This window comes from Xyrauchen texanus, chromosome 37 (assembly GCF_025860055.1).
Source record: "Xyrauchen texanus isolate HMW12.3.18 chromosome 37, RBS_HiC_50CHRs, whole genome shotgun sequence".
NCBI lineage: Eukaryota > Metazoa > Chordata > Actinopteri > Cypriniformes > Catostomidae > Xyrauchen > Xyrauchen texanus.
This window is the reverse complement of record NC_068312.1, coordinates 39,072,515-39,177,514: the sequence shown is the minus strand read 5'-3', so window position 1 is coordinate 39,177,514 and position 105,000 is coordinate 39,072,515. Positions and strand designations below refer to the sequence as shown.

The following is a 105,000-nucleotide window of genomic DNA, read 5'->3' as shown; positions in this document are numbered from 1 at the left end:
TGTAATCAAGACCTCAATTGCCTGATGCTTTTATTTTTATTTTATTGTATTATTTCTCCCAATTTGGAATGCCCAATTCCCACTAATTGGTAAGTCCCGTGGTGGCGCGGTTACTCATCTCAATCCGGGTGATGGAAAATGAATCTCAGTTGCGTCAGCTTCTGAGACCGTCAATCCACGCATCTTATCACGTGACTCGTTGTGCATGACAACGCGGAGACTCACAGCATGTGGAGACTCATGCTACTCTCCACGCCCCATTGAGAGAACCACTAATCACCACCACGAGGAGGTTACCCCATGTGACTCTACCCTCCCTAGCAACCGGGCCAATATGGTTACCCCATGTGACTCTACCCTCCCTAGCAACCGGGCCAATATGGTTACCCCATGTGACTCTACCCTCCCTAGCAACCGGGCCAATATGGTTACCCCATGTGACTCTACCCTCCCTAGCAACCGGGCCAATATGGTTACCCCATGTGACTCTACCCTCCCTAGCAACCGGGCCAATATAGTTACCCCATGTGACTCTACCCTCCTAGCAACCGGGCCAATATGGTTACCCCATGTGACTCTACCCTCCCTAGCAACCGGGCCAATATGGTTACCCCATGTGACTCTACCCTCCCTAGCAACCGGGCCAATTTGGTTACCCCATGTGACTCTACCTCCCTAGCAACCGGGCCAATATGGTTACCCCATGTGACTCTACCCTCCCTAGCAACCGGGCCAATTTGGTTACCCCATGTGACTCTACCCTCCCTAGCAACCGGGCCAATATGGTTACCCCATGTGACTCTACCCTCCCTAGCAACCGGGCCAATTTGGTTACCCCATGTGACTCTACCCTCCCTAGCAACCAGCCCAATTTGGTTTCCCCATGTGAATCTACCCTCCCTAGCAAGGAGACCTGACTGGAGTCACTCAGCATGTCCTGGATTCAAACTCATGACTCCAGGTGTGATAGTCAGCGTCAGACCTATAGATACTCAGACCCCCTTATTGGCTTTATTAAAAACTTGCTGTGTAATAAAAAAAGGACCCACATTTTCATTCACTTTAGTAACAAACAAAATGTGTTTTTTATTTTAGCAAAGTTGAAATGCTGTATTTACCCATCAGCATCCAGGACCACAACTATCTGCACATTGCTTTATAAATCTAGTTGTGCTATAAATGTGTTATAATACACAGATTGTGATTGTTTTCCACACACAGGGGTCATTGCTCAGGCCCGGTCTGTTCTCGCGTGGCACAGCAGATACAGTTTCTGTCCAACATGTGGAAGCAACACTAAAGTAGAAGAGGGCGGTTACAAGAGGACCTGTTTGAGAGCTGGCTGCAGAAGTCTCCAGGGCGTTCATAACACCTGTTATCCCAGAGTTGGCAAGTAAACTCTGAATTACCGCTTGTCCGGAGCTCAGGGGCTATAATCGTTCATACACATTATGTCTGTATTTCCAGATCCTGTGGTCATCATGTTAGTAATTCATCCTGATGGGAATCAGTGTCTGTTGGGACGCAAGAAGATTTTCCCTCCAGGAATGTTTTCCTGCCTTGCTGGTTTTATAGAACCAGGTATATTTCCTGGGACACGTGCTTTGATGTGCAGTGGCGTTCATACATTTTTAAGGGTTCCTCCTAAGTGTTCTGCTCCGTGTTGATCAGGTGAGATGATAGAAGCAGCTGTGAGGAGAGAAGTTCTGGAGGAGAGCGGCGTTCAGGTGGGCGTGGTCCAGTACCTGTCCTGTCAGGCGTGGCCGATGCCGTCTTGCCTGATGATTGGCTGCCACTGTGTCGCTGTGACAACCGACATCAAAGTGGATGAAAATGAAATCGAAGAGGCTCGCTGGTTTACACGGCAACAGGTGGCGCTCATACGCCTCACTTATTGATTTAAAGGGACAGCTCACCTGAAAAAAATGACAGAGGCAGAAAATGAGCCTCAGTCACCATTCACTTTCATTGTGTGGAGAAAAGATGCAGTTAAAGTGAGTGGTGACCATGGTTTTCAATGGTTTCACCTCATGCCTCCTCTTGTGTTCTGCAGACGTTTGGCACGACACGAGGGTGAGGAAATGATGACAGAATCTTTATCTTTGGGTGAACAATCCCTTTAATGACAGAGTTATTTATTGCTGTTGTATTGATGATGGAGGATGTAATAACAGCTTTGGATGGTTTTTCTCTGTTGTTCAGGTGATCGACGCTCTTGTTAAAGACAAACAGGCCGTTTTCAGCATGCCGCCCAGACAAGCCATCGCTCATTACCTAATCAAACACTGGATCGGCTTCAACTCCAATCTCTAAACTGTGTTTCAAATCGTTCATTTGGATTTGTACGGCTTGTATAAAATGGTATGAAGATGTATTAATCAAATTAATTTATTGACCATCTTCTGTGTGTAGTTCATTGCCACTAATGTAATATAAAAAATAATAATAATAATAATAATTGTGGTTATTTTTAAAACTCATGTATTAAATGTCTTGACATATATATATATATATGTTGCAAACAGGAAACAGTATGGTCAAGTTATATTTCACACTGATGTGGTTTTGCAATGCAACATGACGATGTCCTCTAATGCACACGCAACTGCACATGCAACAGTGACATGATTGACAGTTGCATGAGATTCTGATATACAGATGTGAGATCGTCTTTCACAGTCTGGAAATGTTGGAAGATAAATGTAGAGCTCAACCCACAATTTATCTGTTTTGAACATAATCCAAATTACGTCGTCATGGCAACCAAGTTATAAAATTGTCTATATCTTCCCACAGATGTGGTCAGTGAGTGATTTAATGACAGTAAAATCATGTTAACACACATATTGTTTATGTCTTGTGTCTATACTTGTGAAACAGTATTTTAATGTTTACAGATTAAACCCCATTGACTTGCATTGGAAGTGTCTCACTGGAACACACATTTAAAGAATAGGAGGGACGAGTCAAAAATTTTTTGTTGTAATAATCAACATTATGACACACATATTGTCGACTGAGATTAACTTGTATTGAACCCTTTCACATTAATTAACAATTAACTCAATTTAGTAACATACTGTATATGCATACAACAAGAAAAAACTATTTGCCAATGGGGTACGGATACAAATGTATTTTTATGTTTAAAAATTACCCCATTGGAAAATAGTTTGTTATTGTTATTTAGCATAAATCCCACACACTTTTGTCAGATTTATCTAAAAACATGACATTCTGCTACTTAAGTAAAAAAAAAAAAAAAAAATCGATAGATATTTCTACGAGAAAAATAACAATATTAATCCGGGTACATTTGAAAACGGCTTTTTAGTTTCAAAAAAGCTCTCCGTCCACACTAACGTTTTCAAGCGTTTTCCAAGAGTTGCTCGTCCACACTGAAACGAATGAAAACGCTTAAATCGTGTCACTGCGCATGCGGGAAATCCCCGCTGTATGTACGGTCTGAAACGCAATTGTCCTCGTGTTCCGTCGCCGGACACCAATTCCGAGTAAACTTCCCTTCGCCTTTGAAGGAACTCAATGTTAAGGTTGTACAAAGTGACATTTATATTTTAACAGCGCTATCAAATGGAGTGTCGGGCACTACAGCGCCGCTATAACACCGGCCGCCATCTTGATTGTTTTGGTTGGATAGATCACGTGACTAAAAACGCGTCATCGTTTTCACAGGCCACTCTACAGTGCGAAAACGGCGTTTTCAAAAAGCCCCATTTTCACAAACAAAAACACAGTCTCAGTGTGGACGGATGGCCAAAACAGAGAGAAAAAGATGCATTTTCAAACGAAAACTTATTAGTGTGGACTAGGCCTAAAACAAAAATACTCAATAAGAAAATAATTATTTGCACGGTTCTATTAATTGTCCCAGCAAACACTGTTATAATTGCTCAGTGTAATCACGAAATGGCCAAATATCGTCCGATTAATCAGCCTCTATCTCTATAAATTAATTCTCAATGAAGCAGGACAGACGTGTGAAACACAGCAGCACCATTTAATCCAGGTTTAAAATGCATATCACAAACTATTATTTAAAAAATTAAATAATTTACACTTTTAAATAGTACAAGCTCTGAATCTATAACTTAATAATGTCTCCAAGTTTATGAACTGTTAAGCTAATCTGTCCTGAGAGCTGGAATTCTTGTTTCAAGAAATTCCCGATGTATTCACAGTAAAAGACGTCACAGTACACCCAAATCTGTGCCAGCGCTCTCTGAAAGTTGGCGTTGCACGTGGGCAGTCTGGCGTGTCTGATGGCTCGGTTCAGATCAAGCCAAACGGCCTCCATAGTGTGCACTACACAGTTCACTTCACACACGACCCATTTGACTCTCTGGTGAAGATGCAGTCGGTGTTTCTCGACAGTCTTCCGGAACAGCCGCGAGAACGAGTGTGTGATCTTCAGCGGTGAGCTTCTGTTGGTAATGACACACCACGAGCGTTTGAACTTCTTCGGTTCACTCTCACACGGATCTCTGGCGCTCGTCTCAGGGCTGCTCTGGGACTTTCTTTTCCAGGTCTCTTCAGGTTTGCTCATGTGTTTGGTGTTTGAAGCGTTCTGTGGTTCCTCCAGACAGCGTGTGATGTTCTCGAGGTCTTCAGAGGAGACCAGCGGTGGAGGCTTTCTGGGTTTAATGGGTTTGTTGGTGTCGGATGTTGATGGGTACCAGGGTTTGAATACAGGCAGAATTCTGCAGGGAAACTCCTCGAGAAGTTTGTGTGTGATGTGCAGAACATCTGTGGCCTCCAACACACTGCTGAAATACACACTCACATCCTTATGACACACAACAAACACAACAATCACATTACATGGGTCATTCCTACAATGCTGTGACATTTGGGCTTTTAAACTTCTGAAAAACTAAACATCATTATTTTATATATATCTATATCTATATATAAAAACATTAAAAAACTGTTGATTTTTTTTGTGTTTTTTCACAAATGTGTCTATTCATGATTTCACTTTTTACTTCTAAAATAACATGATTAGAATTTTAAATTAAAATACAGTAACTTTGCCTTAAGAAACACAAAATATCACAGAGGTGTTGTTAAATAACTCCTAAATAACAGGGTGGACGTGACAATGACGGGGTGGGAAAAACACTATTATCATTATTAGATTAAACAACAACTAGAAAGAAAGAAAATCAGAAGTTATTTGGATAATTTAACCATAGACAAAAAATATATATAAATGTGAGGGTTTATGCACTTACATTTACCAAAGAATTTTAAAATGACTGAAATAAGATTCTTGTGGTGGCGCGGTTACTCGCCTCAATCCGGGTGGTGGAGGACAAGTCTCAGTTGCCTCCTCTTCCGAGACCATCAATCGGCGCATCTGATCACGTGACTCGTTGTGCATGACACCGCAGAGACTCACAGCATGTGGAGACTCATGCTACTCTCCACGATCCACACACAACTCACCACACGCCCCATTGAGAGAACCACTAATCACCACCACGAGGAGGTTACCCCATGTGACTCTACCCTCCCTAGCAACCGGCCCAATTTGGTTGCTAAGGAGACTCACAGCATGTGGAGGCTCATGCTACTCTCCACACGCCCCATTGAGAGCGAGAACCACTAATCACCACCACGAGGAGGTTACCCCATGTGACTCCACCCTCCCTAGCAACCGGGCCAATTTGGTTGCTAAGGAGACCTGACTGGAGTCACTCAGCACGCCCTGGATTCAAACTCGTGACTCCAAGTGTGATAGTCAGCGTCAATATACGCTGAGATACCGACGACACCATCAAAATGGCAATTCTTTTTATATTTTCCACCAGATGGCGCCATTTTTCTCATGTTTAGTCTATGAAGCAAATACAAGCTTTTCCCCTATTCTCTGTTTACTGTATTATAGAGACCTACAGGACAACTGAGATAAAATTGTGTGGGTGTGTTGGGATGGATGTCAGTGTGTGTGTGTGTGTGTGTGTGTGTGTGTGTGTGTGTGTGTGTGTATGCATTGAGAAATTTAAAACTGAGGAGATTGGATGTTTCAAGCTTTTTGGAGAATTCTCCACAGTTCTTCTGTCTCAATTGCTTCTGTGTCTTTATGTAATCTCGGACGGACACAATGTTCAGTTGGGGGGTCTGTGGGGACATGCCATCTGCTGCAGGGCTCCCAGATCTTCTATTCTATTTGCAACAGGAATGTTTGGGAGTCTAACATTTATATTTCCTATTGGCACACTAAAGCTGAAGATATAAATAACCACCTTAAGACAAATGCTTTGTGAAACATCTGATGTGCTCAAGACTTTTGCACAATACTGTACAGTATATAATATTTTTATGGCAGTTTTTTGACGCTGATATTTTTGTCCTCTAATGTCCTGTGTGAGTTGTTTTTTAATCTGACAATGCACAAAAGATAATACATCAAAATCAATGTTGTTGCTGATATTAAAGTGTATCACTTTAAATAATAATATTGTGAGGAAAACTCAATCCACGGAAGGTTGCTGGACCAGACAACATTCCTGGCTGAGTGCTGAAAGGATGTGCAGATCAGCTGGCAGATATTCTTACCGACATCTTCAACATCTCTCTGAGCAGCGCCGTCGTTCCAACATGTTTCAAGGCCACCACCATCGTCCCCATGCCAAAGAAGTCTTCACACCCATCATCATGAAGTGCTTCGAGAGGCTCGTCATGAGGCACATTAAGACCCAGCTGCCCCCCTCACTAGACCCACTGCAGTTCACGTATTGTCCAAACCGTTCAACAGACATCATCATAACCCTCACCCACCTAGACAATAAGGACTCATACGTTCGAATGCTGTTCATAGACTTCAGCTCAGCATTCAACACAATCATTCCCCAGCACCTGATTGGAAAGCTGAGCCTGCTGGGACAGGACACCTCCCTCTGCAACTGGATCCTGGACTTCCTGACTTGGAGACCTCAGTCCGTCCGGATCGGGAACAGCATCTCCACCACCACCACACTGAGCACTGGGGCCCCCAGGGCTGTGTGCTCAGTCCACTGCTGTTCACTCTGCTGACTCACGACTGTGCAGCAATGCACAGCTCGAATCACATCATCAAGTTCGCCGATGACACGACCGTGGTGGGTCTCATCAGCAAGAACGACGAGTCCGCATACAGAGAGGAGGTGCAGCGGCTAACGGACTGGTGTAGAGCCAACAAGCTTTCCCTGAATGTGGACAAAACAAAAGAGATGGTTGTTGACTTTAGGAGAGCACAGAGTGAACACACTCCGCTGAACATCGACGGCTCCTCTGTGGAGATCGTCAAGAGCACCAAATTCCTTGGTGTTCACCTGGCGGAGAACCTCACCTGGTCCCTCAACACCAGCTCTATCACCAAGAAAGCCCAGCAGCGTCTCTACTTTCTTCGAAGGCTGAGGAAAGCACATCTCCCAACCCCCATCCTCACTACATTCTATAGAGGGACTATTGAGAGCATGCTGAGCAGCTGCATCACTGCCTGGTTTGGGACTTGCACCGTTTCGGACCGCAAAGCCCTGCAGAGGATAGTGAGGACAGCTGAGAAGATCATTAGGGTCTCTCTTCCCTCCATCAAAGACATTTACAAAAAACACTGCATCCGCAAAGCAACCAGCATTGTGGACGACCCCACACACCCCTCACACAAACTCTTTACCCTCCTGCTGTCTGGCATGAGGTACCGAAGCATTCAGGCCCACACGGCCAGACTGTGTAACAGCTTCTTCCCCCAAGCCATCAGACTCCTCAATACTCAGAGACTGAACTGACTGACACACACACACACACACACACACACACACACACACCTGTGCTGCACTGTCTCTCACTGTGTCTATTGTCCCGTTCCTTTTAGTAATGTATTGTACTGTCCCGTACTTTGCACTTTATATAGGAATGTTATTTAGTCTGTGTAGTCTCATGTGGTTCTGTGTTTGTCCTATGTTGTTTTTATGTAGCACATGGTCCTGGAGGAACGTTGTCTCGTTTCACTGTGTACTTTAATAACTGTATATGGTTGAACCACAATAAAAACCACTTGACTTGATTATTATGGCAATTTTTGACAGACATTTTTGTTGTTCTACTAATACTAATAATATTAATTGAGTTTATGTAAAATAATAAAGAACTCTTTACTCTTTTTACATACACTATTAAACTTGAAATCAGCTGAAATGTAATATTATTAATACCATAACATGTACACGCTAATACATTATATCAGGATAATTTCTAATAAACAGCACATTTATAAATGTTATTTACCAGTTTGATTTATAAACACTTATATCTCTAACTCACCTTCATCTCCCGTGTCATATTTCCACGATCTTTTATTATAATCACGTTTTCATTCCTTTATTCTTAGTGTTAAACGTAAACAAGCTTCATGTTGCTAATTCACTTCCGGCCTGACAGGCGGCGCTGTGACGTCACCGCCGACGAGCCGGATGTGATGAAAGAAACAACGCTCATCATTTGACACGTGTGATTATTAAATACGAATGAAACTGAATCTAATCTGAAATATGGCACATTTAACCACCAATCCAGCGGCTAGAGAGAGGTCAGTATCGCTCAATTATAAATGTAGTTTAATGCTGAGAAACACATTTATTGTGCTGCAGCTAAAGCGACTCACATTATTTAATGTGTCTGAGGACATCGGCACAGACACTACTCAAGTAAATAAAGTAATTGTACATATGATATTACCATGTTTTTGTACGTGTACCATAGTCATCGTAGAAGCGCTTTGGAGTAGTATATTAATGCAATAATGTTTGAATATGGTAATCATTCAGTATCATGGTATATATCATCTGATGCCTTCATTATACCACGGTAATATTATTAAACACCCTTTAATATTATCTAAATATGATCACGTGAATCAATCCGTTACCACAGTAAGTGTTTGGTGTAATGCATTAATAGGTAATTAATTACTGTAATTAGATATATGTTTTGAAAAGAAAAAGTAAGGGATTACTCTTAATTTCTGTAATTATTTTTAGTTACTTCTGATGTAATTGCGTTAAATACTTTATAGACTACAGAACAATTCTATATAAAACAATAGTGAATTTAAAATAGAAATGTAACGTCTAATGTTAAAATATATGTTGTGCTGCCCCCCCCCCCTAAAATTCTTTGACCAGTTCAAGAATAATTTAATTGATTTTATATGATTTATTTGAAAGAATTAAAAGAACAGTTTCATGTGTATACTTGTATTTTTCAAATACTAATAGAAAGTCATTAGTAAAAAGTAATGCATTACTTTTTAGACAGAGTAATTTGTACAGTAATCTAATTACATGGTAGAAGATGTAATTAATTACTTTTTTAAAGTAACTTACCCAACACTGACCATTGTATATAACAAAATACCATGTTATTAGCATCAGATACCAACACTTTATCAGGGTAACGCCTCATTGTTATCTGTCATTAGGTTTCTGTGTATATATCCAGCGTACATCAACAGTAAAAAGACATTAGCAGAAGGCAGGAGAATACCTGTCGAGAAGGTGAGTATTACTGATGATTATTTATAATGGCTATTAATATGAGTGTGTGTTTATATCGTTGAACTGACTGTGATGTGTTTATTCAGGGTGTGGAGAATCCATCATGCACTGAGATCCGTGATGTGCTCACAGCTGCTGGACTGAATGTTGAAGTAGAGGTCTGACTGTTAGTTTACATATACGTGCTGATGCGTGTGAAATCAGCAGAGAAATGGCAATAACACGAAGGATTAAAGTTTAAATTCAGTTGATACAGAAAATATTTTGAATGCAACTCCGAGAGCAAGAGAATAGTGAACGAGGTCGAGAATTCCAGGAGCAAAACTCAAGGGGTTAATAAACGCACCTGCCTAATATTGTGTAGGTGCCCCTCGTGCCACCCAATCAGCGCCAACCTGCGTCTCAGAACAGCATTCAGAGATGTGTACAGAGCGGTTATCTGAGTTACCGTAGACTTAATCAGAAATACTCAAACCAGCCCGTCTGACACCAACAATCATCCATGCCATTATCTTATCAGCCAATCATGTGGTCAGGTTTGAGTATTTCTGATAAAGTCTACAGTCATTAACTTCTCAGCCAATGATGTGGCAGCAGTGCATACAATCATGCAGATACGGGTCAGGAGCTTCAGTTCATGTTCACATCAACCATCAGAATGGGGGAAAAAATGGGATCTCAGTGATTTGGACCGTGGCATGATTGTTGGTGCCAGACAGGCTGGTTTGAGTATTTCTGATTAAGCCTACGGTAACTACGGTAACTAGTCTACCGATAACCGCTCTGTACATATCATCTCTGAATGCTGTTCTGAGACGCAGGTTGGCGCTGATTGGGTGGCACGAGGGGGACCTGCACAGTATTAGGCAGGTGCATTTAATGTATATATACAGTAGTGTTTTTATATTATTGTTGGACAGGGGTTTATAATATGTAGTGCAGGGCTGGACTGGTAATCTGCTATCCCATTTTCCCGGTGGGCCGACGCACTTTGGCGCTGATCAGGGGCGGACTTGCCATCTGGAGAACATTATTGGTAAAGGTGCCAAATGGGCCGCGATAATGTAGAACGGACCACAAAACGTTGCCATAATATGCAGAAAAGGACAGCAAAGCCACCCCCAACTCAACAACTTTTGGCTCACTATCCCACCCCGCACCCCCCTCAACAGTTGGGCAGATGCCATGTAAAATCCCGGGCCATTTCTATTCCCAGTCCAGCCCTGATGTAGTGTATATGTCAATTGTCAACAATGAAACTAGACATTTGATCATCATTTAATAAACAAAGCACAGAACAGATAATGTAACATGTTTCAAGAACTAAGACCGAAAAACTGTGACATCATAAATGTACATATAGGACGTGGCAGATGTGGAAAAGCCCAATATGCCATCTCGGATGTTATGAACGTCACAATCAACTCTCATTTTATTAACTATTATCAGCATAAGTGTGTATGTACAGACATGTGTTTCTCCTGCACCGTGTGCAGTGGTGTGTTTATTTTGTGCCGAATAACCTAATGATCCTGATGTGTCTTTGGAAAGGGTGTGAAGATGTACCCACGGGAATGGAACAGAGATGCTCAGTTCAGAGGACGGGTGAGAGTTCAACTGAAACTCGAAGATGGAAGTTTGTGCCAAGACAAATTCACATCTAGTAAGTACCGTAGACATTTAGGGTGCGTTCACACTTGTAGTTTGGTCCTCTTGGTCCAGACCGAAAATGCTACATTTAGTCCAGGTTCGTTTAGCGTTCACATTGGTATTTTTAACACCGAACCTAACGATACAAAGCCAAAGGCGTCAGGGAAAAGTCACGACCTGATTGGACAGCTTTTATGACGTATATATATTTTTGATGGAACCTACCGAACGTCCAAAACAATGCTGGCGAAATGTGCTCTTTATATGTATATAAGGTGGTATTTTTACCAGCTGAGAACAAACGAAGAGTTAATAAAATGTGTAAAGGAGTCAAAACAGCACCGGGAATTCCTCTGTTGCACACACAAACGAAGATATGCTGCAAGGACGGTGGTTCCGACGCCAGTACCGAACTGTAATGGGCAGGGCTAGACTGGTAATCTGGCATACCGGGCATTTTCCCATGGCGTATTGGCCATTGGGAGAACCGAGCGTGCTGAATGGGTCGCGATAAGCAACAATGAGTCGCTGCGTTATGCATAATGGAACACCAAACGGCATCGCGATGTGCAGAAAAGCACAGCGAACACCATCCAAACCCCGCCTCCCCTGGTAGCCATGGTAATGGGCAATATAGCTCCTATGATGAGAAGAACCAGGTATGCTTGAGGTCAGTATTAGGCGAATTACTTCCTGTTTTTGGTCCGTTTAGACGTCTTTGGTCCATGTTGCGTTCATCGATCGAATCGCACCAGAGTTCGTTTGGACGCGGACCGAGACCCACAATTCAGGCGGTCTCGGTCCGCTTGTTTGGTGCGCAGCATGGTTCAGACGGCAGTGTTCACACTTGTTCAAATGACCGAGCAATCGCACCAGAGTTCGTTTTAAACCAACTAAACGTGCCAAGTGTGAACACCCCCTAAATGCATGATTCACATGTATGGTGGCATTCTTAAATGCATCTTTATCACTTTGAAATAACGTTGCTGTTCTCTTTCTGTGTAGGGAAAGATGTGATGTTTTATGTGGCCGAAATGATTCCCAAACTGAAGAGTAGAACGCAGAAGAGCGGCGGAGCGGACGCTGGAGCACAGCAGGGAGAAGGAGGGAAGAAAGGGAAGAAGAAGAAGAAGTAGAGGATTCGAGAGCGCTGGTTGCCTAAACGGTTCGAGACGGAGTGACTCCGGAGTGATTTTGGTTCCCCTTGGAATAATGGATGAATAGTTTGACTTTTTGTTGGACTCTTGTGAAGAATGAAAGATGTGTCCGTATATTCACAATGAATGCTTTGAATGGTCCATCAGCTGCCACTTGAACAACACATTAGAGTTCAAAACTTGTCTTTGATTTGCAATATTTGATGACCTCTGACCCGTTTGAAGATCTGTATAAAGGTGGTTTATTTTCAGTTATATGTTCTTGATGGATTATGTTTTAATGAAATGCATTCACGGGTCGTGAGACGCCGGTGTTGTAAGCGTGTTGAGATAGCATGTAGAATGAGTGTTCGACAGGGCTGTGAGATGCCAGCGCTCGTGCCCTTCACAACACCTGTTCGTTACAGAATCCCTCCGCACCTCTGCACGCTGCAGGACGGGCTTTCATTCTTAAGAACAGCTACTGTAATGGGATTAAACAGTCCTAAAGTTAAATAAAAGAAACTGAGATGAGTGGAATCTGTGTTTATTGAGCTCATGTGTCGTGCACGTCTGTGGCATCAGATCCGTGTGATCTCCTCGTCAGGCAGTGGTTGATTTTGTCCCGCGGTTGTCGCCAAAATTCTTCAGATGTTTTGTGCGAGTCTCCATCCTCTGGAGCCATTCGTCATGCAGCCTGAAATAACAGCATTACATCACATTGAAATATTCGACAAATCACGGCACCGCTCAGCAACTCATGCACAAACCCACGTGAACACCACAAATAGAATTTAATTTGCTCAAACGAGTTTTGAGGATTTAAGGATTATAAAAACTGCTGCCATGCAAGAGCTGCAGTTACTGGATTTACATCAATTAAAGGACATTTGCAAATGATTAAAACAAGGACTTTTCGGACTAAAGTGTCTGACATTACATATGAACCAATATGTAAAGTACGGCTGTCACTAGAGCATTTTAAATCAAATTAATTTCATGATATGCTGATTTATTAATCACATTTATTGGCATATATCCATATTTGCCAAATATAGAAAGCTCAATGCATTTGATATATATATACATATAATAACCCTTTTGCTGTATTCCTCATTTATAAGCTAAATTAATAAATGTAAATATATTTACAGTCAAAAACTATTTTGGCCTATTTTTAACGTTTACACATTTCATAACAAAATTCCATCAAATTGAATTGTGTAATGCTTAACCAGATGAAATTAATAAAACCTATACAAAAAAAAAAAAAAAAGGTTTTTGTTTTTTGTTTATTTTGTTAAATAGAGGTTACAGCGAGACACTTACAATGGAAGTCAATGGGGAACATTTTTGGAAGGTTTAAAGTCTGTGAAGCTTATAATTGTATAAAAGCACTTACATTAATTCTTCTGTTAAAAGTCGTGTATTATTTGAGCTGTTAAGTTCTTTAAATCGTCATTTTGAATGGTGTGTTACGTCGTCATGGCAACCAAGTTGTATAATTGTCTATAACCGTACGTTCACACCAGAAGCGGCGAGAGCGTCAAAATTCGCTCTGGCTGCGCTGCCTTCAACGCTCGAGGACGCTCGTGGACGCTCTGACGTAGTTGAAATAGGCGGCAACGTTTGTTCAGAATGCTTTGTTTTGTGAACTATATTTAAAGGGGCCGCAATTTAAACATCCAGACATGTCGACCATTTACTTTTTGCCGACCTATCAGTAGCGTATATCCTCATGAACTCTTTAAAATCGATGGATGGCAGAAAGTAATTAAAATTATAGTTGTTTGTTATCAAAATAAAATACATTTGTAATAATAACTGTGGTCTTGGTTGTTTTATATCCCTGTAAGCAAACAGGGACAGATCATATATTACAGGGAAACCCGTCACGGCAATAATCAGTTTCTCCTCCATTTTATCTTCGGAACGAATGTTTGGTGGGAACCAAAGTTTACACGGTTGTGTTCTCTAGACGTCGCTAGAGCGAAGCACTTCTATATTCCAATAGGTTGCCGCCGAACCGCGTCACAGCTCATTACCATAATGTTGGCCGCACTTGAACTTTCATCTGACGCCCACGCCGCCCAAGACTCGCCGCGCCGCTTCTCGCCGCAGAGAGACGCTGGCTGTCATTGAAAATGAACGACTTCCGGTCGATTTGACGCTCTCGCTGCCTTTGGTGTGAATGCACGGTTAGTTCACACAGATGTGGTCAGTGCATGATTTAATGACAGTAAAATCATGTTAACACACATATTGTTTATGTCTTGTGTCTATACTTGTGAAACAGTATTTTAATGTTTACAGATTAAACCCCATTGACTTGCATTGGAAGTGTCTCACTGGAACACACATTTGTGCTTTTGTACAGAAAACGAGGAACAGGTCAAAATAATGTTTTGTGGTAATAATCAACATTATGCACAAATACTGTCGATTGAGCCAAACTTGTATTGAACCCGGAATATTCCTTTAATAATAGTTTCTGATGAACGAAGTCCCATTTTAGGCTCTTACTTTGTGAGCGCGCTGCTCTTCATTCTCTGCTCCTCGACGTCTGTCATGTGGTTGTGATTGACAATCTTCCGCTCCCAGAACGTCTTGATAAATAATTTTTCGTGAATGAGAGCAGCACTCATTTCCTGCCAAGAGAACGCAGAAGCATTGACATCGCTAGATCATATTCACACATCAGATCAGAAAAACCATCATAAATCAGACTGACCTGTTTAAGCTGCAACGACTTTAAACATCTGCTGAAGAAGACACAATTAACACGATGTGAGAACCTAAAACACAACGATCTGTTTTCAATAAATGCAGCTGATTCTGTAAATCAAATCAAAGGCTCTTTAACTAATGTACCGTATCTGTAAAACACATCGTCCGTACTGTGAGCGACATGAATGTGACTGACCTCACGGATCCAGCTCGCCTTTATTGAAGTTTGACTGATGTCATCAACACCTCTAATGATGTTTGTGCGTTCCTCTTCGGCTTTCGGGACACTTGGCATCTCTGCTTTAAGAATCGAGTCTTTTCTTCTGTCATAACGTCCAGATGGATGGCGGTCCAGAACAATATTTCAGACTTTCCTCTGATGTCTTTAGACTGTAAAGACTGCTGGAAGCTTCTAATGCCGCTTGAATCGTGTCCAAATGAGCTGTTTGGACAACTAAAACTGTGAACACTGCAAACTAATGACTGGGATTTTGTTACTGCAAACAACTGCTGTCAGTACGAGTATCATATTCACATCTACAGCACAAGACTCGTGGACTAGACCGTCTAGTGTTGGACGGTTTTGACCACGAGATCCCAACAATCGCACACAAACGGTGTCAAGAACATGCTCCACACTCGATACACTCTTCTGCTGTAAAGAAAACAAGAAAACTGTTGCATCCATTATGTAAAGAATGTATTTTTAAGGTGGAAAACATCTGGCACACGTTGTGAAGGACCATCACATGCAACATCCAAAATAACCTCTCTAATTGTCCAGTGACAGACACATGCAAACACGTGTCTCAGAGCCTGTCTGGCATGCCGAAGACTTCACATACGTGTTCAGACGGAGGTAAGAAGAACGAGTATCCTTCTGAAGACAACTCGAACAATGTAAAAGTCTCAAACCACATTTTAAAGCTGGAAATAAATAAAGACAAACAAGAAATGTTTCTCTAGGTGACTAATCATATGTATATCATATATGAACAATCATATGTAAATGAGTGCCATTGATCACGTGAACTCTGATTGAATCACACAAGATGCTCTTTGAAACATGTTCATGTCAGCCTCGTGCGACCCCGGGTACACATGTGTGGACGCTGTATTTTGGCTTTGCTATATGCAATGCATAATTTAAATGAATGTAAACCTACTGAATACTGTTCACAACACTCTACACGGTCATTTAAGGGGTAAACTTCTGGTGCGTTGAGTCATGTGACACAACAGCATGACGTTGATTTCCGAGAAGCGCTCTTACGGGCGCAGCGCCAACAAAAGTGCCTCTGGTCATAAACCTCTTTAAGTTATTTAATTTAAACCGGTTTGGTTGTAAAGAGAAGCGTCTCTAGTTTCATTTGATGTGCCGCTTTAAACAATCTGTTCATTTTTCATGTATCAGTGCTGATAAACATGATGTCCACATACGTGGAAAATGGGATTTTATTCAATCAAAAGTGAAAAACATGTTATTTTCAATCATTTTCAAACATGAACACATCTGTGGGTCATTTCACTTCATTTTAATATAAATTTAGTTATATTTTATTTATACAGTTCTGTTCATTAACAGTAATAAATGCATTCTTATATATTTACTGTCATTATCACATTGAGAATCCTAAAAACTGATAAATGTGTCTTTCATAGGCTTCATATGGAGTTATGATGAAAATAAGCTGCATTTCAAACTGTTCTGAGACCAGTGCAGACAAACAGCACACTGGAAGTTGAGTCATGCACTAAATAGGGAGCAAGGGAGCATCCTATATCTCTCCTATAACTGTTCTGAGACCAGTGCAGACAGACAGCACACTGGAGGTTAAGTCATGCACTAAATAGGGAGCAAGGGAGCATCCTATAGCTCTCCTATAACTGTTCTGAGACCAGTGCAGACAGACAGCACACTGGAGGTTAAGTCATGCACTAAATAGGGAGCAAGGGAGCATCCTATATCTCTCCTATAACTGTTCTGAGATCAGTGCAGACAGACAGCACACTGGAGGTTAAGTCATGCACTAAATAGGGAGCAAGGGAGCATCCTATAGCTCTCCTATAACTGTTCTGAGATCAGTGCAGACAGACAGCACACTGGAGGTTAAGTCATGCACTAAATAGGGAGCAAGGGAGCATCCTATAGCTCTCCTATAACTGTTCTGAGACCAGTGCAGACAGACAGCACACTGGAGGTTAAGTCATGCACTAAATAGGGAGCAAGGGAGCATCCTATAGCTCTCCTATAACTGTTCTGAGACCAGTGCAGACAGACGGCACACTGGAGGTTAAGTCATGCACTAAATAGGGAGCAAGGGAGCATCCTATAGCTCTCCTATAACTGTTCTGAGACCAGTGCAGACAGACGGCACACTGCAGGTTAAGTCATGCACTAAATAGGGAGCAAGGGAGCATCCTATAGCTCTCCTATAACTGTTCTGAGACCAGTGCAGACAGACGGCACACTGGAGATTAAGTCATGCACTAAATAGGGAGCAAGGGAGCGTCCTATAGCTCTCCTATAACTGTTCTGAGACCAGTGCAGACAGACGGCACACTGGAGATTAAGTCAAGCACTAAATAGGGAGCAAGAGAGCATCCTATAGCTCTCCTATAACTGTTCTGAGACCAGTGCAGACAGACGGCACACTGGAGGTTAAGTCATGCACTAAATAGGGAGCAAGGGAGCATCCTATAGCTCTCCTATAACTGTTCTGAGACCAGTGCAGACAGACGGCACACTGGAGATTAAGTCATGCACTAAATAGGGAGCAAGGGAGCGTCCTATATCTCTCCAATAACTGTTCTGAGACCAGTGCAGACAGACGGCACACTGGAGATTAAGTCATGCACTAAATAGGGAGCAAGGGAGCATCCTATAGCTCTCCTATAACTGTTCTGAGACCAGACTGTGCTCTAGGATAGTGTCTGTGGGGATCAAACTAGCAACCTTCTGATTACCAGTTATGTGCTTTTCAGACATTTTTCAGTTCAACGTGTTTCACTTAAATTGTTATTTTGGGGTGGCTGTGGCTCAGGTGGTAGAGCGGGTCGGCCACTAATCGCAGGGTTGGTGGTTTGATTTCCAGCCCACATGACTCCACATGCTGAAGTGTCCTTGGACACTGAACCCCAAGTTGCTCCCAATGGCAGACTAGCGCCTTGCATGGCAGCTCTGCCATCATTGGTGTGTGTGAGATTGTGTGTGTGTGTGTGAAGGGTGAATGAGTCACAGTGTAAAGCATTAAGGTTAAAAAAGTGCTATATAAGTGCAGACCATTTACCATTATTATGACAATATAATTTGTCATAATGCATACATACACTGTAAAAACTGAAATAGCATTTAATCATTCCCTAAGTTTTTTTTTGAGTGATACGTACTACAAAATGTGAATTATTTGCATCAAAATTAAAAAACACATGTTAGACCAACAATATTACCCCAAATGTTGTCCCAGCGAGCCTTAAAGAGTTGTTTCATTTTGAACAATGCTGCTCATTTGCATGTTTTCAGGATGCAATGCATATGTACATTTCCTGAAGAAAATGTGAGTGGTGCTTGCCGTGGCAAAGGTTCTCACCATGATGTCCCACCAACTGCCCAAAGTTGAAAGATGCCACCCCCAGGACAGTAAGGATGTTCTGGTGCAGAGATATTGGTGTTGTTCTATGGTTGCTAGGGTAACCCTAGGCAGTTACCAGGGTGATACTTAACAAGGCTCCTTGCTATCCTGAGTGAAATAAGTCAACCCGGAATTCTCTACGATGTTCCGGTGTGGAGATGTGTGATTTGTTACTTGGTTGCTAGGATAACACATATGGTTGCTAGGCAGTTACCAGGGTGATACTTAACATGGCTCCTTGCTATCCTGAGTGAAATAAGTAAACAGTCTACGACATTCTGATCCTGAGATAATATCTTAGTGATTCTGAATGGAAGACAATGGTGTTTGGTTGCTAGGGTGCTCTAATTTGTTGCTAGGGTGTGGCTAAGTAGTTCCCATGATGATACTTGAAGACTGATTGCTCACCCAATTAAAACAAGCTAACTATCTTGTCTCTTGGACATTCTGATCCAAAGATATCACTCTCTAATTGAAAGTAAAAGAGTTGGTCGCTTGCGTGCTCTCACTGGTTGCTAGGGCATGTCTAGCCAGTGAACAGAGTGATTCTTATTGGCTGCTTACTAACCTGACACAAAAGAGCCAATCCCCAAGTGTCTACGACATTCTATTCTGAAGATAACCTTCTGGAGACATTTTGAATGGAAGTTAATGGGGGGTGGTTGCTAGGGTCCCATAAATGGTTGTTAGGCATGGCTATGCCATTTCCAAGGTGATACTTAATGAGTGATTGGTGTCCCAAATTAAATGAGCCCTCTCCCATGTCTCTACGCCATTATGACTGGGAGATATGATCTGACAAATTTCTTGCATTGACTGCCATAGCAGGAACAAAAATCTATTCCCATAGTAACCTATGGGACTATTTGGGACGTTTTTACCCCCTGGGGTACATTTTACCCCCAAACACAGGGTATGTCAGCCTGCCAGCCCAAATCAAATGAGAGCACCCACATGTGTCTAGGACATTCTGATCAGAAGTTATCACACTCAACCATTTTGAATGGAAGTCAGTGGGGATGGTTGCTAGGGTGCTCTAAATGGTTGTTAGGGTGTGGCTAACCATCAAAGAGAGTGATTCTTATTGGCCTGACCAAACCTGACTCAAAAGAGCCAATCCCCATGTCTCTACGCCATTCTGTTCTGAAGGTATCCTTCTGAGCCATTTTGAATGGAAGTTAATGGGGGGTGGTTGCTAGGGTGCTCTCAATGGTTGCTAGGGTGTGGCTAACCATCAAACAGAGTGATTCTTATTGGCCTGACCTAACCTGACTAACGTGACTCAAAAGAGCCAATCCCCAAGTGTCTACGCCATTCTGTAGGGGATGGTTGCTAGGGTGCTTTCAATGGTTGCTAGGGCGTGGCTAGTCACTGACCAGAGTGATTGCTATTGGCTTTTTACTAACCTGACTCAAAAGAGACAATCCCCAAGTGTTTACGCCATTCTGTGGGGGATGGTTGCTAGGGCGTGGCTAGCCACTGACCAGAGTGATTGCTATTGGCTTTTTAGTAACCTGACTCAAAAGAGTACAATCCCCATGTGTCTACGCCATTCTGTTCTGAAGGTATCCTTCTGAGCCATTTTGAATGGAAGTTAATGGGGGGTGGTTGCTAGAGTGCTCTCAATGGTTGCTAGGGTGCTCTCAATGGTTGCTAGGGTGTGGCTAACCATCAAACAGAGTGATTCTTATTGGCCTGACCTAACCTGACTAACCTGACTCAAAGAGCCAATCCCCATTCTGTGGGGGATGGTTGCTAGGGTGCTTTCAATGGTTGCTAGGGCGTGGCTAGCCACTGACCAGAGTGATTGCTATTGGCTTTTTAGTAACCTGACTCAAAAGAATACAATCCCCAAGTGTCTACGCCATTCTGTTCTGAAGGTATCCTTCTGAGCCATTTTGAATGGAAGTTAATGGGGGGTGGTTGCTAGGGTGCTCTCAATTGTTGCTAGGGTGTGGCTAACCATCAAACAGAGTGATTCTTATTGGCCTGACCTAACCTGACTAACATGACTCAAAAGAGCCAATCCCCAAGTGTCTACGACATTCTGTTCTGAAGGTATCCTTCTGAGCCATTTTGAATGGAAGTCTATGTGGGCGGTTGTTAGGGTGCCATAAATGGTTGCTAGCGTGTGGCTATGCCATTTCCAAGGTGATACATAAAGACTGACTGTTAGCCCGAGTGAAATCAGCCCGGCCCCATGTCTACCGTCCATGAGCAGCTGTGTTTGATTTGATAAATTGTTCAGTCGCATTACATCACATTAACACCCGCTCATGTTCTTGCCCTTTCACACAAGGCCAAATACAGAATATGTGTGTGTGTGGAGAATCTGGGAGTGATACAAAGCTGGTCACACATGTCTGACATTTATTTTCATCTAGGTGTGATTCATCTTGATCCAGTGGTCTTAACCAGCAGTTGACTTGAGCTCTATTTTAGTCTTCAGATCATTCAGCCGCATGTAATTACTGTATGTTATAAGACACTAACGCTGATCAAGACATCAGTTACAGTGTGTCACTGTTTTAAAATACACTTCACTGCATCATTTGATGTCAAATAAACCCAAACATGTAAAAGAGGAATAGGTGTGTTAACCTCTGAACCCAGAGGAGGGCGGGGCCGGGTCGTGATTCCGCACACCCGGCCCCTAATCGGGCTAATGTGTGTGTGTGAGTGAGTGTGTGTGTGTGTGTGTGTGTGTGAGTGAGTGTGTGTTTGTGAGTGTGTATGTGAGTGTGTGTGTGTGTGTTATGTGGAAACATATCTCATGCAGTACTAATAGCACACCGACTCCTAAATACAGACAAGCTGTAAACAAGCAACTAAACCTGGGAAGTATCAGAGAGGAGTCGCTCGCAGACGCAGGTATGAGTGTTCTGCTCTTTTAAACGAGCTTCTGATAAAGATTAGCAGCTTGTAACTCAAGTGTGCGGTTTAAATATGATTACTATCCATTGTGTTTAATTTGGTGTGTGAGGTCAGAATCTCCTCTGACAGACGGTCACGGGAATGTTTCAGTGTTTCTTAAAGATCTGGAAGTTGAGAAGCTGTGAAAGAAAATTCCAGATGAACAGATCACGTGCTCGAGTGTTTCTCGTGAAGCTTTACATGAACCTCACCACAGCTCAGTGTCGTGTGTGATCACAGCATTTACACTTTCCATTTCTACCAGCTGCTGCTTTAGAGAGAAAACCATGTCAAGATATTTGAACAAGATGTTTTTGGTTCGATTTTATTAGAGTTTGAATCACAAATTTTATGTTCACAAACAAATCCCAAACATTCAGAACATGATACACAGCCCACCTTTATGTATTAGTTAAATTACCATTTTCACCTTTTTTTTTTTTTTTTTTAAGTTTAAAATGTGTTTACTGTGAGAAATGCCTCTCAGATGCAACTTTATACTGAATTATAGTTCTGTATTTTTTTTTTTTTTAAAACATGGTTTAATTACAAAAAAAATTATATATATATATATATTAAGATTTAAGGATTTCAATTTTATAACAAATTCCATCAAATTGAATTGACAAACCTTATAAAATAAAATTAAAAATAATTTTAATTTAATCACAATTTTCACAATTTAATTAATTATGAATTTTTTTTAAGACATTAAAATAAATCTTAAATATATAAATATTTTAGTGTATTTTGGAGTCAGGGTCTTGATGGGTCTTAGTCAAATTTGGGTGGTATATTCAGGTTTCATGTGGTGGGGCAGGGACGTGCACAGACGTTTTAAGGGACAGGGGCTCTGAACCTTTTAGAGGGGTTTGGGGGGGTGCACATGCGCAACCTCAATTTCTTTTATGCTATAGTGATTCTTTTGTCAAATTATAATGTTAGTGTTACTTTTAATGTTACTTTTAAAGCTTAAGTACAGAAATGAATAACACTTGTATCAATGCCTGTTATTAATGTATCAAAATATTATGCTTAGTAGCCTAATTAGACATTAAAATCAATTAAATTATATTGTATCCATAATTAGTTTCCAAAATATGCTAAAGATGAAGAAATGCATCCTGATGAACAGAAAAATGCACAAATGTAAGAAGACAAACATTCTTTGTGTTAATGAACTTCAGGGAGATTTGATCTATAATTAAAAATAAATAAATATGATACTGTTGTTACGAATTATTGAGCCAATATCAATAAAGTAGGACAATGCCTGACGTTATGCAAACAAACACAACAAGACAGATTATGCCTCATAATTGATTATTTTACTCTGTAATCGGTACATCAAAGTTTCAGCATAATGTTGATGCATTTTTACACCCCTACATACATAATAAAGCTTAAAAAATTCATTTATTTTGGGTGGCATTTGCACACCCTGGCACACTGCCCTGTCGGAGGGGCACCTCAGCAAACGGGCATGGGCTCAAGAGTGCCACCCCCCCCGCCACGTGCCTGCAGTGGGGTCCAAAACTCTGAGACCACTCATATATATATATATATACACATACACTCACCTGGATTATTAGGAACATCTGTTCAATTTCTCATTAATGCAATTATCTAATCAACCAATCACATGGCAGTTGCTTCAATGCATTTAGGGGTGTGGTCCTGGTCAAGACAATCTCCTGAACTCCAAACTGAATGTCAGAATGGGAAAGAAAGGTGATTTAAGCAATTTTGAGCGTGGCATGGTTGTTGGTGCCAGACGGGCCGGTCTGAGTATTTCACAATCTGCTCAGTTACTGGGATTTTCACGCACAACCATTTCTAGGGTTTACAAAGAATGGTGTGAAAAGGGAAAAACATCCAGTATCGCGGCAGTCCTGTGGGCGAAAATGCCTTGTTGATGCTAGAGGTCAGAGGAGAATGGGCCGACTGATTCAAGCTGATAGAAGAGCAACTTTGCCTGAAATAACCACTCGTTACAACCGAGGTATGCAGCAAAGCATTTGTGAAGCCACAACACGCACAACCTTGAGGCGGATGGGCTACAACAGCAGAAGACCCCACCGGGTACCACTCATCTCCACTACAAATAGCAAAAAGAGGCTACAATTTGCAAGAGCTCACCAAAATTGGACAGTTGAAGACTGGAAAAATGTTGCCTGGTCTGATGAGTCTTGATTTCTGTTGAGACATTCAGATGGTAGAGTCAGAATTTGGAGTAAACAGAATGAGAACATGGATCCATCATGCCTTGTTACCACTGTGCAGGCTGGTGGTGGTGGTGTAATGGTGTGGGGGATGTTTTCTTGGCACACTTTAGGCTCCTTAGTGCCAATTGGGCATCGTTTAAATGCCACGGCCTACCTGAGCATTGTTTCTGACCATGTCCATCCCTTTATGGCCACCATGTACCCATCCTCTGATGGCTACTTCCAGCAGGATAATGCACCATGTCACAAAGCTCGAATCATTTCAAATTGGTTTCTTGAACATGACAATGAGTTCACTGTACTAAAATGGCCCCCACAGTCACCAGATCTCAACCCAATAGAGCATCTTTGGGATGTGGTGGAACGGGAGCTTCGTGCCCTGGATGTGCATCCCACAAATCTCCATCAACTGCAAGATGCTATCCTATCAATATGGGCCAACATTTCTAAAGAATGCTTTCAGCACCTTGTTGAATCAATGCCACGTAGAATTAAGGCAGTTCTGAAGGCGAAAGTGGGTCAAACACAGTATTAGTATGTGTTCCTAATAATCCTTTAGGTGAGTGTATATATACTGATTTGCTCAAAGTTGAATTAAAAATGCTAAATCAAGAGTATCTTTGTGCTGTCCACCTTTTGTTGATCATGTTTTGATGATTTGAGAATTTTCCAAAGACTTCACTCGATCAATGTTTTCATGTGGTTTTTCCTCAGCATCAGTTCCCATCATGAGGACGGATCGGATCGACATTCCTGTGTATGATCTCTCACTGATCCGACAGCTGTGGGAGGGACGAGAGAACAAGTTCAAACAGCGGCAGAAGAAAGAGGAGGAACGATTGGAGAAAAGTGCTCTGGCCAAGTGAGCATCCACCGGTCGTTCACCGCTGATCGGCCTATAACACACAAACACATGTAGGATACACGGCAGGTGTGAATCATGGTGTCACGCTCGACTGTAGGCATTTGAGCTCAGATTAGAGATGTTCTGTTGGACACACATTTACAGATGCACTTCAGAACTGATGTTTATTATACAACCAATGTTGTCTAAAGTATCCATTTGTCATACTTGAGTAAAAGTAAAGTTACCTTCATGGAAATTGACTCAGTAAAAGTATTAAAGTAACTGATATAAAATGTACTTAAGTAAAAAAAAAAGTACAGGTAAATTGCACGGAAATGTTAATTAAACCCATGGCAACTTATTTGACTGATGGTGCTCATCATTTACTCACCCTCGTGCCCTCCCAGATGTGTGTGACTTTCTTTCATCTGCAGAACACATGGAAAGATTTCAGCTCTATAATTTAATTCAATGCAAGTGAATGGTGACCAGACATTTCAAGCTACAAAAGCACATTAAGGGAGTATAGAGTTATTCATACTACAGTGGTTTAATCCATGTGTTCTGAAGCGATTCAGTTGGTTTTGGGTGAAAACAAACCAAAATGTAACTCATTTTCACTGTATATCTTGCCATTGCAATGTCTAGGCAAGATCATGATTTCAAACTTCCTATTGCTTGATGCGTGCACAAAGCCCTAGGTGGCGCTATAGGAAGTGTAATCCAGCTTGAAATCCTGATTGCCAAGGAGACCGCTAATGTCAAAATTTATAGGTGAAAAAGCAGTTATATTTTGGTCTATTCTCACCCAAAAATTTATTTGATCCGTTCAGAAGACATTGACGGAACCACTGGAGTCTTTATGGATTACTCTTATGCTGCATTTATATGCTTTTTGGAGATTTAAAGGTCTGGCCACTATTCACTTACATTGAATTGACCTACATAACAGCAATAATCTTCTGAAAATCTTTTTTTGTTTGTATTCTGCAGAATTTTATTTAAATCATACACATCTTCGATCGAACGAGGGTGAGAAAATTATTAGATTTTTAAACCATCTCTTTAAATGGCGCATTACAGTCAAATCAGAATGATCATATTTATGGAATTATGGGGCCAATAAGCAACCACCCTGGCAACTGCATAGCAATATGCTGAAAGTTAAAACAACAGCATAGCAACAACCTGACAACCACCCAGAACACCCTGGCAACTGTATAGCAATGTGCTGAAAGTTAAAACAACAGCATAGCAACAACCTGACAACCACCCAGAACACCCTGGCAACTGCATAGCAATATGCTGAAAGTTAAAACAACAGCATAGCAACAACCTGACAACCACCCAGAACACCCTGGCAACTGTATAGCAATATGCTGAAAGTTAAAACAACAGCATAGCAACAACCTGACAACCACCCAGAACACCCTGGCAACTGTATAGCAATGTGCTGAAAGTTAAAACAACAGCATAGCAACAACCTGACAACCACCCAGAACACCCTGGCAACTGCATAGCAATATGCTGAAAGTTAAAACAACAGCATAGCAACAACCTGACAACCACCCAGAACACCCTGGCAACTGTATAGCAATGTGCTGAAAGTTAAAACAACAGCATAGCAACAACCTGACAACCACCCAGAACACCCTGGCAACTGCATAGCAATATGCTGAAAGATAAAACAACAACATAGCAACAACCTGACAACCACCCAGAACACCCTGGCAACTGCATAGCAATGTGCTGAAAGTTAAAACAACAGCATAGCAACAACCTGACAACCACCCAGAACACCCTGGCAACTGCATAGCAATGTGCTGAAAGTTAAAACAACAGCATAGCAACAACCTGACAACCACCCAGAACACCCTGGAAACTGCATAGCAATATGCTGAAAGTTAAAACAACAGCATAGCAACAACCTGACAACCACCCAGAACACCCTGGCAACTGCATGAGCAATATGCTGAAAGTTAAAACAACAGCATAGCAACAACCTGACAACCACACAGAACACCCTGGAAACTGCATAGCAATATGCTGAAAGTTAAAACAACAGCATAGCAACAACCTGACAACCACCCAGAACACCCTGGCAACTGCATAGCAATATGCTGAAAGTTAAAACAACAGCATAGCAACAACCTGACAACCACCCAGAACACCCTGGAAACTGCATAGCAATATGCTGAAAGTTAAAACAACAGCATAGCAACAACCTGACAACCACCCAGAACACCCTGGCAACTGCATAGCAATGTGCTGAAAGTTATAACAACTTAACAGCATAGCAACAGCCTGACAACCACCCAGAATACCCTGACAACTGCATAGCAATGTGCTGAAATTTAAAACAACTTAACAGCATAGCAACAACCTGACAACCACCCAGAATACCCTGACAACTGCATAGCAATGTGCTGAAAGTTAAAACAACTTAACAGCATAGCAACAACCTGACAACCACACTGAACACCCTGGCAACTGCACAGCAATGTGCTGAAAGTTAAAACAACAGCATAGCAACAACCTGACAACCACCCAGAACACCCTGGCAACTGTATAGCAATGTGCTGAAAGTTAAAACAACTTAACAGCATAGCAACAACCTGACAACCACCCAGAACACCCTGGCAACTGCATAGCAATGTGCTGAAAGTTAAAACAACTTAACAGAATAGCAACAACCTGACAACCACCCAGAAACCCCTGGCAACTGCATAGCAATGTGCTGAAAGTTAAAACAACTTAACAGAATAGCAACAACCGGACAACCACCCAGAACACCCTGGCAACTGCATAGCAATGTGCTGAAAGTTAAAACAACTTAACAGCATAGCAACAACCTGACAACCACCCAGAACCCCCTGGCAACTGCATAGCAATGTGCTGAAAGTTAAAACAACTTAACAGAATAGCAACAACCTGACAACCACCCAGAACACCCTGGCAACTGTATAGCAATGTGCTGAAAGTTAAAACAACTTAACAGCATAGCAACAACCTGACAACCACACAGAACACCCTAGCAACTGCATAGTAATGTGCTGAAAGTTAAAACAACAGCATAGCAACAACCTGACAACCACCCAGAACACCCTGGCAACTGTATAGCAATGTGCTGAAAGTTAAAACAACTTAACAGAATAGCAACAACCTGACAACCACCCAGAACACCCTGGCAACTGCATAGCAATGTGCTGAAAGTTAAAACAACTTAACAGCATAGCAACAACCTGACAACCACCCAGAACACCCTGGCAACTGTATAGCAATGTGCTGAAAGTTAAAACAACTTAACAGAATAGCAACAACCTGACAACCACCCAGAACACCCTGGCAACTGCATAGCAATGTGCTGAAAGTTAAAACAACTTAACAGCATAGCGCCAACCTGACAACCACCCTGGCAACTGCATAGCAATGTGCTGAAAGTTAAAACAACTTAACAGCATAGCAACAACCTGACAACCATCCAGAAAACCCTGGCAACTGCATAGCAATGTACTGAAAGTTAAAACAACTTAACAGCATAGCAACAACCTGACAACCACACAGAACACCCTAGCAACTGCATAGTAATGTGCTGAAAGTTAAAACAACAGCATAGCAACAACCTGACAACCACCCAGAACACCCTGGCAACTGTATAGCAATGTGCTGAAAGTTAAAACAACTTAACAGAATAGCAACAACCTGACAACCACCCAGAACACCCTGGCAACTGCATAGCAATGTGCTGAAAGTTAAAACAACTTAACAGCATAGCAACAACCTGACAACCACCCAGAACACCCTGGCAACTGTATAGCAATGTGCTGAAAGTTAAAACAACTTAACAGAATAGCAACAACCTGACAACCACCCAGAACACCCTGGCAACTGCATAGCAATGTGCTGAAAGTTAAAACAACTTAACAGCATAGCGACAACCTGACAACCATCCAGAAAACCCTGGCAACTGCATAGCAATGTACTGAAAGTTAAAACAACTTAACAGCATAGCAACAACCTGACAACCACCCTGGCAACTGCATAGCAATGTGCTGAAAGTTAAAAGTGGGAGTGGTGGTGGTGTAGTGAGCTAAAGCACAGGGCTGTTAATCAGATGGTCACTGGTTCTAACCCCACAGCCACCACCATTGTGTCCTTGAGCAAGGCACTTAACTCCAGGTTGCTCCGGGGGGATTGTCCCTGTAATAAGTGCACTGTAAGTCACTTTGTATAAAAGCGTCTGCCAAATGCAGAAATGTAAATGTAAAACAACTTAACAGCATAGCAACAACCTGACAACCACCCAGAACACCCTGGCAATAGTTAAATCAACAGCCCTAATTATTATTATTATTTTTACATATTAGAGTCACCAACGCAAATATATAAAGATGTTATATTTTAGCGTCTTTAAAAAACATGATTACATTCATCCCAGTGTGAAGAATTGTGCAATGTGAATTATATATTGATTAATTTGTCTTTATAGAGTCAATCAGCAATGGCAGTATCATATCGCGTGCAGAAAGTTAAAGAGTGCCGAGGTCACGGCGCTTCAGTGTTATTTGGAGAGATCGACTCTCGCAGAACTCGACCTCCAGCCCGCCGATAATAAAGGTATTTCACACTACAGGAAAACTGTGAGATGAATTGCCTAAACTCCCTGTGACATTATTCCAGTGAGGACACGATTGTAATTATTGGTTTGTTTTACTCAGACAGTGAAACAGAAGACAAGAGATTCATTTTTGAGATGACTGGAGATAAATGGAGGGTAAATATCAGAAAAGTTTGTCAAACAAGTTCCCGCCTCTCACACACACACACACACACACACACACACACACACACACACACACACACACACATGTTGTGTTTCCATGTTTTATGGGGACTTTCCATAGACATAATGGTTTTTATACTGTACAAACTTTATATTCTATCCCCTAAACCTAACCCTACCCCTAAACCTAACCCTCACAGAAAACTTTCTGCATTTTTACATTTTCAAAAAACATAATTTAGTATGATTTATAAGCTGTTTTCCTCATGGGGACCGACAAAATGTCCCCACAAGGTCAAAAATTTTGGGTTTTACTATCCTTATGGGGACATTTGGTCCCCACAAAGTGATAAATACACGCTCACACACACACACACACACACACACACACACACACACACACACACACAAACAGTGATGTTACTGCGATTGTTTTGTTGTTGCAGAAGTTACCCGAGGATCTTCAGTTCATGACGTATCTCAGAGAATGGCACATTCGAGGAACAAAGATACCCGAGATTCCCACATACATCGAAACGTTTGTGGATCTGCGTGTGCTGGACGTCCAGAGAAATGGATTCACAAAACTGCCAGTCGAGATCGGTCAGAGTCACGAAAAACATCACATCTCTGTCAAATATTTCAGTGGTTATGCCATACAGTAGAAATGCATGGAAACGTGTCCTCTATCACAGGAAATCTGATCAATCTGAGGGAATTAAATGTCAATTATAATAAACTGTTGAGCATTCCAGCCGAACTCGGAGACTGTGAGAATCTCGAACGATTAGAGATGACGGCAAACGGAAATCTGACTGAACTGCCCTTTGAGGTGAGTTTATGCTAGTGGTCAAAAGTTTGGACGCACTTCACACTCCATTCAGGTCTCCTAAGCAACCAAATTGGGCTGGTTGCTAGGGAGGGTAGAGTCACATGGGGTAACCTCCTCGTGGTCGCTATAATGTGGTTCTCGCTCTTGGTAGGGCATGCTGAGTGGCTCCAGCCAGGTCTCCTTAGCAACCAAATTGGCCCGGTTGCTAGGGAGGGTAGAGTCACATGGGGTAACCTCCTCGTGGTCGCTATAATGTGGTTCTCGCTCTCGGTAGGACGTGCTGAGTGATTCCAGCCAGGTCTCCTTAGCAACCAAATTGGCCCGGTTGCTAGGGAGGGTAGAGTCACATGGGGTAACCTCCTCGTGGTCGCTATAATGTGGTTCTCGCTCTCGGTGGGGCGTGTCGTGAGTGACTCCAGCCAGGGCTCCTTAGCAACCAAATTGGCCCGGTTGCAAGGGAGGGTAAAGTCACATGGTGTAACCTCCTCGTGGTCGCTATAATGTGATTCTCGCTCTCGGTGGGGCGTGTCGTGAGTGACTCCAGCCGGGGCTCCTAAGCAACCAAATTGTCCCGGTTACTAGGGAGGGTAGAGTCACATGGGATAACCTCCTCATGGTCGCTATAATGTGGTTCTCGCTCTCGGTAGGGCGTGCTGAGTGACTCCAGCCAGGTCTCCTTAGCAACCAAATTGGCCCGGTTGCTAGGGAGGGTACATGGTCGTGATTAGTGATTCTCGCTCTCGGTGGGGTGTGTGGTGAGTGACTCCAGCCGGGTCTCCTTAGCAACCAAATTGGCCCGATTGCTAGGGAGGGTAGAGTCACATGGGGTAACCTCCTCATGGTCACTATAATGTGGTTCTCGCTCTCGGTGGGGCGTGTGGTGAGGTGTGCGTGGATGCCGAAGAGAATAGCGTGAAGCCTTCACATCTGCTACGTCTCCATGGTAACGCGCTCAACAAGTCACGTGATAAGATGCGCGGATTGACGGTCTCAGACGCGGAGGGAACTGAGATTCATCCTCCGCCACCCGGATTGAGGCGAGTCACTACGCCACCACGAGGACTTGGCATTGGGAATTGAGTGTTACAAACAGGAGAAATGGGGAGAAAATTAAATAAATAAATAATCACATACAATCTTACAAATTAAAGGATCTTAATCACCATCGATAGGAATTGGGCATTGCAACATTGGGAGAAAAGAGATAAAAAAAAATAATAAATAAAAATATCGTTGGTGATAAAGTTATTTATTTTCCGAAAATAAGGTTCAAAATACACCAAGAAATTTTACGAAATCTTCCAACTTCCAATCAGGAAGATAACAAAAATAAATGATCCATTATAATTTTATAATCAAAACTACTAGATAAATCATCATCTATAATCAATCCAACAATTAATGTAAACAAATAGGCTACATTTAAATGTAAATCATTTGTGTTATTTCAGTTTTGTTGACTTTAAGTGACAATGAAATATAAACATTTGACAAGTGAATCAGTTTATTTACATGCATGCATTCTTAATTAAAGGCGAATCAGATACATTCATTCAATTAACTGATCTTTTCTCTAATATTTTTATTTACCAGCTGAGAAATCTGAAGAAACTGAAGCACTTGGACATGTCGGAAAATAAATTTCCCAGTATTCCCATCTGTGTCCTTCGTATGGAAAGTCTGAAATTCTTCAATATCAGTAACAACAGACTCCAAGACCTGCCTGAAGACATGGACAGGTGTGTTTCTGTCTATAGTCTTCTAGAAAACCACACACACACATCGTCTGCATCACAGTTTGAACATCTTTTCTAGGCTGGAGTCTTTAGAGAACGTGTTCCTTCACAAAAACAGGCTGAAGTTCGTGCCGCTGTCCATGGCAAACCTCATTCATCTGAAGATGCTCGTCGTGAGCGCTGATGAGCTCTACAGCATCCCGTCCAAATTCGTTGACAATCCTGATATCAAGTGAGAATCCAAGTGCTCTTCACTGTCTGTCACAGTTCAGTGTGTCTGATAGAGACTTCCTGTTTCAGATTAATCCGATTATATGACAATCCAATAAACGTCCAGGATGAAGACGTGAAGCATCAGGACGATCACGAGAAGGAGTTTATGAAGACATACATCGAGTCTCTTCAGGATAGAGGTGAGACGGAGCTGATCTGTCAACTGATGTTAGACTGCACAATGTCTTTAAAAGAAACTTTTCTCTTCCAGAATTTCAACTGAAGTACCAAACAGGATGCAGAACTGTACATTTAAAGGGACAGTTCACCCAAAAATTGAAAATTCTGTCATCATTTACATACCCTCATGCTATGCCAGATGTGTATGACTTTCTTTCTTTCTTCTGCTGAACACAAATGAAGATTTGTAGAAGAATATTTCAGCTCTGTAGGTCCATACAATGCAAGTGAATGGTGACCAGAACTTTGAAGATCCAAAAAGCACATAAAGTCAGCATAAAAGAAACCATAAGACTCCATGATGTCTCCAGAAGTGATATGATAGGTGTGGGTGAGAAACAGATCAATATTTAAGTCCTTTTTTACTATAAATCTCCACTTTCACATATGACTCCAGTGGTGTAATCCATGTCTTCAGAAGTGATATGATAGGTGTGAGTGAGAAACAGATCAATATTTAAGTCCTCATTTACTATAAATCTCCACTTTCACTTTCACATATGACTCCAGTGGTGTAATCCATGACTTCAGAAGTGATATGATAGGTGTGGGTGAGAAACAGATCAATATTTAAGTCCTTTTTTACTATAAATCTCCACTTTCACTTTCACATATGACTCCAGTGGTGTAATCCATGTCTTCAGAAGTGATATGATAGGTGTGGGTGAGAAACAGATCAATATTTAAGTCCTTTTTACTATAAATCTCCACTTTCACTTTCACATATGACTCCAGTGGTGTAATCCATGTCTTCAGAAGTGATATGATAGGTGTGGGTGAGAAACAGATCAATATTTAAGTCCTTTTTTACTATAAATCTCCACTTTCACTTTCACATATGACTCCAGTGGTGTAATCCATGTCTTCAGAAGTGATATGATAGGTGTGGGTGAGAAACAGATCAATATTTAAGTCCTTTTTTACTATAAATCTCCACTTTCACTTTCACATATGACTCCAGTGGTGTAATCCATGTCTTCAGAAGTGATATGATAGGTGTGGGTGAGAAACAGATCAATATTTAAGTCATTATCTACTATAAATCTCCACTTTCACTTTCACATATGACTCCAGTGGTTTAATCCATGTCTTCAGAAGTGATATGATAGGTGTGAGTGAGAAACAGATCAATATTTAAGTCATTTTCTACTATAAATCAATGATATAAATCATTGTACTTCACTCAGCACGCCCTGGATTTAAACTCACAACTCCAGGGGTGATAGTCAGCATCAATACTAACTGATATACACAGACCCCGGTGATTTGGATTCTTTGTACATATCGCCACCTGCTGGACAGGAAAGAGAATTTATAGTAAAAAGGGCTTAAATATTGATCTGTGTCTCACCCACATCTATCATATCACTTCTGAAGTCATGGATTAAACCACTGGAGTCGTATGTGAAAGTGAAAGTGTAGATTTATAATAGAAAATGACTTAAATATTGATCTGTGTCTCACCCACATCTATCATATCACTTCTGAAGTCATGGATTAAACCACTGGAGTCATAAGTGAAAGTGTAGATTTATAGTAGAAAATGACTTAAATATTGATCTGTTTCTCACTCACACCTATCATATCACTTCTGAAGACATGGATTAAACCACTGGAGTCATAAGTGAAAGTGAAAGTGTAGATTTATAGTAGATGATTACTTAAATATTGATCTGTTTCTCACCCACACCTATCATATCACTTCTGAAGACATGGATTAAACCACTGGAGTCATAAGTGAAAGTGAAAGTGTAGATTTATAGTAGAAAATGACTTAAATATTGATCTGTGTCTCACCCACATCTATCATATCACTTCTGAAGACATGGATTACACCACTGGAGTCATAAGTGAAAGTGTAGATTTATAGTAGAAAATGACTTAAATATTGATCTGTTTCTCACTCACACCTATCATATCACTTCTGAAGACATGGATTAAACCACTGGAGTCATATGTGAAAGTGAAAGTGTAGATTTATAGTAGAAAATGACTTAAATATTGATCTGTTTCTCACTCACACCTATCATATCACTTCTGAAGACATGGATTAAACCACTGGAGTCATATGTGAAAGTGAAAGTGTAGATTTATAGTAGAAAATGACTTAAATATTGATCTGTTTCTCACTCACATCTATCATATCACTTCTGAAGACATGGATTAAACCACTGGAGTCATAAGTGAAAGTGTAGATTTATAGTAGAAAATGACTTAAATATTGATCTGTTTCTCACTCACATCTATCATATCACTTCTGAAGACATGGATTAAACCACTGGAGTCATATAGTGAAAGTGTAGATTTATAGTAGAAAATGACTTAAATATTGATCTGTTTCTCACCCACACCTATCATATCACTTCTGAAGTCATGGATTAAACCACTGGAGTCATAAGTGAAAGTGAAAGTGTAGATTTATAGTAGATAATGACTTAAATATTGATCTGTTTTTCACCCACACCTATCATATCACTTCTGAAGACATGGATTAAACCACTGGAGTCATATGTGAAAGTGAAAGTGTAGATTTATAGTAGAAAATGACTTAAATATTGATCTGTTTCTCACCCACACCTATCATATCACTTCTGAAAACATGGATTAAACAACTGGTGTCATGTGTGAAAGTGAAAGTGTAGATTTGTAGTAGAAAATGACTTAAATATTGATCTGTTTCTCACCCACACCTATCATATCACTTCTGAAGACATGGATTAAACCACTGGAGTCGTATGTGAAAGTGAAAGTGTAGATTTATAGTAGAAAATGACTTAAATATTGATCTGTTTCTCACCCACACCTATCATATCACTTCTGAAGACATGGATTAAATCACTGGAGTCATATGTGAAAGTGTAGATTTATAGTAGATAATGACTTAAATATTGATCTGTTTCTCACCCACATCTATCATATCACTTCTGAAGACATGGATTAAACCACTGGAGTCATATGGATTACTTTTAAGCTGCCTTTATGTGCTTTTTGGAGCTTCAAAGTTCTGGTCACCATTCACTTGCATTGAATGGCCCAACAGAGCGGAAATATTCTTCTAAAAATCTTCATTTGTGTTCTGCAGAAGAAAGAAAGTCTTACACATCTGGCATAGCATGAGGGTGAGTAAATTATGACAGAATTTTCATTTTTTTGGGTGAACTGTCCCTTTAAGTAGAATTAAAATATAGAGTGGTGTAGTTTTTAATAATAGGCTAAAATAATGTTTTCAGTATGAATGACATAAACAGAACATACATGTTATTTACAGAAACATTACAATTGAAATGCCACCAATAGAAATCAATAATTAAGAATTGCATTATTCTAGAAAATTAACTTTAATTTTATGGACAGTGGAAAAACAAGTCATCTGCCAAATGACTTGAGTTTCTTCTATTATAACTCAAGTTTATAATTTGCCAGTTATTTTTGTTTACACTAATTAGAGCAATAAATCAAATCAGTTTTATTTTATATTATGTATTTATGTAAATATTCAACATACACTGTAAGATTATTATATTTCAATCTCATAACAATATTCCCTCTAATTGATGTAACAAACATAAAAGAATCGCAAATGAAATTTCCAAATTGGAATTGAAAAACGAAATATTCCAAATATATTTTGTTACACATCAAACGGAATTTAGTTCTAAAAGTGAAATGAGTAAATCTAAAAAAGAGGCTCAAATAGTTTGTGTGTACCAGTCAGTAAATATGCCTAATTGGTCACAATTCATATTGTAATTAATTGTCACAAAAATGTGACTGTTGAATTTCATTGTACTTCAGTAAATGACTGTACTGTCACTTTAAACACTGAACTACATCATCAGTACATTGTATCACATGCTTGTGTAGTCGTTAAAGACACCTCATTTAAATTCATCATATGCAGATTTTGACATTTCAATGTTTCTTTTCAGACACTCAACCGACATACACGACTAAAGTGTCTTTGAGCTGTCTGCTGTGACATCATCAGATCATCAATCAAGTGTCAGCGATACATCCGTCACTATCACCGAATATTCTCCTTTATATGCTAGAAGTGTGACACGCGCATTCTGTAGGATATTTCAACATTTCAACCGCTTTCCGTTGATGGTGTGTAGCGTCCGGATTGTCACTGGATTCAGAACCCATGTGACACAATAATTCACTTTTGGAATTGGAACGTTGGAACGGTTTGGTTTGTGACCAAATGCACGTGTTGATGTAATGTGTCCATGTTTGATACATTATTAGTATGACTGTATCTGAAGCATGCTCATATATTTGCCATAAATACAACATGCAGTGACTCGTGTTAAAAATAAACATCCCAATCATGGAATATAAATTGGTTTATTGAAACATTGATCAGTTAAACACGTGTAACAGATATCCGCTGACAGTACTGAGCATATGAACGCTTCACGTCAATATAATCTCTTCAGAGGGCGTCTACAACCAATGAGCATCAGCATTCAAGACAACGTCTGCATAGAAATGAGGAATGCCACGAGCTATGAAACAAAGTTCAGTTCATTGAAAAACATGATTATGAGTTTAGTTTTGAGTTTAGCTCAGAACTCATCGAGTGAATACACGCCGATATACAGCAAACACACTCTCTACAACTCACTTCCTGTGTGACATCATTGTCAAGTACGCATATCTTATATTATTATATTATATTGTCAAGGAGCAGCAAGGAGTTCTGATCGAGTCACAGACAGCAGGAAAAACGATGCTGAATGCAGATAATAAATGCAATTAAATAAATGATCATGCATAGTTAGAATAGCAAAATGACTAACGTTGCAACTTTTAAAAGGGAGAAAATGCTCCCCATATCTGGTCATGTGTCCAATCAAACTAATTCATCTGTCAGTTGGTAGAAGCTCATTAAATGATGTGCACATGGACCGATTGTGTGACATGAACTCATCCTCAAGACAACATTATTTGTGCATAAACATTGATATGTTTTGTGTGGTGAATTATACATCTGTATGAAACAACTGAAATAAAAGCGCTATTTAGAAACGAATAATAAAGCAATAATATCAATGTTTCATTTAAAGGACATTTTTGTTTAATTTTGTGCAATCAAATATTGCTACGGTGCTCATAAATCTGGATCCTAAAGCAAAACCAGTTGAGAACCAATTGTGCCCTGATGTCTAACATCGTACAAAGACATTTAAAAGACTCTTCAATTAAATAATGAATCACATAGAAAAGTAAATAAAAGTGTGCTTGGATTTTTTGGGAAGTGTGTGTGAGTGTGAGTGTGTGTATGTGTGTATGTGAGTGTGTGTATGTGAGTGTGTGTGTGTGTGTATGTGAGTGTGTGTGTATGTGTGTGTTTGTGTGAGTGTGTGTGTATGTGTGAGTGTGAGTGTGTGTATGTGTGTATGTGAGTGTGTGTGTGTATGTGTGAGTGTGTGTACGTGAGTGTGTGTGTGTGTATGTGAGTGTGTGTGTATGTGTGTGTATGTGTGAGTGTGTGTGTTTGTGTGAGTGTGTGTGTATGTGTGTGTGTGAGTAGGTGTGTGTTTGTGTGTGTGTGTATGTGTGAGTTTGTGTGAGTGTGTGTGTGTGAGAGTGTGTGTATGTGTTTGTGTGAGTGTGTGTGTGAATGTGTGTGTATGAGTGTGTGAGTGTGTGTATGTGTGTGTGTGTGTGTGAGTGCGTGTATGTGAGTGTGGGAGTGAGTGAGTGCGTGTATGTGAGTGTGTGTATGTGTGTGTGTATGTGAGTATGTGTGTGTGTGTATGTGTGTGTGTATGTGAGTATGTGTGTGTGTGAGTGCGTGTATGTGAGTGTGGGAGTGAGTGAGTGCGTGTATGTGAGTGTGTGTATGTGTGTGTGAGTGTGTGTATGTGAGTGTGGGAGTGAGTGAGTGCGTGTATGTGAGTGTGTGTATGTGTGTGTGAGTGCGTGTATGTGAGTGTGGGAGTGAGTGAGTGCGTGTATGTGAGTGTGTGTATGTGTGTGTGTATGTGAGTATGTGTGTGTGTGAGTGTGTATGTGAGAGTGTGTGTGTGTATGTGAGTATTATTTTGTCCGATACCGATTTTAAGATAAATCTATAGATTTTGCCACTTTCCTTATGTTGTCAACAGATCAATTTTTTTCTCAGGAATTCTGCTTATGATTATGCTATAAGAGGTGTAAAAGCTTTTAGTGTTTTACCAATAAATAATTCCCATTGAGCAGCGACTGGATCTGCTGAATACATGAAGAGAGTCAAAATGAAAAATTAATAGAAGATATAATATATTTAAAAAAAGATTACAAAAAATAACTAAACATCATAACATGATGACTGATGTGAAAAAAAATGTCATTTATTTGTTAAATTTTTGCACTTCTGTTTTTGCTGTTCAAAACAACTTAACTCACGCTTTACACGTATGTGTATGTACTGGATATCATAGAACATTATACATATATGTTACGCATATGTTGGGCAATTCCATGGAAATGTCAACTACATCATGAAAAATAATAAGTTTTAATCAAAGGAACAAAACCCCCTTTAAATTCTGTATTATAGTAGTATAATGGACAATACCGTCCAGACCGCTAGGGGTGCCACTTGCTCACACAGCGCTGACTGAAGCACTGAAATGCAGATTCGATTTGAAAACGCATTCTTTTAAGGTTTAACAATCGTGCAAAACCATATCGCGATTTTAATCTGATCTCAGTCAGTCGTGCAGCGTTAATGGATATCATATCTACATCTCAGAAGTCGAAGTGAGTCAAAGCGTTTTGGATGGTTTTACCTCATCACGTATAGGTAAGAATACGTGAATACACTTTCACAACTGTGACATCTGTAACGCCAGTTTGCCCTCATTAATGTGAGAATGGGAAAGAATAAATATGACATGTTGTGAAAGACTGCCAACCCATTTACAAGTGGCCTGGAACTCCAACTAGGCCGCTTGTCTAATTTGCTCAATAATCTATTTATTATTATTATTATTATTATTATTATTTTTTTTACCCTAAAAGTGTATGTATGGGTAGCAAAAACAGTAAGTCCTAGAGACACCAAACTTGGCAGGATGGTCCCAAATCCCCCCGACAACTCAGGCGCATACACACACCCCCATCCGACCCTAGGGGGCGCTATAATAAACACTTTTACATTCTGGCTCATATCTTCACAACTGTAAGGTCTAGAATCAAAGTTCGTCAGGACAAACAAAACGTATATAGGAGATCATAATTTCTGGATTGTGCATTTTAATTCACAGAGATTAAACAAATTGTGTTGATAATTATAAATGAACCGATGGTTTTTCATATCTGCGTCAAACATTAATTTGGTCAAACATTGGCAGATAACCATCGGTGGCCAATACATCGGTGCATTCCTAGTTAAAACGAGCAAAGTTTGATTCGATCCTCTATTATAATGATTTTAAGACTCGGAGATCTGCAAAAGTACAGAACAGAATCATGAATTACTAAAGGAAGCCAATGTGGTCACTTGTGAGGTAGCAGCACTGTGTTGATTGGCTGGTGCTGAGGGGGAGGAGTTACAGGGTAAATGATTAGCTTTTTAATCATTAAACCTTCTAATTAATTTAACAAAGCAAAAAGTGAACTAAAGATATTTTGTGCAATTTATTGAAAAGATATTTACTTCTGTGAAAATAAATGCTCTTAATTAACTGCGTGCAGTCAGCCTCATTTACATTTGATTAAAACTTTGCCACTATGACATTATAATTATTGCAAGTTTATCTCAGAGGTTAAAGTTCATCAGGAATATATTACATTAAAGGACACTGGCTGACTACGGTTTACATTCAGATATACGGCAGCACATGTACTATGCCAAAATACGCAGAAGGCACATTCTCTTTCAAACACCAACGAATAAACAAATATGATAAAAACAAAACAAAAAGACAGACGTTCAGTCATTCAGAGACACTGCTGGAGTAAAAACTTGTCAAACCCAGATTGGGGGTTCTGGTTCTGGGTTCCAGCGTCTATAAGCTGGTGTCCTGTAACAGCGGTTCGTTGTCTTCATCGCTAACAGGAACCGAACTGTTCCCCAGCCCGCCGCTCACCGGTTCCGTCATCACTCGCGAGCTGCAGGTCTTCACTACGGGAGCGTCATGGGCCGGAATGAAGATCGCCACCAACAGAGCCAACAGAACCGTGCACGCTCCGAACAGGAAGGGAGGACCCGGAATAACTGACTTCTGTAAGACAAAAGTCGCTCGAGTTGATATAAACCGCTGATATAAACAACACAATACTGATGAAGTCATGTGGCTCTCGGACCTCTTCGGTGTCGGGTGAGACGGGGTTCGGGTCAACCGGACTCGTCGCTTTCAGTTCCACATTAAAGAGGAAGAATATGAATCCAAACAGAGCCGGACCGAGTCCATTGCACAGACCACGAATCCCTGTGATCATTCCCTGAACCGCTCCTGATAACAACACACACACATCTGATTAAATCACATGACATACTAAAGTCATCAAAACAAATGGAAGTATGGGATTTATCAAAGTCTCTTTCAAGGCAAGTCAGTCCACTCTGCGGCTATCTTTGGAACACTCCCGCACAGCTACTTTCTAAGTGGCATAAAGTGCAGCTCCTGTCTACTTGAACGGGGAAAGACCAAAATCTCCAAAACAGTTGCTCAAGATTATGATCAAAGAACATGTTTCAAATCAGCAGTAAAATCTGACAATACTGGAATCGTAAATTGTGCTTCTTTAGCTCAGATTACACCAAAAAAAATAAAATAATAAATCGCTGTTTTACAGGATGATCCAGTTAATGCAACAGATGATTGACAGGCGATGTCTGTATTTAAAAGGTGATTTATACCTGTAAAGTGGGACTTCCTTTTCTACATCCGCCATATTGGGCGTTCCAATTTTTCCCATTCATTTAGTGGTCCGTCTCGGGCTAGTAAAGTCTGTCACCCGAGCCTAAAGGGATCTGGCAAGTTCAGGTCGGGTTTGAAATTACATTTATTGAAAATTGTAACACTGATGTTTAATTTGAAGACGTGCACTCACTCCTATACATGCAAGACCACTGTCTGTTTTTGTGTGCATCTGCACTTTAAATAAATTAATATTGTGCGAAGTAAACGCACGCTAGACAGACATCTTTGACCGCTGCGCCACATCTAGCTGTATTTAAATTCTTAAAAAAAGCATCTCTTCTTGATTCGATGCTCTGAAGTTCACGACTTCATTTGACTGGTAAATTGTTACACATGATTCCAGATTGTTCAGCTCTCGATAAACGGTTCAATTGTGTTCTTACGTTCTCGTGGACTCTTTCGACGTCTTCATCCACCGCCGAAGGTCAATTTCAATAATCAAGAACACAAGTACCAAGAATGCATAAAATTACCCGGATGTGTTAATTTTTCTTTTTTTGATTTTCTCCCCAAACTGGAATGCCCAATTCCCAATGCACTCTAATGGTGCGTTCACATACATTGCGAAGAATATTTCCACCTCGCATTGCTCGTGCGTGTTTAAACACTGGATTATAGTCGTGTGTTTAAACTGGCGTTCGCGTGAGTAACGGGAACCCGCGAGTATTCCCGCTTCTCTTCCGGAAAATGACAGGAGGCGGGGCTTCTACGACTTGGTTCATAGTAAAGTTCAACCAATAGCTGGAATCAAGTATACGCGCATATTTTCAGAACTTACAAGGTCGTCCAACTTCCTCGCTCACTTTCCTTTTTTCGCCGGTCTCTGTACATGTACTTTTTCATCCATTTTTCCAGATTTCTTCTGCTACTATGTCAGTGACATCCGGACAATCTCAGTGCAGATAGGATTTTGCGACAACGCGTCATGCGGATGAAACGATTTTGCGTATTCGAGTCACGCCATTCATGCCGCGTACGAATTCGCGTCTAGTTTAATCTTTGAAATTAGCTTTGTATGTAATCGTGCTGCACGAAACGCTTCGTGTTGTATGCGAACGCACCATTAGTCCTCGTGGTGCCGTTGTTACTCGCCTCAATCCGAGTGCCGGCGGACGAATCTCAGTTGCCTCCGCGTCTGAGACCGTCAATCCGCGCATCTTACCACGTGACATGTTGAGCGCATTACCGTGGAGACGTAGCGCGTGCGAGGCTTCACGCTATTCTCCACGGCATCCACACACAACTCGCCACACGCCCCACCGAGAGCGAGAACCACATTATAGCGACCACGAGGAGGTTACCCCATGTGACTACCCTCCTTAGCAACCAGCCAATTTGGTTGCTAAGGAGACCCTACTGGAGTCACTCAGCATGCCCTGGATTCAAACTAGCGACTCCAGGTGTGATAGTCAGCATCAATACTCGCTGAGATACCCAGACCCTCCCTAGCAACCGGGCCAATTTGGTTGCTAAGGAGACCTGACTGGAGTCACTCAGCACGCCCTGGATTCAAACTCTCGACTCCAGGTGTGATAGTCAGCGTCAATACTCGCTGAGATACCCAGACCCTCCCTAGCAACCGGGCCAATTTGGTTGCTAAGGAGACCTGACTGGAGTCACTCAGCACGCCCTGGATTCAAACTCACGACTCCAGGTGTGATAGTCAGCGTCAATACTCGCTGAGATACCCAGACCCTCCCTAGCAACCGGGCCAATTTGGTTGCTAAGGAGACCTGGCTGGAGTCACTCAGCACGCCCTGGATTCAAACTCACGACTCCAGGTGTGATAGTCAGCGTCAATACTCGCTGAGATACCCAGACCCAAACCTTTGATCATTTTGACCTCTAAGAACAACAGTGTGGATGTTACCGTCAGCTGTGTAATGGCAGCGCCTCTCACAGGCTTGTTCACGTTATGAACTGGTTCTTACCCTGCTGGTCATGGTCGGTGCAGCGGGACACCAGCGCGCTCACTGCAGGAAAGGTGATACTGGACATGGCAGCGACCGCACCAGCTGCCCACACCATCCTGCAGACGATTAAAACACAAACACAAGTGTTACGTTAAACAGAACAACAGCCTGAGCCTTTAGCAACCACTGCTGAGGTGTCTGATCGGAGCAAAAGAAATGTCAAAATGATTTAAAATGAAACTAACCAGGGTTCTGATCCGAAGCCATACCAGGCCAGCTGGAACAGCTGAAATCCGAGACCCAGTAATACAGTGCTTTTATTTCCAATTTTCTTCATTAAAAAGCTTAAAAGTAACGTCTGCGGAAAAGACAGATAAAAAACGTTATCAGAGCGGATTCTCAGAGTAAAACGATTTGTTTCTGTTAAAGTGCGTTTCAAACCTGCGCTATGATGGACAGAATCCCAACCATCGCTATAAACCCTGCAATCGCTTCGGAGGAAAAGTTAATGACCTGAAAAATCAACACACACTTTCAAATGATACAAAATGACAAAGAGAAGAATTACCCGTTAATGTCTGATGCCGTTTTGTCACACTGAACTATGTCACATTATTAAAGGACGATGGGTGTTTTTTATATTGACTTTATATCTACAAGGATTCGCGCACCTGTCCCAGATAGAGGAAAAAGCTGGAATACTGTCCGGCTTCAGGCAGATACGACAGGAACACTGTGACACAGATGAGCAGCACTGTCGAGTCTTTTCCAACCTTCCGCAAAGACTGACAGGAAGAAAGAGTTTCAGCGATGCTTCACAACAACAAAACTGTTACGAGCAGAACAAGTGTGCGACTCACAGCAAACGGATCGGCCTGCTCCCAGGATATGGGAAAACCCAACGATGACAATCTCATTTTATCAGGAAGTGACTCCGGAACGACCAGCAGAATGAAGAGAATATCCAGCACAGTGATTATAGTGGCGAGCAGCACCACCAGACTGTCTCCATACCGGACCGACAGGAACGCTCCGATTGCCGGACTCGTCACTAAACTCGCCGCAAACGTCGCAGAGACCTGAAACCAGAAGACCAACAGACAGTCCTGATGCAAACACTGTGGACTACACATACTCGATGATGATGTTGTTGAAGCATCATGGGTGGCAAAATCTGAAATATCTGCAAGACGAGGATATATGGATATATAGTTCATATTACAATATTATTGCAATTCTTTATTTTTGATGTATTGCGATTCAAAACTGTGACACGTGAGGGATAAGCTGGTTATGGTGGCACAATAAACCCCGACAGGGTGATCAGGACCCCGACGCTAAGCGGAGACGCTTGTATCATCCTGAAGGGGTTAATTAAGCGATCACAACCAGCTGACTGTACATGATCCCGCTTATAACACGCCTACTAACCAAATAAATAAATACATGGATATAAAATATTGATTTGCATTGAAATTATGTAATTTGAGAAGAAATAAATGGCTGAACCGCTGGAATGCACAGATCTGTTGGGGTTTATTTTGAGAAAATGACCGTCTGACTTCTCAATATTCATCTTATTTCAAGACGACTTGCCAAATAAACAAATAACTGCACATGAAACGTTGATTTGAGTTGAAGTTATTTTATTAGGTCACTTGTAGAGATCGTACAGTGATCGGAGAAGCAGAGACGATGTGCGGTTGTTACTGAGAAACATCTGACCACTAGATGGCGCCACTGACCAATCAGAATCCAGTATTCCAGAGAGCCATGTAATAAATTATGATATTTTACTCACTGTTTCTCATCGTCATAAGACTTCAGAGAGCTGTTACCAAAATCACCAAATGCATTGTTTTATTTATTTATTTATTTATTTTTATTTCATTCCCTTTTTCTTCCCAATTTGGAACGCCCAATTCCCAATACTTAGTAGGTCCTCGTGGTAGCGCGGTTACTCGCCTCAATCAGGGTGGTGGAGGACAAGTCTCAGTTGTCTCCCCTTCTGAGACCGTCAATCGGCGCATCTTATCACGTGACTCGTTGTGCATGACACCATGGAGACTCACAGCATGTGGAGGCTCATGCTACTCGCCACGATCCACACACAACTCACCACACGCCCCATTGAGAGAACCACTAATCACCACCACGAGGAGGTTACCCCATGTGACTCTACCCTCCCTAGCAACCAGGCCAATTTGGTTACCCCATGTGACTCTACCCTCCCTAGCAACTGGGACAATTTGGTTACCCCATGTGTCTCTACCCTCCCTAGCAACCGGGACAATTTGGTTACCCCATGTGTCTCTACCCTCCCTAGCAATCGGGACAATTTGGTTACCCCATGTGACTCTACCCTCCCTAGCAACCGGGACAATTTGGTTACCCCATGTGACTCTACCCTCCCTAGCAACCGGGCCAATTTGGTTACCCCATGTGTCTCTACCCTCCCTAGCAACCGGGACAATTTGGTTACCCCATGTGACTCTACCTTCCCTAGCAACCGGGACAATTTGGTTACCCCATGTGACTCTACCCTCCCTAGCAACCGGGACAATTTGGTTACCCCATGTGTCTCTACCCTCCCTAGGAACCGGGCCAATTTGGTTACCCCATGTGTCTCTACCCTCCCTAGCAACCGGGCCAATTAGGTTAACCCATGTGTCTCTACCCTCCCTAGCAACCGGGCCAATTTGGTTACCCCATGTGTCTCTACCCTCCCTAGCAACCGGCCAATTTGGTTACCCCATGTATCTCTACCCTCCCTAGCAACCGGGACAATTTGGTTACCACATGTGACTCTACCCTCCCTAGCAACTGGGCCAATTTGGTTACCCCATGTGACTCTACCCTCCCTAGCAACTGGACCAGTTTGTTATTAACTGGTTACCAAAATTCTAAAATAATGTTTTCACTCTGGAACGATTGAAAGGGATTTCGTTCCTCTTTTCGGTTGTGTTCTGCCATTAATTTTTTATTTTCAGTTTTCGTTCCTTGAACCGTTTTTAGTCCCTGAATGTGACAAACCAAACTCTGGATTTGAAGGCAGATTTTCAAAAGTATCGATGCTTTAAACAAATTTCTGTGTCTCAGCGGTAAAGCAGAATAACTGCGCCATCTAATGGACAGTTGTTGAAGTACTAGAACTAGTTTATTTCCCCCTTGACCATAAAATGAATGTTGACAAATATACAGTAAAAAGCGACTATCAAAACAAAATCATAAGATATTGAAAAATATTGCAATGCTTTAACATATCGATTTTTCCCCCACCTCTAAAAACAAACTCGTTGGGGTTTTGCAATATACATCCATATTTTATCCTCACTTCAATGCAAATATTGATGGTTTGATTAGATAATCAAGTGTTCTCAACTGAAAGCATGCAAAGAGAAATGCAACAATATGGAAACGACTAAGATGCACGCACTTACCAGTCCATACGCTGTGCTTCTCTCATGTTCTTCTGTAATATCAGCCACATACGCAAATATAACAGAAAAAGTAACAGAGAAAAGTCCAGAAACTGACATCAGAGCAAAAAACCACCTGCAGAGAACAGACACAAACATAGAAACACAAATCATTTATGCTACGAGTGATAAATGCATCGAATATTTATAGTTCAGCCACAGAGAAATCAAGCTTTTAAACTAAAAATGAAACAATCATGACAAAGTCTTTCTGTGAATCTGCGAATCAATCTTTAAAGCTTTTTGTGCTTGTGTAGAATGAGCAGCCATTGAGTTTGAAACACGGCCGGTGGGCTTTAGTCACATGAGAACCATGTGATGTCATAAACACACTCACACACAAACACACACTATACACACACACACACACACATACACAAACACACACTACACACACACACACACACACTTACACACATTACACACAAACACACTCACACGCATTACACACACACACACACAAACACACTCACACGCATTACACACACACACAAACACACACTATACACACACACACTCAGACACATTATACACACACACACACATTATACACACACATACACACTCAAACATTACGCACACACACACACAAACACACTATACACACACACTACACACACACACACACACACACACACACACGGCTCGTACCATGGGCTGATCCTCATTAGTGGGATGGGGGCACAGGTGAAAAACACTGTGACCAGCAGGAAGGACTTTCTGCCCCAAACATCAGACAAGGCACCGATCAGAGGAGCACTCATGAACGACAACAAACCCTGCAAACACACGGCAGTTAATACAACACACACATTTATGACACAGAAGAAGAATCAAGAAATGTCTGCCTCTTTATTAATCAATGAAAGCAGTGTTGGTGAATGAGTGTTCAGCCTTTAACTATCAAAATGATTAAGAACTGTTTCACAATATGATTGGAGCATGTCAGAAAGTAACAGTGGACACAAACACTTGATGATGTCATGCTGTTCACCTCTTCAACTCTGGTGCATCTTTGGCTGCTTCCTGCTACTTTTTACACCTCAATTTAAAAGCTCACCTTACACACATACAGTGGTCTAATTGCATAAAGTTGCTCTCATTTGACAGACAACCCCCCCCCCCCCCAATAGCTCATAATATGAGTCTCAGACGTGGAGGCAACTGAGAGTCACTACGTCTCCACGGTAACGCACTCATCAAGTCACGTGATAAGATGCGCGGATTGCCGGTCTCAGACGTGGAGGCAACTGAGTCACTACGTCTCCACGGTAACGCGCTCATCAAGTCACGTGATAAGATGCGCGGATTGGCGGTCTCAGACGCGGCGGCAACCGAGAGTCACTACGTCTCCACGGTAACGCACTCATCAAGTCACGTGATAAGATGCGCGGATTGGCGGTCTCAGACGTGGAGGCAACTGAGAGTCACTACGTCTCCACGGTAACGCACTCATCAAGTCACGTGATAAGATGCGCGGATTGGCGGTCTCAGACGTGGAGGCAACTGAGTCACTACGTCTCCACGGTAACGCACTCATCAAGTCACGTGATAAGATGCGCGGATTGGCGGTCTCAGACGCGGAGGCAACTGAGAGTCACTACGTCTCCACGGTAACGCGCTCATCAAGTCACGTGATAAGATGCGCGGATTGGCGGTCTCAGACGCGGCGGCAACCGAGAGTCACTACGTCTCCACGGTAACGCGCTCATCAAGTAATTTGTGACATGGAGGCTTTCAGGTCTTATTTGTTATTTTATGTAACAAATGCCAAAGTGATGAGAGTTATTGGAAAAGTTCAGATTCTAAGCTTTGAATGGTACCACATCTGCATGATTCGTGTCTCCAGGGACTTGCGCAGAGTTGAAGCGGTTAAAGATCAACAGATGAGCTGAATGTACCTTCACTCCCTGGATGAGGCCGTTCATGAGAAACGTGTGCTGTGGAAATGTTTCATGCAGGACCTGAAATGAAGAAAAGCATTTATGGATTCACAGAGGCAGCCATAGAGTTTCTCTTTGACAGGAGCATCAGTTCTTTAGGTACTGTTTGCATTGGGACATGAATCATCTCCTGAATATTTTGTTTATTATTTGCATCTGCATCAGGTTTCTTCTCAATCCTGAAGAGAGACTTTCACTTCTTACTGAATAGAACAGAAACTGACGCCACATACAGAGAACAAAAGCGTGACTGTATTATGAGCTTTAAACAAAGTGCAAGTGATGCAATAAATGTTAAAAAAGCAGATAATAATGACTTCATATAGACTATAGTCACAGTTGTGTTTTGGAAGGACTCACTGTCAGCATCGGTGTGGTCAGGAGACCCCAGGCGAAAAACTCCAGGAAGATCACCACCACTGCATGGGTCACCTTCGCCCGACCAACAGTGCGCTGCTGCAATCAAATATTCTGTTTCATTAGCATGAATGGTAAACAAACCATTAAACTAAAATCCACATTCATGTGAAAACTTTAAATAAGTGCAGTAGAGGAGACTGGAAAGTCTTTCAAACGGTATTTATATCAAACCACATGTAACTCTATGAAGAAGATCCCTAGTTTTCACCACACATTGAATGCTTACTACCATATTTGCCATGTGACATGATATTTCCTTTACGTGCACAGTGGTTACTGTAAATAAGCACCGCATTTTACCTATATGCAGAGAAGTTGATGCACAGAACCACCCAGTTTTTCCTTATATATATGTGTGTGTGTGTGTGTGTGTTTGTGTGTGGTATAAATTGCCATTCTGCAACATGTTGCTTTTAATAATATTATAATTACATCACAAGACAATTGTATACATTTGTTGCCATGACGACGCGACGCAACTGTAAAAATTACTATATAAACAACTTTACAGCTCGAAGAATTAATTTTAAAGTGTTTTTATAAATTTACAAGCGTCACATTTTTGTCCTTAAACCCTCCAAAAATGTACCCTCAACCCCCATTGACTTCCATTGTAAGTGTCTCACTGGAACACACATTTGTGCTTTTATTAAAGAAAAGTAGCGACGATACGAAATTAATTTTTGTTGTAATCATTATTATGCCACATATACTGTCGATTGACCATAACTTGAATTGAACTTGAAATATTCCTTTAAATTACTGAATATTGAAATCTCTCACTCGGATATCTTTGACCAGCATTATGTTTTCCATCGTCAACGATCACATTGTGTTCGATCTGTCAATCATCCTGATCACATTTAATGAAGATATTTTAATAATTTCAGCGGCTCTTCTACTTCATAACATGAACATTCCTCAACATTAACTTCCTGCTTCCGGCTGCGCGGGAGTTGATTTCATAATAAGAGTCTTTTGACGACGACACGTCAATCTGAAGAGAATCTGTTTATATTCATCCCTCCTCCACAATTTAACTGGATCTGGAGGTACAACATGGAATAAAAACATCATTAACGAAATACGTGACTCTAGTTTCAAATGTCCTGCATGCAACAGATAATTTTATCAGAATGTTTCCCCAAGCATTTGTTTCTTCTAAAATACCCAACATTTCTTATACGTATCACTTACATAGTCATAGAAGTCGTTCGGGATTGGGATTAAACTGATTGCGCTTTATCTTTTGATTTATTAAAAGAACCAGCTCATAAAAATCAATAATTTGGGAATCGGAATGCACTGGGCACGTTTGATTCAGTAAAAACGTCCTTCTCATAGGAATCATTCATTTGGGAATCGGAATGCACTGGGCACGTTTGATTCAATGACAAGATCCGGCTCATAGGAATCGTTCGTTTTGGAATCGGAATGCACTGGGCACGTTTGATTCAATGACAAGATCCGGCTCATAGGAATCGTTCGTTTGGGAATCGGAATGCACTGGGCACGTTTGATTCAATAAAAAGATCCGGCTCATAGTAATCGTTCATTTGGGAATCCGAATGCACTGCGCACGTTTGATTCAATAAAAAGATCCGGCTCATATGAATCGTTCATTTGGGAATCGGAATGCACTGGGCACGTTTGATTCAATAAAAAGATCCGGCTCATAGGAATCGTTCGTTTGGGAATCGGAATGCACTGGGCACGTTTGATTCAATAAAAAGATCCGGCTCATAGGAATCGTTCGTTTGGGAATCGGAATCCACTGGGCACGTTTGATTCAATAAAATATCCGGCTCATAGGAATCGTTCGTTTTGGAATCGGAATGCACTGGGCACGTTTGATTCAATAAAAAGATCCTTCTCATAAGAATCAGTTGTTTGGGAATCAGAATGCACTGGGCACATTTGAATCAATAAAAAGATCTGGCTCATAGGAATTGTTCGTTTGGAATCTGAAGCACTTCCACCAAGCATGACTCACTTTGATACCAAAACCCAATTGGAAAAATTGGAGACCGATTACCCTCTTAAATAATGATTACAAAATTCTAGCTTTAATTTTAGCAAAAAGAATTAAAGATGTCCTTAATTGTAATATCAATGAATCACAATCAGGTTTAATGGGAAAACGTCACATTACGAATTATATAACATTAGTCCTTGATATTTTAGATTACGAGGATCTCATCCCCAATGATAGGGATGTTCGGAAACTCACGAAGATTCGATTTGTCACGTGGAGTAAGACAAGGCTGTCCTATATCTCCATATTTATTCTTGCTTGCCTCGCAATTTTTAGCTATACATAATTCCAGTAGTAATTTACAAGGTATTACAATTGACGATAGACAAATGATTATTTGATGTGCTGATGACACGCCTTTGTTTTTGAATGATGCCTCTCAAATCCCTTTAGCTTTAAGATTGATTGATTCCTTTCCCAGAGCTTCTGGTCTGCATCTAAATATGAACAAATGTCTGTTAATGTCAATTAAAAGCTGTAATGTTCCCTCTATATGCAATATCCCTGTGAAAGATCAAGTTACATACTTAGGAATTGTAATTAATAAAGACCGAGGAAGACTACTTTCTAAAGCTGAAGGATTGTCGAGGCTAACGTATCCAGCTCTCTCCTTGGAGGTTGATAAAGGGACACAATGGTGGTGACTGTGGGGATCAAACCAGCAACCTTCTGATTACAGTCATTTAGACCACTACGCCACCAGCACTGTGAATTGCTGTTTCTGTCCCGCTCCTGAGGAAGATGTCCTTCACTTGTTTTGGCAATGTACCCACACAGAGACATTTTGGTCAGATTTGTTCATGTTTATCCAATCTTATTTTGTAAGTGACTTTTCTTTCTGCTTTAAAGATGTTTTCTTTGGTTTGTTTGACTACTCAAAAGAGAAAACAGGACAATATTACATCATTCATTTGTGTTTCCTTCTAGCTAAATTTCACATACATAAGCAAACCTGTACTGGCTCTAAACCTCTTTTCTCTATTCAAAGATGATGTAAATAAATACATGGAAACTATCCAAAGCTCTGTTAATCCCAAAGCATTGAACACTGTATCTATATTCATCCTTTTTGTCCTCTTAAAGTAAATGCATTGTTTTTGTTTTTTTTACCCTGGCAAATTATTTGTATTTGTGCATCTTTGTCTTTTTTTGTTTAGTTTTTACATGTTTATCTGTATTGCTTTTATGCTTTTTGATATTTAATAAATAAAATAAAATAAAAAAAAAATTAAAAAAAAGTTTGATTCACTAAAAAGATCCGGCTCATAAGAATCAATCGTTCCGGAATCATTCGTTTATTTACTCGGGCTGCTGTTCTCGCGCGCTCACGTTTACTTTGTTCTACTTTGCGCGTCCCCGCGCTGTGCAGAAATACGCTCTCGCGGGAAACTGGCTTCGGATTTATTAGTTTGGCCGTTTATTATATTTGTAATAAGTCAAGCTAAGATTAAACATCAATGGAGTTTGGAGCAACTACACACAGATGAGAAACGGAGACGTGAGGTGTGTGTTCGTGTGTTTGTGTTTGTGTCTTGTTGTTTAGTACGGGTAACACGTGGTCAAGCGGTCAGTAGCACACAGAGAGTTTAAATGTAAACATAACACTAAAGTTAAATTACACTTCACACTTAAAGACTTTCAGTGTCGATGGAGTTTCGGAATGTTCTAGAAAACACCTTTTTTTGTCTGAAAATCTAGTGTAATCTAGTAGCCTACACGCAATTTTTGGGCATTAAGAGGCATTTGCAGAATTGTTGAGCATTGTGTTCTTTAAATAATATATATATAATTGTGTTGTGTTCTATGAATGCACTCACCCCTACAGAAAAGTGCCAGATAGCATATATATATATATATATATATGTATATGTGTGTATAAGTATATGTATGTACATGTATATATATGTATATATACACTCACCTAAAGGATTATTAGGAACACATACTAATACTGTGTTTGACCCCCCCTTTCGCCTTCAGAACTGCCTTAATTCTACGTGGCATTGATTCAACAAGGTGCTGAAAGCATTCTTTAGAAATGTTGGCCCATATTGATAGGATAGCATCTTGCAGTTGATGGAGATTTGTGGGATGCACATCCAGGGCACGAAGCTCCCGTTCCACCACATCCCAAAGATGCTCTATTGGGTTGAGATCTGGTGACTGTGGGGGCCATTTTAGTACAGTGAACTCATTGTCATGTTCAAGAAACCAATTTGAAATGATTCGAGCTTTGTGACATGGTGCATTATCCTGCTGGAAGTAGCCATCAGAGGATGGGTACATGGTGGCCATAAAGGGATGGACATGGTCAGAAACAATGCTCAGGTAGGCCGTGGCATTTAAACGATGCCCAATTGGCACTAAGGGGCCTAAAGTGTGCCAAGAAAACATCCCCCACACCATTACACCACCACCACCAGCCTGCACAGTGGTAACAAGGCATGATGGATCCATGTTCTCATTCTGTTTACGCCAAATTCTGACTCTACCATCTGAATGTCTCAACAGAAATCGAGACTCATCAGACCAGGCAACATTTTTCCAGTCTTCAGCTGTCCAATTTTGGTGAGCTCTTGCAAATTGTAGCCTCTTTTTCCTATTTGCAGTGGAGATGAGTGGTACCGGTGGGGTCTTCTGCTGTTGTAGCCCATCCGCCTCAAGGTTGTGCGTGTTGTGGCTTCACCAATGCTTTGCTGCATACCTCGGTTGTAACGAGTGGTTATTTCAGGCAAAGTTGCTCTTCTATCAGCTTGAATCAGTCGGCCCATTCTCCTCTGACCTCTAGCATCAACAAGGCATTTTTAGCCCACAGGACTGCCGCATACTGGATGTTTTTCCCTTTTCACACCATTCTTTGTAAACCCTAGAAATGGTTGTGCGTGAAAATCCCAGTAACTGAGCAGATTGTGAAATACTCAGACCGGCCCGTCTGGCACCAACAACCATGCCACGCTCAAAATGGCTTAAATCACCTTTCTTTCCCATTCTGACATTCAGTTTGGAGTTCAGGAGATTGTCTTGACCAGGACCACACCCCTAAATGCATTGAAGCAACTGCCATGTGATTGGTTGATTAGATAATTGCATTAATGAGAAATTGAACAGGTGTTCCTAATAATCCTTTAGGTGAGTGTATGTGTATATATATATATATAAGTATTCATGTTGATGAATTTATGAATATGTTAAAGTTTAAAATGACATTAATTTCCCCCATAAGTAGACCTGTTAGCTAGAGACTATAATCACAAAATAAAGGAAAGCATAAATAAAACAGAAGAGTTACACACTTCTAATAACATGAACATTATTTTGCTGAATTGCTAATGTCATTTCTGGTGTGTGACGTCATCGATGTTCAATTCACCTAATGACATAGTGGGGTGGATTCATGTTTCAATAGTTAAAGGAATATTCCGGGTTCAATACGAGTTCAGCTCAGTCGACAGCATTCGTGTCATAATGTTGATTATTAACACAGAAATTAATTTAGTCTCGTTCCTCCTTTTCTGTATAAAAGCTCAAATGTGTGTTCCAGTGAGACACTTATAAAGTCAATGGGGGCAATTTTTAGAGGGTTTAAACACAGAAATGTGAATCTTATAATTTTATAAAAGCACTTACATTAATTATTATTTGAGCTGGGTTAGGGTTAGGCCGTTAATCGTCATTTACGGTCATTTTAGGGTTTAGATCATCACGTCGTCATGGCAACCGAGTGTATAATCGTCTCTATCTTCACACAGATGTGGTTAATAAGTGATTTAATGACAGTAAAATCATGTTAACACACATATTGTTTATGTCTTGTGTCTATACTTGTGAAACAGTATTTTAATGTTTACAGATTAAACCCCATTGACTTGCATTGGAAGTGTCTCACTGCAACACACATTTAAAGAAAAGGAGGAACGAGTTGAAATTAATTTGTGTGTTAATAATCAACATTATGACACAAATACTGTCGACTGAGATGAATATTTCTGAAGCTTAATTGTTTGGGGGACATGTAGAAATCCAGTGATGTAGCACTTATATGTGTTAAATGTGACTGACAGTTCTGGGGATGTGAGGAAATGACACTAGTGAAAAAAAATGTACAATAAATATTATTAAACAATTGAGAAATTATTGAAAATTTTAGTTATTTAAAATAGGATTTTTAGGCCCCTAGCAGTGTGTAACATGCCTTTTAAAATGATTAACATTATAAATATCACAATATGTACTGGGGGATTGTAGGAGTGACCATCCGACTTGACTATATACGCGTCATCCAAGTGTGCCGCACAAGCCCTCAAAAGTGAAGCCAAAACGTCTGGATCGCCCCCCGGTGGCTGGTCCTAGTATAGGTCATAAGCCCCGCCTCCCCATGTTATTCAACGGGACGTGAGACCAACTAAACAATTAAATTACACTTCACATATCTTTTTTCCAAAGATAGTTTCTGTCATTTACTGTCGTTTCTATCACGTTGATGTCATTTCAAGTGTTTGTTTTCAAAATAAGTTTGTTTTTAGTTATTTGATGCTATAAAAACGCTGCTGTGACATCATGATTGACAGCTGTGATTGACAGGTTCTCTGAGTGAAGTAGTCACTGAAGCACCAACTGACTTTTTTCGGGATCTTCGGAGGACTGAGGAGATTGGAGCTTTAAATGTAATATCTACATTTCTATAATTCATTATTTCACACCATCATAAGTCAAAAGTGCAGGCGTGTGCTTGCGATTGATTCAGCGAGAGTGAGGCGGGGCCTTGATTTTGCTGGCTTTACTTCCTGCTCACTACTACGCAGGTCTGGTCCCGAAATCGCAACTGCGCAGACTCGAGTCCCAAGATGTCAGCGCCATATCGGGACACTGGCGGCTTCAGTTCTCACCAATGGAAAAGAGCGAAGGGGCGTCGCCCATCTTTTTTTACAGTCTATGGCGTCACCGTGTAGCAGCCGATTATGTTAATAACATTTCTGAACTGATAACGTAATAACTTTTTGCCCGTATTATAATAAGATATTACATTATCGACTTTTACTACAATCATTGTAGTAGCACTTTTATGGTAGTGTATAATGCCCAGAAAAGCACTCTAGGTTGGCAGCTTTTAAGTTGTAACAACTATGTCTGCATACAGGACGACCTTCAGAGTTTGATTGGATTTGTGGGATGGAGTCTTCATATAGAAAACGCTCCGGTTCACATCGCTCCGAAGACACCGGAGGTGAAACACAGATCTGTGTGATTACCAAATTAACCCCAATTATTCTGATCAAGTAGACCCCTGTTCATCCTGTTATTGATGTATTTGTGCTCTTGTGTTTCAGTGCATGGAGTGGCGAGTGGCTGCTCAATCGTGAAGAAGAAGAGCTCGCACAAGTGAGTCAAGTTTGCTTTTCGTTTACAGTGGGATGAAATGTCATTTTAATCTGCTGTACTCTTCATGTAGACATCTCTTGTATCTTAACAGGCACAAACACTGGCACGGAGCGGATCACAGCGATCAAGTCGGACCTCCTCAGGAGAACATCGTGGGTTGTCGAATCCAGCACACGTGGAAAGAATTCAGCTACAGTCCAGCTTCGCAGTGGTCGGGGACGGTGCTAGTGCAAATCCTAGTGAACCCTTCGCTGTACCTTATCAAGTATGATGGCATTGACAGCGTCTACGGCCTTGAGATTTTCAAAGACAAGAGAGTTGAAAATCTGGAGATTGTACCCGCTAAGATTGCCCCGTTTCGGGTGAGTGACAGTCGTCTGGCGGACAGGCTGCTGGGCCGGGCGGTGGGACATCTGTTTGAAACGGAAGACGGGTCGAAGGATGAGTGGAGGGGTTTGGTTCTCTCTAGAGCTCCCAGTATGCCCAAGTGGTTCTTCATCACGTATGAGAAGGACCCAATACTGTACATGTACCAGCTGATGGAGGATTATAAAGGAGGCGACCTGCGGGTTCTGCCAGATACAGGTCAGTGAACTCAGTGGTCACTCTGTAGAGATCAGGGGTAATTGTAACATTGTTTGTTGAAAGAAACATTTAAATGTGTCAAAAGTAGGTGCAACATTAAACTGTTAACAGAAGTTTGAATGTAAACAATAGTTTGGATATTAAACCAGCATCTCCCATAAGAGCAGAGCAATTCATAATACTGTTGCTTTAATACTTAATTATATTACTTGTACAGCTCAAAACAGTAAAAGGTTCATTTGCCAAAAGGAATAATTGTAATTAATAAATCAATGGTTACGTTTAAAGTTGAGTCTGAATTGTTAAAGGGGCAGTTCATCCACAAATGATGATTCTCTCATCATTTGCCCGCCCTCATGCCATCCCAGAGGTGTGACTTTCTTTCTTCTGCACAACACAAATGAAGATTTTTAGAAGAATATTTCATCTCTGTAGGTCCATACAATGCAAGTGAATGGTGACCAGAACTTTGAAGCTCCAAAAAGCACATAAAGGCAGCATAAAAGTAATCAATAAGACTCCAGTGGTTTAATCCATGTCTTCAGAAGTGATATGATAGGTGTGGGTGAGAAACAGATCAAAATGTAAGTCCATACAATAAAAGTGAATGGTGACCAGAACTTTGATGCTCCAAAAAGAACATAAATGCAGCATAAAATAATCAATAAGACCCCAGTGGTTTAATCCATGTCTTCAGAAGCGATATGTTAGGTGTGGATGAGAAACAGTTCAATATGTAAGTCCATACAATGCAAGTGAATGGTGACCAGAACTTTAAAGCTCCAAAAAGCACATAAATGCAGCATAAAAGTACTCCATAAGATTCCAGTGGTTTAATCCATGTCTTCAGAAGTGATATGATAGGTGTGGGTGAGAAACAGATCAATATTTAAGCCATTGTTACTATAAAGCTCCTCTTTCACTTTCACATTCTGCTTTTGTATTTGTCCATTCGTATTCTGCCTGCATGTCGCCACCTACTGGTCGGGGCTGGTTAAAGGTGGAGATTTATCGTAAAAAAAGGACTTCAATATTGATCTGTTATTTGAATGTTTGAACGTTCATTGTTACAGTAATTGCCTTCCATGTTTCATCAGATGATCCAGCAGAGTTGTCAGAGCCGGGCAAAGCCTTCGACTCGCTGGTGGGCAAACAGGTGGAGTGTTTGAATAAAGATAACGCACAGAAGATGGGCACCATTATCCAACAGGTTCAAGCTAAACCGTCTGTTTACTTCATCAAGTTTGATGACGACTATCACATCTACGTCTATGACATGGTCTGATCATGAGTTTGCGGAATACTCCATCTTTATTTTCAGTGTTTTACAGTCAGTTTCTGTGATCACATTTTGTTTTTATCTTTTGCTATGACAAGACGTTTGTTGTTCATGCATGTACTTTATATGTAAATGCTCTGATGCTTCAAGTGTCCTTCTCTCTTGAACTACTGTATGTTGAACACAACTTTGATGTGTTTGAAGATACATAACGCTGGTCTGATTAAGGGCATGTGTGTTGTCATCTTTAGACACATGCTGAACTTAAAAGGCTGGTCGTGAGTGGACCGTTTGAGTTTAACAGTGTTGTTTGTTTCAAAAACATGTTGTGACCTAAGAGTAACATCACTTCAACGTTAAACTTCTTGCACTGTAAATAATATCTCAGTCTCTTCTGATATCATTCTGAAAAGAGACAAACTGTTAAATGCATTAATAATAAACACAATTTTCTTTACCATAAGGAGTTAATTCTTAAACATTCTCTTTGTTGCATCACAAACATTTTGTTGTGTTCCACATTTACATGCATCACATCATTTAACAGACACTTATCTTAAGTGACTTACGAATGAGGAACATCAAAGCAATTTCTCATACAAGTGCAACAATGTCTCAATATCTGTCATGTTTCAAGAGTAAGCTAGAGATGGACTAAAGAGAAACGTTGAGAGGTTTATTTGCAAATGTATAGGAAGCACTTATTTTCCCAGCAGTTTCACACTTGATGAATTGCATGCACCTGTTGATGAAAGCAATCTTCTATATGAAGACATTTCCTGTTGGAGGAAAGAATATCAGCTCAGTCTAGCAAATCCGGAGCTTCTCGTTGTCCCAGCAATACAACGTGACTTCACTATTGGGGTCTGGGTATCTCAGCGAGTATTGACGCTGACTATCATGCTGGAGTTGTGAGTTTGAATCCAGGGTGTGCTGAGTGATTCCAGTCAGGTCTCCTTAGCAACCAAATTGGCCTGGTTGCTAGGGAGGGTCTGTGTATCTCAGCGAGTATTGATGCTGATTATCACACCTGGAGTCGAGAGTTTGAATCCAGGGCGTGCTGAATGACTCCAGTCAGGTCTCCTTAGCAACCAATTTGGCCTGGTTGCTAGGGAGGGTAGAGTCACATGAGGTAACCTCCTCGTGGTCGCTATAATGTGGTTCTCGCTCTCGGTGGGGCATGTGGTGAGTTGCGGGTGGATGCCGCGGAGAATAGCACGAAGCCTCCACATGCGCTACGTCTCCACGGTAACGTGCTCAACGAGTCACATGATAAGATGTGCGGATTGACTGTCTCCGACGTGGAAGCAACTGAGTTTCGTCCTCCGCCACCCGGATTGAGGCGAGTCACTACGCCACCACGAGGACTTGGAGCTTATTGGGAATTGGGCGTTCCAATATTGGGAGGAAAAAAAACATGACTTGTCAACGATTACACCATCCATTACAGTCAAGAACTTTGGGGTAGTGTTCTCAAAGACACTGTACAACATTAGGGAGGTCAAACCTTTCCTATTTGAGCATGCAAGACAACGGCTTGTCCAGGGTCGTTACATCGAGAATGGACTACTGCAATGCTGCTCTAACCGAACGTCCGTCTCTCATGCAACTTTCAAAAGACATTTTAAGACACATCTCTCCGCTCTGCTTGTACTTCTCTGAGCAGTTCTGAAATGCAAACCGTATTGCAGCACTTCTCATATCACTGACTAACTAAAATGAATCACTTGTGGTTTATTCCTCATTTGTGAGACTCTGGATAAATTAGCTATACCAGAAATGCCAGGGACAATAGCTGGCAGACACATACAGTACTTATAGAAAGGCATTTGAGTTACATTTCTCAAGTTTTGTGAATTGAGCTCTTGTTTCTCATCCTTGCAAAACAACTTGGCTTTCATAGTTGATGTGGGAGGAGTCGTGCGGAGCACAACAGAGCATCCAGTGAGCAGAACTCTTGAGTTTCCCCTGAAACCCCCGAGAGAAATACAGAGGAGCTGTTCACAAAACCTCCTACAGGTAATCTGCAAACATACTGGGGAGGCCGGCACCATGAGGGTACACATATAAATGCAGCTGGTGCTTATAAGATCAAACTTTATCTTAAGAGAGGAATCAAGAACACAGTAAGTAGACATTAGATATTTTTGGGAATGTGTTATAATGATCTGAAGAGGAGATGATGGGTTATTTTGCTCTTGAGCCAGCCGTCATTTTGCCAAAAGGTGGCGGTCAGTGTATCAATTTCTTCAGGTTAATTTATCTGTGGGTTTATGTCCAACAATGAGTTTTATCCTGGTTAAAAAAAGGTTACTAAACAACTAACTGGAGGTTCAAATTTTTGCAAACTGACACTGGAAAAGGGTTACAACCTCTTACAATATTATGCAAAATACAGAAAATAACCTGTGTGTATTAGAGCAGACACACGTGTAAATATTCCGTGTTTGTTGGTTTTCAGCACACGTGTGTCTTAATTAGTTGGGCAGAAAGTGACTTCAGTGAACGCTGATTAAATATGTATTAAAATAAATAGTTCACTTAAGATACATTAGTTGCACCAACTTAATGAAACTTTTATATTATAAAGTTCAATGAACTTGTATTCTCGGGGTTATTTGACCATAACGTTTGAGAATGCATGATTAAATAAATATTCTTAAGATGTCTCGACTAACATTAAATGTAGTTTGTCAGCAAACTTCCCCAAACATTAGTTGCATCAACTGTACTAGTGTAGTAACATCACCAAAGTAAACACTGATGCTGACAAAGTTTAATTAAAACCATGAAAACATAAGTTGCCATGCTTTGACAAATACACGTAAATTCAAGTGCAAAGGATTATGTTTTCCCGCCTAGCCACAATCACAGAGGACACATCAAAATGTTTTAATTTCCTACTATTTACTTTACTTATTTTTCATGCCAGTGGGAGCTCTGGCTTTACGAAATCCTCACGTTCTGTTCATACTGGGCTGAAGCTTCATGGTCAAAATTGACCGAAACAGTCTTCGTGCATCACCTTTTTTCCCCCCAATAAATAAAACAAATGTTTTTGGCACATTTTCTGTCATACTTCTTAACTAACAACTTGCATGTGCTATTATCACATTTATTTATTTTTATTTTCATTTTGGTGGATTTAATTGATTTAGACCTAAATGAGCTCAAATCACACTAATTACATTTTTGTATAAAATTATCAATTTTTCGTACCTTCAGTAAAAAACTTGAATTTATTTGAAAAGGCTTCTTTGAGTCATGCATTATGGTAAAGCTGCTGCTGCTGGAAAAAACATGACAATTTAATAGCAATTACAAGTATAGCCTATAGGTGGCTTCAGTGTTCCCCTTATAGTTTCCTGGTCTCTATAACTCTAACTCAATGCCTTAATTTATAGATATTATCACAAGTTATGCATCTGGATATGTGCTGTATTTAGACTTTATAAAAGAATACTATTTCTCAAAGTTAAGCTATTTTTATTTGTTTTGTAATGGAACAAAAAGATGATTAAACTTTCCCCACAGTGCGTTCAAGTCAGTTTTATTTGTACAGCGCTTTTCATATCACACATCGTTTAAAAGCAGCTTAACAGAAAATGAGGCTGTACAGCCGTGGTCAAAAGTATTGGCAGTAACATACATTTTGAGTTTTCAGCTTCAGTTGTTGTGGTGTTGATTCACATTTTTTCTAGATTATTGTGCAGAGAGATCAGATGCATTTTAAATAATTGCAAAAAGCTTCATTGGCTAAATAAAATGAACTTAATCACAAAAACCCAAACTTCACTGTTTCACCTGCACGGATAGTGAGGCGAAGACTTTTGGGAATGGCCTGGTGTCAAGAAGGGCAGCTAAGAAGCCACTTCTCTCCAAGACAAACATCAAGGTCTGACTTAAATTCTGCAGGACGTACAAGGATTGGACAGCAGAAGACTGGTGCAAAGTTTACATTTATGCATTTGGCAGATGCTTTTATCCAAAGTGACTTACAGTGCACTTATTACAGGGACAATCCCCCCGGAGCAACCTGGAGTTAAGTGTCTTACTCAAGGACACAATGGTGGTGGCTGTTGGGATCGAACCAGCAACCTTCTGATTACCAGTTATGTGCTTTAGCCAACTACACCACCACCACTCCATTAGTTATTTCCAGTCCAAAGTTATTTCCCCTTCCAACTGTTTGGGACATCTGGAAAATGATCGTCCAGAGAAGAAAAGGTGAACGCTAGCATGAGTCCTGTGCCAACAGTGAAGCATCCTGAGACCATCCGTGTGTGGGGTTGCTCTTCATCACAGGGAGTGGGCTCGCTCACAATCCTGCACAAAAACACGGCCATGAATAAAGAATGGTATCAAAATGTCCCGCAAGAGCAACTTCTCCCAACGATCCAGGAGCAATTTGGTGATGATCCGTGCATTTTCCAGCATGATAGCACCACGTCACAAGGCAAGAGTGATAATGAAGTGGCTCGGAGATCATTACATTGAGATTTTGGGTCCGTGGCCAGGCAACTCCCCGGATCTTAATCCCATAGAGAATTTGTGGTCAATCCTCAAAAGGCGAGTGGACAAGCAGAAGCCCACAATCTGTGATCAACTCCGAGCACTAATAAGGCAAGAATGGATCTCCATCAGTCAGGATTTGGCCCAGAAGCTGATATCCAGCATGCCAGAGTGAATTGCAGAGGTGATGAAGAACAAGGGTCAACAATATAAATATCAACTCATTGCATATATTGAGTGTTTTTGCCTTTATTCGCTCTTCATTGTTTTCCAGTATACCATAGAAACATGTGAATCAATAACCTACAAATACTGATGCAGCAAACTTTGCAAAACACAACATGTATGTCACTGCCAATACTTTTGGCCACGGCTGTACAATCTAAAAAGTCTTAGAGACATCATTCTGTAGTTTGATTAAATATGATTAAAATGATTAAACTAAGTAAGTGTTTAAACAAAGATTTTGTACGGCAGGTCATTTCGGTGAGGTTTGGAGGGGTCCATCCTAAGTCCAAGGTTCAGACAGTGGCATATGAAGTATCTGATGTCTTACAGATGAAGTTGGCATCAGTTGATCCTCTGTGAAGTCCACAGGATGATCTGATGCCATCTCCAACCCACTTGCTCGTGCAGGATGTTTTGATACCATTCTTTATTCATGGCAGTGTTTTTGGGCAGGATTATGAGCGAGCCCACTCCCTGTGATGAAAACGAATGTATGCTCTGTTTTCTGGCTATGTCACAATCTTACCAAATCATTCGATTAAGTAATACATTTTTTGTGCTTCAAATCATCTTTTAAAATATAGTCTGATCAAATGGAGTAAGTATTTTGTGTTAAGTCAGCCAGATTGAATAATAGTTGATGCATCAATTTGTCTATTAGTGCATTCATTTGTCCATCATTGAATAAACGTATAGTACAATCATGACACCCGTTTCTTCTTGATTTCAGGTAAAGCCTTCAGAAAACGCTGGAATCTCAGACACTTTAATTGGCATCAAGAATCCGGAACCAAAGTGATGGAGGAAATAACATGATGTTGACAGAGTTTTTACTGGAACTGCATTATATGACCAAACTTGTGGCTCGATAGTTAGAAAGCAATCGTACAGTTTCACCCGCTGTTGCCCAGTTACAGTCAGTCATGCTGAAGAGATGGTTTCTCGTCTTGACACACAGCAGGCGTGTTATTCTTGCGTTGATGTTCTGCTGTGTGCTGCTCCTCTATTGTCTGGCATGCAGAACACACAGCCAAAGACCTCAACACCAAACCTGGTCAGGACACACGGTGGCTGGAAAGACATACAAGGTTTTACTGCAACATCACGAGCAGCAGTATCTTCAGTACACCAACAACCTCACCAAACGAATCTCCCAGCTGAAGAAAGAGCTGCAGGAGCGGAGCAGACAGCTGCAGAGATCTGTGGAACAAGCTGCCGTCATGTTCCCGCTGGATCATGGGGACAAAAGCCCCTCAGAGCTGGAGGAGTTTCTGCAGAAACAGCTCCAATGTTCAGAGGTCCACACAGGTGAACGGGTGCTGAATGAGTTTGCTGTTCTGCCATTTGAGAGTTTCACCCTTCACAGAGTGTATCAGTTGGAGATGGGCCTCACACGACACCCGGTGGAAAGACCGTTCCGTCCAGACCGCCGGAACGAGCTGAACGGAGCATTAGAAGCTGCGTTACAGGTGCTGAATGAACCGCAGCTTGGAGACACACGGCGCAGAAGGATTTACTCACCTAAAGATTTCTTAGAGGGTGAAAGATCTCAATATCAATGATGATTTCCTTAAGGAAGCACTTTTGTAAAATGACATAATAGAGCTGTCACGGTTAATCGATCTGTCCTGATCTCACAGGACGCGTTCTTGCTTTCCGTCTGCGCTATTTTTAGCTGTTGGTCTTTGTATGTGTAATGGGGTTCAAAAATGGAAAAGAGGCGGCGAGAACCGGCTTGACAATAGAAATAATATTTGAATACAAAACTTAGAAAGACAAACACACACACAGGTGTCGGACAGCTGTCTGTAAATCTCTCTGTCGCACACTGCCGTCTCCAGTCGGCCTTTATCCGTCTCTGAGGCTTGATTATCCTGATTAGGGGCCGGATGTGTAGACAACCCTGGGGAGGGGCGTGCCTTCCGCACCATCTGTCGGCAGGTCATCCCCGTCTACCTGGATGAGGGAGGGGACAAGGGGAGGAAAACAAACAAAAATGTTCCTCAGCCACTCCTCCAACCTCCAATGAACGACAGCCGCACCTCCCCGGGCGGATCGGAGGCAGTCTTCCGGCCCCTGGTGGAGGGAACACCCCGCCACGTTCTCGGGAAACAGAAGGGGTCTCCCCCGCCCCTGGCAGCGGTTCTCCTGCTCCAGGCGGTCGGCCGGGAGCCCCTCCTTGCTCGCGGTCGGTGGTCTCAAACCCCGCCACGTTTAGCGGCTGGTAGAATCTCTTCCCGCCCCTGGCAGCATCCTTGACCCCTCCAGACGGTTGGCTAGGAGCCCCTTCTCCCTTCGCGCCGTTCATCCGCTCTCAAGTGGCCGGGCTCTTCCGTCCCCCGGCGGATGGCCACGGTTGCTCCATTGGGGTGGATGGTAGTGGCAAGGACTCTACTACAGCGCATCCCTCCTCCTTCCCGGGTTTCGGCACCAGTGTAAAGGGATTAAGGTAAAGGAGGCGGCAAGAACCGGCTTGACAATATAAATCATATTTTAATTATAAAACTAAACAAATAGACAAACACACAGGTGTCGGACAGCTGTCTGTAACTCTCTCTCTCCTGCACTGCCATCTCCAGTCGGCCTTTATCACTCTCGAGGGCTAATTAGCCTGATTCGGGGCAGGTGTGCGGAATCACAGTATGTTTGCATCAGATGGACGCTTTTTGAGTGTCTCTATGGTTTTCGGCATCATAAACGTTGCATATTTAGGATGCTCTGTTAACATACAAGTAGTTCAAACTTTGAAAATCGCATCTTGAGTTGTGCTTTGTCCAGCTCTCATTGTGTGGCAGCGCTGCTTGTGCGGTTTGGTGACACACGCTGACTGCCCCCTGCTGATGCGGCTCGTAAAAACACCAATTTACATGTATTTAAAGCTTGAAATGCTCCAATGGTTGAGGAAAATACTTCCTTTATTAATTACGGAATCTGCATACAAATGAGGAGGGCTGGATTAAATGAGTTTATATAATTAAATCACACTAAAAGACCAACTAAAATGTCATTTTTCTTTCGCAGGAATCTTTCGCACAGAAAGAGACAAAGGAACGATATACGATCTTGCATTCCGAGAAAACGGCGTTCCAGACTTCAGAAGACTCGTTTTCTTCCGTCCGTTTGCACCGCTGATGAAAGTTAAGGATGTATTCGTTGACGCGTCCAAAATCCTTATAAACGTAATTGTACCGCTGACCAAGAGCGTGGACACATTCAGGCAATTCATGCAGAATTTCAGGTAAAACTGAATCTCAAACGTTTATTTTGAAAGGTGAATTACGATCTTAAATCGTTTAATTTCCTCTTCTTGCGTCTCAGTGAAGCTGGCGTGCGTCAGGATGGAAGAACGCATCTCACCGTGGTATTGTTTGGGTCAGAAAAGCTGGATGAAGTGAAAGGAATTCTGGACTTAATATCAAGGTAGAAAAGACACTTTTAGGAAATAATTAAATATATTTATAAATATCAAGCAAACACACTTCACTGCATTGTGTTTGATTGTCATGCACGTACAGTACGGCATTTAATGACACATATTAGAGAGTCATACGAGTCATTCTTTGCTGTCTTCATTATGTTCTTCAGGAGGTTGAACTACAAGAACGTGACTCTGATTCATCTACATGAAGAGTTCTCCAGAGCTCGAGGGCTGGAGGTCGGTGTGCGCGGGTGGAAGCACAGCAATGTTCTCCTCTTCTTCTGTGATGTGAATGTTCGATTTACAGGAGAGTTCCTAAAATCCTGCCGAATTAATGCAGAACCAGGTACACATAAGGTCCAAAGGAATGAGGCCACCATTGAAAATGCTTCTGTTTCATGCTTTCGATGTCACAAATGTTGCACGTTTGACTAGAATTCCCACTGTAATGTATTTGCTGCCATTGAAGCATCTTTGTGTTCTGATAGGTAAAAAAGTGTTTTATCCAGTGATGTTCAGTCAGTATAATCCAAAGGTCCTGTATGGTCACAATGTTCCTCGTGTTGAAGAACAGCTGGTAAGATGTGTTTAATTCACTGATATAAGTCATTATAATGGCTGAACGCAGTTCAATCATGGATTGAGGTTTCACATGAGGATGCACATGAGGTCTCTTGAATTAAAATGATTGTGTGATTTCAACTTAATTACTTTAAGTAGAGGGAAACTAACTAAATCAAGTAAAGCCAACTAAACAAAATGACATTTTTAGTGATACTCTAAATCTTTGCATGCTTAGCATTGCTCTTGCAATGCATGCTGGGAACTAGAAATCTCTTGCCCAGTTTCAGATAATTTTACTTAATGGATTAAGTAAAGTTGATGAGAGGCTTCCTGGAGGAGTGGTGGTTGTGAAGTGGGCTAAAGCACATAACCGGTAAGCAGAAGGTTGCTGGTTTGATCCCCACAGTCACCACCATTGTGTCCTTGAGTAAGACACTTAACTCCAGGTTGCTCCGGGGGGATTGTCCCTGTAATAAGTGCTCTGTATAATACATTGGTACTCAGAAGGTTGCTGGTTTGATCCCCACAGTCACCACCATTGTGTCCTTGAGTAAGACACTTAACTCCAGGTTGCTCCGGGGGGATTGTCCCTGTAATAAGTGCACTATAAGTCACTTTGGATGGTGATGGCGTAGTGGGCTAAAGCACATAACTGGTAATCAGAAGGTCACTGGTTTGATCCCCACAGTCACCACCATTGTGTCCTTGAGTAAGACACTTAACTCCAGGTTGCTCCGGGGGGATTGTCCCTGTAATAAGTGCACTGTAATTCACTTTGGATAAAAGCGTCTGCCAAATGCATACATGTAAATGTAAACTTCCTGTTAATATGAACATGGGTGTATTGAGTAAAACTGACAAGAGTGAACTTTTTATAAAGATATACTGGAGATTGTCATTTCTCATGAAAAATGCTTCTCATCTGCAGGTGATCAGAAAAGATTTTGGCTTCTGGAAGGATTATGATTTCAGGATGACGTGTCTGTACAGATCAGATTTTATAAACATCGGTAATGAAATTAAACGTTGTTTTATAGCTCATGGCGAGCTTTTGTTCGAGTCCGTCTCATCATGTCCGTTCTTCTGTGTTTCTGTAAGGTGGATTCGATCTGACAAAGGGCCGCGCGACAGATGACGTACATCTCTACAGGAAGTTCCTTCACAGCGGGCTGCTGGTGGTGCGTGCGCCGTCACGTGCGCTGTTTCACATGTGGCATGAGATTCTCTGTCCTGAGCATATATCTGCTGAAACATTTACATTGTGTTTGCAGTCTAAAGCCTTGAATGAAGCGCCTCACAGTCATCTGAGCAAACTGTTCGTCCAGCAACACATCAACAATCAAACGCACAAATACGACAAACGTAAAGCCACGAGGAACACATTCAACACTTCTACTCTTGTCTAAGCAAACGCTTTATTTAATCGCCTGTTCGTGGAATAATTCATTAAGATCTGGTGTTTCTCAGTGGATTAAAGCCATGAGCTTTAATCATTAAGCTTTTTGCATTTAATTAATTTCTATTCTATTCTATTATTTTGTTATTTTATTTAGATTTAAATGCATGGCATATCTCCTGTAGCACCAGTACTGAAATGTACCCTGTTAAACGGGGGATTGTGAGATTTTGGGAAGACTTTGTGGTTTTTTCCCATTAAAATTGAGAGCATTGTACACCTTTTCTTTGCCTGTTTTATAAAAACTGTTCTGGTGTAATTTGGACATTTTTCTTAGGTCGAATAGGTACATTTAAGGAAAAGGGATGTTTTATATACATATTACAGCAAAGTTAAACATATCGTGGTATATTATAAATGTATTGATAATTTATGTGAAATTTGTTATTTTTAATAAACTTAGTAAATGGTCATTGTGTAAACCAAATTTTGCACATTTAAATAAAATATGCCAAAAAATAAATTATTTGAATACATTGACAGGAGTTAAAAACCTGTCGAACCTTTATATTATACACTTGGCATGTGTTATATTGAAGAGCCTTCTAACTCACACACTCAAGTACAGAACTGAAGTTGTGGGGAATACCCATAAGCCCTTGCACTTTAAGAATAATTTAAAGGGACAGTTCACCCAAACATTTTAATTCTCCACAATAAATGTGTGTGACTTTCTCTCATCTGCTGAACACAAATGAAGATTTTAAGAAGAATATTTCAGCTCTGTGGACATACAATGCAAGTAAATGAGTGCCAAAATTTTGTAGTTCCAAAATCCACATAAGGGCAACATAAAAGTAACCCATAAGACTCCAGTGGTTTAATCCATGTCTTCAGAACTGATATGATAGGTGTGGGTGAGAAACAGATCAATATTTAAGTCATTTTCTACTATAAATCTACACTTTCACTTTCACATATGACTTCAGTGGTTTAATCCATGTCTTCAGAAGTGATATGATAGGTGTGGGTGAGAAATAGATCAATATTTAAGTAATCATCTACTATAAATCTACACTTTCACTTTCACATATGACTCAATTGGTTTAATCCATGTCTTCAGAAGTGATATGATAGGTGTGGGTGAGAAGCAGATCAATATTTAAGTACATTTGTACTATAAATCTCCACTTTCACTTTCAGATATGACTCCAGTGGTTTAATCCATGTCTTCAGAAGTGATATGATAGGTGTGAGTGAGAAACAGATCAATATTTAAGTCATTATCTACTATAAATCTCCACTTTTACATTCTTCTTCTTGTGTTTTTGGTGATTCACATTCTTCACGCATATGACCCCCTACTGGGCAGGGAGATTATTTTAAATAAAAAAGCACTTAAATATTGATCTGTTTCTCACCCACACCTATCATATCACTTCTGAAGACATGGATTAAACCACTGGAGTCATATAGAGTACTTTTATGCTGCCTTTATGTGCTTTTTGGAGCTTCAAAGTTCTGGTCACCATTCACTTGCATTGTATGGACTTACATATGGATCTGTTTCTCACCCACACCTATCATATCACTTCTGAAGACATGGATTAAACCACTGGAGTCTTATGTGAAAGTGAAAGTGTAGATTTATAGTAGATGATGACTTAAATATTGATCTGTTTCTCACCCACGTCTATCATATCACTTCTGAAGACATGGATTACACCACTGGAGTCTTATGTGAAAGTGAAAGTGTAGATTTATAGTAGAAAATGACTTAAATATTGATCTGTTTCTCACTCACACCTATCATATCACTTCTGAAGACATGGATTAAACCACTGAAGTCATATGTGAAAGTGAAAGTGTAGATTTATAGTAGATGATGACTTAAATATTGATCTGTTTCTCACTCACACCTATCATATCACTTCTGAAGACATGGATTAAACCACTGGAGTCATATGGAGTACTTTTATGCTGCCTTTATGTGCTTTTTGGGGCTTCAAAGTTCTGGTCACCATTCACTTGCATTGTATGGACCTACAGAGCTGAAATATTCTTCTAAGAATCTTCATTTGTGTTCTGCAGAAGTAAGAAAGTCACACATCTGGGATGACATTAGGGTGAGTAAATGATGACAGAATTATTATTTTTGAGTGAAATGTCTCTTTAAACATGTTTGTTTGACCTCAGATATTATTTTCTTTGTAGTCATGTGATTAAGCAGAAACAGTGGAATAAGTGTTAATTATAAAATAATTTGCTTTTAGTTTCTAAATGTGTATTTATGTGGCATACATGAAGTAAATAAAGTTGATTGAAATGACGCATTTGTGTATATCTAACAACGTTTTTTTGGTTGTGCTGACATAAAATCACCATATGTTAAATTTACTTAAAAACCGTATTGCAAAAAATGCTACATAAATATTTGAAGTAAATCAAACACATAATTGTTTTCAGTGTTGTTCACTATATACTGTTTTATTTACCATTTAAAACGTTTTTCTTTGTCTTTTTTCCTTCCTTTCCCATTTCTTTGTGCTCATCTGGACTGGATGACGTATTTATTTCCAGCGAATCAGAATGCAGAGGCTCTGTTCTATTTTAAGCATCAGTGAACGGGCCTTGATTTGGCTTGAACATTGAGGGGGTTGTAGTGTGAAGAATTTACATGTTGTACTCCACCCTAACTCCGCTGGAATGTACGCCCCTGGTGAGACCGCAGAGAAAGAGGAAGCAGTGGGCGGAGCCTACATATGATTGACACACGGAGGGATCGACCGCACCATCATGCGATATGAAGTAACCGGAGATCTAACGGCGAATTTCATCGGACCATCACCAGAAAACTGAACATGTTTCTCAATGATTCATAGCGGCACTGAAGAACAACTCGTTTTAGAAGCTGCCGGATCCGAATACCTTCAGCTTAACAGATGTGCTTATTAAGCAGTCGATTGTATGTGCTGTAAGTTAATGTGAAAGTGTACATTGCCCACTGAATACAGAAGTGTGTTTGCGGAACTGAAAATGTTCGAGACCAAAGGAGCTTTCGGCATTTGTCTGGATGTGATCTGTCTGCTGCTCGGTGAGTCAAATACATCCTGACGTCTGGACTCTCGAAGATTATATGTCTATTTAAAGCACGATAACAGCTTAATTATTAGATCTATTTTTCCTGTATTAGTATTTCATTCATGTTCAAAGAACAGATCTGAACGCGTTTGATCTTTGATCAAACCTGTAAAACTGGTCATGTGATTATTCACATACTCATACAGTACAAACAGAGTATCCTCTATAACACATTTATACAGTACTAATAGAGCATCCTCTATAACATACTCATACAGTACTAATAGAGCATCCTCTATAACATACTCGTACAGTACAAACAGAGTATCATCTATAACACATTTATACAGTACAGACAGAGTATCTTCTATGACATACTCATACAGTACTAATAGAGCATCCTCTATAACATATTTATACAGTACTAACAAAGCATCCTCTATAACATACTCATACAGTACTAATAGATCATCCTCCATAACATGCTCATACAGTACAAACAGAGTATCATCTATAACACATTTATACAGTACAAACAGAGCATCCTCTATAACATACTCGTACAGTACAAACAGAGTATCATCTATAACACATTTATACAGTACAGACAGAGCATCCTCTATAACACATTTGTACACTACGAACAGAGCATCCTCTATAACACATTCATACAGTACGAACAGAGCATCCTCTATAACACATTCGTACAGTACTAACAGAGCATCCTCTATAACATACTCATACAGTACTAATAGAGCATCCTCCATAACATACTCATACAGTACAAACAGAGTATCATCTATAACACATTTATACAGTACAAACAGAGCATCCTCTATAACATACTCGTACAGTACAAACAGAGTATCATCTATAACACATTTATACAGTACAAACAGAGCATCCTCTATAACACATTCGTACAGTACTAACAGAGCATCCTCTATAACACATTCATACAGTACGAACAGAGCATCCTCTATAACACATTCGTACAGTACTAACAGAGCATCCTCTATAACACATTCATACAGTACGAACAGAGCATCCTCTATAACACATTCATACAGTACGAACAGAGCATCCTCTATAACACATTCATACAGTACTAACAGAGCATCCTCTATAACACATTCATACAGTACGAACAGAGCATCCTCTATAACACATTCATACAGTACGAACAGAGCATCCTCTATAACACATTCATACAGTACTAACAGAGAATCCTCTATAACACATTCGTACAGTACTAACAGAGCATCCTCTATAACACATTCATACAGTATGAACAGAGCATCCTCTATAACACATTTGTACAGTACGAACAGATTATCATCTATAACACATTCGTACAGTACGAACAGAGTATCCTCTATAACACATTCATACAGTACTAACAGAGCATCCTCTATAACACATTCGTACAGTACGAACAGAGCATCCTCTACAACACATTTGTACAGTACGAACAGATTATCATCTATAACACATTTGTACAGTACTAACAGAGCATCCTCTATAACACATTCGTACAGTACTAACAGAGCATCCTCTATAACACATTCGTACAGTACTAACAGAGCATACTCTATAACACATTCGTACAGTACTAACAGAGCATCCTCTATAACACATTCATACAGTACAAACAGAGTATCCTCTATAACACATTCGTTCAGTACTAACAGAGCATCCTCTATAACACATTCGTACAGTACTAACAGAGCATCCTCTATAACACATTTGTACAGTACGAACAGAGCATCCTCTATAACACATTCGTACAGTACTAACAGAGCATCCTCTATAACACATTGGTACAGTACTAACAGAGCATCCTCTATAACACATTCATACAGTACTAACAGAGCATCCTCTATAACACATTCGTACAGTACAAACAGAGTATCCGCTATAACACATTCATACAGTACTAACAGAGCATCCTCTATAACACATTCGTACAGTACTAACAGAGCATCCTCTATAACACATTCGTACAGTACTAACAGAGCATCCTCTATAACACATTTGTACAGTACGAACAGAGCATCCTCTATAACACATTCGTACAGTACTAACAGAGCATCCTCTATAACACATTCGTACAGTACGAACAGAGTATCCTCTATAACACATTGGTACAGTACTAACAGAGCATCCTCTATAACACATTCATACAGTACTAACAGAGCATCCTCTATAACACATTCGTACAGTACAAACAGAGTATCCGCTATAACACATTCGTACAGTACTAACAGAGCATCCTCTATAACACATTCATACAGTACTAACAGAGCATCCTCTATAACACATTCGTACAGTACAAACAGAGCATCCTCTATAACACATTCGTACAGTACGAACAGAGTATCCTCTATAACACATTCGTACAGTACTAACAGAGCATCCGCTATAACACATTCATACAGTACTAACAGAGCATCCTCTATAACACATTTGTACAGTACTAACAGAGCATCCTCTATAACACATTTGTACAGTACGAACAGAGTATCCTCTATAACACATTCGTACAGTACTAACAGAGCATCCGCAATAACACATTCATACAGTACTAACAGAGCATCCTCTATAACACATTCGTACAGTACAAACAGAGCATCCTCTATAACACATTCAGTACAGTACTAACAGAGCATCCTCTATAACACATTCAGTACAGTACTAACAGAGCATCCTCTATAACACATTCAGTACAGTACTGAACAGAGCATCCTCTATAACACATTCGTACTGTACTAACAGAGCATCCTCTATAACACATTCGTACTGTACTAACAGAGCATCCTCTATAACACATTCGTACAGTACTAACAGAGCATCCTCTATAACACATTCGTACAGTACGAACAGAGTATCCTCTATAACACATTCGTACAGTACTAACAGAGCACCCTCTATAACACATTCGTACAGTACGAACAGAGCATCCTCTATAACACATTCATACAGTACTAACAGAGCATCCTCTATAACACATTCGTACAGTACGAACAGAGCATCCTCTATAACACATTCGTACAGTACGAACAGAGCATCCTCTATAACACATTCGTACAGTAGGAACAGAGCATCCTCTATAACACATTCGTACAGTAGGAACAGATCATCATCTATAACACATTCGTACAGTACGAACAGAGTATCCTCTATAACACATTCGTACAGTAGGAACAGATTATCATCTATAACACAGTTGTACAGTACTAACAGAGCATCCTCTATAACACATTCGTACAGTACGAACAGATTATCATCTATAACACATTTGTACAGTACGAACAGAGTATCCTCTATAACACATTTGTACAGTACGAACAGAGTATCCTCTATAACACATTCGTACAGTACGAACAGATTATCATCTATAACACATTTGTACAGTACTAACAGAGCATCCTCTATAACACATTCGTACAGTACGAACAGATTATCATCTATAACACATTTGTACAGTACGAACGGAGTATCCTCTATAACACATTTGTACAGTACGAACAGATTATCCTCTATAACACATTCGTACAGTACAAACAGAGCATCCTCTATAACACATTCGTACAGTACGAACAGAGTATCCTCTATAACACATTCGTACAGTACTAACAGAGCATCCGCTATAACACATTCATACAGTACTAACAGAGCATCCTCTATAACACATTTGTACAGTACTAACAGAGCATCCTCTATAACACATTCGTACAGTATGAACAGAGTATCCTCTATAACACATTCGTACAGTACTAACAGAGCATCCGCTATAACACATTCATACAGTACTAACAGAGCATCCTCTATAACACATTCGTACAGTACAAACAGAGCATCCTCTATAACACATTCGTACAGTACTAACAGAGCATCCTCTATAACACATTCGTACAGTACTAACAGAGCATCCTCTATAACACATTCGTACAGTACGAACAGAGCATCATCTATAACACATTCGTACTGTACTAACAGAGCATCCTCTATAACACATTCGTACTGTACTAACAGAGCATCCTCTATAACACATTCGTACAGTACTAACAGAGCATCCTCTATAACACATTCGTACAGTACGAACAGAGTATCCTCTATAACACATTCGTACAGTACTAACAGAGCACCCTCTATAACACATTCATACAGTACGAACAGAGCATCCTCTATAACACATTCATACAGTACTAACAGAGCATCCTCTATAACACATTCGTACAGTACGAACAGAGCATCCTCTATAACACATTCGTACAGTACGAACAGAGCATCCTCTATAACACATTCGTACAGTAGGAACAGAGCATCCTCTATAACACATTCGTACAGTAGGAACAGATCATCATCTATAACACATTCGTACAGTACGAACAGAGTATCCTCTATAACACATTCGTACAGTAGGAACAGATTATCATCTATAACACATTTGTACAGTACTAACAGAGCATCCTCTATAACACATTCGTACAGTACGAACAGATTATCATCTATAACACATTCGTACAGTACGAACAGAGTATCCTCTATAACACATTTGTACAGTACGAACAGAGTATCCTCTATAACACATTCGTACAGTACGAACAGATTATCATCTATAACACATTTGTACAGTACTAACAGAGCATCCTCTATAACACATTCGTACAGTACGAACAGATTATCATCTATAACACATTTGTACAGTACGAACGGAGTATCCTCTATAACACATTTGTACAGTACGAACAGATTATCATCTATAACACATTTGTACAGTACGAACAGATTATCCTCTATAACACATTCGTACAGTACGAACAGAGTATCCTCTATAACACATTCATACAGTACGAACAGAGCATCCTCTATAACACATTCATACAGTACGAACAGAGCATCCTCTATAACACATTCATACAGTATGAACAGAGCATCCTCTATAACACATTCGTACAGTATGAACAGAGCATCCTTTATAACACATTCATACAGTACGAACAGAGTATCCTCTATAACACATTCGTACAGTACGAACAGAGTATCCTCTATAACACATTCATACAGTACGAACAGAGCATCCTCTATAACACATTCATACAGTACTAACAGAGCATCCTCTATAACACATTCGTACAGTACGAACAGAGCATCCTCTATAACACATTCGTACAGTACGAACAGAGCATCCTCTATAACACATTCGTACAGTAGGAACAGAGCATCCTCTATAACACATTCGTACAGTAGGAACAGATTATCATCTATAACACATTCGTACAGTACGAACAGAGTATCCTCTATAACACATTCGTACAGTAGGAAGAGATTATCATCTATAACACATTTGTACAGTACTAACAGAGCATCCTCTATAACACATTCGTACAGTACTGAACAGATTATCATCTATAACACATTTGTACAGTACTGAACAGAGTATCCTCTATAACACATTTGTACAGTACGAACAGAGTATCCTCTATAACACATTCAGTACAGTACTGAACAGATTATCATCTATAACACATTTGTACAGTACTAACAGAGCATCCTCTATAACACATTCAGTACAGTACTGAACAGATTATCATCTATAACACATTTGTACAGTACTGAACGGAGTATCCTCTATAACACATTTGTACAGTACGAACAGATTATCATCTATAACACATTTGTACAGTACGAACAGATTATCCTCTATAACACATTCGTACAGTACGAACAGAGTATCCTCTATAACACATTCATACAGTACGAACAGAGCATCCTCTATAACACATTCATACAGTACGAACAGAGCATCCTCTATAACACATTCGTACAGTATGAACAGAGCATCCTTTATAACACATTCATACAGTACGAACAGAGTATCCTCTATAACACATTCGTACAGTATGAACAGAGCATCCTCTATAACACATTCGTACAGTACGAACAGAGCATCCTCTATAACACATTCGTACAGTATGAACAGAGCATCCTCTATAACACATTCGTACAGTACGAACAGAGCATCCTCTATAACACATTCCTACAGTAGGAACAGAGTATCCTCTATAACACATTTGTACAGTACGAACAGAGTATCATCTATAACACATTAGTACAGTATGAACAGAGTATCATCTATAACACATTTGTACAGTACGAACAGATTATCATCTATAACACATTTGTACAGTACAAACAGGGTATCCTCGACATATTGGTACTCCCACATTCATACTTTTAAAAGTTTCCTTCACATTATCATATTTCAGAAGCAGAATATTTTACTACTTTACATGCAAATTATTACAGATACAAAAGCATTTTAATATGATTTGCATCATTAGCTTGTGAACAGAAATGCTATTCATGGTAATTCTGTAATGTGGAGACTGTGGTGTCTAATGTATTTAGGTGAAATAGAAAATAAAGAACTGACAAGAATAAATGACACTCTATTCTGCAGAACACAGCGCCTTCGTTTATCTATTGTTTACTAATGATTTAAATGATGTCATCTGATATGTTTATTAAGCACTATGGGATTCAGACTGAAACACTATTCTTCTCTTAAAACTGTATGCTGCATGAAACTGTCTGCTAACCAAAAAACAAAATGCTTGTACATCAATACAAAACAAAATAGTAATAGATTGATCCTGAACTGCTGCAATGGGGCACTGTGCCATAGACTTCAGCTAATAGTTTGGTTATGCTCTATTTCCAAATGCTATTTTTATTGTGTGCTCATCCACTTAAAGGGACAGTTCACCCCAAAATTACAATTCTGTCATCATTTACTCACCCTCATGCTGTCCCAGATGTGTGACTTTTTTCTTCAACAACACAAATGAAGATATTTAGAAGAATATTTCAGCTCTGTAGGTCCATACAATGCAAGTGAATGGTGACCAGAACTTTGAAGCTCCAAAAAGCACATAAATGTAGCATAAAAGTAATCCATAAGACTCTAGTGGTTTAATCCATGTCTTCAGAGATGATATGATAGGTGTGGGTGAGAAACAGATCAATATTTATGTCCATACAATGCAAGTGAATGGGGACCAGAACTTTGAAGCTCCAAAAAGCACATAAATGCAGCATAAAAGTAATCCAGAAGACTCCAGTGGTTTAATCCATGTCTTCAGAAGTGATATGATAGATGTGGGTGAGAAACAGATCAATATTTAAGTCCATACAATGCAAGTGAATGGTGACCAGAACTTTGAAGCTCCAAAAAGCACATAAATGCAGCATAAAATGAATCCATAAGACTCCAGTGGTTTAATCCATGTCTTCAGAAGTGATATGATAGATGTGGGTGAGAAACAGATCAATATTTAAGTCCATATAATGCAAGTGAATGGTGACCAGAACTTTAAAGCTCCAAAAAGCACATAAAGGCAGCATAAAAGTAATCCATAAGACTCCAGTGGTTTAATCCATGTCTTCAGAAGTGATATGACAGGTGTGGGTGAGAAACAGATCAATATTTAAGTCCATACAATGCAAGTGAATGGTGACCAGAACTTTGAAGCTCCAAAAAGCACATACATGCAGCATAAAAGTAATCCAGAAGACTCCAGTGGTTTAATCCATGTCTTCAGAAGTGATTTGATAGATGTGGGTGAGAAACAGATCAATATTTAAGTCCATACAATGCAAGTTAATGGTGACCAGAACTTTGAAGCTCCAAAAAGCACATAAATGCAGCATAAAAGTAATCCATAAGACTCCAGTGGTTTAATCCATGTCTTCAGAAGTGATATGATAGGTGTGGGTGAGAAACAGATCAATATTTAAGTCATCATCTACTATAAATCTACACTTTCACTTTCACATAAGACTCCAGTGGTTTAATCCATGTCTTCAGAAGTGATATGATAGATGTGGGTGAGAAACAGATCAATATTTAAGTCCATACAATGCAAGTGAATGGTGACCAGAACTTTAAATCTCCAAAAAGCACATAAAGGCAGCATAAAAGTAATATGACTTCTATTAAAAAGCTATTCATCTGTTTTTCAGCTGGACTGCCCTTTGCAGTACTGAATATTCAGCACAAACCTTTCAAAAGAGGATTTTTCTGCAGCGATGACACCATCAAGTACCCATTTAAAGAAGACACGATATCGTACCAGTTACTGATGGGAATTATAATTCCATTCACACTGATTGTAGTAAGTGTTCAAGTCTAATGCAATAAAGATTAATTCTATTGTGGATATACTACACAAATCTCTATCTTCCTCTCCACAGATAATCTTGGGTGAGTGCTTGCCAATATATCTGAGGTCCAGATCTTCATTCAGTTATGAATACATTGGTCGTGTGTACAAGGTCATTGGGTCATTTGTGTTTGGAGCGGCGTTGAGCCAGTCACTCACAGACATCGCCAAATACTCTATCGGTCGCCTGCGGCCACATTTCCTGACTGCGTGTAAGCCGAATTGGAGTCTCATTGATTGCAAATCCGGTTATATTGAGAACTTCACATGCACTGGAGATCAAACCATCAGCAATGAAGGCCGGTGAGTGCCGAACACTGAACGAGCAGTCAGACGAACCTCACAAAAACATGTTCAGATTACATTTCAAAATCAAAAAGAAATAACATTTAGCCGACAATAAAAATTAATCAGAATCAGAATGAGCTTTATTGTCAAGTATGCTTACACACACACACACACACACACACACACACACACACACACACACAGGAATTTGTCTTGGTGACAGAAGCTTCCAGTGCAAAGAGAATACAAAAGAATATACATATACAACATATACATACAAACATTTGAAATATACATATAAACACACACACACACACATATATATATACATATGTGTGTGTGTGTCTATATATATATATATATATATATATATGTATGTATGTGTGTATGTTATTATATATGTGAGTGTATCTATATATCCATCCATCTTCAACCGCTTATCCGAAGTCGGGTCGAACCCCAAACTTCCCTATCCCGAGCCACATTAACCATCTCTGACTGGGGGACCCCGAGGCGTTCCCTGGCCAGTGTGGTGATGTAATCTCTCCACCTAATCCTGGGTCTTCCCCGAGGCCTCCTCCCAGCTGGACGTGCCTGAAACACCTCCCTAGGGAGGCACCCAGGGGGCATCCTTACCAGATGCCCAAACCACCTCAACTGACTCCTTTCGACACAAAGGAGCAGCGGCTCTACTCCGAGCTCCTCACGGATGACTGAGCTCCTCACCCTATCTCTAAGGGAGAAGCCCGCCACCCTTCTGAGGAAGCCCATTTCGGCCACTTGTACTCGCGACCTAGTTCTTTCGGTCATGACCCAGCCTTCATGATCATAGGTGAGGGTAGGAACGAAAATTGACCGGTAGATCGAGAGCTTTGCCTTCCGGCTCAACTCACTTATCGTGACGACGGTGCGATAGAGCGAGTGCATACCGCCCCGATTCTCCGGCCAACCTCCCGCTCCATTGTCCCCTCACTCGTGAACAAGACCCCGAGATACTTGAACTCCTTCACTTGGGGCAATACCTCCTTCCCTACCCGGAGTACGCACTCCATCGGTTTCCTATATATATATATATATATGGCTAAATATTTATTAATACATTTTTTAGTGTACCTATTCATATACATTAAATGCACTCTGCCAAATGCATTAATGCATACATTTCTTCCTTGTGATTTTGGGACATTATTCATGACAGGTTTTGTGAGATTCACCCAGTCATACACACATTATTTTACCCTCTAAATTTGATTAATAAAAGGCAGTATTGTGCTTGCAGCTTGTTTGTTAATAATCACTTCTGATCTTCTATTCACAGGCTTTCCTTTTATTCTGGCCACTCTTCGTTCTCCATGTACTGCATGCTGTTCCTCGCTGTAAGTGTGTTCGAATGTAAATGTGCAAGTGCAGTTTATCTGGAAAATATCACAGAGCATAGTTTTATTGTCTGCTGCTAATATAAACTCTTCCTGGTGTAAAGCTGTATCTCCAGTCTAGACTGCGATTCGGATGGGCTCGACTCCTGAGACCGACTCTCCAGTTCTCTTTTATCGCCGCGTCTCTTTATGTGGGTCTGTCACGCGTGTCTGATTATAAACATCACTGGAGTGACGTTCTCACTGGGCTCATACAAGGAGCGCTCGTGGCTTTATTCACTGTAAGTAATGCACTGTTTTTAAGAACATTGGTGACACAAACATGACGCGCTGTGACTCTGTCCTCAAACACACAGTTTAATCACATCATACTCTCCCTATGCAGGTATTCTTTGTATCAGATCTCTTCAATACTCACAGTAAATCTCACAAAGATGATGACGATGATGATGATGAAATCGCACACACGAGCCTCAATGAGACATCAGACTCACCAAACCACTACAGCAGCACGCAATGAGGCGCAATGAGGCGAAAAGAGGCAACCGTACCACTGTACATAGAAACGTCCAACCACTCTTTCCATTCGTCAGATATGGACTTGCGCTGCATGTCTAAGGCCAGAAACATACTTCACGCAAGTATGCGAGGGCTTGGCCTATGCACATACCAACGAGACCTGAAAGAGCAAAATCAAGCTTGTGTAGAATCCGAGTATGTTTTGGGTTTAATGCAGCTGCTGCAGTAACTGAACATGTGGGCCGATGTCCTCCAGAACATAGATGAAATCAGCCAACCACCCAAATTAGACCCAGGCCCACCCAGAAAAAAATGCATAAATTCTGAGAACATGAAAGAACTGTTTGAATGCGCCGCCTCAACGTTGTTGAAGGCAAGTTTAGCCCGTCCATTTTTATTGAGGCCCACCCACAAATATTCCGGGCGATGCCCTTGCATGAAATCATTCTAACTGATACTGATGGAAGTAAACATTAATATATCTTCCATAGGAGCTCCAATTCAAAGTCACAATCAGGTTTTTTGACATTTTTCACATTGCACTGCAAAAGTGCGTCTTTCATGAATCTACAGTGCAGATATGTAACAAACGTTCAATAGAGGAGCTCTGGGTATCTCAGCGAGTATTGACGCTTACTATCACTCCTGGAGTCTCGAATTTGAATCCAGGGCATGCTGAGTGACTCCAGCCAGGTCTCCTTAGCAACCAAATTGGCCCGGTTGCTAGGGAGGGTCTGTGTATCTCAGCGAGTATTGACGCTGACTGTCACACCTGCAGTCGCGAATTTGAATTCAGGGCGTGCTGAGTGACTCCAGCCATGTCTCCTTAGCAACCAAATTGGCCTGGTTGCTAGGGAGGGTCTGTGTATCTCAGCGAGTATTGACGCTGACTATCACATCTGGAGTCATGAGTTTGAATTCAGGGCGTGCTGAGTGACTCCAGCCAGGTCTCCTTAGCAACCAAATTGGCCTGGTTGCTAGGGAGGGTCTGTGTATCTCAGCGAGTATTGACGCTGACTGTCACACCTGGAGTCACGAATTTGAATCCAAGGCATGCTGAGTGACTCCAGCCAGGTCTCCTTAGCAACCAAATTGGCCCGGTTGCTAGGGAGGGTCTGGGTATCTCAGCGAGTATTGACGCTGACTATCACACCTGGAGTCACAAATTTTAGTCCAGGGCGTGCTGAGTGACTCCAGCCAGGTCACCTTAGCAACCAAATTTGGCCGGTTGCTAGGGAGGGTCTGGGTATCTCAGCGAGTATTGACGCTGACTATCACACCTGGAGTCGCGGATTTGAATCCAAGGCATGCTGAGTGACTCCAGCCAGGTCTCCTTAGCAACCAAATTGGCCTGGTTGCTAGGGAGGGTCTGTGTATCTCAGCGAGTATTGACGCTGACTATCACACCTGGAGTCGCGGATTTGAATCCAAGGCATGCTGAGTGACTCCAGCCAGGTCTCCTTAGCAACCAAATTGGCCTGGTTGCTAGGGAGGGTCTGTGTATCTCAGCGAGTATTGACGCTGACTATCACACCTGGAGTCACGAATTTGAATCCAAGGCATGCTGAGTGACTCCAGCCAGGTCTCCTTAGCAACCAAATTGGCCCGGTTGCTAGGGAGGGTCTGGGTATCTCAGCGAGTATTGACGCTGACTATCACACCTGGAGTCACGAATTTTAATCCAGGGCGTGCTGAGTGACTCCAGCCAGGTCACCTTAGCAACCAAATTTGGCCCGGTTGCTAGGGAGGGTAGAGTCACGTGGGGTAACCTCCTCGTGGTCGCTATAATGTGGTTCTCGCTCTCGATGGGGCGTGTGGAGAGTTGTGCGTGGATGCCGCGGAGAATAGCGTGAAGCCTCCAAACACGCTACGTCTCCATGGTAACGCACTCAACAAGTCACGTGATAACATGCGCAACAGAGAATCGTCCTCCGCCACCCGGATTGAAGCGAGTCACTACGGCACCACGAGGACTTAGAGCACATTGGGAATTGGGCATTACAAATTGGGGAGTAAAAGGGGAGGATACATTTCCTAACTTGGTTGTTATGGAGAATTTGTCAAAGAAGTCTTGTGTCAAATTAAATTGGTTTGACGATTATAGGAAAGTATGTATGGGCCAAACATGAAAAACCAAAGTGTTAACTTCAATTGATTTTGTATGACATGTAGGTCACACTTTAAAAACAATGTTCCATTTGTTAACATAATGCATTAGGAATCATGAAGTAACAATGAACAATGTATTTTTGTACAGTATTTATTAATCTTACAATATATTAGTATATGTTGAAACAAACATAAACATAAATAAATGCTGTAAAAGTATTGTTCATTGTTAATTGTCTACTAATGTCAACAAATGCATTCTTATTGTAAAGTGTTACCGAAATTTTTATTTTTAAGTCTGATTATTTGTTTTGCAAGTGGTAAATGCAATTTTTATACTGTAATTTCTGTTTAACGGTACTATGATAAATGTAACTTTTTATGTAACCAATATGTGACTATGTAAAAATTACTTTGTTATTAATCGCTGTAATTCACACTTTTGTTGTTTTAAGTTTTATGATATTGTGGTAAGACAGGATCACTTCTATGAGACTTTCCCGCTGTACTGTTAAATGTTCTGTTAAATTGTAACTGGTTAACTACACCACAGCAGGTAAATATACAACTAAAAACAGCTGATTTATTACTAAGGTTGAATGGAGCACTTGAATTACAATGTACACACACCACATCTCCTACCATTAGTTCTTAATGAGCCAGAGGTCACAATACGAAATTGCAAGTTTTATAAAAGTATACAAACATTTTAATTGTGAAATTTCATTCCAGTTATTACAACTATGATATTGAGATATCCAGAGCAGAGAACCAGTACGTAACTGTAAAAGAACACAGTTAAATTAAACCCCAAACCAATTTAAATTGTTGTTAACATTTAAACTAATTAACTGTGGGCGATGGAAGTGGCGCCTCTAGTGGTCAGATGAGATCATCGCTCCTACGTCACTCCTTTTTAGCTTTAGGAAGTCCGAATCATTTAACGAATAGGCTCGTTCGGACGCATTTTCAAAGTTTAATCAGAGATAGATTAGCAGAGACGGACCTCTGGTAGTTATTTAAATGAATAGGATACATTGGAAGTCCCGCCTTTTTACAGTTAAAAGAGCCAAACTCCTTTTTTAAAAAAAAACAGACATCGTCTATTTGATAACACGCATGCGCAATTGCTGGACAACTTGAACATTTGCGTATTTGAGCTAAAGCAGCACAATTTGTGTTAGCATCTCCATCAGATTATACTGCTGACTACATTTTTTAATCGTAATCTTGTCCATCCGTTTGGGAGATTTCGGTCTTTCCCTGTTCAAGTAGACAGGAGTGTACTTTACATCTTAAATAGCTGCCTGAGAGTTCCAGATATGCCCGCCGAGTGGACTGGCTTGCCTTGAGTGGCTCTTTGGTTTAACTTGGTTAGATGCCACTTTTTATGACTGATTTTTACTTTTTAAAACGATTGCGTTAAATTTAACGTTGTCTGTGGTTATAATGTGTCTCCCACCTCATAGTTTTACTCACTTTACTTTATGTAGTCATTTTAAAGTCAAAGGGTTACGCTTTGCGAATCGGTTTGATCGAGTCATTCAAATGAACCGATTCAACAGAACAATTCGTTGGCGATTCGAACACCACTACCGCTCTTTTGTCCTCGCGGTGACTGCATATGATCCCGCTGAATATACATTATTTATTCCTCCGTTTACACGATATATTCATCAGACAGAAGCTCGGAAGGATGGTGTTAGTTCATGTCGGATATTTGGTTCTACCCGTCTTCGGCTCAGTGAGAAATAGAGGTATTTATCACACTATTTCATGACCCGATCACATCTCAAGGCCTTGTGCTTGAATATTGCATGCTTATTAAACCTGTGATCGATCTTTAAGCTTTCATCCGGCCGGACTGAGGAGAGAATCAATCGATATCAGACGATTCGGTGTTTTATTAGTGGATATGTGAGGTTGGATTGTGATCTGAGCTAATCTGTTAGCTAGCTGACCGAGTGACGCTTTCCGGTTCATATTTCACTCTAAAATGCATTTAAACCTCCTTTTTATGGGAACATTTGTATTTGGTTTTTATATAAACTTTAATGATTAATTTGACTGTGTATCTGACAGGGGCAGTGCCAGCATTATTTGTCATGGGGGGCAAGAGGGTTATATGGTCCCACGGAGGGGGAGGTGCGAGAGTAGTGTTATATTGTTTGGGGGGGGGGGTGTAGGAGTGGAATGTTATATCGTCAGGGTGGGGTTATATTTGGTGGGGTGTTATGAGTGGAGTGTTATACCATCCGACCGATTTTGGGGGGGCAGGGGGTTGGTGTGGTGGGATGTATTGTACAATGGGGGCGTGGTTACATCGTCCAGGTGGGATCTTATTGTACGAAGGGGTATGGGGGGTGTCGGGGTTAATATCATCCGTGGGAGGCGTGGCTATATCGTACGGGGAGGGTTGTTGATGTTATACCATCTGACCAATTTTGGGGGGTGTAGTCGGTTATATCGTACGATGGGGGGGGTTGCGAGTGGAGTGTTATACCGTCCGACCGATTTGGGGGGGGGGGGGTTGGTGTGGTGGGTTGTATCATACAATGGGGGCGTGGTTACATCGTCCAGGTGGGGTCATATTGTACGAAGGGTTATGGGAAGGGTGTCATCCAGGGTTAATATAATCCGGGGGAGGCGTGGCTGTATTGTTGGGGGGGGGTGTAGTGGGTTATACCGTACGACGGTGGGTTGCGAGTGGAGTGTTATACCGTCCGACCGATTGGTTGGTGTGGTGGGTTGTATCGTATAATGGGGGCGTGGTTACATCGTCTGGGTGGGGTCATATTGTACGAAGGGTTATGGGGGGGGGGGGGGTGTGGTGCGGGGTTAGGTGCGGAGAATATTGTCCGGGGGAGGTGTGGCTATATCGTACAACGGTGGGCGATTTTTATACCATCTGACCGATTTGGGGGGGTGGAATGTTGTACTGTCCGACAGGGGGGTGTTTATATTGTACGACGGGGGTGAGAGTAGAGTGTTATACCGTCCGACCCACTGGGGGGAGGAGTGTGTTATATCGTCTGACAGTGGGGAGGGGAAGCTTCTGTCTGACCCCATCTAGAACTGCCCCTAGTATCTGAGCGTTGTGTGCATTTTTGATGTCTTAAAGGTTAGCATTGTGTACCACAGAAAGCTAAAGTTGCTAATTCAGGCCTGAGATTAATGTACAGCAAATAAACAAACGTATCCTCATCAACAAATAAGTTAGCCGAGCCAAAATTGGAGTGCAAAATGTGTGTGTGGTGTGGGGGGGTGGGGTTGTGCACTCAGGTTTGTGTATCAGCAGTTAATCAAACAAAAGCCAATGAGTTTCATCCCAAAATATTGTACTATTTGTGATCAGTTAATGGTTCTCATTGTTGCACACCTCATGAACTGAAAACATTTATACCTATTTATACACTGGCAGTCAAAAGTTTGGAATAATGGACAGATTTTGCTGTTTCGGAAGGAAATTGGTACTTTAATTCACCAAAGTTGCATTCAACTGATCACAAGCATATTCAGGATATTACTGGTGTAAAACAGCACCATTACTATTTGAAAAAGTCATTTGTGATCAGATCTAGACAGCAGCATCACTCCAACACCTTATCCTCGAGTAATCATGCTAAACTGATCATTTGATACTAGAAAATCGCTTGCCATTATATCAAACACAGCTGAAAGATATTTGGTTCATTAACTGAAGCTCAACGTTGTCTTTGTGTTTGTTGTTGAGTTGCACAGTATGCAATAGACTGTCTTAAGCTCAATATTAGGTCAAAAAAATAAACGGGTTTCTCTAGAAACGCGTCAGTCAATCATTGTTTTGAGGAATGAAGCGATACAATGCTTGAAATTGCCAAAAAAACTGCAGATTTCATCCAAAGGTGTACATCAGAGTCTCATGTTTGAGAAATAGATGCCTCACATGTCCTCCAATGACAGCTTCATTGAATTCTACCCTCTCAACATCAGTTTCATGTACAGGAAGTGTGGGGTGAAAGGACAAGTGCTACAGGAAGTGTGGGGTGAAAGGGCAAGTGCTACAGGAAGTGTGTGGTGAAAGGGCAAGTGCTGCAGGAAGTGTGGGGTGAAAGGGCAAGTGCTACAGGAAGTGTGGGGTGAAAGGGCAAGTGCTGCAGGAAGTGTGGGGTGAAAGGGCAAGTGCTACAGGAAGTGTGGGGTGAAAGGTCAAGTGCTACAGGAAATGTGGGGTGAAAGGGCAATTGCTACAGGAAGTGTGTGGTGCAAGTGCTACAGGAAGTGTGTGGTGAAAGGGCAAGTGCTACAGGAAGTGTGGGGTGAAAGGGCAAGTGCTACAGGAAGTGTGGGGTGAAAGGTCACCTATAGAATAACAAGGATCTGTAAAGCTGTCGTTGCTGCACGTGGAGGTTTTCAAATTGTAATAGTCATTTTTCACATTATTAATGTCCTCACGATACATTGCGATCCGTATAATGCCACTTTGGTGAATAAAAGTACCAACTTCTGTCCATAAGAGCAAAATCTGTACATTATTCCAAACCTTTGGCCGCCAGTGTAGATACAAACACATGAAACCGTAGTGCAGAAATGAGCTGCTAACTTTATCTGATTATTTCATGAAGCCATCATTGATTTCATGAAGCTTTTTAGTTTTTATTTATTTCTGTTTTCTGATCTTCTGTCCCATAGTTTGAATTCATGTGCTTTATTTCTGTTCTTATCTCCTGTCTCATAGTCTATGGAGGCTGAATCTACATTCTGCATTATCAGATCATTGTGTTTTAATGATCATCTGTTCTGATCCCTCATTTCCTCTTTCCATCAGAAGACGACAAACATCTCAGATCTGCTCCCTTCCTGAGAGAATAAAAACACTAAAACATAAAAATCTAACTCATTTAGAGCAACTATTGTCTATATGTCAAGCTGTAGTTATGTATAACTCACATCAGTAGTGTTAGACGAGTGACTCATGTATGTCCCATCCAGCTTTGGTAGGCAAACATGTATGTAAATCCCTGTGAAATGGATGCATTTTGAGCTTCAATTATCACCAAACCCACATATAGTTCCCTGTGTTTGGAAAACTTCTAGGGCCGAAACATACTCTACGCAAGTACTTGAATGCAGACGCATCTTGCATCGATTTTTAGGCCTACATGTCGTTGCGTTCTGCAACACTTATCACAACGCAACTACACGTCGCATTCTTGCCGTCGCCACACTGGGGCGCTAGAGCTAACAATAGAGCGAACTGGCTTCTTGTGTGATGGCATAATTTAAAGTCAGTATATTCATAGCAACTTACCAGAATAACACCGCATCCAGACATTTGAAGGTGACTCTATCGCCCCCTTGAGTGCTGATGTTTGTTCCCGCCACAGTAACGCGAGAGCGCACGATTAGCATGTTCCGCGCATCTGCGTTGACGTACATGCGTAGAGTATGTTTTGGCCTCTTCATTCATTCCTCTCTGCCCTTCTCAGTTGACACAATCATTCCATTTCTAGAGGAAAAACCAAAAACAACAGACACCGATGGAGTTCCTCAAGCAACTTCTAATTGGCTCGTTCCATTAATTCCAATTGGCAATCGAATATCTCAAGTGGCACAACTTCCAAAATGCGATCCATTTGGCAGGGATGTTGATGTCCTGCGCTGCTACTGAAATCTGTTCGAGTGCAAATGTCTATTGTTTGGTTGTGGTTTCTCTACCTTTTGTTCTGATAATAGACTTGAGTGCATGAATCACATTATTATTATTATTATCATTATTATTTTGATTCTACATTGAATAGACTCCAATGTAATCTTTCTGTAGTAAAGATGTACCCTGCTGTACTGTAATGTGCTGTAGCCGATGCATCTGCTCATTTGGATGTTGCTTTTGTTCTGTTAACCCTGTACTGAGCATGGTGGGCCTTGCTATCGGTCAATATTTTATTTGTTGCATGGACTTATTATGACACAAATCTACATATACTAATATTTTTCAATAAAGAATATAGTATTTTTCCTAACCTCCAGTGTGCTTCTTGCTGATTTCCATTTATTGTCTCCCCCACCCCACCTCCTCCCTCCCGCTGTGTGACCGAGATAGATTTCCTCGTTTTATTTTTCCCATCTTCATGAGACCTCAATGAGTTGATCTGTGGTCATTTCTGCTCGTCATTTAGGCGCTTGAAGGTGCAGTGTGTTACCGCAGCATTCGAATGAGATTCTAGTAGTTACATTTTGAATTAAATGTGACTAATAGGACAATAAAACTGCACTTTGATGTAAACGTCGCCTTTTCTGTGCCGTCCCAAAGTATATTCACACATTTCATCTTTGTGATTGAATCTTTTCCCACTAACGCACAGAAAACATAATAAGCACAATATCATTGATTTTCTCTACAGATTTAATTCCTTGATTCTTAAAGCAACAGTGCACCCAAACATGAAAATCGTTCATCATTTACTCACCCTCATGCCATCCCAGATGCATATGACGTTTTCATCTGCTGAACACTCACAAATTGAGATTTTTAGAAGAATATTTCAGCTCTGTAGGGCCATTCCATGCAAGTGAATGGTGACCAGAACTTTAAAGCTTCAAAAGGCACACGAAGTCAGCATATAAGTAATCCATACGACTCCAGTGGTTTAATCCATGTCTTCTGAAGTGATCCAATCAGTGTTTGGTGAGAACAAACCCATATTTTTCATTGTACATGTTGCCATTGCGATCATTATCTCAAGCTTGTTTACACTTCCTAGTGCGTGATGCATGCACAGAGTGCTAGAAAGCTCTAGGAAGTGTAATCGAGCTTGAGATCATGATCGCCAAGGAGACTGCTGATGTCAAGATTGATAGTGTTCTCATCCAAAACCGTTTGGATTGCATCAGAAGACGTATGGATTACTTTTTGTGGAGCGGAGGGGGGCGGGGCCGGGCTGGAATGTCGCACGCCCGGTCCCCTAATCGGCCTGATGGGTGCCCGAGGGATAAAGGCGGCCGGTGACGACGACGGTTCGAGAGAGAATTACGGGCATGTCCGAATAATTAGGCACGAACCTCCTATAATAGCCAGCCAGCCCCAGGAACTGCCTCGCCCCCTTTTTGGTCTTGGATCATGGGCAAGTCGCAATCGCCCAGGGGCGAAAATTTCATCAAAATGTTGGGGGGGACAATAAACAACAATTATCAAGAGCAATTTTTGAAGAGGACACCAAGTTTTTTTTGTTGTTGCCCCATTTGCATTTGTATTATTTTATTTCTTAAACCATTATTTTAAGAATATATAATTATATTATTTACAATACACATATTTTAATGATATTTTAGGGGGGCGACAACCCTCAGATGGGGGGGTCCCGACCCCCCCACCCCCCGCGATTTCCACCTATGCAATTGCCACAGTCTTGTCAATTTGGGGGCGCAGCTGGCCATGACCCAAGTGGAACCCCAGATACCGTACCTCCACACGCCCAATCGCGCACTTCTTGGGGTTTGCCGTGAGCCCCATCAGGCCGATTAGGGACCGGGCATGCGACATTCCAGCCCGCCCCCCCCTCCGCTCCACACTTTTATGCTGCCTTTATGTGCTTTTCGAAGCCTCAATGTTTTGGTCACCATTCACTTGTATTGTATGGACCTACAGAGCTGAAGTGTTCTGCAGAAGAAAGTCAAACACATCTGGGATGCCATGAGAGTAAATGATGACAGAATTGTAATTTTTGGGTGAACTGTCCCTTTAAGCATCTGTCAAGAGTGTCAATGGAATTCAAGCTAGTTCCAGTCTACCACTTTTCTATATTGTAATGCTACTAAAATAGGGTACCAATTGTTTATTATAACACATATATTACACAATACACATCATTTCAAAGCAGCATGACCGAAAATCATACCGCAGTGTCTACAATGTTTTTAGGTCCCCATTGCGCAGTTTCATTGAAAACTTCACAGAAATTCATGCCTTAATATTTTTTTATTTATGCCCCAGAGAGCAAGCCAGCTGTTACAAGGAACAAAAACCTCCATAAGATGTTAGTTATTGGAGATTTGTTTTATTTGTAATGTTTTCTTAAAAGGTGAAGTGTGTAATTTCTGTGCTGTAAGTGGCACTGAACGGAGTAGGGTGCAACAATCTGGTTCAGGAAGACAAAATCCCATTCATTTTCTCCGTAGGGGAATTGATTATTAATGCTAACTTTAACTATCTTTAAAGACAGACCTCTGAGGCTGTTCATGGATGGTATATGCTGCTGTTGAAGTCATCAGAGTTACTTCAACTTTATTGAAAAAGAATGATTAAAGGGCGGAATTCTTGGTGAAGAACTACACTACCCATAATCCTAAAGAAAGCTCCACCAACCAGAGAGTCACATTCAAAAGAGCTCTGTAGCTCCGCCCATTCCCATAATGCAATCGAGTTGCACTTTCAAACTACTTAAAACTACAATATATTGTTTCTATACTTATAAACAACAACTTAAAATCAAAAGATTCGAATGTTTCCATTGATTACATCATTGGCAATGCTTCAAGTAATTGTAGTTCATTTCCTCATTAAAGACGTTCAGTACACACTATTGTATGTTTGCATTTTGTCCAATTTTTAAAATACTTTTTTGAAGGATTTTATGAAATCGCAATGGAAAAAATGAATGGGGAAAATTCTTCCCGATCCTAGACGGCTGTAAAAGGGTGCGGGAACTTTTGCAGTGTTTTATGCATCTGACAGACCTTTCCACACATCACATGCCATTTGTAAACAATACTATGCAAATCCTTTTAGCTGATAGCAATAATATAGTACCTCAGGCTGAACTAAGAAAATGTAGCTTCTACAAATGCATGATTTAGTCTAGATTTGTGTTATACTTGGTTGTTTTGCACCCTGTATTTCATTATGCTCAGTGTAATTGTTGCTCTATAGATTCACTTGTCAGCTCATAGCAATAGCATGCTAGCTTCATCTCTTGCCCCCTGCCATTCAAGTGGAGCATGTCTGCAGGAGGAAGGATGTCCACAACTTTTCTATCAACCACAGTATTCAGACTAGGTTTTAGGTTGGGATATAGGGGCTACTACAACATTACAAACCAGTCATTTCCCTCAGGAGATGGTTATCGTTAGGATCAAGGTCTAGGGCCAAGACCATAAACGCAGGGGTGGGGCCAGTAGGGTTGCACGGGGTTACTGCTGCATCCTAATTTTCCCATCCCAACTCGAACCCCAGTGTCAGGCATGGTCCATAACAATGTTCCAAATCTCCCACCCCCCCTCAGTTAGACGAAATCATCTGCAACACGCCGCTGCCGCACAACAACCCCCCTCCGTCAGAATAACTTAATGGAAGTCAACACTTGCCAACCCTTTGCCACACCAACTCGGACCCTGCTCACAACGGCTTAACCCGTCAGTGTCACACATGGTCCATAACAATGTTTCACCCAACGTTCCTCCTCAGTAGACAAATACCATCTGCAAGACGCCGCTGCCGCACGACAACCCCCACCCCCCACCATCAGACTAACTTACTGGATGACACCTCTTACTCTACTCTTGCCACCCCTGGCAAAAAATCCTGGGCACGGCCCTGCATAAATATATGACAGGAATGTTGTTTCAAAAATCAACAAAGGATGTTGATCCAGGAACAAGTCAAATTTATTTGCATAGTGCTTTTCACAACATGCATCATATCCTTTCATATCCTGGTTTGCCAAATCACTTGGAAAGAAACCCCAAATCCAAATGTTTGGCAGGCTAAGATCTCACATATACTGTACATAAAGCATAGAATCATTTAGGCTACAGCTTGCTCTGCGGTCTCAGCTGTAGGAGTTGATGAATCAGTCATCTGAACGAAAGCTGCTGAACATTTGGCTGAGAACCTAAAACAGCACTTCTGGATTTGTACAGGTCCGGCACTGATGTTGGGCGATGGGGCCTGGGTTTCAGTTGGTGTTCAAATTCACCCCAAAGGTGTTCAGTGGGGTTCAAGTCTGGGGCACCGAATGACCTAGAATGCCGTTGTTTGGAGAATTATGATTTATCTTCACTGGTATAAACGGAGTAACCAAGCTCTTTAATTAGAAGGGGGTGTCCACATATTTTTGGCCATATAGTGTGTGTGTATGTATATATATATATAAATATATATATATATATACAAATTTTAATGAACATTTTCTGGACACTTGAGCACATTTTACCACCAAATTCTCATTACCGTTATGCAAACATTTGACTTTTACAACCCCCATTGTTTTCAAATGATACATTTTTTAAAACAATAAAATCAGTCAAAAAGAAAGGCAGCTTGAACAAGAGGATACTGATATGATGTATAAATACTTCAATTGAAATAATAAGCTTTTTTCACATTATTGTAATTAGTATGACCATCTTTTTGCATAGCGGTCATGTGAATTGGTGGGAAGGGGTTGGGGTGGGGTTGGGGTTGGGGTTGGGGGTCAAAATGTAAAAAATATTGATTGCCTTAAAAATATTTAAAAAACTTTTTTAATAAAAAAAAATTCTATATGGAAAATATAATTTCTCATTTTACTCAAATTAAAATCAAATAAGTCCAGGGCATTTTCTTGATGGGTTTCAGTAACGGTAGGCGACTCGCATCTGTTGTTGAACTGTCGGCCGTGGCGAGGTGACGCGTTCACACCCCAGCAGAATATGGTTGTCACTCCGGTTTGAGTTCCAAATACAGTTCTTTCAAACACAATTCAGTTATGAAAGAACTTCATTCAACAACCAAATTGACATCCTTAAATGTACAGGAGTCACAATCAAGTTCTGTTAAAAAGTGCAGTAGTATGGCAAATGTACAATTACTGGGCAAACAGGCTTATTTTAAGCCACTTAAAAATTTACGTTTTTGTTCTGCTAAGATGTTCGTTTGGTGATTTTCCTCCTGTTCGCACACATCCCTGAAATTCTTGACCTAGAGAACTCGGCAAGTTAAAAATCATTAATTATTGGTTAAAGATAATTGTAGGTGTGGTTTGGACGTGACATTCTTTATTTTCCTAAATTAACTTATTTTAAAACGATACTGCATGTAGTATAAACAAAGGCTTCATTCCACAGGGTTCTTTAGTTCGTTTAGGGTTAGTTATCAGTCCTACAATTGCACGTTTGAAGCGAAGAACTCTTTCTATACAATTATCATACAAACTAATTTACTTTAATTGGACAAAAACAGAATGAGAATGTTTGACCAGAAATCTGAGGATGAAAGCAGCGGAAGTTCCATGAAATAGATTCAGAATAAAAGCAACACACATGGTTGTCACAATGGTTAAAAGGCATTACTCAAGACCTTTGCGGTAAATGCAATTTACTGTAATCACAAGATGACTACTCAGAGACTCCGAGCTGTTAACGACCCCATACTTGGAAATCATTTGTATCTATGGCAACACTCATAACACCATCATACCTGTCAACACTCCCGTTTTTCCCATTTGCGCAGTCTGCGTAGGGCACCAGAATAATAATAATTCCTTACATTTTATATAGTGCTTTTCTAGGCACTCAAAGCGCTTTACATAGTATAGGGGGAATCTCCTCAACCGCCACCAGTGTGCAGCATCCACCTGGATGATGCAACAGCAGCCATAGTGCACCAGAACGCCCACCACACACCAGCTATTGGTGGAGAGAAGAGAGTAGAGTGATGTAGCCAATTCAGGGATGGAGATTAATACAAGGCCATGATAGATAGGGGCCAATGGGGGGAATTTGGCCAGGACACCAGGGTTACACCCCTACTCTTTACAAGAAGTGGGATTTTTAATGACCACAGAGTGTCAGGACCTCAGTTTAACATCTCATCCGAAGGACGATGCCTTTTTTTACAGTGTAGTGTCCCCATCCCTGTCACTATACTGGGGCATTAGGACCCACACAGACCATAGGGTGAGCACCCCCTGCTGGCCTCCCTAATACCACTTCCAGCAGCAACCTTGGTTTTCCCCAGGAGGTCTCCCATCCAGGTCTGGCTAGGCTCAACCCTGCTTAGCTTTAGTGGGCAACCAGGCAAGAGCTGCAGGGTGATGTGGCTGCTGTTAATGTCCACCAGCTGCCCTTACTCACACGTTATACGTTATTTAAGGACCCGAAAACAGTTGCAGAACACAGACGATCGCTTCGGAATCTCGTTATTACAGTAATCTTGACATGAGGCGAACACACCATTGGGTTCAGTCCATACAGACATTATTCGATCCATTCGACAATTTGAGCGTCACATCTGATTTCAACCGATGTCAAACACTAAATGTGTACACAACATCTGAGAACCAAGATAAAACCACATTCATAAGCATGCTGTTCATTTTTCTGTCCACATACTGAAATCACACCCACTTCATCCTTCACTCTCCAATACACCTTCAACGGCCGATTGACTTTAGAGAATACTGAAACTTCTGGAAGTTCAGGAGACGATGAAACCCAGAGTCCCTCACATTAGCTTACAGCAGAGCGGTTTAATCTCACTCATAATTTGCTGTGATGTCATTGTTTTGTTGCAGGATCTAATTTTAACAGGCATCAGCAGAGTCATGCTACCTCCTGCAGACATTTTCATGTAGGCCCTCAGGCCCAGATCCCTGTTGATTTCCCAATGCCCCATCCAGGACAATCTCAGAGCGGGATGAGTCATCACCTCGGCCCTGCGCACCAGCCCGCCGCAGCGTTGCATACCCCCATCAACCACATACCAGCACCACCCTTCCAGGACATCCCAGCCCCACCCTTCCTACCTCAGGCTTTACACCAGCAATACCTCATCCAGCAGCAGATCCTGGAGGCCCAGCACAGGAGAATACTTCCACAGCCCAGGTAAGATGGTGCCGTGCATGATACTGAACAGTTAGTGAATATTCCTTAATTACTCTTTACATGAGACTTGCGTGACATAATCGCTTACCAACTCTGTAATGGCACTTTTCCACTGCACGTTATGGTTCGACTCGCTTTACTTTTCTGAGCTTGCATTTCCACTGCAGTTTAGTGCCGCATCAACGTGGGTGGGATTATAGGCTGATCGTCATAGTTACGCCGTGACATCATATTAAACACGACACAAACTGACCAAAACAATAATACGAGCGCTAGCTGTTAGCAACTAGCTCATTGTGCTACATAAAGTAGTTATTGCATGGTGATTTTACTGAAGTGTAATAGGTTGGTTTGGTTGTTTTAGAAGCTTTCCAGTAGCTGGTCAACTAAATAAAGTGAAGCTTTCAAGCAGAGTATAGAGTTAACGTAACAAAACGTACAATCCTCCATCGTGGACTCCAACAACACTGTGACCGAGTCCAGCGCACTCTTCCTCCCATTGCTCGCGGTCTAGATATCGTCCATTTGGTCGAACCACTTCCACTTTTCCTTGATGGTTCTGTCGTCACTTTTAAGTGCGTTTAACTTTTCCCTTCACTGTCGGTAGGTCCAAAAAAGGCCAAAGCTGAGACACTTCCTGAGAGACTTTATAGTTTCGCTCATCGCTAACGAGTGCATCGCTAACAGCGTGGTTTTGCGCACAGCCATTTCTTTTTTCACAATTAGAAATTCGTGTGAACAAGCGATACTGCTATCGCTGTTGTTAACTTTAAAATTAGCGGGTTGATGTCGCGTGTCGCCAATCCAGTGACGTTGGTAGTGACGATTCTCCCCGACCAATCAGTGATCTGCACGGTTTTGACGTCACATTTAGTATCGGCTCGGCTCGCTTGGAACCTAGACCGAGGTGGTACTAAAAAGGTATCAGGTACCAGGTACTATCCACAGTGGGAAACCCCAAAAAAGCAAGAAGAGTCGAGTCGTACCGTGCAGTGGAAAAGCCCCATAAGTGCAAAGTTTTAGCCAATCTTTCAATTTCAATCACATGACCTGGCAAAAATCAAACCCGGTTACTTTCATGCAACGATACCAGGAATGGGCACGGAAGAGATGTGATGTAACTATGCCCAAAGTTTACAACACTGGAGCAAGAATTCCCACAGGAATGAAGTCTGTAATGCATAACCAGATGTTCATCCACCTTGAAAATTAGTCATTTAAATTTACATTTATGCATTTGGCAGACAGTTTTATCCAAAGCGACTTACAGTGCACTTATTACAGGGAAAATCCCCCCGGAGCAACCTGGAGTTAAGTGCCTTGCTCAAGGACACAATGGTGGTGACTGTGGGGCTTGAACCAGCATCCTTCTGATTACCAGATTACCAGTTATGTGCTTAGACCACTACACCACCACCACTCAAGTCCCACCTCAAATTATAAGTACTTATAGATATGATAATATAAAAATACAGTCGTCAAATTTCTTCTTTAAAACCCTCTGGCCTTCTAGTCTACCATTGTGAGTGAATTACTGTACATATTCTCATTTGAACAAATGTAGAGATGAGTTGATATATGCTGTGGTAATGCAAGCAAAAACGATGAAGTATTTCTGGCCTCACAAGGTAAAATGGACACATTACAGGATCTAAATAGTTTGCTGTTATTTTTCTCAGCAGACACGCTCAAGACAGACCGCTCCATCACCCGCAGACGCTGCGCCCACCGTATGAATATCCACCATCCATTCACGTGCCTCCACCACCACCAGTACCACAACAACCACGATACCTGGCTGAGGGAACAGACTGGTACGTCTATATTTAACCGGGATCATATTTGGTGAGTGGTGAGTCCATGTCATTATATAAAATGATTCTCTACTTTGTTGCGTTCAGGGATTTGAGTGTGGATCCAGGTCTACCGCAGTATCACGTTCCTCCCCTCACTCAACATTATCAGCATTACCTGACCTCTCAACGTCTGAATAACTTCCCCAGAAACACGTCCTCTGCACAAGTGGTCAGTCTTTACTTTCTACCTACTATAATAATTCAGATGTGTTTTACGTTTCAAAGTTTCAATCGTACCATATGCTGTTTGAGGATCTCTGGCCGAGTTCATAGTGAGGCAAAATAATTTGTAAATGTAGGTGCACAGTTGAACCTTTTCTTGCCGGGACAGACAAATGTTGGCTGTGCTTCAAAAGGTCAGCGGGCAAACATGAAAGTTCTCTTCATGGAGTTTAAGTCTCAATGTGCTACTCTGATTCAAGTCATATGAAAGAGCCTTTAAATGCAGTTGTTTTTGTTTGATGTGTTGTGGTATGTTTATTAATGATGCTGTCCTGCACAGGTTGTTCATGAGATCCGAAACTACCCATATCCACAGTTACATCTGCTGGCTCTTCAAGGTCTCAGTCCGTCTCGCCACGCGTCTGCTGTACGGGAGAGTTATGAGGTACTTGTGATCTAAACGTGTGATCTCTTCAAAACACAGTAACCCCCCTCTGCAGATCTCGTTATGTCTTGTGCTGATTTTAAACATTAATATGGTGTGGGTTTCATCATGTGTTTGGTTCCAGGAGCTTCTGCAGTTGGAGGACAGACTGGGCAACGTGAACAGAGGAGCCTTGCAAACCACCATAGAGAGGTTTACCTTCCCTCACAAGTATAAAAAGGTAAAAAGACACTTGTGAAATATCCTTGACCAGGGATTATATGGTTTACTTGGACATAATGATTCCTCTAGCTCGATTCTGCAGCGGTTGGATTGGGTTCCTCTGGCATTGACAAACCCAATATATTGTTAATGCTCAAATTTGGGTCAGGGTTTGTTTTCAAAATCCTCAACACCTTTCCATTTCTAACTCCTAGAATGTACACACTATATCCAGCCAGTTATGACTTGGTATTCTTTGACTTACAGTTTTCCTAAAGCAGACTGCAAAAACCCCATAAACTTCCTTTGAAAAATGGACTGTAAATTCTCCAAGAGCTTTCAAGCTACAGATGCCAAATTTGGTACAGACCTTCATACTTTTTGTACTTTGAAGGCTTTATTTTTTCAAACCAATCAGACTTACGGTTTTTCTGTAACAGACAATCAAATATACCCCAAAATCCCAGACTTACACTGAAAGAATATTCAAAGACTGCTTCGGAATATTCCCTTCAAATGCTTCACCATCATCCCCGTCCCAATGAAACCCAAAATCACAGGACTTAATGACTACAGACCCGTCGCTCTGACCTCTGTGGTCATATAGTCATTTGAGAGACTGGTGTTGGCCCACCTGAAGGACATCACTGGCCCCTTTCTGGATCCCCTTCAACTTGCTTATCGAGCAATCAGGTCTGTAGATGATGCAGTCAACATGGGATTGCATAGTATCCTGCAACATCTGGACAGACCAGGTACATATGCAAGAATCCTTTTTGTGGACTTCAGTTCGGCTTTCAACACCATCATCCCAGCTATTCTCCAGACTAAACCACACCAACTCTCTGTTCACACGTCTATATGTCAGTGGATCACCAGCTTTCTGACGGACAGGCAGCAGCTAGTGAGACTGGGGAAATTAACTTCCAGCACCTGTACAATCAGCACTGGTGCCCCCAGGTATGTGTGCTCTCCCACTACTCTTCTCCCTGTACACCAATGACTGCACCACCAAGGACCCCTCTGTCAAGCTCCTGAAGTCTGCAGATGACACTACTGTCATCGGCCTCATCCAGGATGACGATGAGTCTGTATACAGAAGGGAGGTTGAACGGCCGGCTTACTGGTGTGGTCAAAACAACCTGGAGCTGAACATGCTCAAAACAGTGGAGATGAGATGAGTGGACTTTAGGAGGAACACCCCAACATTGACCCCCCTAACCATTCTCAACATCACTGTGGCAGCGGTGGAGTCATTCAGGTTCCTGGGCACTACCATCTCACAGGACCTGAAGTGGGAGATACACATTGACTCCATTGTGGAAAAGGCCCATCAGAGGTTGTACTTCCTTTGCCAGTTGAGGAAGATCAACCTGCCACAGGCGCTGCTGATACAGTTTTACTCAGCAGCCATTGAGTCTGTCCTCAATAACTGTCCTCAATAACTGTCTGGTTTGGTTCAGCTATGAAATCAGACATCAGAAGACGACAAAGGACAGTTCGGACTGCTGAGAAGATTAGTGGTTGCCCCGTGCCCTCCCTTCAAGGATTGTACACTTCCAGAGTGGGTAAAATCACTCTGGACCCCACTCACCCAGCCCAATACCTTTCTGAACTGTTGCCTTCTGGACGGCTCTAAGGAGCACCGAGCACCAGAACCGTCAGGCACAGGAACGGTTTTATTCCCCTCAGGCGATCTCATGAACAGTTCAAACTGCCCCATTGAGCAATAATGATGTGCAAAACACAATTTAGTCTATTTATATTTATCCAACAAGCTCATTCTTATTCTGACAGTTTCAGACAAGGCTTTGTCAAATCAACAGTGTCTTTTTCTCCATCTGTTTGTCTGTTTCCTCTGATGGGGTTTGTGGGACCCAACTAAAGAATTACTGGGATCATTGGCCCTTAAGTCACTTGAGAGTTGTTCTAGAGGAACTGAACCTGTAACTAAGCTTTGTATAAGTAAGTGTTTGCCAAATGACTAATAAATGATTGTGTGGTCTGTAGAGAAGACCTCTTGAGCTGAAGATCGGGATGGATGAGGACGAGCTGGACACAGATGAGAAATGCACCATTTGCCTCTCAATGCTTGAAGATGGAGATGATGTCAGGTAGTTTGACGCTGTGCACTTAAAGCCAGTTTGCATTAATCCTCGTCTCCAACTCTCCAACTCTTAAAATAGCGACTATGAAGTATGTTCTGAATGCTGCTTAACGTTTTTCTCTTTTCTCAGGAGATTACCCTGCATGCACCTCTTCCATCAGGCGTGTGTGGACCAGTGGCTGGCAACCAATAAGAAGTGTCCGATCTGCCGGGTAGACATCGAGACGCAGCTGTCTCCAGACAGCTGATGTCTCATGTAGCACTAGTTCAAAGCCCTGTTGTCTTTCTTCGTCCCTTTGTGGGTTCTTTGCCAAATGTGTGTCATCTCCATCACCTCTCACCTTTGACCTTTGCCTTCTGAGCCAACTGACGATGATGTAGACTAGGAAATATGCGACACTCTAAAGTGAAATCCAGGACAGATACAGAGAGCACATGGAGAAGATCGTTCAAGCAAGAGCTGTTTCGGTAGAGTCCGATTTTGCAAAGTCTGTCAATGAAGATTTCAGTCAGACGTTTAAGATGGTCAGTGCCGCCCCTCAGATTTCAGAATGATTTTGGATGAAGACAACCAACTGTTTTCAGTAGGTCACTGATAAAGCATTACAGCCTAACCACCACAAATGTTAGAAATATTACAGGTGATCGTGATGAACTTTAAGCGTGCTGCATTGCAGTTAAAAGTATTTAGAATTAATAATTTCAGAAAAACAATTATGGGAATCAAAAGCTTCATCAAACAAGAGGTCAAGTGAATTGATTGAGCAATCTTTGCCCGTGTAAGCCAGATTTCCACACGAGTAGAACAATGGATCTGTGTTAAAAAGACTCACAATAGGCCGTTGTATCTGTAATTATCGGAGATGATTCTCAATGTTTGTATGTAAACAGTAAGTCCAGGTTTGATCTGAACCATAACAGTGTATTTTGTGCTTGTGGCACGTCCATGCTTAGAAACGTATCCACAAAATGCATGTTGAAGCGCGAGGCCAGGGCAAGATGTGACGAGCATGAGGATGTTTCCTGCGAGATATTCTACAAATCCTAAAGACACTGTGTTCTTAATACTTCTCTATTGCATACCCTTTTGACATTTAATCATGTGCATGATATGAATTATAGATACATTCAATTTTGACTAGTAAAAATGCTAATTCTTGATATATGACACGACTCTCAGAAATGCCATTCTTGATATCAAAAATTGAAATGCAACTAGTAAAAAAACTATTCTTGAAATCTTTAATTGAGTTTCCACTAGTAACATTTCACAAGTATTTGCAATGAAATTCCAATTTACATATCAGCATAGTAAGAGTTTACATATGTAGAATACGAGTATTTGTATTAGTAAAAATGATCAATAATTGCATACAAGTACAAACATCCATTCCTTATAATCGCAACTAGTAAAAATGCAATTGTTTTTAAATTTGCACAAGTAACAATGCTAATTCTTGATATAAAAAATTGCATAAATACCCATTCTTGATAGTAAAAATGGAATTTCAAGTAGTAAGTAAAATTTTTAATTGCATTTTCACTAGTAAAATTTCACAATGATCTGTCATTCACTCTTGCTCATAACACAAATTACAAATATCTATGAGATAAAATTCAATTAACATATCAGCAAAGTATTTTTATTAGTAAAAAAGTTATAATTTTTTTTTTTCAATAATTGCATTTAGTACAAATATCCATTCCAAATAGCAGTTCAATTACAAGTAAAAGTGCTAATTTTGATATCAGTAATCAGTTTTGAACTAGTAAAAATGTAACTTCCTGATATGACATCATTACTTGCAGAAATAAACATTCTTGATATCAGAATGTTTTATTTCAACTAGTGAAAGAATAATTAATGACATCTGTAACTGCATTGTCACTAGTAAAGTTTCCTAATGATTTATCATTCAAACTCCTGTTTAAAACATAACTATAGAGATCTACCATTTCTGACTAGTTAAAATTCACATTTTACATATCAGTATTTTTATTAGTAACATTTTTAATTTTGATATCAATTTCTAAATGCTAATATTACAACTTTCCATTCCTGACATCAACAATTGATAATTACATCTAGTAAAAATGCTAATTATGTCAAATGTATTTCAACATGTTAGATTAAAGTGAAGAGTAATTAATTAAGCAATATCACACGAGCAAGAGTGCGATATGGCCCTATATCAGCACTGCTGTGATTCGGCCGCAGGCACGAGTGCCGTAGGTAATAACAGCACTGCTGATATAAGGCCATAATAGCATGATTGCGAGTGTGATATTGCTTATACAACAGTTCTATGAACAAGTACATTAGAAAAACTGAGTAAGGTCATAAAAACGCATTTGTGCATGGAACTACTTTATTACGCGACCGATCAGAATCTGCCGTTGCAGGTTCAAAACAAATGATGCGTCCAAACTTCCGTTAGTAATTCAAAAAGTTCACTTCAGAAATAGTATCATGGCTTGTGCTGTTTCTAACAAGTTATTGGATAAACAAGGATGGACGGATCGATGGATGTGTGTGAGAGAGAGAGAGAGAGAGAGAGAGAGAGAGAGAGAGAGAGAGATGGAACGTGTGCTATCACCTGTTGACACAACAATTCAGAGATGCTGTCAGCTTTCTCAGTTTAAAATAGACGTCCAAGCGGGGTATTCCGCTCTACTTCGCGGTAGCCGGTGCGCAAGAGTCAGTCGCCATAGAAACAGCGACGTCCTCCGCCATTTTAAACAGTGTGAAACCAATGTGGAAACTCCGATAAAAGGCACCTCGAGTTCTGTAATAAATCAGTCTGATGTGTCTCTCAGCATGAGCCTTAATCCTGAAAGTGTCCGTTTAATGCTGTTTAAAGCTATTTCCTAGCTTTTGTGATGTAGTAGTAATATGAGCGCAGTTCTATGTAAACAATGACTAACGGATTCACTTTACGTCACCAACTGCCTCACATTACACACAAAGATGATCTTTGCCTCCACCTGCTGGATAACATATGTAATGGCAAAAATAAAGACAGTAACTCCTAACAGATATGCACATAGAAGCATATAGATAGATATAGAACAGCACAAACACAAGCGGAGTGATACACACACAGTGACGCGTCACACCATCAGTGCTCATGGAACGTCTCTCGTCCAATCAGATTCGAGGACCGAAACTGTTGTATATAGGTATATTAAAAAGGCTGTGTTGATACATTCACACTTCAGATATCT

At 41.0% G+C, this 105,000-nt stretch overlaps 10 protein-coding genes and 1 long non-coding RNA gene across 18 annotated transcripts in view; 8 read left to right on the top strand and 3 right to left on the bottom strand.

Moving 5' to 3' along the window:
• Positions 1-488, top strand: part of LOC127630389 (uncharacterized) — a 320,692-nt gene extending 320,204 nt beyond the window's left edge. Inside the window, exon 4 of the transcript XR_007968855.1 lies at positions 293-488. The gene's annotated coding sequence lies outside the window, so the exon portion shown is untranslated. The remainder of the gene's footprint in view (positions 1-292) is intronic.
• Positions 1-2,910, top strand: part of nudt12 (nudix (nucleoside diphosphate linked moiety X)-type motif 12) — a 10,148-nt gene extending 7,238 nt beyond the window's left edge. For both annotated transcript variants that reach the window (XM_052107841.1, XM_052107842.1), the window contains exons 4-7: positions 1,222-1,389; positions 1,468-1,581; positions 1,672-1,871; positions 2,203-2,910. In XM_052107841.1, coding sequence (XP_051963801.1) covers positions 1,222-1,389; positions 1,468-1,581; positions 1,672-1,871; positions 2,203-2,313 — 593 coding nt within the window. In that variant the 3' untranslated portion in view covers positions 2,314-2,910. The remainder of the gene's footprint in view (positions 1-1,221; positions 1,390-1,467; positions 1,582-1,671; positions 1,872-2,202) is intronic.
• Positions 2,911-4,014: 1,104 nt separating this feature from the next.
• Positions 4,015-8,434, bottom strand: zgc:101664 (uncharacterized protein LOC450064 homolog). Of its 2 annotated transcripts, none has more exons than XM_052107866.1 (2): positions 8,326-8,434; positions 4,015-4,804 (listed from the first exon to the last, which is right to left on the bottom strand). In XM_052107866.1, exons 1-2 carry the CDS (start codon positions 8,341-8,343, stop codon positions 4,103-4,105), a joined length of 720 nt encoding a protein of 239 aa, XP_051963826.1. In that variant the 5' UTR covers positions 8,344-8,434; the 3' UTR covers positions 4,015-4,102. The 2 variants fall into 2 exon arrangements, with proteins under 2 accessions (XP_051963826.1, XP_051963825.1); XM_052107865.1 differs by lacking the exon at positions 8,326-8,434 and adding an exon at positions 6,580-6,697.
• A 26-nt stretch (positions 8,435-8,460) lies between these two features.
• On the top strand, positions 8,461-12,934 carry srp19 (signal recognition particle 19). Its single transcript, XM_052107873.1, has 5 exons — positions 8,461-8,590; positions 9,482-9,557; positions 9,644-9,715; positions 11,109-11,220; positions 12,213-12,934. Exons 1-5 carry the CDS (start codon positions 8,553-8,555, stop codon positions 12,341-12,343), a joined length of 429 nt encoding a protein of 142 aa, XP_051963833.1. The 5' UTR covers positions 8,461-8,552; the 3' UTR covers positions 12,344-12,934.
• Positions 12,935-21,374: 8,440 nt separating this feature from the next.
• LOC127630385 (leucine-rich repeat-containing protein 2-like) lies at positions 21,375-38,600 on the top strand. 2 transcript variants are annotated; one of them, XR_007968850.1, is made up of 10 exons: positions 21,375-21,573; positions 24,555-24,702; positions 29,177-29,304; positions 29,406-29,461; positions 29,917-30,073; positions 30,166-30,302; positions 31,896-32,041; positions 32,118-32,270; positions 32,376-32,451; positions 36,421-36,466. XR_007968850.1 is itself a non-coding variant. In XM_052107847.1 (10 exons), the coding sequence occupies exons 1-10, from the start codon at positions 21,459-21,461 to the stop codon at positions 36,468-36,470; spliced, it is 1,203 nt and encodes a 400-aa protein (XP_051963807.1). In that variant the 5' UTR covers positions 21,375-21,458; the 3' UTR covers positions 36,471-38,600. The 2 variants fall into 2 exon arrangements, 1 of the variants encoding a protein (XP_051963807.1); XM_052107847.1 differs by having other exon boundaries at positions 32,339-32,451; positions 36,421-38,600.
• Positions 38,601-38,799: 199 nt separating this feature from the next.
• On the bottom strand, positions 38,800-50,107 carry mfsd14bb (major facilitator superfamily domain containing 14Bb). Of its 2 annotated transcripts, none has more exons than XM_052107837.1 (12): positions 49,951-50,107; positions 49,108-49,200; positions 48,706-48,768; positions 47,456-47,583; positions 46,766-46,880; positions 44,186-44,404; positions 43,997-44,110; positions 43,767-43,838; positions 43,571-43,683; positions 43,344-43,441; positions 40,793-40,941; positions 38,800-40,710 (listed from the first exon to the last, which is right to left on the bottom strand). In XM_052107837.1, the coding sequence occupies exons 1-12, from the start codon at positions 49,981-49,983 to the stop codon at positions 40,495-40,497; spliced, it is 1,413 nt and encodes a 470-aa protein (XP_051963797.1). In that variant the 5' UTR covers positions 49,984-50,107; the 3' UTR covers positions 38,800-40,494. The 2 variants fall into 2 exon arrangements, with proteins under 2 accessions (XP_051963797.1, XP_051963796.1); XM_052107836.1 differs by having other exon boundaries at positions 38,807-40,710; positions 49,108-49,203.
• A 2,393-nt stretch (positions 50,108-52,500) lies between these two features.
• Positions 52,501-58,894, top strand: spinb (spindlin b). Its single transcript, XM_052107863.1, has 5 exons — positions 52,501-52,705; positions 56,340-56,426; positions 56,530-56,581; positions 56,673-57,166; positions 58,264-58,894. The coding sequence occupies exons 2-5, from the start codon at positions 56,372-56,374 to the stop codon at positions 58,449-58,451; spliced, it is 789 nt and encodes a 262-aa protein (XP_051963823.1). The 5' UTR covers positions 52,501-52,705; positions 56,340-56,371; the 3' UTR covers positions 58,452-58,894.
• Positions 58,895-60,354: 1,460 nt separating this feature from the next.
• csgalnact1b (chondroitin sulfate N-acetylgalactosaminyltransferase 1b) lies at positions 60,355-69,232 on the top strand. Of its 2 annotated transcripts, none has more exons than XM_052107828.1 (8): positions 60,355-60,464; positions 63,916-64,724; positions 66,207-66,423; positions 66,504-66,605; positions 66,771-66,949; positions 67,092-67,180; positions 68,096-68,177; positions 68,266-69,232. In XM_052107828.1, exons 2-8 carry the CDS (start codon positions 64,109-64,111, stop codon positions 68,571-68,573), a joined length of 1,593 nt encoding a protein of 530 aa, XP_051963788.1. In that variant the 5' UTR covers positions 60,355-60,464; positions 63,916-64,108; the 3' UTR covers positions 68,574-69,232. The 2 variants fall into 2 exon arrangements, with proteins under 2 accessions (XP_051963788.1, XP_051963787.1); XM_052107827.1 differs by having other exon boundaries at positions 60,438-60,571.
• A 2,112-nt stretch (positions 69,233-71,344) lies between these two features.
• On the top strand, positions 71,345-83,083 carry LOC127630390 (phospholipid phosphatase 1). Its single transcript, XM_052107862.1, has 6 exons — positions 71,345-71,657; positions 79,673-79,824; positions 79,904-80,175; positions 81,479-81,536; positions 81,641-81,817; positions 81,922-83,083. Exons 1-6 carry the CDS (start codon positions 71,600-71,602, stop codon positions 82,054-82,056), a joined length of 852 nt encoding a protein of 283 aa, XP_051963822.1. The 5' UTR covers positions 71,345-71,599; the 3' UTR covers positions 82,057-83,083.
• Positions 83,084-85,751: 2,668 nt separating this feature from the next.
• LOC127630387 (E3 ubiquitin-protein ligase RNF165-like) lies at positions 85,752-102,286 on the top strand. 3 transcript variants are annotated; one of them, XM_052107859.1, is made up of 8 exons: positions 85,752-85,921; positions 96,695-97,004; positions 98,687-98,818; positions 98,906-99,029; positions 99,363-99,467; positions 99,592-99,687; positions 101,679-101,782; positions 101,906-102,286. In XM_052107859.1, exons 1-8 carry the CDS (start codon positions 85,789-85,791, stop codon positions 102,021-102,023), a joined length of 1,122 nt encoding a protein of 373 aa, XP_051963819.1. In that variant the 5' UTR covers positions 85,752-85,788; the 3' UTR covers positions 102,024-102,286. The 3 variants fall into 3 exon arrangements, 2 of the variants coding, with proteins under 2 accessions (XP_051963819.1, XP_051963818.1); XM_052107858.1 differs by having other exon boundaries at positions 98,684-98,818; XR_007968854.1 differs by lacking the exons at positions 96,695-97,004; positions 98,687-98,818; positions 98,906-99,029; ... (2 more) ...; positions 101,679-101,782; positions 101,906-102,286 and adding an exon at positions 88,882-90,124.
• A 1,767-nt stretch (positions 102,287-104,053) lies between these two features.
• Positions 104,054-105,000, bottom strand: part of LOC127630403 (uncharacterized) — a 5,678-nt gene continuing 4,731 nt past the window's right edge. Inside the window, exon 3 of the long non-coding RNA XR_007968861.1 lies at positions 104,054-105,000. This exon is cut by the window's right edge and continues 3,130 nt beyond it. This is a non-coding gene — a long non-coding RNA (uncharacterized LOC127630403).

What these genes read in the sequence shown, in the direction of transcription:
- zgc:101664 (XM_052107865.1), bottom strand. Translation starts at nt 6,651, where the DNA reads ATGGGGACGATGGTGGTGGCCTTGAAACATGTTGGAACGACGGCGCTG. An exon ending in GAGAGATGTTGAAGATGTCG is followed by an intron (nt 4,805 to 6,579) that starts GTAAGAATATCT and finishes GTGTGTCATAAG; the next exon opens with GATGTGAGTGTGTATTTCAG.
- srp19 (XM_052107873.1), top strand. Translation starts at nt 8,553, where the DNA reads ATGGCACATTTAACCACCAATCCAGCGGCTAGAGAGAG. An exon ending in GACTGAATGTTGAAGTAGAG is followed by an intron (nt 9,716 to 11,108) that starts GTCTGACTGTTA and finishes GTCTTTGGAAAG; the next exon opens with GGTGTGAAGATGTACCCACG. An exon ending in CCAAGACAAATTCACATCTA is followed by an intron (nt 11,221 to 12,212) that starts GTAAGTACCGTA and finishes CTTTCTGTGTAG; the next exon opens with GGAAAGATGTGATGTTTTAT.
- LOC127630385 (XM_052107847.1), top strand. Translation starts at nt 21,459, where the DNA reads ATGTGGAAACATATCTCATGCAGTACTAATAGCACACCGACTCCTAAA. An exon ending in TGACTGGAGATAAATGGAGG is followed by an intron (nt 29,462 to 29,916) that starts GTAAATATCAGA and finishes TTGTTGTTGCAG; the next exon opens with AAGTTACCCGAGGATCTTCA. An exon ending in CGAGTCTCTTCAGGATAGAG is followed by an intron (nt 32,452 to 36,420) that starts GTGAGACGGAGC and finishes GTTTCTTTTCAG; the next exon opens with ACACTCAACCGACATACACG.
- mfsd14bb (XM_052107836.1), bottom strand. Translation starts at nt 49,983, where the DNA reads ATGGAAAACATAATGCTGGTCAAAGATATCCGA. An exon ending in TGCTGGTCAAAGATATCCGA is followed by an intron (nt 49,204 to 49,950) that starts GTGAGAGATTTC and finishes ATTTGATTGCAG; the next exon opens with CAGCGCACTGTTGGTCGGGC. An exon ending in GCCTCATCCAGGGAGTGAAG is followed by an intron (nt 47,584 to 48,705) that starts GTACATTCAGCT and finishes GTGTGTTTGCAG; the next exon opens with GGTTTGTTGTCGTTCATGAG.
- spinb (XM_052107863.1), top strand. Translation starts at nt 56,372, where the DNA reads ATGGAGTCTTCATATAGAAAACGCTCCGGTTCACATCGCTCCGAAGAC. An exon ending in TCGCTCCGAAGACACCGGAG is followed by an intron (nt 56,427 to 56,529) that starts GTGAAACACAGA and finishes CTTGTGTTTCAG; the next exon opens with TGCATGGAGTGGCGAGTGGC. An exon ending in AAGAAGAAGAGCTCGCACAA is followed by an intron (nt 56,582 to 56,672) that starts GTGAGTCAAGTT and finishes GTATCTTAACAG; the next exon opens with GCACAAACACTGGCACGGAG.
- csgalnact1b (XM_052107828.1), top strand. Translation starts at nt 64,109, where the DNA reads ATGCTGAAGAGATGGTTTCTCGTCTTGACACACAGCAGGCGTGTTATT. An exon ending in ACCTAAAGATTTCTTAGAGG is followed by an intron (nt 64,725 to 66,206) that starts GTGAAAGATCTC and finishes TTTCTTTCGCAG; the next exon opens with GAATCTTTCGCACAGAAAGA. An exon ending in CCGAATTAATGCAGAACCAG is followed by an intron (nt 66,950 to 67,091) that starts GTACACATAAGG and finishes GTGTTCTGATAG; the next exon opens with GTAAAAAAGTGTTTTATCCA.
- LOC127630390 (XM_052107862.1), top strand. Translation starts at nt 71,600, where the DNA reads ATGTTCGAGACCAAAGGAGCTTTCGGCATTTGTCTGGATGTGATCTGT. An exon ending in ACCATCAGCAATGAAGGCCG is followed by an intron (nt 80,176 to 81,478) that starts GTGAGTGCCGAA and finishes TTCTATTCACAG; the next exon opens with GCTTTCCTTTTATTCTGGCC. An exon ending in CGCTCGTGGCTTTATTCACT is followed by an intron (nt 81,818 to 81,921) that starts GTAAGTAATGCA and finishes CTCCCTATGCAG; the next exon opens with GTATTCTTTGTATCAGATCT.
- LOC127630387 (XM_052107858.1), top strand. Translation starts at nt 85,789, where the DNA reads ATGATCCCGCTGAATATACATTATTTATTCCTCCGTTTACACGATATA. An exon ending in CTGTACGGGAGAGTTATGAG is followed by an intron (nt 99,468 to 99,591) that starts GTACTTGTGATC and finishes GTTTGGTTCCAG; the next exon opens with GAGCTTCTGCAGTTGGAGGA. An exon ending in TCCCTCACAAGTATAAAAAG is followed by an intron (nt 99,688 to 101,678) that starts GTAAAAAGACAC and finishes TGTGGTCTGTAG; the next exon opens with AGAAGACCTCTTGAGCTGAA.